The following is a 136,709-nucleotide window of genomic DNA, read 5'->3' as shown; positions in this document are numbered from 1 at the left end:
AATAAAGAAGGGCCCAAAACAGATTTATTTTAAAAAAGCAAATGTAGAATTTCAAGGCAATGTTCACCCCATTTATTATTTTCATTCATACAATTGGATATTCTGCTTAAAATATACAGTAATAGTTAGATAACTTAAACCATAATTGACTTTTTGTGTGTTGATGCATGATGTTATGAAATTATATATAGTTGAAATATTTTCTTCAGTAATTTCATTTTTTAATAGTTTTTTTAAAGAAATGGACAGGGCGGCCTAACTATTCTTTGGGGACTCTACTTTCTGCATCCGTCTATTGGGAGAATGTCTGTGTATTCCTATGCCCCACTTCCTGACCCACTAGAGGACCTCACCCCCTTATTTTTCTTACTCAGGTGTCTTTGTTGTGCAAGCTTTTTTGAAATTCAAATCAGGTGTGGGGAACATTTGACCCTCAGCCAGAATGGCTAATGGCCAGGGATAATAGAAGCAAGATTGGGGTAGGGCTAAACATACCCCACCGCCAAGACTGATGCTGACATGAGGCGAGGTGAAGCAATTTTCCTCAGGTGGACGATCCAACCGCATCCCTGTCCCTGCTGTTGCACTTCTGGCAGCCACGTCTCAGTTTTGCTCATGCCACATTGGCTGCTGCTACAGTGCCCTTACCCTCACCACTCATATCACAACCTTTGCTGCTGTATTGTGGCAGCGCTGTGGCTAACACCATGGGTGCAGTGGCAGTGGCAGTGGCAGGCCCGGCTGCAACAATGGTGGAGGCAAGGAGGGGGCCTGGATCTGTGGGGGGATAGTGTCAGGGGGGCATTCTGCCACCCCGGCCACTACTAGTTGACCTCTGTCTAGGGGCTTACCCACATCTGAGCAAACTGCTAATCCACTAGTACAAGGGGTCTTGATAACTACAACAGCACATAAGAAAATGGCCCTCCAGCGAACAATATTGCTGCCTTCGCCTCTATGGGATATTTACTCAATGTTGCTCCAACCCGAATACATTATTGTTCTCTGTCATTGTTTATTCCTCTGTGGAAGATGAGCAAACATATTTGGAGTACCACCTGAGAATTACCTGTAAGCAACGGGCTTTTCTCTTTCTCGTATTTTATCCTTACAGCTGTATAACATGTTTCCCGCTCTTGGTTCGCTTTTGGGAGCTCGTCAGACTCTTCTTCACAACAGAGCTGAGGTACATGCCTTCATAAATGCCACCTTCATAAAACACCTCAGAGATCTGGATGAAAACGACCAAAGGAGCTTCATTGATTCATTTCTTCTGAGACAGCAAGAGGTAATGGTGTCTTTTAAGCAAGCCAAGAATAAATTTGGGTATTTTCAAAAGTTGAAATGTTCACATTTTATTTTATTTTTGCTCTATATAGCTTTGGCTAAATCCAGAGTCTGTGACCTGAGTGCTTGCAGGGCTGTTCTCCAGTGGGACGCCCGCTCCTCTCAAAAGAAAAAGGATAAAACAACCTTTGAGATACAGTAGCTCAGCTGGTTGGAATGCATTGCTGTGTATGCCAAGGTTGCAGATTTGATCCCTGTAAGGGACAGCTGCAGTCCTACATTGCAGAAGCTTGGAATAGATGATCTTCAGGTTCCCTTCCAACTCTATGATTACATGATTCGATGACTAGTCCAAGACGTCATGTCCCATCCGCGCCCCCACCCCCCAGTATTTCTTTTGTAGCACGCTCCTTTCTTCTGCCTGTGATGTGCTTTCATGGATAAAAAATATTTTGGTGTGCTTGGTGTGTATTATTTTTTAACTCTTTCCATTCCAGTGAGTGCCCTCCCAGCCCTTAGCTAGCTCCTTGGATATTTGCTCATTCACCTTCTTATAGCCAGTTCTTTCTTTTTACACCCCAGGAGAAGGACAAGCCGAATGGATATTTCCACAATGAAAACCTAAAAGCCGTTGTGAGTAACTTATTTACAGCCGGCATGGAGACCACATCTACCACACTGTGCTGGGGACTGATACTAATGATGAAATATCCTGAAATTCAGAGTGAGTGCTTTTCAGTGGCTTGGCTCACATTACCCGATCATATCTTGATTCCAGTTATACATAACTCGCTGGGGAGCTGGGAGGGTGAGCCCCACAATTTTCACTGTGGTGTGCGGCCCCCCTCAATATTCCACAACTGGGTGGGCCTTTTTGGGCCTAGTTTCACTGTGTGACATCACGCATGTCAGCCCCCACCCCCCACCCCACCGCAATGTTCCTGACTTTCGCTTCCTGCATAACTATCAGCAAATTGTGAGTTTCCACTAAAATTCTCAGCTGAATAGCATCTTCCACAACTTTGCATTATGTTGTGAGATTGTGCTCATAGATCAGGCAGTCCCATTGCATAATTAGCTGTCAGTTATCCCAGGAAATCTGAAGATGGCAAACATATGCTTTTGAGTTTAGCATTTGTGGGGACAAGAAAACCACCATTGAGTTTATTTCAATGAAATAAATAAATAAATAACCCTCCGCTGCCTCCAGATAAGGTCCAAGAAGAAATTGTGAAGGTTGTTGGATCTTCTCAACCAAGGATTGAGCACCGAACGAACATGCCATATGTAGATGCTGTGATCCATGAGATCCAGAGATTTGCTGACATTGTCCCAACAAATCTACCCCATGCAACCACTGTGGATGTTACCCTCAAAGGCTACTTCATTCCAAAGGTAATCACTTGGATTATACTGCATTCTTTGCTCAGCTGACTGCAATCAATTTCTTCATTAATTAGGACATTACACTTTAGGCCAGTGGTGGCGAACCTATGGCACGCGTGCCGGAGGCGGCACTCAGAGCCCTCTCTGTGGGCACGCGCAACGTCGCTCCATAATAGTAGTAGTAGTAGCAGCAGCTAAATAGCCACTCAGAATTGCAAGGGAGCTGGAGGAGACTGTGGGAGGAGCGAGCACTCCCGGACACACTGAAAGTGTGTGTGTGGGGGGGGGTGGTGTCGTCCCGAAAAGAAGCGGCTCTGGCTTCCTGCCCTGTCAGCAGCCAGACGAGGAGGGCAAGTTGAGGTTAGGCGCAGCGTGTAACGTGAGGGAAGGTGAGAGGACGCTTGAAGCACAGGACTTCAGAGGTTCCTTTCATCAAATGAGGGGGTGGGCCGCAACCGCCGCTATCCCAACCCTCATTGCCTGCCTGCCTGCCTGCCTGCCATCCAGCCAGCCATTCTTTGTGCGCATGGGCAGGGTGTGTATGTGAGACCCAGACAGCCAGGCAGAGGGACCCCACTTGGGGTGCTTCCCCACATGGCCCTAATGCGCCCCGTTTTCCTCTGCCTGCTGGAAGGCGGCTGCGCGCGCTCCACATTCTGCCCAAGTTGCTTCCCTTCTCTGGCCAGGCTGTCCAGTTCCTCCCACTTTGTGTGCTTCAGCAATGGAAGCAAATTATGCATGCAAACATATTGAAAGAACCATCGAACACAGTGGTTCTAACTTCTGAGTAAACTTCCTGAAAATGAGATCCTTAAAGTGTGGAATTCTCTGGCAAATAATTTTAAGACAATGAAAGCACTTGGCATTGCTTTCCTTACTTTGTTTGGATCATCTTATGCTAGTGAGCAGCTGTTTTCAGCTTTGAATTATATCAATTCTGACACCAGAAACAGACTAACAGTTGACCTGAGTGCTGCACGTGTTGCTCTCAAACTTACAAAGTATGAGCCAAGGTTAGACAAATTATCAGCATGCATACAACAGCACAAATCACATTAATTATTCAAAAGCATGCCAAATGCAAACTTTTACCTTTCAATAAAAAGTTGTTTGTATCATTGAAAGCTCTGTTACTGCATTTTTCTTCTAAGACAAAAGGTGTTAATGTATGAGTCATTTTTTCTAAACTAAAACCTCAATATTCAGGTTAAATTGCTGTTTTGGCACTTTGCGATAAATAAGTGGGTTTTGGGTCGCAGTTCGGGCACTCAGTCTCTAAAAGGTTCGCCACCACTGCTTTAGGCTAACCCTAGGAGCAGGCCCCACTGACCTCCCTTTAAATTTGGGGGCCTTTCCCCCACCTGGGGGCCCCAGTTCCCTAGTCTGGGCCTACTTGCTTCTGCCTTCCTTTCTGCATACAGGTCTTTATTGAGTCGTCCCAGAAAAGTTGGGCAAGGGGCTCAGTCAACAATTCTCTCAGCCCAATGATGACTGTTTAAGGAGCTAATGTCATATAATCTCTGGATTATATTCTGGATCATTTCTTGCATTAAAAAACAAGGACTATATCATAATGATTTTGCTTGAGGGGCCATATCCACTTTTAAAATAACTCTTGCTTTTCCTTTGCAGGGGACTCACATTGTGCCACTACTGACCTCCGTGCTGCACGATGAATCTCAGTGGGAAAAACCATACCAATTTTATCCTGAGCACTTTCTTGACTCTGAAGGAAAGTTCAGAAAGAGAGATGCATTCCTGCCTTTCTCTGCAGGTAACTTATTTTGTGTCTATTTATACATATCCAATGTGAGCTTAATGAACAGGCCATCCTAAACATCTTAACAAAAAGTAAAACTTGGACAGAGGACCCAGTCCCAAACTCTGGAGTGCTTCTATCTGTCATTTAGAACTGCAATAAGATACGCAACATTATTCGTTTTCAGTAGGTTAACTTCTGGGCCAGTGGCCAAATGGGACACTTCAAGGCCCTCGAACCACCCTCAGAACTTCCCCCAGGCCTTGGCTTTCAGTGGACCTGCTCTGTGCTCCCCTTGTTGCTTTGGCCTGGCCAGAATGTGCCATTGATCTGTGATAATGGCACCTGCTTGCTGTGAGGCAGAATGGATACAGGTTGTTTGGAGGATGAGGTGCAGAAAACTCTCAGACCATGGGCTGAAAAACATCCGCTCACCTTGATTTTCAGCCCTGTAGAATGCTCCCTGCTGGGGGTTCATCTTGCCAACATTCCTCAGGTGAAAATCGGGACATTTTTCACACCCACCCAACTCACCCTCCTCGACATCCCATTTGTGGTCCCCCCCCCTTTCAGAAGAAGGGCAGTGCCACCCCTACAACAATGGGACTCAGCACACACACCCTCCCCTGTCCTGAGATCCTCCCCTTAGCCCCAATTTGATGTTATTCTTTTGGTAGATTTGCAAAAGGAAAAAGCCAGTTTCAATCCTGCCTGTGCTTCCTTACAGGTCGGAGAGAATGTATAGGTCAGACTCTTGCCAAAATGGAGCTCTTCCTCTTTTTTACAAGCCTCCTGCAGAGATTCACTTTCCAGCTACCTCCTGGAACATCTGTAGATGACCTGGATTTTACGCCTGCTATTGGGTTCACAACACCACCAGTCCCCCACCAAGTCTGTGCTCTGCCACGTTCATAAGACACAAACTTCATGGGTTGCTTATCCTCCCTGTGTGCAATGCAGACCGTTTTTTAAACACCCTTATTAACCATGGACGTTTTGGTTCAGTAGACTTCCCATCAGATTGGCTTATGATGTGTCACAAAACTTAAGTGTTGCACACTATGTTGTACTTACTGTTTATAGTAAAAATGACACACACACTCACACACACACACACACACACATCTATATATAATTAAAATTTCCAAATTAACAATCCAATCAAAACCATATTAAATATTCCAAATTATACATATACATATCAAATAAACCAAATATTCTGCCGAATTATAATTTACTTGTTTTTTTGGGACCTCCCATGCTTCAAGGTTTGGAGGGCTGATCTCATCTCAGTTTTACTGCATTTTATATGCATTCCAATAGTTCCTTTAGTTCTTCCTGTTGTTAGCCTTATTCTTTCACAGCCTCTGAATTGTTCCCACAGGCGAGTTGAAGTAGATGGTGTATTTCTGTGTGGATTTTATGTCAATATGATTCCTCCATAAATTCACAGTATCTCATCACACGCCGGTGTTCCTACCGAATCAGTTCCAAAAATCTTTTTTTGTTGTTGGCAGCCGCCATCTTGCATAGTTCCGATAACATCAAATCTAAGCGTCTGCTCCGTAATTTCCCCGAACCAGTTACACCAAACATCCGACAGCCTTTCCAGGGGGGATTAACCAAATCACATAGAAGTAGGAAAATAATCACATATTAGAGGCTCTCCCCCCCCCCCGCCCCTGCTATGGCTTTCTATTGTTATGCAGTTTGGGTTTAATTGCAATATGGTGGATTTCCAAAAACTATGATGCAGCTCAAACAGATATTCCAGGAAACCTTCCAAAAAAATCATCAAGATTTGTGTTAATTGTAGTGCTTTAGTTCAGCCTAGGAATTTAATATTGAAAGTTCTTTCATTCTGATCGGGAAATAATTAGAATAATAATAATAATAATAATAGAATAATAATTTATTGGCCAAGTACATTTTTCAATATACTCGGAATTTGCTTTGGCTACATTACAATGTAAAATACATTATACAAACAAAAGTAATTTACAGAGCAAGAGCCGAGGCTGCCCTTCTCGGCGCCTTTTAAGCTGTGTTGGTGAGTGTAGGCCTGCCTCCTAGGCCCGATGGAGTTGGCCGGAGGAGGGAGCAGTCTTCCCAGACACTCACAGCAGCAGCAGCAGCAGCAACAGCAGCAGTGTTACCTACTAACATTGAAATCTGTATTTTTTGTGTCAAGCCACTTCATTCCTTGTGTATTTTATTGCGTCATCATGTGGTTCTAAGTCAGGTATCCCCAAACTCGGCCCTCCAGCTGTTTTGGGACTACAATTCCCATCATCCCTGACCACTGGTCCTGTTAGCTAGGGATGATGGGAGTTGTAGTCCCAAAACATCTGGAGGGCCGAGTTTGGGGGTGCCTGTTCTAAGTGGAGGGCACTTTTAAAAACAAAGATTTAAGCGATGGCTGGTCAAAAAGGAGTAGTACAAAGCAGCTGCTTCCCTCCACTCTGATCAAGAGGCTGAGATTTTAACTGAGGGCCTCAGGTATAGCAAGTCTGCAGGTAACAAACTAGATTAAGTCTTTCCATGTGAAAAGAGCAGTGATAAATTTCACTTGTCTTTACAATTTGCATCAGGAATCTGATTAAGAACATTAAATAAAAACTTACTCTGTGGAGAAATCCTATTTTAAAAATGGAGGGGGGAACTGGATGGGAGATGCTGTGATCACTAGACCTGCACTATTTTGCTTTCTTTGAATAAAGAGTTAACTTCCCCGGCACTGGTGGTGTTTTTATTGCTGACCTACTCCTGACTTCAGCTCCTGCCAGCTTATGAGGACTGAAGGTCTCCACCTTCCCACTGCCCTCTAAAGCCCCTCCCCAGCGGCCTACATCTCCATCCCCTTGCATCTCATGACTTTGCCGTCTTCATTGCTCTCCATGTTGTGGGTGACCAGGGAGAAGGGAGCTGGTCTCAGCAGGAGGGGGAGACTCCCCGGATGAGGCAGGCTGCGTCATCTCTGTCTCCTGACCCCCTTCCTCTCCTGTCTGAACTGTTCTCTGCCCCCGTTTCTTCCTGCTCACGAAACCCTGTTACCTCTTCAGCTTCCAACACCTCCTCCTCCTCCCAGTCAGCTCCCTCTTCTCCCACTGGCCACTCGTCCCACCACCAGTCCCCTGACTCAGAGCCTTCTCCCTCTGGGGATTTCCCAGCTGCTGCCTCCCATCACAGCCAGTCCATGACACCTAACCTCTTTCAGCTTTTTTTTACAACCCACTGGTGGATAAATGTTACGAAATAAATAAATAGGGTTGGGGTGCATTTCGCAGGCTCTTGAATTTTCCCAAGAACATCTCCCTATGTTGCTGGCAGCGGTATATTAATTAACTAAACTAGCTACACACACATGCCGAATAGCAGAATATTTGTACAGAAGGCGTTCAGGAGCTTCTGAGACTATCTCAAAGATTTCTCACTAGTTCAATAATTACGCAAGAGGGTTTCTTAACAGCTGTTTGAGTTCCTTCCAAATCTCCAGTTCTGTGATTCTAAAATGTTATTCTAAACCTGAACGTTGGACCTCCCGAGAATTCAAAAGAGGTTGAAGCTGCTGAACGATGTGTTCATTTCAAGAAGAAAACACCCCAACTCAAGTGAGTATAAAGGGGTGCGGGTGGTGCTGTGGTCTAAACCACTGAGCCTCTTGGGATTCCTGATTGGAAGGTTGGCGGTTCGATTCCCTACGACCAGGTGAGCTCCCTTTGCTCTGTCCCAGCTCCTGCCAACCTAGCAGCTCAAAAGATGTCCAGTGCAAATAGATAAATACGTACTGCTGTGGAGGGAAGATAAATGGCATTTCCGTGCGCTCTGGCACTTGTCACGATCCTCCGTGTGTCAGTAGCAGTTTAGTCATGCTGGCCACATGACCCAGAAAGATGTCTGTGGACAAACTCTGGCTCCCTCGGCCTGAAAGCGAGATGAGCGCCGCAACCCCATTGTCACCTTTGACTGGACTTAACCGTCCAGGGGTCCTTTACCATACATTTAAAGGGAAAGCTAAATCATCAAGCGTAGATTGCAGTAAAGTCTGGGGGAAAGTGGAAGGCATGCCATTGAATGAAATGATTTGCTAGTATGATAAATTTGCTGCTCATTTCAGCCAGCAGACATTGTCCTTGATCAAACTATGTTGTAACTTTCACAGTAATCACTTCAGAAATCTGCTCACTGAAAAGAAATGGATTGGACTGAACAGATTCCAACATTGTTACTGCTCATCCTTACGATTATATGCATTTTGAAACGGGGAAGTTTCTGGAATAGGAGCTCCCAAAATCTCCCACCAGGTCCTACACCTTTACCACTTGTTGGAAATCTCCACATGATGGATCTGAAGAGACCTTACAGAACAATGTTAAAGGTAACATTTTCTGTTCTTTCTGCAGCAAAGCAAAGATTCTGTGGTTGTTTTTAGGCCAGGTAATGTCAGTGTTCCGTCTCATATATGCATATATGCAAAAATGACAAAACTCTGTCAAGTATCACTTATTCCTTTTTTCTTCCTTTTTGTGTGTGATTGCTGTTATGGTTTAGGCTGATAGCTGATCTTTGCTGTGGAGGGACTGGGTCACTGGAGGAGGGGAATAGGAATTCCACAACCAGCCTTATCTGCAAAAATTAGCTGCAAAATTTTCGAACTTTTCAATGTGAAGCCAGCACGTCTGAAAAAAAGTCTTGGAATCCATTCAAGTTTTTACAATCATTTTACGTGAAACAAAACAAAGCATTTATATTGCTGAATGTGGGATTTTAAGTGTGCCCATTTCTGAAATTATGTTCTTATTGAGAATGTTCGTCTCTTCGCAACACCCACAGTTGCCAGGATTCTTTGGGCAGGTGTAAAAATTTGCATTAGATTAAATCTAGATTAAGTCTCCAAGGTAATTTTAGCTAAAGGCGATATTGGAAAGCCCTAGCACGCCATGGGTGAAACAGAGGAACCTAATTATGAGCAGCCAGAACTGATAGCTCAGTTGGTTGAGTAAGATACTTTTATTTTTATTTTATTTTTAATAATTTTTACATACATTCTTTTAAACATCCATTCTTATTCATCTCTTATACATATTTTTTACTTCTCTCAACCGCTTCTCAGGATTTTCAAATTTTCAAATTTCTTACTGTATTTCGAACTTCACTATTATTTTTTATCACAACAATTAATTATTACCATCCAAAATTATTTCCATAATATTTCCTAAATTTAACCTTACAAAACTTCTTGTGGGCCTATTAGCGTGATTTGTTGTTTGCAATTGTCTTTCAAATATTTCTCAAACTTAGTCCAATCGTGCAGGAATTCCTGGTCCCGCTGGTTTTCGTACACTTCCTGTCATCTTATCTAATTCTGCATAGTCCATTAATTTTGTCTGCCATTCTTCCATTCTCGGTAATTCTTCCTGCTTCCATTTCTGTGCCAATAACATAATTGCTGCTGCTGTTCCATATTAGAACAGTTTTTTATCTTGTCTAATAATCTCTTTTTCTACATTTCCAAGCAAAAATGCTTCTGGTTTCTTTATAAATGTATATTACAACATTTTTTTCATCTCATTATATATCATTTCCCAGAAGCCTTTCACCTTCTTACATTCCCACCACATATGATAAAACGTTCCCTCTTTCTCTTTACATTTCCAGCATTTATTACTCACTTTATACATTTTAGCTAATTTTACTGGTGTAATATACCATCTATACATGCATAGACATTTAAAGTTGATAATTGAATCACAAATATACCATGAACCCATGTAAATGAAATCAGTTTTTATTTCAGATCTGGGAGAGATTATGTACGTTTAGTTACCCTTGATGTTTCTCTCTTTTGGTCGTTGAACTCCAGTTGTCAAAAGAATATGGCCCCATCTTCCACATCCAAATGGGATTCCAGAAAATGGTGGTGCTGACAGGGTACGAGACAGTCAAGGAGGCCCTGGTGAATCAGGCGGACGCATTTGCAGAGAGACCCATCGTCCTGATTTTTGAGGAGTTTGCAAGGGGCTTTGGTGAGGCCTTTCCTTCTGCATAATAGCTTGTGCTGTTTGTGAAATTTGGTTAGTTCATAGAACTGATTATTAGTTTAAACTATAGCTTTGAGGACAGCCTGCCAATTTTTCAATCGACCAGTGTAGCTGCAGCCATTTGATGGATAATGTCAAATGTCTTTGTCACTGCCAGCAAAAGAGTAGCTAGCAGGAGAATCTAAATAGGAGAATCTGGTCACAAAATAATGTACCATTACATCTGAAGGGCCGTAAACTGGAGAACCCCTTGTGCGATCGTGTTCTGTGGGTACAACCCATAGGGATATTGTTGGAGTTCTGGAGAGTGTGTGTCTTATCAGAGACCCGATGAGGGACCAGCTGAGAGGCATCCTCAGTTGCACATAAGAAGGGTGAGATGAGCCAAAACATATTATCATGCCCATGGTAACTTGAAACTGGATCTCTTCTCTTCAGGTGTTCTTTTTTCACATGGTGAAAACTGGAAAGTGATGAGGCGGTTTGCACTAAGCACATTACGGGACTATGGCATGGGAAAGAGGTCCATAGAGGACAGAATTGTGGAAGAATGCAGTGTCCTGATTAAGAGATTTGAATCTTACCAAGGTGGGTTAGTGTTTCCTTCTGGTCCACCAGGGCAAAACAGCACTACATTAGATGCCAAGAACATTGTCTTCTATACATATTGCTAATTCTCAGAACTATAGTAGGCTAACCATGATTCCCTGTGAAGAAGTAACCCATCTGCAGTGTTCAGGGCAGTTTTTTTCAACCCGTGTGCCATGGCACCCTCCGGTGCCTTGAATGATGGTCAGGGTGCCATGGGCAAGTCTGGCCTCTGTCCCTCTTTCCTTCCCTCCCTCCACGGATGCCCTCTCCCATCTCTGCCTCCCAGAGGCTTGCACAGCTGTTTGTTGCAGCAACCCTGGCTACAAGCTCCCCAGGTGAACGGTCCCTCTGGGGCTGGCCAGGGGGTGCTGGTTGCCAGGAGCTGAGGGGGTTCAGCCAGTCCACCAGCCCAGGATGTTGGGAATGGACAGACAAGCGGGAGGCTGGGCAGGCAGGCACCGCACTGGCCTTTATTGTGCTTGCTGTGTGCAAGGCCTGCCTGGGAGTTGAGTGTACAGTTATAGAACAGAAATTGGCAAAGGGTTGGCAGATTACAAATGTGTATCAGTCACTATTACAGGAAATGTCTAGATAAAGGAGCCCTGCCAAGTATGTATCTAGAAGATCATTTAACATCTAGAAGATCTTTTAACATCTAGAAGTGGCCCCCCAGGGGATGTTTTATCAGAGGCTGGAATATAAATCTGTTGTGGCAATAACTGCTGTGCACAAGACGCTTCTACCAGGGGGACCAGAAATGAAATAGAAATATCTGTTTAATCTGCTTGCTTCTTCTTGAAGACACTGGGGTTGAATAATTAAAGCAATTTGGCTCGATAAAAAGGGGAGCCTTTTCACCTTACAGGCCTGGTGGCGCCCACTGCTGCTACTGGTTAGGTATATAGACCTCTGGTTGGGTATATACCGCAATAGCGCCCGTGAATCTTTTTAGCATTTCTTAACTCAGATATCTCCAAGTCCACCAGAACATAGGATCAGTTTCTAAGATAAATGTACGGTATACATAGGTGGGCTGACACTGGGAACTGAAGGCAGTGAAGAGCAATTATACTTGGTATTTTATCTGAACATGGTTTAATATTTATGTATAGGACAACCGTTTGAAACCACCACAATTATGAATGCCGCTGTTGCCAATATCATAGTGTCCATCCTACTAAACAAGCGATTTGAATACGAAGATTCCACATATAGAAAACTTCTGAAGTTGGTCAATGAAAATATCCGACTTTTTGGAAGCCTCTCTGTCATGGTAATCTAAGCTTTTTCAAATGGAAAAGAAATATTTGGTTGTATTCACAGAAAACTCTATGTGTGTGCAATTCCATATTGTTCAGAATACACTGCAAAACACATTTTGAGAAATATGAGTCGTTTTCAGAACATTTTTAAAAAGCAGTCTTCCACCGATTTAGCTGTATTATTTTCATTCATACAATTGGATATTCTGCTTCAAATATAATAGCTGGATGACTTAAACCATAATTGACTTTCTGTATTTTGATGCCCCTGCCACTAGTGGTCTAACTATACCGTGTTGAGCTCTGTCTAGGGGCTTGGCCACATCTGAGCAAACTGCTAATCCACAAGTGCAAGGGGGCTTGATAACTACAACAGCATGTAAGAAAATGGCCCTCCAGCCAGCTCTATTTGCAGCCTTCGCCTCTAAGGGGTATTTACTCAACGTTGCTCCAACCCAAAAACATTTATTGCTCTGTGGAAGATGAGCAAACATGCTTGGAGTACCACCTGAGAATTACCTGTAAGGCTTTTCTCTTTGCTGTATTTTATCCTTACAGCTGTATAACATATTTCCTGCTCTTGGCTCGCTTTTGGGAGCTCCTAAGACTCTTCTTCACAACAGAGATGAGCTACATGCCTTCGTAAATGCCACCTTCATAAAACACCTCAGAGATCTGGATGAAAACGACCAAAGGAGCTTCATTGATTCATTTCTTCTGAGACAGAAGGAGGTAATGGAGTCTTTTAAGCAAGCCAAGAATAAATTTGGATATTATCAAAATTTGAAATTTTCACATTTAAAAAATACATTTCCATGTGAGCTGGTGTCAAATACACTCTGCACATTTTATTTTATTTTTGCTCTATAAAGCTTTGGCTAGTATCCGGAGTCTGTGACCTGACTGCTTGCAGGGCTGATTTCCAGTGAGTGCCCTCCCAGCCCTTGGCTAGCTCCTTGGATATCTGCACACACAATTTGCTCCTTCACCTTGTTATAGCCAGTTCTTTCTTTTTACACACCAGGAGAAGGACAAGCCGAATGGATATTTCCACAATGAAAACCTAAAAGGCGTTGTGGGTAACTTATTTGCTGCTGGCACGGAGACCACTTCTACCACACTGCGCTGGGGACTGTTAATAATGATGAAATATCCTGAAATTCAGAGTGAGTACTTTTCATTGGGTTGGCTCCCATTACTCTGCGTAGCTAGCATATCTTGATTCCAGTTATACATGGGGGGCCGGGGAGCTGGGGGGTGAGCCCCACAATTTTCAATGAGGTGGACGGCCCCCCTCAATATTCCACAATCGGGTGGGCCTTCTGGGCCTAGTTTCACTGTGTGACATCACCCATGTCAGCCCCCCCCCCAAAAAATGTTGGGTGTAACCGAGCACACATGTTTCTGACTTTCACTTCCTGCATAACTGTCAGCAAATTGTGAGTTTCCACTAAAATTCTCAGCTGAATAGCATCTTCCACAACTTTGCATTATGCTGTGAGATTGTGCTCATGGATCAGAAAGTCCCATAGCATAATTAGCTGTCAGTTACTCCAGGAAATCCGAAGATATGAGGTGATGGCAAACATATGCTTTTGAGTTTAGCATTTGGGGGGACAAGAAAACCACCAATGAGTTTATTTTAACAACAACAACAAAAACCCTCTGCTGCCTCCAGATAAGGTCCAAGAAGAAATTGCGAAGGTTGTTGGATCTTCTCAACCAAGGATTGAGCACCGAACAAAAATGCCATATGTAGATGCAGTGATCCATGAGATCCAGAGATTTGCTGACATTATCCCAACAAATATACCCCGTGCAACCACTGTGGATGTTACCCTCAAAGGCTACTTCATTCCAAAGGTAATCACTTTGATTAAACTGCATTCTTTGCTCAGCTGACTGCAATCAATTTCTTCATTAATTAGGACATTACACTTTAGGCTAACCCTAGGAGCAGGCCCCACTGACCTCCCTTTAAATTTGGGGGCCTTTCCCCCTCCTGGGGGCCCCAGTTCCCTAGTCTGGGCCTACTTGCTTCTGCCTTCCTTTCTCCATACAGGTCTTTATTGAGTCGTCCCAGAAAAGTTGGGCAAGGGGCTCAGTCAACAATTCTCTCAGCCCAATGATGACCGTTTAAGGAGCTAATAGTATATAATCTCTGGAATATATTCCGGATCATTTCTTGCTTTAAAAAACAAAACATTGAGGACTATATCATAACAATTTGCTTGATGGGCCATATCCACTTTTTAAATAACTCTTGCTTTTCCTTTGCAGGGGACTCACATCGTGCCACTACTGACCTCCGTGCTGCACGATGAATCTCAGTGGGAAAAACCATACCAATTTTACCCTGAGCACTTTCTTGACTCTGAAGGAAAGTTCAGAAAGAGAGATGCATTCCTGCCTTTCTCTGCCGGTAACTTATTTTGTGTCTGTTTATACATATCCAATGTGAGCTGAATGAACAGGCCATCCTAAGCATCTTAACATAAAATAAAACATAACATAAACTTAACATAAAATAAAAATAAATCAGAAGCCAGGATGGCTTTCATAATTGTGGGACTGTCACTGGAGAATTGGGACACTTGGAGAGCATGCATTTATTCAAGATGAGTATTCATTCTTGTTGCATTTCAGTATGTTATTATTATGAAATTTTAAACGGTAAGCAGTTTGATGCATTCCATTATAGATAAACCAATAAAATGTTATTAAGAAAGCCATAAACACAGTTTCAATCCTGCCTGCGCTTCCTTACAGGTCGGAGAGCATGTTTAGGTCAGACTCTTGCCAAAATGGAGCTCTTCCTCTTTTTTACAAGCCTCCTGCAGAGATTCACGTTCCGGCTACCTCCTGGAACGACTGAAGATGACCTGGATTTTACACCTGTTATTGGGTTCACAACATCGCCCATGCCCCACCAAGTCTGTGCTCTGCCACGTTCATAAGACGCCAAGTTCATGGGTTGCTTATCCTCCATGTGTGTGCAATGCAGACCGTTTTTTAAACACCCCTATTAACCATCGGCATTTTGGTTCAGTAGACTTCCAGTTGGATTGGCCTATGTCACAAAACTTAAGTGTTGCACACTATGTTCTGCTTAAAGCTTGTAGTAAATATGATTTTGTGTTAATTGTAGTGCTTTAGTTCAGGCTAGGAATTTAATTTTGAAGTTCTTTGATTCCGATCAGAAAAAAAATTACCTACTAACATTGAAATCTGTATTTTTTGTGTCAAGCCACTGCATTCCTTCTGTATTTTATTGCGTCATCGTGTGGTTCTAAGTCAGGTATGGCCAAACTCGGCCCTCCAGCTGTTTTGGGACTACAATTCCCATCACCCCTGACTACTGGTCCTGTTAGCTAGGGATGATGGGAGTTGTAGTCCCAAAACATCTGGAGGGCCGAGTTTGGGGGTGCCTGTTCTAAGTGGAGGGCACTTTTAAAAACAAAGATTTAAGCAATGGGTGGTCAAAAAGGAGGAGTCAGAAGCAGCTGCTTCCCTCCACTCTGATCAAGAGGCTGAGATTTTAACTGAGGGCCGCAGGTAGGCTATAGCAAGCCTACGGGGGGGGGGAGGAACTGGATTTAAAAAGGGGGGGGAGGAACTGGATGGGAGATGCTGTGATCACTAGACCTGAACTATTTTGCTTTCTTTGAATAAAGAGTTAACTTCCCCGGCACTGGTGGCATTTTTATTGCTGACCATCTCTGTCTCCTGACCCCCTTCCTCTCCTGTCTGAACTGTTCCTGCTCACGAAACCCTGTTTCCTCTTCAGCTTCCAACACCTCCTCCTCCTCCCAGTCAGCTCCCTCTTCTCCCACTGGCCACTCATCCCACCACCAGTCCCCTGATTCAGAGCCTTCTCCCTCTGGGGATTTCCCAGCTGCTGCCTCCCATCACAGCCAGTCCATGACACCTAACCACATTGAGCTTTTTTTAAAAAAACAACAACAACCAAGTGGTGGATAAATGTTATGAAATAAATATATAGGGCTGGGTTCCATTTTGCAGTCTCTTCGTCATATCTCTGATGCAGGACTCTTCAGAGGGTGGCCTATAGCTCCCTGAGGCAAATACCACGGCAGAGCACCCTGTGCTGAGGCACACAGATAAAAAACCAGAGGATCCAGGTCCCTCAGGAGACATGGCAGCAGCCCAAGCTCCTCCTTCAAGACACCTCGCTTCAAGGAATCAGAGATATAAGGGAAGACGCAACTGAATCCCAGGGAGCCCTAAAGGTGCAGGGTCAATTAGCTGCCTGATGCCAGACTGCCCACTTGAGGAAGAAAGTAAAGGGATACTTGTGAGTAAGCTTCTCTGTCAGTAGTCTAAATCATCAGGCAACATGGACTACAGCTGTGCTCCATTCCAAATGCCATCTCCCACCTACATTGTACCCTGATCAGTTGACAGGTGTGGCAAGATCTCATACTGTACCTTAAAATATTACTGCAATACTTTCCTTATAAGATCTATCTCTGCCACTGTTGTTGGTATCCATCGTCTCGAGAGGCAATGGAGTGCGCCTCTGGGGGTGAAGTCAAACCATATAGTGACGTCCCTGGGACACAAGCCTGGACAGTGAGTGTATCTAGAGGTCCTGGGCTGCCCAGACGACAAAATGCCCCTCTTGGCCTCACTGATGGGAGTCCAAAGGAAAGCAGAGCAATATGTTTGGTGCCAGCTGGGCTGTAGGAATTGGCAGAAGGTGGTGTACAAGGGACTCCACTCTGGATTTGTGTAGGTTTACTCCTTAACCTTTTCTTTTCCTTCTCCTAAATCGACATGCCTCATCTACTTCTCACTTCCCTCTACAACATGTTCAAATATGAGCTAGCGATAATGGTTTTACTTGGGAATACAACAACAGTACCAGCTGAAGAGACCCAAAAATAGTTTTTTAGACAAGCAACTTATCTCTGAAGCCCCCTCATGAGGAGTGAGGGGGCTCTTCAAATCCATAGTTTGCACTCCCCTTCCAATTCCTGTCAGTGGGGAATCCACATCTGCCCACATCTGAAACAGTGTCCTTATGTGTAGCATGTTGTTCTTCGCCTTAAAGGGCAGACACAAACATTCACTCTAATATGAGGAAGTAGCAAGTATTGCAAATATTCACATGTTACATTGAACAAATGTTCAATCTGCGTACACAAGTAGCTAAGCTGTACACTCATACAATTATTCACAGTTATTCACTTTAAGAAGGCTGATTTCAAAAAGCTTAAGGAACTACAGGGTGAGATCCTATGGTCAGAAGCACTCAATAAGAAGGTCCAAATGCTGAAATTTCTAGTAAAGTATTCCTCACTGGACTCTTAACAAATATATTCCACCCTGGGCCCACTAGAATTCCTGGGCACCAAGATCTGAGTTTCAGGCAAGCACTCTTTGATGAGAGAACTCCAGCAGACACTTAAAATCACAAAATATGCAGCAATGTAAAGTGTGGAAATACAGGCCGTTAGACCTTTAAAATATATCCCTGTGAATTCCAAAACTTTCTTCTTCCCTCTGCATACGAAAAGACCACAAGTTTGGTAAGTTAAAAACTGGTTTACTTACAAAGGTCAGGTTCATGTGCTTTTCCATACATCAGTCAGAAAAGACATAGGCAGTAAAACCTGGCTAAGTTTCAAAGTGGTGAATGTTTCTAAATTATTGGTATAGGAACTCAAGAATGGCTTGTGAGCAACCAGCTCCGACTTCTTTTACATACTGAGCTTCTCAGGCAGACTGAGGTACAACAAAAGGCTTGATTATCTTCCAAGCTGAGGGGAAGTGACCTAACTTACTCTATGGTTTTAACACATTTGTGCATTAGCATGCTGGCTATACGAGGCTGGTTATCTCACACAGATAAGTCCTAAGACAGAAAATAAGCCAGTACCTGCTCTGATACTGTGGTAACTGCCGGTCAACACCTGAGCCTCCTGCCACCAGATGCAGAACAGCAAGTGCTTAAAATGGCTGTAATCTGCCCGGGGACCTTATGGATCAAGAGCAACTGTAAATAAAAGAAATCACCATCAGCTAAACCACAATGTTTCACAAGCCAAGAGGAAGTGTGTAACACGCGTTTGTCTATGGAGCAAATAATTCCAGAGATGACTGACAGAAGAGGACCATGCTGCATAGTGCAGAAAAATCCACTTCCGTCCTTGCAAGAAGGTGGAATTGCAGGCAGTCACGGCCCTGCCATGTGCACAGGGGCTGGGAGCTCAGGCCCTGTGCGATAGGGGGATTCCCGGCTGTGTCACTTGCCAGGCCGAAAAATTCGGTCGGCCTGGGGGGGTGTCCTGCCCTATTTAAGCAGTGCACAGCCGGGAATCCCTCCTGCTTTTCCCCTACTCCACAGCTGCTACGGTTTTCCCACCCTCCCGCCCTTTAAGGTTTTTTCTGTTTCTGACCTTGCTATGGACCTCGGTTGGTCGCCGTTGAGGGGACTGGTAGGAATTTTTTCCACTTGGCAAATTAGCACCAGCCATTTGGTTTTAGGTAGCAATTCGTCACAACTCTTCGTTTTGGCGGTTAGGCGTTGGAATATTTCTGGAGAGGTGAGGAGGGGAGGTTGCGCCATCACCTGCCCTGCAATTTGAAGGGTATTCCGTTAAAGTTTTCTGGGGGTGTGGCCCTGACTGAAGCCTAGGGAGGTTAGGGCCTAAGGAACGCCCCTATCGGTTACCCCAGGGGGACTTTCTAGTTGATGTGCATCACAGGACTCCCTTTACTGCTGGTTAACCCTTCCCAGACTCCCAGCACACAGGCTGGAGTCGGATATAGTCGGTTAGATCCAATGCCTAAGCCAATACTGCTCAACATCTGTAACCAATAAAGTTGTGGCCTTTTCTGCCCATTAACCTTATATATTGTATCACGTGTCATGTGTTTTCCATGAGGTTGATGGGACGTTGCCACGCAATTGCACACACACCCCAAAATATTTGTGCAGTATTTCCCCAAGAACATCTCCCTATGTTGCTGGCACCGGTATATTAATTAACTAAACTAGCTACACACACATGCCGAACAGCAGAATATTTGTACAGAAGGAGTTCAGGAGCTTCTGAGACTATCTCAAAGATTTCTCACTAGTTCAATAATTACGCAAGAGGGTTTCTCAACAGTTGTTTGAGTTCCTTCCAACTCTCCAGTTATGTGATTCTAAGATGTGTTTCTAAACCTGAACGTTGGACCTCCCGAGAATTCAAAAGAGGTTGAAGCTGCTGAACGATGTGTTCATTTCAGGAAGAAAACACCCCTGCTCAAGTGAGTATAAAGGGGTGCGGGTGGTGCTGTGGTCTAAACCACTGAGCCTCTTGGGCTTCCTGATTGGAAGGTTGGCGGTTCGAATCCCTATGACCGTGTGAGCTCCCTTTGCTCTGTCCCAGCTCCTGCCAACCTAGCTGAAAAGCATGCCAGTGCAAGTAGATAAATAGGTACTGCTGCAGAGGGAAGATAAACGGCATTTCCGTGCGCTCTGGCACTCGTCACGGTCCTCCGTCCACCATTAGCATTTTAGTCATGCTGGCCACATGACCCGGAAAGGTGTCTGTGGACAAACTCCGGCTCCCTCGGCCTGAAAGCGAGATGAGCGCCGCAACCCCATCGTCGCCTTTGACTGGACTTAACTATCCAGGGGTCCTTTACCATACATTTAAAGGGAAAGCTAAATCATCAAGCGTAGATTGCAGTAAAGTCTTGGGGGAAATGGAAGGCATGCCATTGAATGAAATGATTTGCTAGAGACAGTTCCTAGTATGATAAATTTGCTGCTCATTTCAGCCGGCAGACATTGTCCTTGATCAAACTATGTTGTGACTTTCACAGTAATCGCTTCAGAAATTTGCTCGCTGAAAAGAAATGGATTGGACTGAACAGATTCCAACATTGTTCCTGTGCATCCTTACGATTATATGCATTTTGAAATGGGGATGTTTCTGGAATAGGAGCTCCAAAAATCTCCCACCAGGTCCTACACCTTTACCACTTCTTGGAAATCTCCACATGATGGATCTGAAGAGACCGTACAGAACAATGTTAAAGGTAACATTTTCTGTTATTTTTGCAGCAAAGCAAAGATTCTGTGGATGTTTTGAGGCCACGTAGATGTCAGTGTTCCATCTCATATATGCATAAATGCAAAAATGACAAAACTCTGTCAAGTATCACTTATTCCTTTTTTCTTCCTTTTTGTGTGTGATTGCTGTTATGGTTTAGGCTGATAGCTGATCTGTGCTGTGGAGGGACTGGGTCACTGGAGGAGGGGAATAGGAATTCCACAACCAGCCTTATCTGCAAAAATTAGCTGCAAAATTATCAAACTTTTCAATGTGAAGCCAGCACATCTAAAAACAGTGTTGGAATCCATTCAAGTTTTCACAATCATTTAACATGAAACAAAACAAAGCATTTATATTGCTGAATGTGGGCTTTTAAGTGTGCCTATGTCTGAAATTATGTTCTTATTGAGAATGTTCATCTCTTCGCAACACCCACAGTTGCCAGGATTCTTTGGGCAGGTGTAAAAATTGGCATCAGATTAAATCTAGATTAAGTCTCCAAGGTAATTTTAGCTAAAGGCGATATTGGAAAGCACTAGCACGCCATGGGTGAAACAGAGGAACCTAATTATGAGCAGCCAGAACTGATAGCTCAGTTGGTTGAGTAAGATACTTTTATTTTTATTTTTTTAAAATATTTTTTATTAAATTTTACATACATTCTTTTAAACAACCATTCTTATTCATCTCTTATACATATTTTTTACTTCCCTCAACCGCTTCTCAGGATTTTCAAATTTTCTAAATTCTTATTGTATTTCCAACTTTAGTATTATTTTTTCAACATTTTTTTCATCTTATTATATATCATTTCCCAGAAGCCTTTCACCTTATTACATTCCCACCACATATGATAAAACATTCCCTCTTTCTCTTTACATTTCCAGCATTTATCACTCACTTTATACATTTTAGCTAATTTTACTGGTGTAATATACCATCTATACATGCTTAGACATTTAAGGTTGATAATTCAGTCACAAATATACCATGAAACCATGTAAATGAAATCAGTTTTTATTTCAGATCTGGGAGAGTTTATGTACGTTTAGTTACCCTTGATGTTTCTCTCTTTTGGTCATTGAACTCCAGTTGTCAAAAGAATATGGCCCCATCTTCCACATCCAAATGGGATTCCAGAAAATGGTGGTGCTGACAGGGTACGAGACAGTCAAGGAGGCCCTGGTGAATCAGGCAGACGCATTTGCAGAGAGACCCATCATCCCGATTTTTGAGGAGTTTGCAAGGGGCTTTGGTGAGACCTTTCCTTCTGCATAATAGCTTGTGCTGTTTGTGAAATTTGGTTAGTTCATGGAACTGATTATTAGTTTAAATTATAGCTTTGAGGACATCCTGCCAATTTTTCAATCGACCAGTGTAGCTGCAGCCATTTGATGGATAATGTCAAATGTCTTTGTCACTGCCAGCAAAAGAGTAGCGTTGAGGAAATGGGAGAATCTGGTCATAAGATAATGTACCATTACATCTGAAGGGCCATAAACTGGAGAACCCCTTCTGCAATGGGTACAACCCATAGGGATATTGCTGGAGTTCTGGAGAGCGTGTGTCTTATCAGAGACCGAATGAGGGACCAGCTAAGAGGCATCTTCAGTTCCACAGAAGAAGGGTGAGGTAAGCCAAAACATATTGTCGTGGCCATGGTAACTTGAAACTGGATCTCTTCTCTTCAGGTGTTCTTTTTTCACATGGTGAAAACTGGAAAGTGATGAGGCGGTTTGCACTAAGCACATTACGGGACTATGGCATGGGAAAGAGGTCCATAGAGGACAGAATTGTGGAAGAATGCAGTGTCCTGATTAAGAGATTTGAATCTTACCAAGGTGGGTTCGTGTTTCCTTCTGGTCCTCCAGGGCAAAACAGCACTACATTAGATGCCCAGAATGTTGTCTTATATACATATTGTTAATTCTCAGAACTATAGTAGGCTAACCATGATTCCCTGTGAAGAAGTAACCCATCTGCAGTGTTCAGGGCAGTGTTTTTCAACCCGTGTGCCATGGCACCCTCCGGTACCTTGAATGGTGGTCAGGGTGCCATGGGCAACTCTGGCCTCTGCCCCTCTTTCCTTCCCTCCCTCCATGGATGCCCTCTCCCATCTCTGCCTCCCAGAGGCTTGCACAGCTGTTTGTTGCAGCAACCCTGGCTACAAGCTCCTCAGGTGAACGGTCCCTCTGGGGCTGGCCAGGGGCTGCTGGTTGCCAGGAGCTGAGGTGGTTCAGCCAGTCCACCAGCCCAGGATGTTGGGAATGGACAGACAAGTGGGAGGCTGGGCAGGCAGGCAGGCACCGCACTGGCCATTATTGTGCTTGCTGTGTGCAAGGCCTGCCTGGGAGCTGAGTGTACAGGTATAGAACCGAAATTGGCAAAGGGTTGGCAGATTACAAATGTGTATCAGCCACTATTACAGGAAATGTCTAGATAAAGGAGCCCTGCCAAGTATGTAGAGAAGATCATTTAACATCTAGAAGTGGCCCCCCAGGGGATGTTTTATCAAAGGCTGGAATATAAATCTGTTGTGGCAATAACTGCTGTGCACAAGACTCTTCTACCAGGGGGACCAGAAATGAAATAGAAATATCTGTTTAATCTGCTTGCTTCTTCTTGAAGACACTGGGGTTGAATAATTAAAGCAATTTGGCTCGATTAAAAAATGGGGAGCCTTTTCACCTTACAGGCCTGGTGGCGCCCACTGCTGCCACTGGGTAGGTATATAGACCTCTGGTTAGGTATATACTGCAATAGCGCCCGTGACTCTTTTTAGCAATTCTTAACTCAGATATCTCCAAGTCCACCAGAACGTAGGATCAGTTTCTAAGATAAATGTACGCTATACATAGGTAGGCTGACACTGGGAACTGAAGGCAGTGAAGAGCAATTATACTTGGTATTTTATCTGAACATGGTTTAATATTTATGTATAGGACAACCATTTGAAACCACCACAATTATGAATGCCGCTGTTGCCAATATCATAGTGTCCATCCTACTAAACAAGCGATTTGAATACGAAGATTCCACATTTAGAAAACTTCTGAAGTTGGTCAATGAAAATGTCCGGCTCTTTGGAAGCCCCTCTGTCATGGTAATCTAAACTTGTCAAATGGAAAAGAAATAAAGAAGGGCCCAAAACAAATTTATTTTTAAAAAGCAAATGTTGAATTTCAAGACAATGTTCCCCCCATTTATTATTTTCATTCATATAATTGGATATTCTGCTTAAAATATAATAGCTGGATGACTTAAACCATAATTGACTTTCTGTATATTGATGGCCCTGCCACTAGTGGTATAACTATACCGTGTTGAGCTCTGTCTAGGGGCTTGCCCACATCTGAGCAAACTGCTAATCCACAAGTACAAGGGGGCTTGATAACTACAACAGCATGTAAGAAAATGGCCCTCCAGCCAGCTCTATTGCAGCCTTGGCCTCTTAGGGGTATTTACTCAACGTTGCTCCAACCCAAAAACATTTATTGTTCTGAGGAAGATGAGCAAACATATTTGGAGTACCACCTGAGAATTACCTGTAAGCACTGGGCTTTTCTCTTTTTCGTATTTTATCTTTACAGCTGTATAACATGTTTCCCGCTCTTGGTTCGCTTTTGGGAGCTCCCAAGACTCTTCTTCACAACAGAGATGAGATACATGCCTTCGTAAATGCCACCTTCATAAAACACCTTAGAGATCTGGATGAAAATGACCAAAGGAGCTTCATTGATTCATTTCTTCTGAGACAGAAAGAGGTAATGGAGTCTTTTAAGCCCGCCAAGAAAATTTGAAATTTTCACATTTTAAAAATACATTTCCATGTGAGCTGGTGTCTAATACACTCTGCACATTTTCTTTTATTTTTGCTCTATAAAGCTTTGGCTAATATTGGGAGTCTGTGACCTGACTGCTTGCAGGGCTGTTTTCCAGTGAGTGCCCTCCCAGCCCTTGGCTAGCTACTTGGATATCCACACATACAATTTGCTCCTTCACCTTGTTATATCCAGTTCTTTCTTTTTTACACACCAGGAGAAGGACAAGCCGAATGGATATTTCCACAATGAAAACCTAAAAGCCGTTGTGGGTAACTTATTTTCTGCTGGCACGCAGACCGCTTCTAGCACATTGCGCTGGGGACTCTTACTAATGATGAAATATCCTGAAATTCAGAGTGAGTACTTTTCATTGGGTTGGCTCCCATTACTCTGCGTAGCTAGCATATCTTGATTCCAGTTATACATGGGGGGCCGGGCAGCTGGGGGTGAGCCCCACAATTTCCTTGAGGTGGGCGGCCCCCCTCAATATTCCACAATCGGGTGGGCCTTTTTGGGCCTAGTTTCACTGTGTGACATCACGGGTGTCAGCCCCCCCACAATGTTCCTGACTTTCGCTTCCTGCATAACTGTCAGCAAATTGTGAGTTTCCACTAAAAATATCAGCTGAATAGCATCTTCCACAACTTTGCATTATGTTGTGAGATTGTGCTCATGGATCAGAAAGTCCCATAGCATAATTAGCTGTCAGTTACTCCAGGAAATCTGAAGATATGAGGTGATGGCAAACATATGCTTTTGAGTTTAGCATTTGGGGGGACAAGAAAACCACCAATGTTTATTTTAACAACAACAAAAACCCTCCACTGCCTCCAGATAAGGTCCAAGAAGAAATTGCGAAGGTTGTTGGATCTTCTCAACCAAGGATTGAGCACCGAACAAAAATGCCATATGTAGATGCTGTGATCCATGAGATCCAGAGATTTGCTGACATTGTCCCAACAAATCTACCCCATGCAACCACTGTGGATGTTACCCTCAAAGGCTACTTCATTCCAAAGGTAATCACTTGGATTAAACTGCATTCTTTGCTCAGCTGACTGCAATCAATTTCTTCATTAATGAGGACATTACACTTTAGGCTAACCCTAGGAGCAGGCCCCACTGACCTCCCTTTAAATTTGGGGGCCTTTCCCCCTCCTGGGGGCACCAGTTCCCTAGTCTTGGCCTACTTGCTTCTGCCTTCCTTTCTCCATACAGGTCTTTATTGAGTCGTCCCAGAAAAGTTGGGCAAGGGGCTCAGTCAACAATTCTCTCAGCCCAATGATGACCGTTTAAGGAGCTAATGGTATATAATCTCTGGATTATATTCCGGATCATTTCTTGCTTTAAAAAACAAGACATTGAGGACTATAGCATAACAATTTGCTTGAGGGGCCATATCCACTTTTTAAATAACTCTTGCTTTTCCTTTGCAGGGGACTCACATCATGCCACTACTGACCTCTGTGCTGCACGATGAATCTCAGTGGGAAAAACCATACCAATTTTATCCTGAGCACTTTCTTGACTCTGAAGGAAAGTTCAGAAAGAGAGAAGCATTCCTGCCTTTCTCTGCAGGTAACTTATTTTGTGTCTATTTATACATATCCAATGTGAGCTTAATGAACAGGCCATCCTAAGCATCTTAACATAAAGTAAAACTTGGACAGAGGACCCAGTCCCAAACTTTGGAGTACTTCTATCTGTCATTTAGAACTGCAATAAGATACGCAGCATTATTCGTTTTCAGCAGGGCAACTTCTGGGCCAGTGGCCAAATGGGACACTTCAAGGCCCTCTAACCAGCCTCAGAAGTTCCCCCAGGCCTTGGCTTTCAGTGGACCTGCTCTGTGCTCCCCTTGTTGCTTTGGCCTGGCCAGAATGTGCCATTGATCTGTGATAATGGCACCTGCTTGCTGTGAGGCAGAATGGATACAGGTTGTTTGGAGGATGAGGTGCAGAAAACTCTCAGACCATGGGCTGAAAAACATCCGCTCACCTTGGTTTTCAGCCCTGTAGAATGCTCCCTGCTGGGGGTTCATCTTGCCAACATTCCTCAGGTGAAAATCGGGACATTTTTCACACCCACCCAACTCACCCTCCTCGACATCCCATTTGTGGTCCCCCCCCCTTTCAGAAGAAGGGCAGTGCCACCCCTACACCAATGGGACTCAGCACACACACCCTCCCCTGTCCTGAAAAAAACCCTTAGCCCCAAATTGGTGTTGTTCTTTTTGTAGATTTGCAAAAGGAAAAACACACACCGATAAATACATTTTAGAAAGATTAGACATGGATGCACAAAGCATTTTAAAAAAATAAACCCAGACTCCTTGTGCTCTGTTCCGCTCCCCATTTCATCCCACTCAGGGCTGCTCTGCCCTCTGCCTCCCCCTCAGAGCCACTGCATCATCACGCTAGGCCTCGGCAGCCGCATCCTCTCCTCCAACAGCCACTATGGAGGGACAAACGCTGGCTCTTCTTTCTCCCCAAGCTCAGCAGCACAGCCACTGGCGAAACAGGGAAATGGGGACATTCTGGCATCAGATCAGAAGCCAGGACAGCTTTCATAATTGTGGGACTGTCACTGGAGAATTGGGACACTTGGAGAGCATGCATTTATTCAAGATGATTATTCATTCTTGTTGCATTTCTGAACGGTATCATTATGAAATTTTAAACAGTAAGCGGTTTGATGCATTCCATTATAGATAAACCAATAAAATGTTATTAAGAAAGCAATAAAGCCAGTTTCAATCCTGCTTGCGCTTCCTTACAGGTCGGAGAGAATGTTTAGGTCAGACTCTTGCCAAAATGGAGCTCTTCCTCTTTTTAACAAGCCTCCTGCAGAGATTCACGTTCCAGCTACCTCCGGGAACATCTGAAGATGACCTGGATTTTACGCCTGCTCTTGGGTTAGCAACATCGCCCATGCCCCACCAAGTCTGTGCTCTGCCACGTTCATAAGACACAAACTTCATGGGTTGCTTATCCTCCCTGTGTGTGCAATGCAAACCGTTTTTTAAACACCTCTATTAACCATCGGCATTTTGGTTCAGTAGACTTCCAGTCGGATTGGCCTATGCTGTGTCACAAAACTTAAGTGTTGCACACTATGTTCTGCTTAATGTTTGTAGTAAATATGATTTTGTGTTAATTGTAGTGCTTTGGTTCAGGCTAGGAATTTAATTTTGAAGTTCTTTGATTCTGATCAGAAAAAAAATTACCTGCTAACATTGAAATCTGTATTTTTTTGTGTCAAACCACTTCATTCCTTGTGTATTTTATTGCGTCATCATGTGGTTCTAAGTCAGATATTCCCAAATTCGGCCCTCCAGCTGTTTTGGGACTACAATTCCCACCATCCCTGACCACTGGTCCTGTTAGCTAGGGATGATGGGAGTTGTAGTCCCAAAACATCTGGAGGGCCAAGTTTGGGGGTGCCTGTTCTAAGTGGAGGGCACTTTTAAAAACAAAGATTTAAGCGATGGCTGGTCAAAAAGGAGTAGTACAAAGCAGCTGCTTCCCTCCACTCTGATCAAGAGGCTGAGATTTTAACTGAGGGCCTCAGGTATAGCAAGTCTGCAGGTAACAAACTAGATTAAGTCTTTCCATGTGAAAAGAGCAGTGATAAATTTCACTTGTCTTTACAATTTGCATCAGGAATCTGATTAAGAACATTAAATAAAAACTTACTCTGTGGAGAAATCCTATTTTAAAAATGGAGGGGGGAACTGGATGGGAGATGCTGTGATCACTAGACCTGCACTATTTTGCTTTCTTTGAATAAAGAGTTAACTTCCCCGGCACTGGTGGTGTTTTTATTGCTGACCTACTCCTGCCTTCAGCTCCTGCCAGCTTATGAGGACTGAAGGTCTCCACCTTCCCACTGCCCTCTAAAGCCCCTCCCCAGCGGCCTACATCTCCATCCCCTTGCATCTCATGACTTTGCCGTCTTCATTGCTCTCCATGTTGTGGGTGACCAGGGAGAAGGGAGCTGGTCTCAGCAGAAGGGGGAGACTCCCCGGATGAGGCAGGCTGCGTCATCTCTGTCTCCTGACCCCCTTCCTCTCCTGTCTGAACTGTTCTCTGCCCCCGTTTCTTCCTGCTCACAAAACCCTGTTACCTCTTCAGCTTCCAACACCTCCTCCTCCTCCCAGTCAGCTCCCTCTTCTCCCACTGGCCACTCGTCCCACCACCAGTCCCCTGACTCAGAGCCTTCTCCCTCTGGGGATTTCCCAGCTGCTGCCTCCCGTCACAGCCAGTCCATGACACCTAACCACTTTCAGCTTTTTTTAACAAAAAAACAACCAAGTGGTGGATAAATGTTATGATATAAATACATAGGGCTGGGTTCCATTTTGCAGTCTCTTCATCATATCCCTGATGGAGGACTCTTCAGAGGGTGGCCTATATCTCCCTGAGGCAAATACCACGGCAGAGCACCCTGTGCTGAGGCACACAGAGAAAAAACCAGAGGATCCAGTTCCCTCAGGAGACATGGCAGCAGCCCAAGCTCCTCCTTCAAGACACTTCACTTCAAGGAATCAGAGATATAAGGGAAGACGCAACTGAATCCCAGGGAGAACAGGGCCCTAAAGGTGCAGGGTCAATTAGCTGCCTGATGCCAGACTGCCCACTTGAGGAAGAAAGTAAAGGGATACTTGTGAGTAAGCTACTCTGTCAGTAGTCTAAATCAGGCACGTCCAACAGGTAGATCGTGATCTACCGGTAGATCACTGGACATCTGAGGTAGATCACTGGTAGATCACTGGCTCCCCTGAAGAGGCTCAACAACTGTGGCTCCCCTAAGAAAAGCTCAACTTTTTTGCCCTGCACCACCCAAAAACAGGGATTTCCTTCTCCCTAAAAAAGCTCAACAACAACTTTGACCTGAATGCCTTAAAAAAACAGGGCTTTCTCCTCCCCGAAAAAGCTCAACAACTTTGACCTGAACCCCCCAAAAAGGGGTAGATCACTGCCAGTTTTTAACTCTGTAAGTAGATCACGGTCTCTTAGGAGTTGGCCACCCCTGGTCTAAATCATCAGGCAACATGGATAGACTACAGCTGTGCTCTGGGGAGAGCTCTGAAGGCTCAGGCTTAAAAGTCCTCCATTCCAAATGCCATCTCCCACCTACATTGCACCCTGATCAGTTGACAGGTGTGGCAAGATCTCATACTGTACCTTAAAATATTACTGCAATGCTTTCCCTATAAGATCTATCTCTGCCACTGTTGTTGGTATCCATCGTCTCGAGAGGCAATGGAGTGCGCCTCTGGGGGTGAAGTCAAACCATATAGTGACGTCCCTGGGACGCAAGCCTGGACAGTGAGTGTATCTAGAGGTCCTGGGCTGCCCAGACGACAAAATGCCCCTCTTGGCCTCACTGATGGGAGTCCAAAGGAAAGCAGAGCAATATGTTTGGTGCCAGCTGGGCTGCAGGAATTGGCAGAAGGTGGTGTACAAGGGACTCCACTCTGGATTTGTGTAGGTTTACTCCTTAGCCTTTTCTTTTCCTTCTCCTAAATCGACATGCCTCATCTACTTCTCACTTCCCTCTACATGTGCAGGAACAGTCTTCTTGACCGTTGGACCCAGTATTGGTCCTGTCCATTTAATTAACTAAACTAATGTCCTAGTGGTGGATTTCTTACATGAATAGCAAAAAAGAGATACTTGAAGGACAGTAAAAATCTGATGTAACTTTTTAATGCTCTCTTGCAAATTGTAATCCATTAATCCAGGAGGATTTCAAAATGCTACTCTTTCTACCTTGTATCATTAAGTGCAATTGAATGTTGCAGTTTATCCTGTGTTGAGTCTCTGTAGGTTTCAAGAGGTTAAACCAGTTTAACAAAGTTTTTGTTTGAGGAGGTAGGCACTAAGTATTAAAATGGAGAGTAAGATTTGAATAAGAACTAGGGAAAATTGGGGCACATCCCATTTAAATGGATGGATTAAAGATCAAGGTGTCTCCCCTGCCAGGTAAGTTAAATGGTTCACTAGAGAGAACACCTAGCTCAGCATATATGCTGCCCATTTCGCTTGTCACTGTGTCTGATGAAATTTTACTGTAATTTTCATTATTATCACTACAGGCAAGTTGCTGAAAGGAACAGATTCTAGCAGTGTTCCTATTTATTCCTACAATTACATTCATTTTGAAACTGGGCACTTTCTGGAACAAGAGCTCCCAAAATCTTCCACCAGCACCCAGGCCTTTACCGCTTGTTGGGAATCTCCACATCACGGATCTGAAGAGGCTTCACAGAACCATGTTAAAGGCAAAGCTTGCAGTTCTTTCCATGGCCAGCCCAAGGTCTCTGGATTATGCGGATCTTCTAGAGCAGATAGACGTCGGCTTTCCCCATCTCAAGTGCAATGTGCAATGTGCAAAGCAAGAAACCTTTGTCCAATGCTGTCTTGTTCTTGTTTGTTTCATTCTTTGCCATTGGTGTGTCACAGTTTGGACTGAACGCCAATATGTTCATTTGGGGCAGAGCAGAATGCATGGCAGGCTGGGAATGGAGGACCCGATAAATTGACAGAGGCCCATGACCCCCTCGATCCTGGGGTGTGTGTTGCAGGGGTGCCTGGCCCACCCCTTCCATTTCACTGCTCCATTCACTGTTGTTCTTAAAGACCTCCTTCAGTTTGTGCTGGGTTTGGGGAAAATTGCCTTCATTTCCAGACTCATCAAGACTGTGTCATGTCTTATTTTAAGAGGGATTAAAGGGGAAAATGCCGACAAAGGTCCGTATAGTTAAAGCTATGGTTTTCCCAGTAGTAATGTACGGAAGTGAGAGCTGGACCATCAAGAAGGCTGATCGCCGAAGAATTGATGCTTTTGAATTATGGTGCTGGAGGAGACTCTTGAGAGTCCCATGGACTGCAAGAAGATCAAACCTATCCATTCTCAAAGAAATCAGCCCTGAGTGCTCACTGGAAGGACAGATCCTGAAGTTGAGGCTCCAGTACTTTGGCCACCTCATGAGAAGAGAAGACTCCCTAGAAAAGACCCTGATGTTGGGAAAGATGGAGGGCACAAGGAGAAGGGGACGACAGAGGAAGAGATGGTTGGACAGTGTTCTCGAAGCTACTAACATGAGTTTGGCCAAACTGTGAGAGGCAGTGAAGGATAGGCGTGCCTGGCGTGCTCTGGTCCATGGGGTCACGAAGAGTCGGACACGACTGAATGACTGAACAACAAAAGGGGGAAATACCAGGACAGTATTATTATAGAGGTTCTAGTGAACCTGAGCAAGCTATCCGCTGTGTGTGTTTAAAAGTGGAATGAAAACTCTGCTAAGTTCTGGGACTTGTTAACACAAGTTGGAATAGGATAAAATAACATAATATATCCTCTCCTGCATCCCTAAACATTCCCACACTATGAATACTGCTTTAGCTGAGATTCCTGCATTGCAGGGGGCTGGACTAGGTGACCCTTGGGTCCCTTCTAACTCTAAGATTCTATGAAGTTTTCTGATTTTCTGCATATCACCAAATTTCACCCCAAAAACTGCTACAGTGTATCTTCCATCCATTGTAAAGAAATGCCACAAACGTCACTGAATTTCTAAGCTACAGCCGAGGTGTGTTTACGAAACCGAAAGGTGTGTGGATAAGTCTGACAAACTGGCACGGCAAGAAGTGGGCATTCATGCTTTTCAGTAGAGTTACTGATGGGACGTTATCCTCCAGAACATTTCCCTGAGCTGGGAATCCCTGGCTATGTAACTTCTTAGCGAGGACTGTTGCTATGAGGCGGTTGTACCCTTTCCTGCGGTGTTCCGGCAAAGTATAACCATGGATCATAGTAGCAAATTGGTCCGTCAAACCCCAGGCAATGGGGCAGCCCCCTTCATCCAGGACGCAGGTACTAGGGAAACAGGAAATGAGGCTGGCAAGGTATTTTCGGCATTGTTCGCTTCCTCCTCGGGACCATGTGCTGTTCAGCAGGCTAGCATGGGACACATCAAGGGAAGCAAGCTTGGGTGGAGGTACTAGCCTAAAAAAGATTTCTCCACTTAAAATGTGCTGTAAAATCCATAAGGTACACACAAAATAGGGAATACATACTAAGAGGCTTATCCTCCGCTCTTTCCAGGCACAGTGAGCGCTTTAAAGCTCTGTTTCCAAGTGCCATAATAATAATAATAATAATAATAATAATAATAATAAATTATTTATACCCCGCCCTCCCTGGCCAGGGCTGGGCTCAGGGAGGCTAACACGGAATATAAATTACAATAAAACATAATAGAAAAAAAGAAAAAAACACAGTTAATTAAAATACGGCTTAAAATGCAGCCTCATTTTAGTAGTAGCCCATAAATCAAGACCTTAAAGGGAGGAAACATCAGCTGTTCACCCAAGCCAGCTATGCATGCTGGTCCTACATAGGCCAGCAAAAAAGCCAAGGGAAAAGTTATATACCAAATCCCATATAAGGGGCCAGAGTGAGTCCAAGCCGAAGGCCAGGCGGAACACCTCCATCTTGCAGGCCCTGCGGAAAGATGTCAAATCCCGCAGGGCCCTTGTCTCTTGTGACAGAGCGTTCCACCAAGTCAGGGCCAGTACTGAAAAGGCCCTGGCACTGGTTGAGACCAATCTAACCTCCTTGAGGCTCGGGACCTCCAAAGTGTTGTTATTTGTGGACCTTAAGGTCCTCCACGGGGCATACCAGGAGAGGTGGTCCCGTAAGTAGGAGGTTCCTAGGCCACATTGGGCTTTAAAGGTCAAAACCAGCACCTTAACCCTGACCCTGTACTCTACCGGGAGCCAGAGCAGCTGGTAAAGCACTGGATGAATGTGATCCCGTGGCAAGGACCCCGTAAAGAGCCTCGCCGTGGCATTCTGCACCTGCTGGAGTTTCTGGGTCAGCTTCAAGGGCAGCCCCGCGTCGAGCGAATTACAATAATCAAGCCTGGAGGTGACCGTCGCATGGATCGCTGGGGCCAGATCAGGGCGAGAAAGGTAAGGGACCAACTGCTTGATACGGCGGAGATGGGAAAATGCCACCTTTGCTGTGACTGCAACCTGCGACTCCATGGAAAGGGAGGAGTCAAAGGTTACAGCCAAACTCTTGACAGAAGGCGCTGGCACTAATTGAGCCCCTGCAAAAGATGGGAGTTGGCCCCCCAAAACCCATGTCGTCCTGACCCAGCCAGAGGACCTCTTTCTTCGACGGATTTAACTCCAACCAGCTCCCACAGCTTCCAAGCATCTGGTCAGCCGTCCATCAACAGATAAAGCTGGGTGTCATCAGCATATTGATGACAACCCAGCCCAAAACTCCAGACAACCTGGGCAAGGGGGCGCATAAATATACTGAAAAGCATTTATCTATTGCTCTGGAGTTCTCCCAGTGAAAACCTGCCCTTTAAAGCTCAATCCGTGGGAAACCTGAACTGACATTTGCTCTGATTGAGCTGCCTTTGGAGGAGAAAGCTCTGGGGCAAAAGAGTGCTTGGACGCAGAGCTTTTAAGCACGGACCAGTGCCCAGAAAGAGTGGGCCAAAAGGCAAGTGTGGATAAGCCCTACTTGAGATGGGTGGGAATGGAAGGAAAGGAGACAAACAGAAGGGAAAGGTGGAGCCAGTAGGCGGCAAAGCCTACCAGATATTCTGTGCTGTCCCTCCCCACCTCTGCCTTTTGGGATAATGCTTATAAGGATCCTACTAATACAAGTCCATTCTTAATACCAAAGGTGAATTTGAAGGAATGCATCCAACAGAAACAATGCATTCTTTGCTTTCACACCTGCAGGACAGCAATTTTGTCCATGGAGTTGCTCCTGGAAATGGTTAAAAAATACAAAAAGGGGGTTCTTTTTCTTCATCTGCCACAGCATCCTAATTTAGAAAATGTGGCGATCAGAGCTAGGGAAAGTAAAGATTCAGGAGTGCATTTTAAACCTTCTTGTTTAATACTATGTTTTGTGTCACCCACCCAACCTTCCTTCCAACCAGTATTTTGCACCTGACATTGGCCAGTGGATCTAGTTAAAAAAAAACACACACAAATGAGATTCTACAAGCCTGAAATCTGTCCGCAGATGTTGCAAAACATTAATACAGAAAAGGACAGGAATCATCAGCCTGGGTGGGGTGGGGGAGTCCTTGAGTCCACTGGCGTGTCTTCACCCAACTTCATAAATCAGTATCTTATTTTGGCACATATTTCAAGAGTGGCATTGCTGTGGAAAATAGTATTGATATGACTAAACTTACGGGAGTTTAACCTCAGGAAGCGTATCTGGATCTGGATGGATAACCATTTGGAAACAAGACTGCTTTACATCCACAAGCTTGGAACGAACTACAGCTTGGGAAGCTTCGTATAATCCATCCTGCAGTCCTGCGAACAAATAAATGAGAGAATAAGCCTTTTAAAATGCAAGCTATAAGGAAATGGATTAATCCGGTTTAGCCAAACTAGCTAGAGGTGTTGTACTGTGTCCCACGAAATACTTTTCTCTCTCTCATTTCTTTAGAAATGCTCCTTTTCCACACTCAAAAGACAGCACCCAAAATTCATTTTGATGCTTTATATAGATGACATTTTGTGGCACCTGTTCTGACAACCAAATTTGCACCACTCACTGAATGATTCAAATTAAAAGTTGAATCCATTTCGTTTTGTGAGAAGGTACCCTGGGGCATTTAAATAAACAGCTGAAAGAATCTAACACAATGGTTTAAACAAAACAACTTGTATACACATTTTCATTAGCTGCAATCACACTATCAAATTCCCTAGTGCAAAACCAACTGTGTGTGTGTGAGAGAGAGAGGGGGGGGGGGAAACCACTTTCTGCTGGACACATAAATAAGCAAGTGTTTATGTGAAAGTCTGCAAGAGAACATACAGCATTTAATTTCTGCTATATTTGCACCATTCGTTCTATAATCTTTAGAGCACAGCGTTTGATCTAGATATTCTTAGGATATTTCGGGTTTTTAAAAGGGAAGAGCTACTAAGGTACAACATACCCTGGCAAAAATCTAGTTTGTGACAAAGGACACATTGCTGAAATTCTCAAGTTTGTGCCACTAACTCTTTCCACACTCTGACATTATTGCTCGGAAATTTTTCTTCAGAAGTCAGTCACGCCATTGGTACATCCTTGTTTCCATTACCCAGCAAGAAATAAGCTTTACCCTGTATTTGGAAGACTTGTTCCCAGTTTATGGTTTCTGGGTTCTCCAGCAATGCTTGGTATGCTTGCTGGTCCTTGTAGAATACAGCGTAGGCATTGGTAAAATGGTCCAGGTCATCACTTTCAGCCTATGATTTTAAAAACACAAAAACCCCTAGTTCACCCCATTATACAACACAGATGCACAATACTTTTGTTGCTATAATCAAAACTGTGATGTGCCACAGGGCTCAAATCGGGATGCCTGGTCAAACGGCAGGTCAGTGAAGAGAACTTAGAATGAAGAAACAATGGCCAAAAGTCATTATTTCTTCTAAATAAATGAGTTTCGTGGTGCTTCTCATTAGGCTTTCCACTTCAAATTTCAGGAGTAAGGAACTGAGCATGTCAAATATTCAGCAATCATTTGTATATAAATCAGGAAAATTTCTATATAAATCAAGAAAACTAAATGAAAAAGCTTGTTTGTGTAATAAGAAAAAAAAAATCTGCCCTTATTCCCTTATGGGGTACACAAGAGCCCTTGCAAAGTCTTTTGCAGGTTCTCCATTGGTAGGAGTAAAAAACAAGAGGCCAACCAGAGAAGATTGAGAAGCAAAGCATTGACCTTTATTGAATCACAGTGGTGATTTTCAGGGGAAAAGACCCAGAAAAATGCAGCCACTAAGAAAGAGCTACTAAGGTACAACATACCCTGTTGTACCTTAGTAGCTTTTGAAAGACATTTCAAAATCCCTCCTGGAGTCTAGCCCACCCCCAGAAACATCAATCATAGAAAAGGTGTAACCCAAGCTCATCGCCCAGATGCATCACACCTACACCACACAAAAAGGCGTTATCTGATGCCTCTTCTCAGTAGCCTGGCCATTCCTTTGAGATGGTAATCTTCTTTAATTCCTGGGACAATTAAATCCCTCACCCCTCCTTCCTTGCAGAGACCCATTTGGTAAACATTTGGTCATTTTGAGAGTCAAAATGGTGTGAGCCCTGTCTGCCTCAGACATGTGGCCTGTTTTCTTGGAAAATTAATAACATATTAATAATATGAAAGACCTTGAAATTCTTACAACAATTGCTTTAAGGACTCATGTTGAAACTTCTGTTGTCAATTAAGTATGGTTCATCTATGAACCTAAACTGTAGCCAATCTCAACTGTGATTTAGGGCAAACAAGCCGCTATAATAAAACATGGTTTGACGTTGACCTGGCTCCCTAACCATGCTTAAAACTAACCGGTTTGTTCAGCGTCAGGCACAGCAAAAAACGGAAGTGAAAGCTTCTTCTCCCCTCATGCTCATGCTGCAAGAGAAGAGGGGAAACTCACAAACCCATGGCTCTTCTAAGCAATGCTGAACACCCAGCACCTAAATGTTGTGTGTATGGGGGAGGGGAGGGAGATGGATTGGGAGATGGAGAGAGAACACACTAGATTATACGCCTTACTATACCGTTCTCTGCCGGCGGGTAATAACAGCTTTAAATTCTGGCCATGAATCCACCACCACTTCCTTCTTGAAGGGGTTCCCTCTGTTTATATGTAACACTGCTCCATAAACCTTCAAAAGGAAAGATGGGCTGTTTAGAGGTTAGAAAAAAAATTTATTCTTATGCGGGTCAGTCTGGATGAAACCCAAGGTCCCTTCCAAAACCTGTATCAGTGAGGCTAGCATGCATGAGGGAACCTGGTAGACCAGCCAAATTCAGTCCTTTGGCTTTAGCTGGCCTGGTAAGTGCTCATAAGCATCCCAAAACATGAGCCAAGAGACCGTGCTCTCCACAAAGGGGGGGGGGTAGGCATTTCCCCCCCCCCAACCTGGCTGTTTGCCAGGTGATCCTAGGCAGCAGAACAACAGAGCTGTTGTGTATAAGAGCTGGAAGCTGGAGGAGATAGAGACATGTCTGCCTCTATGCTGGACTTATGAGTTTGACGCGGGGTAGGTTGAAGCAGGGGCGTAGTAAGCCGCTCTGCCGCCCGGGGTGGCAAACTTAAAGGCACCCCTACCTGGGGGGCAGTCCACCCAAGATGGCGGGCGCGATCGGCTGGCACCCCTTCTGACCGGTACCGCGCCGCGCTGCATTTTAAGGCTGAAGCGGGCAAACAGCAGCACTGCTGTTCGCCCACTGCAACCTCAAAACGTGGTGCGGCGCGGCGCCGGTCAGAAGGGGTGCAAGCCGATCGCGCCCACCATCTTGGGTGGACATGCGCAGTCCACCCAAGATGGCGGGCGCGATCGGCCGGCACCCCTTCCGTGCGGTGCGGCAACCTTTAAGGCTGCAGCGCATGAACAGCAGCACAGACGCTGTGCTGCTCTTCGTGCGTTGCAGCCTTTTAAAAGTTGCCACGCTGACGGTGTCAATCGCGGGGGTGGGGCCTGCCCCCAGAGTGTCACCCTCCCCATTGCGGACCGCCGCCCCCTGCCGCCCCCTTGCTCCGCCCCTGGGTTGAAGGCATGAGCCCCATTCTAATTCCTAGCTCCAGCATGAATTCAATTTCTGAAACAGCCAGGCTAGCTTCTTGGTGAGGTAACGGTCCTCTTAGTATGGGCTGTTAAGATGAAAAGGTCAAATAGGTGGGGTCCCCTCCGTCAACTGATAGGTATAAAGACAGAGACCAGAATTTGGACTTGGTACAGCGGTACCTCGGGTTACGAACTTAATTCATTCCAGAGGTCCGTTCTTAACCCGAAACCATTCTTAACCTAAGGTGCGCTTTAGCTAATGGGGCCTCCCGCTGCCACCGCTGCACAATTTCCATTCTCTTCCTGGGGCAAAGTTCGTAACCCGAGGTACTACTTCCGGGTTAGCGGAGTTTGTAACCCAAAGCATTTGTAACCCAAGGTGTTTGTAACCCGAGGTACCAGTGTATTTATGTGAGCTAGAAGCTGACAGGCTGCAAGCTGGGTAGCTGGGAGACAGAACTACGCTTGTTTTCTGTTTGAATCCAAGACTGGCTATGGGGAAAATAAGACCCTATTGGAGTGTTAATCATACCTTCCAATATGAAGCAGCCCCAGACCAGGACACCATCTTCTTGGGCCACACTTCTGCACAAGATTGGGTCCCCCCCCTCCAAAAAAAAACCAGTGCCACAAAACACATGTTTTGGGGGGGCACACAAGGTCACTGTGCTAGATAGAAGTGATTTTTCTGGGGCAGCAATCTTGTGTGGCACCCCAAAACATGTGATTTGGGGCTCTGTGCCTGAGAAAAGTGCTGCCCAAAATCGTGCAAGATTGCGGTGGCCATTTTGTCCACTATCCTCTCATGAGAAAAAGATGGGATCATGCCTGGAATCCAAGGCTGTGGCTATGGGAGAAGCAGGGCATCCTTGGGGTGTTAATGCTGTGAACCCCTCCATCGTAGACTTAGGTTTTATATATGGGTAAAAAAAACCAAAAATCATGAAGACACCACAGACTCTGCTGTCCCTCATTCTGAAGGAAACATGAACCCTGCTTGGAGATCGAAGTGGGGTGCAACAATACAATTTATGCACAAACATTCCTTGATTCCTTTCATTTTGTTTAGCTGTATATTCATCACTGCCTAAGGAACTAAGAATTAGGCTGCTTTAAAAGGTTGAGTTCTTACAATGTTAGGTTAAAATAGTATATAAGAAGTTAAAATTTTGATATTTTTTTTGAAGTTATGGTTATGAATAAGTTGATAGAGATAAGATGTTAGTTGAAGATTAAGAATAATGGTGAATGATTATTAAAATAGTTACAAAGTTACTAAAGTAAATTAGAATTGAACGCAGAAGAGAGAACGTGAGGAAGTCCCCCAAGTAAGATTTGAAATAAGGTTATAATAGTCAGATTGGTGTGTTTTAGTGTTTTTGTAGGGTGATAGGTATGTATTAGTCCTATTTGTTATTTGTATTTTGTGGTGTGTTTGTTTTATATGTAGAATGTATGTTTTTTATTTTGTTATTTTGTGTGGAAATACCAATAAATCTTATATAAAATAAAATAAAATATAAGGTTGAGTTCTTTCCCTCTCTGTTCTGCAAATGTGTTTTCAGAGAACCATTGTAGATGGAAGCAAGATCTTACTGACATTTACAGAGAAAAGAGGACAGAGAGGAAGGAGACCGTTGTTCCTCCCCTACTCCCATGACACTCTGCAAGCCAAAGGCCTGGCTGCAGTAATGAGCTCGAAGGGAGGGAAAACACAAGGGAGGGCAAAGCAAGTTTCCAAAACCAACAAACTGAAAGGAGCCTTTAACAACGTTTCAAAAGACTGCATATTCTGAAGTTTTCCAGAAAAGTTGGGTATGTTTTTACCTGAAATGAATCAGGCACAATTCTGTATCAGAATCGATGGTGAGTTTTTGTTTTGTTTTTCTCAGGGAGTAAACATTCGGCTTTCTTGAATGCTTCAGTTTACAGAGTTAAGCATCACCTCACTTGATTTGCTGGCTGCAACTGAGACTTCAATTGAATGTGGGTACCTGCTTTTGAATTATGGTGCTGGAGGAGACTCTTGAGAGTCCCGTGGACTGCAAAAAGATCAAACTTATCCATCCTTAAAAAATCAGCCCGGAGTGCTCACTGGAAGGACAGATCCTGAAGCTGAGGCTCCAGTACTTTGGCCACCTCATGAGAAGAGAAGACTCCCTAGAAAAGACCCTGATGTTGGGAAAGATGGAGGGCACAAGGAGAAGGGGACGACAGAGGATGAGATGGTTGGACAGTGTTCTTGAAGCGACTAGCATGAGTTTGGCCAAACTGCGGAAGGCAGTGGAAGATAGGCATGCCTGGCGTGCTCTGGTCCATGGGGTCATGAAGAGTCAGACACGACTGAACGACTGAACAACAATCTGATCTGAAGGGACAACAGCATAATGGAGCCTTGCACTTTTCATTCAGAACTGGCACATACCTGCAGAGCATAATCACTCTCTGAGCATCTATGTCTATGCATGTGTTGCACATTTATGACGAACTGAATTTATAGGTTAGATATAACATTTCATCTCTATGAATTTTCAACAGGTCTCCATTAATCACCGATGCCAATGTTTGAAGGCAGGAACAAAACCAGCCTGCCATTTTGCATCAGATTATTATTATAACTGTCAACCCCTGATAAAACTCTAATGTTCATTATAATAATACTGTAGTGATCACTTTGTAATTGTTTTATGCAATTTTCAATTTTGTTCTGGGGGTAGTAATATAAATATAAGATGCATTTTTATTTAATAAAAGTATACAGACCATCCATCTTTTCAAAAAGACGAAAAAATGAAAAACAGACCCCCAACTGCATTTCTGCATGGAACTCAAGTACAAATTCAGGTCTAATAGCAAAAATATGTACTCCGCCATATCTCTAAAAGATACACCATGATAATTAAGACTTTCGAGCCCATTAACAAAGTCTACGTAGAACTGCATTACCTTGAGTGATTCAGGAAAATTATTGAGTAATTTGTGTTCCAGTATTTGCAGCTTTGTAGAACAGTTTAACACCAGCATCTTGCAACCTTCATGCAAACACAGGTAGGCTACTAGAGGGCACAAGCAGGAGAAAAACCGTGACTAGCAGCAAATGTTACTTCAGTGCACTGGAAAAATGGAAGCCCAAAACATAATCCTAGTGATCATACCCTTCTGTATTTATAGATTATATTTCGTACAGTGCCGTCGCCCGCCCATCCCCCTATACCCTACAATCAGCTGGACGTCATTCTGGACTAAAACCCATGACATGACAAGCTTCTTGGAGAAGAAAATTTCACACAGTAAGTGCCACAAACTTGATATTTTTACTGCTCTACCTTTTTCAGTTTGCTGTAAGCAGCTATGAGAGTGACAAGTCTGAAGGGATAAACATTTTATAAATAAAATTAATAAAAACTTCGACAGCACTGTTGTCCACTCGCATAGTTTTAAACCCAATAAAGCCTTCTTCACCCTAAACCTGAGAGGGTGGGGAACTGTGCACGGGCAGTTGCCCTCTCTAAATTCACAAGGCAGAGATTATTTTGTTGGAATGCAGAACTCAAAATTCTTCTACAATGGGTTAAGAAAGAAACACCATCTTACAGAGATGCATAGCCCGTTCCTGATAGCGTATATAGATCAAAACGGTATTTTAAATTGGGTTAAAGTTTCATGACACCATGTCTGCATTTTGCATCAAAATGGGCTGCGGACACAGATACGTGCCACACTCTGAACAAAATATACAAATATCCCACACAACCCTCATATATCTAGGTCGCATACCTGGGGCTGATTTTCAACTGACTGTTCAGATATAGGAAACAGCTGGAACACTAAGAGGCACTTTCGGTTACATCGATTTTCTGGGAGCAGGTGGGAGATGAAGAGGAAATAGCCACACCCTCGGAAGGAGGGACTTACAATACAAGCTTTAGAAGACAATAGTAAAGGTGAAAAAACTCAAAAGCCCTGCAAACTTGCCTCATTGCCCACAAGACATTTGATATTGCAGCCTTGTTTCTTGTAAGATATCCCATTTCCACGTACTTTTAAAACAAATTACAATGATTATTAAGGAATTATTGAGCAATTACAACCGTGTAACCAGACTTCAAAGAACTAGTCATAGTTCTACACAGTCTTGTGGGAAATGGTCTAAACTGTGCAAATAGAAATACATTGTGGGAAGCAGAAGACCTCTGTGCCTTTGAAAACTCTCAATTTCCCTCATGTTCAAAACCCCCATTTGTTCGGTTAGGCTCTTCCTAATGCAGCTCTAGCTTCTTCCCACAGTCATTTGGGCCGGTCTGAATCTGCTGAACAGAAACTGACTAGAATGTTATCAGAGTCAGGAAAAAGCTCTGCATCTCTTGAGAAGACATCTGTAAGAAGAGGTCCTAAAAGTCTTATGTCTGGAACAGACACATGGAATAACCCTGTGTCCATCTTCAATTACTTGCAAGGCTATAGATTTCTATGTTCTAGGCTATTTATTTTCACCTTGTGGAAATTCCTAAACTGAAATTGAAGTTTGGAAGCAGGCCAGTTGCATACCCCTTCCAAAGACAGGCAACAACTTCAGGAATCAGATATAATTTCATTTTCATTGTTCTCTTTAAAGCATTTACCTCAGTATCCAATTCTTTACCACAGATGTTATTGCATAAGACACACTCAGATAAGCTGATTAAATATGAGATGTAGGAAACATGGCTGATTTACAACCTGCTTAAAACTTATATAAATATGAATACTTCTTTTGAAACAGCAATTTTAACTTCTAGCTAAAATCTGTCCTCCATATACCCTAGGTGCTGAAGTCTCATCCTTGGCAACCATACATGCACTTTTAGTTCCCTGTAGACCATTAAATTGTCATTAAACAAAACCGAGATCGGTAGCATGTAAACAAACTGCTTCAACAGTTCTCTTGGCTGTAGTGTTCTAGCAACATCTTTATGGGTGTAGCAGAGAGTTGTTTCTTTTATTCAGATTTATTTCAGAAGATGCAGACAAAAATATGCAAGCCAGAGATGTGATATACCCGTTTGGCTTATTTTCCCAAACTGAATGGCACTTGACAATTAAACCTAAGAAAACAGAATTATAAGAGAGTTACACCTTAATCTTGTGGTTCCTAAACCAAAGAAATGCCAGGTGTGATTTTCCTTATTGAAAAGTAAAGAACAAAGCCTGCTTTGAAAATAAAATGTAATCCTTTAATTTGTTTTCTCTCCCTTTTTGGCATTAGTTCCGATATCCATGAGATCCAATTTAACTTGAAGAGGCAACTGCAAGTAGGTAAAATTATATTTTGTTAAGATTGCAAGCAAGACTTTATTTTCCTCTTTTAAACTGGATTTGGAAGAGCCATAAACAATGACTAAGACTAACTTGTCCACACTTAGGTAGGTAGCCGTGTTGGTCTGAAGCAGTCGAAATTTATATATATATATATATATATATATATATATATATATATATATATATATATATGTGCAGTAGCACCTTAGATACCAACTAAGTTTGTTCTGGGTATAAGCTTTCGTGTGCATGCACCCTTCTTCAGATACCCTTTCTTTGTAGCACTAGAACTGTAGAATATTGCACTCATTTATCAGGATTACTTCAATAAAAGGGAAATTTTAACCCTGGTATCTGTAGAAGTGTGCATGCACACGAAAGCTTATACGCAGAACAAACTTAGTTGGTCTCTAAGGTGCTACTGGGGGGGGGGAAGTATTTGTTCACACTTAGATCAGCTTGTTGATGAAATTAGTAAACCAAACTGCTGACTGGTTTTACCTGCAGCAGCACATCATTTGACTTGAGTAGCCAAAGCCAACCCTATTTGTAGCAAGGACGGCTATACACGGTTACACAAAAATATGTGACTGCAGCATGTCACAAAAGTAAAGCAGCTGCTACTTTATTCATATTAGACCCAGCAATCAATACAATACATATTTAAGTTTTTTATTTCATTATCTGGAAAAATAGAATTTAAAAAAGCAAAAGTCTCAAAGAGATCTTTTGTGTGAAGCCAGTCTCTTAAATTCTTTGTAACACTAGAAATGTAGACTATTGCACTCATTTATCAGGATTACTGGAATAAAAGGGAAATTTCTCATGATACAGGCAAATAAGTTACAAAGATATATACATATTGTCAGATAGGGTGGTTAATTTTAATATATCTCAATTAATTTGTTTTAAAAGTCTGCACAAAACACAATGCAGATTGTAACAATCCATCACTTTCCTGAAGACGGAACACCATCATAACCATCATGTTTTGAGAACAAAACATTCATGGAAGATTAAAGCACCAAGAAACAGGGCTAATCCTTGTTCTTCCGTAAGTAATGTCCTTCAACTGGCTTTCTTCAGACATCCACATAGTCATATGCCTGTTCTAGGAAAGCAAGCAGTGTCTTCATTTCTTCTGATTCTTGTATGGTGTTTATGTCATTAAGAAGACCTTCTTGGTTCCTGACCTTCAGAAGCTCATCCTACAGAATGTGAAAAGGGAGAAAGTTTAAGATGGTATGAAGAACACAAAGGATTTTCAGGTAGGAAATCAATGCAATTTCCAGCAAAGCTTCAGGTAGCTCAAGGATGCAAAGAGGGCAGACAAAATTAAGAAGCAGCAACAAGAAAAAAATGGTTCTGGACAGCCTTCTCCGCCCTGGAACTTTTCTAATGTTGCTGGTTTACAGCTCCCACACCGCTGACTGCTTGCCACACTGGCTAGGATTGACGGGAGCTGTCCATCATCATCTAGAGGGCACTAGGCTAGGGAGGCTGGGTTTAGGAAATACCATTTAATCACTGTGTGAACAACAAGAAAGTTGCTGGTTCTGGAACAAAATAGAAAAGATACTTTTGCAAGAAGAGATTTTTAAGAGCAACTTCCTCTTCGCTCTCGGGAGGCTTCTGAAACAGCCCTCCTGCCACTCACCTGAAGAATGGGTGCTGCGAGTTGGTACTGTGCAACATCAGGAAGACCAAGATCATCACTGCCATTTGTCTGGAATAACTAGAGAGGGAAGAGAGGAAATATCTGCATCTGTATTGGATTTTTAAAAGTGTTTCATCCTCTGCTACCCTGGGCTCTTTTGAGAGGAACGGCATGCATGCATGCATATATCAAACATCTACCTCATTCCTCCCCTGTGTACTTGTACTAAAACATATCTAATACTGATAAGCTGGAACGTGTCCAGAAGAGGGCAACCAAAATGGTCAAAGGCCTGGAAACAATGCCTTATGAGGAATGGCTTAGGGAGCTGGGTATGTTTAGCCTGGAGAAGAGAAGGTTAAGGGGTGATATGATAGCCATGTTCAAATATATAAAAGGATGTCATATAGAGGAGGGTGAAAGGTTGTTTTCTGCTGCTCCAGAGAAGCGGACACGGGGCAATGGATTCAAACTACAAGAAAGAAGATTCCACCTAAACATTAGGAAGAACTTCCTGACAGTGAGAGCTGTTCGACAGTGGAATTTGCTGCCAAGCAGTGTGGTGGAGTCTCCTTCTTTGGAGGTCTTTAAGCAGAGGCTTGACAGTCATCTGTCAGGAATGCTTTGATGGTGTTTCCTGCTTGGCAGGGGGTTGGACTAGATGGCCCTGAATTCATTCTTCCATAGGCTCCTTAATTCATTCTTCCATAGGCTCCTTAATTCATTCTTCCATAGGCTCCTTAATTCATTCTTCCATAGGCTCAAGAGTCTGGGCAGATGGGGCTCGTCAACGTGGGGGGTAGTTCATCCAGGAGGACAACTCTGATCCTAAACCTCCACTGCCTTGCATTGTATCTTTGGGAAAGAAGGGGTAAACCCTACACAAATCCAGACCTAAGACAGTTGGATGGTGCCTTATATGCCTCCTTCTGGCCACTCCTGCAGCCAAGCTGGCGCCAAACATGTTGCTCTGCTTTCGTTGCTTAACGGCTACTGCTGCCACTCTCTGCCCACCACGCCATCCCTAAAGGGAGGCAGACCGAGTGGAGGCCTAGCTAGTCTTGTCTCCACAGAGTTAGAACACTCCTTAAGGGTCCTACCAAGCTGCAATTCACTAGCAACGGCTGTCTTACTCAATCTAAGGAAAGAAGCATTATTGCTGGTCAATGTTTATCTGCCCCCCTGTAAAAAGAAATCCGTAGTTAAAGCCAACTGGGAAGAGCTGGAAGCGTTCCTAGAGCCCCTTGAATTCTCCTATCCATCCACCCCAATTATAATTGGTGGGGTCTTCAACGCACGCATGGGAACAGATGATTACAACCTATACAGTCAATATAATCAGATCCAAGACCCTGGAAACACAACAGACATAGGTCTCACACGACTCTCCAGACAGTAGATGTAACTACTCGGGGCTATGCTTAGCCCAGGTTGCATAAAGTAGAGAATTGACTGTATTAAATGGCAACAAAGTAGGGGACCGCCCAGGGGAATATACCCACTTTTCAAAGGCGGGAGGAAGCGTCATAGATTAAATGGCTTTCGTTTGGACCACATCAGCGAGGCCGAGAGGCAGGTCTTGTCGTCAGGACAGCCCAGGACCTGCATACACACTGCCCAGGTTTGTGCCCCGGAGAGGTAACTTCAGTGCTGCGAACGCAACGGTTTGACTTCATCCCCAGAGACACTCTCCATTGTCCTTTGATACAAGCCCAGTTCATCGGGCCCAGACTCAAAATTCCATCTCCATCTCAGAGATACCTCATTTGCTGTTGCTTTCTCTGCAGCCAGCTGACATTTTAATTGGTGTATTTTGTTCTGGAGACGTTGAATATTTCCATCATGGAGCTCTGTTGTTAATGAAACTTTGTTTATTTCTTCCTGCATTTAAAAGGAAAATGTAATTTAAGAAATATATTTAAAGCAAGGAACCATCTGTGTAGCAAACATTCTGCCAGGATTAGATTAGCTTCCACTGCTACAGTACGTATCGGTTATGAGGCTGAAGCAGCTCAAGTATTCACCATCTTTCATTATTCATTCTACAGAATAGATTGCAAAAGATCTCTTTTCTACTTGAACAGAAGGAACATTTGTCTGATAATACATAACGGTTTATAATATGTAACCCGGGAAAACAAGGGCTAATTTTAAGATTCACAAATATTAACTCTCATCAGTAATTTGTGGTGCTATGGTTGTTATTGTTAGAGATTTCAAAGTGCCTACGTGCAGAAAGTCAGCTATTCACCTCTGACAATTAACTGTTGGCTGAAGGCCAAGATCTACTCTCTCTCTAGACCCTTAGTAATGACCTCGTGATTGGTTAAGGAGTTCCTAAAGAGATGAGCTCTGTGTGGGGCTTGTGTTGTGTAGTCTGGTTTTGGTTAATGAAGGTTGCGAGAGAGAGAGAGAGAGAGAGAGACAGTGAAGAGAGGTTTTTTGCTTTTGTTTCTTTTGTTTTTCCTAAGTCTGTACATAGTAACTTCTGGATACTTGTTGCTCCAATAAATACTGTATATAGTTATCCAAGTGAAGTTGTGAGTTCCTGCGTCGTGCTGTCCAGTCAATGCTCTACAGCCAGAAGCTTCCAGAAAACCTGCGTTCACTCTGCTGTGTCCAGGACTACGTTATTCCTGACACTAATCCTTAATAGTTACGGCATTTAAAACAGTCCTTTACACCAATTTCCACCTCTCTTATTTTGAAGAATACCATAAAAACTGGCAGCATGAAGCAGACTTTGTATGGTAACCAATAAAGATTGTCTAGGGATAATGACTTTGGAAAATACAATTGCTCCATCTGTACCAAAAAGCTTTACATTTTCCCTCAGAGAGAGGTGCAGAAGTATAGCATTACGGCATGAAGGGGTGAAATAATTTGAAATATCGAGTTCCACTCGTGCACGATGGGAAATGGCTGACTAATAACATATCTCCCGATCCTCACAGGGAAATCCAGAGGCTGCAATGGGAGTAAGCAGTCTCCCAACCTTCCCAGGAGTGTGGGAAGGACTGCCTCACCCGCAGTTGCCCCTTAAACCTGCTCCGACCCTGGGGGAAGGAGCGGGGGGGTCAGGGCACCCACGGGGGGAGGAACTCCTGGATGCCACCCTGATCGTGCATGAGTCCCAACGCTTCAAAATATAAATTAGTGAGAAGTCTTGGGCATGCTTCAAACAAAGGAGGAAAAATATCTTGTTAAAGAACCCAGCCAATGTACAGCTAAGAAAAAAAGGAGGAAGATTTTACCATCATATCGGTATATGGGAGCGGGACAGAAAAGCGGGGGGGAGCCTCGGACTCTGTGATTGTACTTTGCTTTACTATTTATTAAATAATAATCCCCCCTAGAAGAACCACTTTCACCATGCATAACAAGCGAGATTTGAAAGATTTATAGTTTGATTTTGGCTGAGAAGATTCGACACCATAATTATAAACTGTGTGGAAATGAAAATAATATTTAATAGTGCTGTCCCTATGTGATAAAGAGCTACATCGTTAATACTTGGAAGAGGATAAAAAGCGCTTTAACATGTTGATTTTGGCAAAGAGAGAACCCCTTGGACATTGACTGATCTTTATTAGAGGAATTTGGAATGACGCAGTTTAATTAGAGCAACGCCATCTTGGAAGCTCAAACTGCGCAACACTGTATCACAGGGAGAGGCAAGTCTTAAATAATCTACAATATATGAACATTTAATATAATTGGCAAACCCTCCTGAATAGGTACAAGTGAAAAGCAGATGGGTGAGCAACAGCTGTGAAAAAGACGTTTGGATGTTATCGGAATTGAATGAAGATGGCGGCTTTCCGTGATCAGGCTTTTGGAGTCAGTGCGTCAAGGGGTAAGGCAACCTAATAGTGATGGACTATGGACTTATATCCACACAGAGACATTGTTCGCCTTGATCTATCTCGTTTGTTGGAATACATCAGAGGCTGTGAAAACATTGGAAGAGAATAAAAGCAATGGAAAATAGCTGATGACACCTCCTGCGTTTGAAGCATGGGAACCCAAAAAATTAAATATTAATTTGGCAGAATTGGAATTTTTCTTTTTTATTGACAATTGTATAAATAATTTGGAATGTAATTTGGAATGTTTCAATGTGATTTTGATTGGCTGTTGTATTGAAAAGTTTAATCAAAATGATTTGGCAAAAGAAATAATTTGAAATATCTTGCAATAATAACACAAAACCTTTATGAATACCAACTGAAGCACTACAGAGTAGCGAGGAAGCTTTCAGTTTTCAAATCCCCTAAAGCTCATAATCTTCTTAATTCACAAAATGGATTAGTCCTTTGCTGTGTACTCAGATGATGTGCCAGTTAAATCCCCAAGATGCCCCCTCTCTTCCTTTCTCACCTGCAGTTTTGCCAAACCCTTTTCAAGAGAAACACTCTTTTTCTTTTCCTCTGCTAGCATCTTATCCACATTCTTCAGGCTGCTCTGCTTCTCCACAGGAACTTTTAGGGTCTCAAAATGTTTGACAAGCCTTGAGCAAAACAATAAACAAGATTCTCACCTTGTGTAATATATATAGTTTTGGAAAAGACAATACTATATTACTGTATTACTAGAGTTCTCATAAGCCTTGCTTACTTGAAGTACTGAAGAGCACAGAAATATTTTCTGCTTTGGATTGAAGGAGAAGAGAATGTTCAATATAATCCAAATGGTTAACCCATATGGCTAACTTCTGTTTTCACGTGGGTCACTTTATTCTCCGAACAACAGACTAAAAGGTCTAAATGTATTTTATCATAGACTGAAACACACACACACACACACACACCTGGAGCAATCTAGCTCCATAATGACCTTGGCACCGTCTAGCACAGGCATAGGCAACCTTCGGCTCTCCAGATGTTTCGGACTACAATTCCCATCATCCCTGACCACTGGTCCTGATAGCTAGGGATCATGGGAGTTGTAGGCCAAAAATCTGGAGAGCCGAAGGTTGCCTATGCCTGGTCTAGCAGAAGGCTTTCAAAATTAAAGAACACTGGAGCATAATTATCTCAAGGAAAGCTTTAACATTAAGATTCACTCTCACAAAACGTATTTTATTATGAGTGAAACTGTCTGTTTCACCAGCTCCTTTGACAGAGTGATAATAGGCTTCCAAGGGGAGAAGTAAAGCAATGTAATGTGGGACCTAATCCATTGGGACACCAACTGAGACATCCTAGCATTACGACAGTGTGGGGAAGCTCCGGCTTATGTGCATGACTAGGCCTGCAAGGTCTCAGAGGTTGCACCATCAACCTATTTTTGGCCAGCCATGTCCACCTTTCCCAAGCCTGACATCATGTATGACATCAGAACAGCAAAGTTCAAGATGCAGCTGCTGCAAAGGAAGAATAGAGTACCAGAATGTGATCCTCATTCTTCCTTTGCAGCTGTACCCAATCGCCTGATGTCATATAACAGGCATGTCCAACAGGTAGATCGTGATCTACCGGTAGATCACTGGACGTCTGTAGTAGATCACTGGCTCCCTTCAAAGAAGCTAAAAAACTTTGGCTCCCCTAAAAAAAGCTCAACATCTTTGCCCTACACCCCTAAATGACCTGAACCACCAAAAATAGGGCTTTTCTTAATAATAATAAAAAAGCTCAACGTCGCTTTCCTCTTCCCTAAAGAAGCTCAACAACTTTGACATGAACCCCCCAAAACAGGGCTTTCCTTCCTAAAAAAGGCTCAACAACTTTGACATGAACCCCCAAAAAGGGGGTAGATCACTGCCAGTTTTTAACTCTGTGAGTAGATCACAGTCTCTTGGAAGTTGGCCACCCCTGTCATATAAGATCCAATGATTGACAGATCCATGGCACCCCCACCTGTCAAAATCGGCCATGGGGAGGGGGGCCTGGACACATCTGGATCTGGCACATCCCTGCATTGGATATTTTATTTTATAGCCTTTATAACTCACTGTTCCTTGGAGAAGCTCAAGGTGGTATACATGGTTCTCCCTCTCCCCATTTTATCCTAACAACCCTTTCAGGTAGGTTAGGCTGAGAGACAGTAACTGGCCCAAGGTCACCAAGAGAACTTCATGGCTGAGTGGGGATTAGAACCCTGGTCTCCCAGGTGTTAGTGCAACACTCTAGCCACACCATACCTGCTCTTATACTTTTACTTATACTGAAGTCCTAAAGATTAATGGATGTATACCAGGGATTAAAAATAATTGAATAGCATTTATGTATGTAAACATGCTCAGCGCCATGCTGCACAAACACCTGCAGTCCTTTCCCCCACTTGCTATGCTATATTCCTTACCTTTTCCTGAGGCAATTTAAGTGCTTTTCAGTTTCATTGTTATTCTGTTTAGTTTCATACAGAAGAGATCTGGCAGGAAAGAGAATAACATATTGATACTTTATTTCTCCCTTGTGAAAAAATGTTTGCTGAATTTGCTGCTGCTCTCAGATAAGAACTAGGTTGATTTGTTTTGTTTCCTGATAGCTATCACTTTCTGTGCATGATAATGGTTAAGAGTTACCTTTCAGAGAGGACTCTACATTTTCTTTCTTTCTTTTAGTTTCTTTTATCTTATTGTATTAAGAAAAAGGTTTATTCAAATTTTATAAAGAAAAGAAAAAGAAAAAAGGAACAGGTGGGTCCAGCACTGTTCTCTTCTGGGCCTGTCATTATTCAACATCTTTATAAATGACTTTGATGAAGGAATTGAGGAGATATGCATCCAATTTGCAAGTGACACCCAACTGGGAGGGGTAGCTAACATGGCAGGGGACAGGGTGACCTTTAATAGATTGGAGAACTGGGCTTAAACTAACAGAATGAATTTCAATAGGGAAAAATATCACGTTCTGCATTTACCTGTAGGCAGGAAGAACCAGATGCGCAATTATAAGAGCCATGACTTGCCAGCAGTACTTGTGAAAAGGATCTAGAGGTCTTAATAGACAAGCTTTACAGAGTCAATAGTGTGATGCAGAAGCAAAAAAAAGTGAATGCTAATCTGGGCTGCATCAACAGAAATATAGTGTTCTGATCAAGGGAAGTTTTAAAGGTAAAGGTACCCCTGACTGTTAGGTCCACTTGCGGATGACTCTGGGGTTGCAGCGCTCATCTCGCTCTATAGGCTGAGGGAGCCAGCGTTTGTCCACAGACAGCTTCCAGGTCATGTGGCCAGCATGACTAAGCCGCTTCTAGCGAACCAGAGCAGCGCACAGAAACACTGTTTACCTTCCCGCCAGAGCGGTACCTATTTATCTACTTGCACTTTGATGTGCTTTCAAACTGCTAGGTGGGCAGGAGCTGGGACCGAGCAATGGGAGCTCACCCCATCGCGGGGATTCGAACCGCCGACCTTCTGATCGGCATGCCTTAGGCTCTGTGGTTTAGACCACAGCGCCTCCCCAGGGAAGTTACAGTACTGCTCTATTCTGCCTTTGTCAGACCTCACCTAGAGTACTATGCCCAGTTCTAGGCACACTTTAAGAAGGATGTTGAAAAGCTGGGATGTGTGCAGAGGAGGGTGACCAAGATGATCAAGGTTCTGGAAACCAAATCTTATGAGAGTTTTATGAGGGAGTTTAGGGAGTTGGGGATGTTTAGCCTAGAAAAGAGGAGACTGGGAGGAGATATGATAACCATCTTCAAACAACTAAAGGGCTGTCACATGGAAGATAGAGCAAGCTTGTTTTCCCCTGCCCCAGAAGCCAGGATCCAAACCAATGACAATAAGGGAGATTCCAACTAAACATCAGGAAGAACTTTCTGACAGTAAGACCTGTTTAATGGACACCCTTGGAAGGTGCTGGACTCTCTTTCCTTGAAGGATTTTAAGCAGAGGTTGGATGGCCATCGGTCATGGATGCTTTAGTTAAGATTCATTTATTACAAGGGGTTGGACAAGACAACACTCAGAACTGCTTCCATCTCTACAATTCTATGATCATTAAACGAGGGTATGCAATGTGTACCTGTATGCACAGCAGTTGAGCTGTTCACTCGTACCATTACTCATACATACACTATACAGACTTGCTGCCAGCAAATGTTAATCGCTTCAATGCCACTTATTAAAAGCCATTCCCTTTTGCTGGCAGGAAGGTAAGTTCTCTTGGAGAGAAGTTCTCTTGGAGAAAACCAAATACATTCCCTTCTATTGAGTTCATAGTTAAGTCATGTGTTCCTTTAAACCACAAAGGGACACTGCTTATGTAACAATCCAGCTACATGTGTAGCTCTCTAATTTAACTCCACCGCTAAAAGCTGAACAATTTTGTTTCCTGTTTCCTGTCTCTCATCTCCACCCACACGGTAAATAGTTCCTGCATCAATAAAGCATTTGAAGTCCAGAAACTGTACGTGATTCTTCCAATTTAATTCACCCAAGATATAAGGTCTGCTAACAAGTTCTATTTTCTGAAAGAGTGGAAGAAGGCTAATTGAATATAATGGGATGTTAGTTGAGAACCCCACATTGCAGGGAGTTGGACTTAGATGGCCCTCAGGGTCCCTTCCACCTCTACAATTCTATTATTCTAAGAACTATAGCTATTTACTGATGACACAAATAAATGCATCAACATAGCTGAAGCCTCTCAAAGGAAATTAATATAGTACTGATGGAAAGGCCTTTCATACTTACATTATTAACCAATGCATCATGGATTCCAACTGCTCTCTTGTGTTCTTTGGAAGTGGCTGCCATTTTGCTCTTTGGCCTGCAGTCACCTTCACTACTTTTGAAGACGGAGGAGTTGTTTCGGCTGGCAAAGAACAAGCAAGTTTGTCAATATCACCACTGTGATGGCTAGATGTGCCAAGAATGCTGTGCCAACAACTTCTTAACCAACTTGCAGGGCAACAGAGTCACTGCCTTTGCAAGTCACCCACAATTAATAAAGCTTCTGTGTCCCACCCTCCCCTTTGCATAGTAAATAAGGAACCAGGAATGGGCCAGTGCCTCCTAAGCAGTGGGGATCCTTTCAAGATTCCACCAACTCTGGCATGGTTGTGCTAGAGCAGTGGTTTTCAACCTTTAAGAGTCCATGCCTCCCTTAACCAACCACATTCTTTCTGCAGCTCCCTTGTCGGAGCCACTTGCACTATGATTCTATTACAGGACATGTGTAAATGAGTATTTCCCCATTCTGCCCCACCCCTTTACTGGCCCATTTTTGGTGCGTCTTTAAGTGGGAGCACATGTGCCAAGGGGAACCCAAGAAATGCCACTGCTCTGCAGGGCTGAGTTAACACACTCCACATGGCAGTCCCAACCTGCCTTTCCTGAAATTAGCGTGCAGTATAGGGGTGGATAGAACTAAACAAGATCACAAACAGAAATACTTTGTTATTGCGGGAAAGGAAAGCAAGAGACGCCCAGCACAGGATGGTATTTTCCTGACTATCCCTGTCTCCATAAAGCTGGGTGACTGTTAAGGAGAAAGGGGGGTGCCTGGGATGAGAGGTAAAGATTAAGAAGGGAAAAGGGATGCTGGGAGTAGGAGAGGACACACCCTACTTTCAGGGTTCTTTTTAAATGCCTCCTTGTAGAACACAAAGCAGCTTGCTTCTCCTGCGAGGTACTTCTTTGCTGAGGGGCAGGCAGCCACATGCCCCTCAATGAAGAAGTTGGAAGAAGCCACCACCGGCTCACACAAGTCAGAAAGGCTGTTTGAGTTTTGACCCACAAAGCTGGTCAGGTTTAGGATGCAGAAAAGTCCAAGAGAGAGAAAGAGAGCAAGAGAGAGAAATAGGCCACCACCATAAAAAGGATGGGTTGGGGGAGGTTTAGGTTTGAAATAAAAGTATCCTACAGAAGTTGGGAAGAGAAAGGGGGTTGTTACATTTTGACATAAAGGAAGAAGGAAGGAGAGAGCAGAATGGAGCCTGCAGACACAGGATCCAAACACAGAACACTGCCCCTTTTTAGAAGGGGTCTGGATAGGCAGAAGGGAAGACGTGGGGGAAATATCCAGGCAGTAAAAAGGAGAATAATCTGGGCCAGGTTAGGGCAGGGCGGAAGAGTTCAGTGGAATGCTGGGATTCCTCCCCATGAATCAAACAGGCAGCAGCCTCTTAGAAGTGTCAGCAATTTTAATTACCCACAATGCATCCACACTAAACACCAACAGAGTGTGGACACATTGTGACAGCAGCTTAATTTTTCATACTTTTCATGTAGTATATCCCTACACTTTACGGGCAACAACTTGCCCTACCTACAAATTCACAATGGTAACAGAACTTTGAGATCTATGTAATGAAAGATGTAATATTATTACTAATACCAATACTAATACCTTCAGAAGACTGTGCTCTCTGCTGCCTTTGTTTCTTCTGGACTGCTTGCACACCTTGCTATAGAGAAACATACATGTAAACAGATTCAATTAAATGCTTGAATTGCCATGGGTTTTTACAAATGTAGTATACAAATGTAGTATACAAATGTAGTATACTTCCTGCCTGGTTCACAACCCACTGAAGTCCACACTGGCTTCTTTATAAGCACCATTATCAAGTTTAAACATATATTTAATGACCAAGATTCTTCAGTGCACTCCCATGAATACGTATCTGACAGTAAGCCCCATCAAATGAGTATCCAGGCACAGAATCTGCACTATACATTGCTTTCTCTCTGTTCTTCCAGTCAGTCCCTTCACTTTTTTTTTTAAAAAAATATTTTTTATTAAAGATTTTCTCATTTTACAAAAGAACATGCATTGCCTCTTTTTCAGGTTGTAGGGTCTTTTCTACAGAAGTTATATTTGTTGTGAGACATTAGTGTTGAGTACAGTATAAGGTCAGGGAAGAAAAAGAAAAAAGGTGGGAGAGGAGGAGGTGAAACTTACTTTCTTTTTTATAGAATACGTGTGGGGTTCAGCTGGATATGGTGTTTGAAACTCCCATTGTTATAGGCATATTTTGCGACAGGGAATATCATTAGCGTGAGCAGTTTCTGAGCTCTGGGTGAAGTACTGCGCCTAAGATTTCACATTAAAACTGCAGAGTGGAAGGAAAGTAGGACCTTTTCTTGCCTCCCCACTTCCAGCTGCTCTCTGAAGACTGGAGAAGAGACCCTCTTCATAATATATGGGTGGTAGCCAGGGGTAGACTAGACCATGTGAAAAATGATCATATTTTAGCTGCAGTTCATTCATTTTCAGTTTTGTATTCTTGTTATAAAAAAGTGTCCCTAGACATTCCGTTGTTGCGCCCATAACCTAGGTTTAAGGTGCCATTTAGCTCCTATTATTCATATCTCAGTTTCTAACGCTGACTGGATAGATTCTCTTTCTATTCGCTTGTTACAATTCCTAGGTAGTGATAGGGATTAAGGGGGCCCAAGGTGTGGTTGGTTGGTTGTGGTTGGCTGCAGTGGGGCGTGTTTGCATTTGTGAGGGGGTGGGGACGTCTTGTTGGGTCAACTATGCCAGACTGATTCGTATGTTGGTGGGTTCTTGTTGTTTTGTTGGGCTGTGTATGTGATTAAAGGGGAGCCATACTGGAGTGAAGTCCTCTTCTACTTGTCCTCTTGTCAGTTTCAGTCTGTTGCTTCTGAGTTTAAAAACACTTTGTGCCTCATGTTGTATGAAGAAAATATGGGCAGAAAGAAATCTGCAGTGTTGTCATCATACAAATTGACAGTCAAGAATGAAACCTACATAAGAAGCCTACAACCATGGTAGGACATAGAAAGAAAGATTTTAGTGAATAGCAGGGGGTTTTCTGTGCAGCAGAAAGCAGAACCTCCTTCTCCATAGTTCTAGCCTCAAACTAAGTCTAGGCTAAAGATCTTAACATTTGTGCATCAGAAAATACAGTGCAACTTATGAGTAGCCATCCAACTTTTGCTGAACGACCGAAGCAATCATCCCCACAAACATTTATGTACTGCCAGATACTTCTGCTGCTTTATTTAACATCTGTATGGCTTGCCCAGTTGCACATCTCTGGAACAAGCCCACCATCTAGTGGCCATTTGAGTCTACCTCAGATATGCTGATGATACAACCTTGATGGCAGAAAGTGAGGAGGAATTAAAGAACCTTTTAATGAGGGTGAAAGAGGAGAGCACAAAATATGGTCTGAAGCTCAACATCAAAAAAAAACTAAGATCATGGCCACTGGTCCCATCACCTCCTGGCAAACAGAAGGGGAAGAAATGGAGGCAGTGAGAGATTTCACTTTCTTAGGTTCCATGATCACTGCAGATGGTGACAGCAGTCACGAAATTAGAAGACACCTGCTTCTTAGGAGAAAAGCAATGACAAACCTAGACAGCATCTTAAAAAGCAGAGACATCACCTTGCCGACAAAGGTCCGTATAGTTAAAGCTATGGTTTTCCCAGTAGTGATGTACGGAAGTGAGAGCTGGACCATAAAGGCTGATCGCCGTAGAATTGATGCTTTTGAATTATGGTGCTGGACGAGACTCTTGAGAGTCCCATGGACTGCAAGAAGATCAAACCTATCCATTCTTAAAGAAATCAGCCCTGAGTGCTCACTGGAAGGACAGATCCTGAAGCTGAGGCTCCAGTACTCTGGCCACCTCATGAGAAGACTCCCTAGAAAAGACCCTGATGTTGGGAAAGATGGGGGGCACAAGGAGAAGGGGACAACAGAGGATGAAATGGTTGGACAGTGTTCTCGAAGCTACTAACATGAGTTTGGCCAAACTGCGAGAGGCAGTGAAGGATAGGCGTGCCTGGCATGCTCTGGTCCATGAGGTCACGAAGAATCGGACACGACTGAACGACTGAACAAAGCACTCTTACAGCTATTTAGAACAAGGGTCAGCAAACTTTTTCAGCAGGGGGCCGGTCCACTCTCCCTTGTGTGGGGGGGGGCAGACTATATTTTGAAAAATATAGTAAAATATATTTTTCAAAAATATTTTGGGGAAAAATATGCCCCACAAATAACCCAGAGATGCATTTTACATAAAAGGACACATTCTACTCATGTAAAAACACGCTGATTCCCAGACCGTCCACGGGCCGGATTTAGAAGGCGATTGGGCAGCATCCGGCCCCCGGGCCTTAGTTTGGGGACCCCTGATTTCGAACGTAGAAAGCACATCTCTTACATGACGTTATCACAGCCCCTACAATCACCTTCTAAGGCGGGTCAGTTATACTGCAGATGGGTGGGAGGGGGTTAAGGCTTGCATTCTTAAATTTATGGCAGAGGTACTGCAATACTGTGCACCATTCATAGCTTGTTATACAGCTTCAGGATACTAAGAATGCAATGCTACACACACACACACACATACGAAAAAAATTGTGTACACACAACACACATCTTACACAAGGGCTTGGTTCCAGAGGTCCACACATAAACATGAAATCATGTAAAGCCAGTAACCCCTGCAATTCCCTGTCCTGCAAGGTGGGGAGGGCTGCTTACCAGGCGCTGGGAAGGTTGTGGGGAGGCACTGGGATGCTGCCAGAGAAATAACCCACCAGGTGCACAGGTGTGTGCATATGGGAATAAATAAAAGGGGAGTGGGGAATAGTGGGCTCCCTCTGCTTTCCATTTATTTCCAACCCACCCACCCCAATCCGTGCAAGGCTGCGATGGCATGGGGAAGCAGCATTCACGTGAGAGTTACCTGCGCAGAACCATTCTGCACCTGGCCTATCCGGGTAGACTCCAACACAGGTGCAAGGGCTGAAAGGGGGCGGTCGTGCGAGTAGCCCGCCTCTAAAGCGCTGGCACATTCGCTCCATCATCCTGAGCTTCAATGCTGAACAGCATTTCTAGCACAACTCTCTGTCAAGCATGAATATGTACACACAGAGAGAGAGAGAGAAAGCGCCTTGCATCTTTTATCAGTCATGTGGCTTGCCATGAAAGTGATGGAAATCTCCTTCTCATCAATCGAGAGATCAACACCGTGGCTTTATCCACGGAGAGGGGACCTCAAATAGCAAGAGGGCTGACACTCCAACCACTGCGCCGCAGCCGACGCCGACGCCGACGCCCACTTACTTTCCCCTCAGGCGTCCTCTTCGGCCGCCTCCCGCCAGCTCCCCTTCTCGCGCTGGAGGGCCCTGGCCGGCCGCTGGGCCCCGGCGCTGCCCTCGCCGCTCTCTTCCCCGGGCGGCGTTTCATCGCTCCGTCCTGACAGAAACAGACGGTCGTTCCACCTCAGGACCATTGGGCGTCTTCACTCGCTCCGCTCACTCTCGCGAGACGACGAGAACCGTTAGGAAGGGGGCGGGGCCACACAAACAAACAGGCAGGCAGGCAGGCGCAGAAGCCCCAGGCGCCCGGAAGTGGCTCGCTAGGGCGGCGCGTGCGCGTTGCAGTCCGACGGCGCCTCCGCTTCCGTCCCTAGCTCCGCAAGCGGCTTTAGCAGGTACCGTAATGGGCGGGCGAGAGGCGCAGGAGGTTTTGTCCTTCCTTCCTCTCCGCCGCCCAGCCATCGTCCTCCGCCTCCTCTTCAGCGTCTCCCTCGCTGCTCCCGCTTGAGCCTCGTCCCTCAGTCACGGAGAGCCCTCGGGCGTCTGATTCCACAGGTGCCCCCCCCCCTCACGCCTCCTTTGGCCCTTGAGGAGAAAAGCGGGCCCAAACGCTGGGTATCCAGCTGCTGGTGGACTACAGTTCCCATTGCCCCCGGTCGCTGGTATGGCTAGCTAGGGATGATGGGAGTTGTAGTTCCCCCCCCCCCCAAAAAAAGCAGCGGACCCAAGGTTGGGAATCCCTGGGTTAAATCCTTCAATCGCGCGTGCGCGGGGGGGGGGGGATTAGGGACTCTTATTATCTGACAGGAGGCCCGTTTTGAAATACTTATTTTAACTCTGGAATGTTTCGTCGTCCTCTTTTCGGCGAGGCGAGGGAACAGGGTTCGCGTGGCAGCCCCGGCCCTTCCTCGGAGCCAAAGGGCGCCTCTGTCCATGCGCAGAGTGCATAAGGGTAGTGATGCTGAATAGGCACGCTTGGCTGTTCCCTTCTGCGCAAAATGGGGAGCCAGGCCCAGGTTAGAGCAACCGAAGGCCCTGAGCCAGGAGCCCAAACTGAAGGGCATCTCAAAACAAAAGCTGGTTCTCTTCTTTATCGAGCTCGATGAAAGTCGAATAACTCTGAAATGTTAGCATTGATATATAAAAAAATTACAGCACTTATAAACTCATGACCTTTTAACAAGTTTGCAAGTTTGGCATTAACAAAGACATTCACACCTAGCTTTCAAAGGGAAATTGTATCTATGTGGTAACATTACACTCCAGACAAAATCAGGCCAGTCACAGGCTCCTACGTCATGTGTTTAATGTTACAGAACAACTGTGCCTAGATATGCCTGTTGGTTTTTTTTAAAAGGCCCAATTCGCCCCTCGATTATGAGGCACTAGGTTCTACAGCCCACTCACTACTCGGCCCATTGTAAATCTGGCACTGCTCAGAATTTAAAACTAGCCACTCCAGTGCTTTCTTCCCCAGCAGCTGTGTTCCTGCAGTGGTGATCTAGATCGCGTTCTGTCCCCCTTGGAACAGAATGAGTCCATGTACTGCTCTCTCCCCCCCCCCAAAATATTCATATTCTGATAGGCTGAAGGGAAAGGTGCTGCCTAGCTGCCTCCCCGCTAACCTAGTACTGTAGTTGATCACTTGCTACAATAATGTCGGCACACAAACTGAACACTCCATGTCATTCAGCTGGTGGCAGGAAGCAGGCTGTTGTGTGTGCTCTCTTTTCAAAAAAACTTCAGTGCGTAAGAAAACTGATTAAATTGCCTAAAAGCCTTCGTTGTGCAATAAGGCTAAGTAAGGGTGGCTGCAACAAAACAAACTTCCAAAAAAAAAATCTGCAAACTGTATCTGTGCCTCCTTTCCTAGCACACACAGTTTTTGATGCGACTGGTACTCACAGTCTCACTATGTCATATTGTAATATTCAGATCTCAATCCACAGGCTGCAGCTTAACAGCTGCCACTTCAGCAAAAAAGAAAAAGAAAAAAAATGTTACATGCCAAGAATGGACTTCTGCGCCTCTGGCCCTCCTGTTACAGGAAAGAAGCAGGGCCACACCTCCGTGAGCAGTTTTGGCGCTCGCTCCATGAACAGGTGCTCCACCCAGAGTGGGTGGCCATGGCCAAAAAGCAGTTAAAAGGCAAGAACCCAGAGGAGCTGATATGGCACACCCCGGAAGGAATCGCCATCAAACCGTTGTACTCTACCAGGGACACAAAGGACTTTCCTGAGGAACTACCTGGGGTCAAACCATTCACCCGTGGTCCTTACCCTACCATGTATACTAATAGGCCTTGGACCATCCGCCAGTATGCTGGTTTCAGTACTGTTGAAGAAAGCAATAAATTCTACAAGGACAACATCAAGGGTGAGACACGGCTAAGGGAATGGGGTGGGGGAGAACATTGTCTAGGGCAGGCTTCCTCAACCTCGGCCCTCCAGGTGTTTTGAGACTATAGAAGAAGAAGAGTTTGGATTTGATATCCCGCTTTTCACTACCCGAAGGAGTCTCATAATTCCCATCATCCCTGACCACTGGTCCTGCTAGCTAGGGATCATGGGAGTTGTAGGCCAAAAATATCTGGAGGGCCATTGAATTCAGTAAGACTTACTTCTGAGTAGGCATGGTTAGGATTGCACTGTAGTTTTGGGACCAAAGTATTTCATATATAACTGAGAGCAATCCTAGGCATGCATGCTTAGAAGGAACCCAGGACACTTCTTCTAAGTAGCTATGGATAGGATTCTGCTGTAAGATTGCATCACTGTGAACCCTTACTTGGGAGTGAGTTTGATGTGCAGGATCAGGCATATAGTTTATAGGGGTATGTCTGGAAGCAGAATATTTGATCACTTGCAGATTCTTATTATTAGCTCTCAGTGGTCAGTTTTTTAGTTAGAAACTACTGCTAATATTTATTGTGTGATTCTTGTTCAAATGCTGCCAGAACATGTGTAGTTTGTGGCTCAGTCTGACCCTTAATTAAGATATGTAATATTAGGTTTTTTAATTTTAACTCTTGTCATTAATCTTTTTTTATGAGACTAGCTGGCCAGCAGGGTTTATCCGTAGCCTTTGATCTGGCAACTCACCGCGGATATGATTCAGACAACCCCCGAGTCCGTGGAGATGTTGGAATGGCTGGAGTTGCCATTGATACAGTAGAAGATACCAAGATACTTTTTGATGGGATTCCTTTGGAGAAGATGTCCGTTTCAATGACAATGAACGGAGCAGTAATTCCTGTCCTAGCTACGTTCATCGTAACTGGAGAGGAACAAGGAGTGCCACAATCCAAGCTCACTGGGACAATACAGAATGATATACTGAAAGAATTCATGGTTCGAAATACATATATTTTCCCTCCAGAACCATCAATGCGGATAATTGCTGACATATTCCAATATACATCAAAGGTATTATTTCCTTTAATATCCATTAATTACCATTACAGTCATACCGCGGGTCGCGAACGTGATCTGTGTGGGAGGCACGTTTGCAACCCGCAGCCTGAAGTGCTGCATCTGCGCACGTGACATGATTTGGCACTTCTGCACATGTGCATGACATCATTTTTCTGCACATGCGCGAGCGCCGGAACCAGGAAATAACCCATTCCGGTACTTCCGGGTTCGGCACAGTCCGCAACCTGAAAACGCGCAACCCACAGCATCGTAACCTGAGGTATGACTGTACTATATGTAGCATTTATAGGTTGATGTCTCTTGTAGAACAAAACTATGCTTTTTTATTGCAGCACATGCCCAAATTTAATTCTATTTCCATCAGTGGATACCATATGCAAGAAGCTGGAGCTGATGCGATTTTGGAATTAGCTTACACTATAGCTGATGGCTTGGAGTACTGCAGAACTGGACTCCAGGCTGGTCTCACTATTGATGAATTTGCACCAAGGTACATCAGTTGGTCATCTTTGTCAGGGGGAATCTAGTTTTTAATTTCAAGACTGGGCTCTGGTTCCAGTGTGTAAAATAGTTTGATGCTATAGCAAGGGATGTAATATAATAATAATAAAACTTTATTGCAGCTATAAGCTCATACATAAATAGACACGCAAATCATACCTGCCTTACAATCCATGCAAAAACAGCTAAAATAATTACATTAAAGTAGAAATAATAACATAAAATATTTACAACCAGGAGAAATAAATATAAATTCAACCTATGATACTATCAGGAGTTATAGGCCCAAAAGGGGTGGAAAAGAACCATTAGGATTCCTGTAAGAGGCCATTTCGCCTCTTATTGTTCAGAACCGAAGTCAGATACCTTGCCACTTGCAAGGTTACTGTTGGGTTAGAATCCTGGAGTAAAAGGGTAAGCTGGATCTCAGCTGGAAGTCCAGAGAATTTTTGAACCAGTGGGCTCAACAAATTTCTCCTGACATCACTGTATAAAGGGCAGATAAAAACAATATGCAGGAGGGATTCCCTCGACAACTCATCACACGAGCATAAATCTGATACACGGCCCCTAGAGAATCTATGTGACATGACCCCGGAAGGAAAGGCATTAAACCTTGCCTTAATAAATGCAAAACGGATGTTTTGCAGTGGTAAGGGATGAGAAGTAAGATGGGAGATACTGTGTAGATGTAATATCCAAATGCTGAGGAGAACATACTCCCCCCCCCAACATATTATTATGCTGCAGTTTGATATCGTCTAGTCTCAAATTGGTAAGTTTTTTTTTGCGGAAATCAATTCTAAATTCAGGACTTCAGAAGGAGAAATTCCAATATGCAGAAGTTGCAAGGGATGTACAAACCTTTTATAATAATAATAATAATAAATTTTTATTTATACCCCGCCCTTCCCAGCCAAAAACCGGGCTCAGGGCGGCTAACATCAATTAAAATCACAGCATAAACATAAACACGATCAATTTAAAATAACAGATTAAAATACAAATTTAAAAATTCAATAATTAAAACTGCAGTCTCATTTTTAAATAACCCACCAATAAAAAATGGAGCATAAATATCAAGTAGAAGCTAACCCAAAGGCCAGGTGGAACAGCTCCGTCTTGCAGGCCCTGCGGAAAGATGCCAAATCCTGCAGGGCCCTGGTCTCTTGTGATAGACTGTTCCACCAAGTCGGGGCCAATACTGAGAAGGCCCTGGCTCTAGTTGAGGCCAACCTAGCATCTTTGTTGCTCGGGACCTCCAAAAGATTGTTATTTGAGGACCTTAAGCTCCTACACGGGACATACCAGGAGAGGCGGTCCCTTAAGTTCTCTTTATGCCGGAATCTGCTCTGGAAGGTTCCTCCAGTCCCTGGAAGAGATCTTGAAGGAGGACCTGCAGAAGAAGAGGGAAGTTCCATTGCGCAAGTGGAAGCCTGCTGCTTGAAATGGAACAACAGTGCTAGATACAACCCACCATTTCCAACCCCAGGATGAACATGGTCACCTGGTGGCTTCATGGGATACTTTAAGGAAAGATTGGTCTATCAGCCATGACTGTTGGTCGTGATCAGAACTTTCTGTGATTATACTCTTGAAAACTCGCTATCCCTTTAGTATTTCAAAGACAGGCTGAAGGACACGTTTTTCAATTTTGGGTTCAAGAACATTGTTATTTATACATACTACATAATCCACAGTGTAATTTGTTCTTATTCTACTCTGTTAAGACCATTTGTGCTCTCATTCTAGGCTGTCTTTCTTCTGGGGAATTGGTATGAACTTCTACATGGAAATAGCTAAGCTAAGAGCCGGGAGGCGGCTTTGGGCTCATTTAATAGAGAAAATGTTTAAGCCCAAGGACACCAAATCACTTCTCCTTCGAGCTCATTGTCAGACTTCTGGGTGGTCACTAACTGAGCAGGTAGGAATCACATTTTAATTATCTACCCCAAGTGTAATATTCAGAGTAGTAAATACAGTGGTGCCTGCTCACGGATAATAAAGCAGTAGCCTTTCCCACTCTGGGTGCCTTCGAACAGCTTCTGTTAAAAGACCAAGAGAGGAAGGAATGAAGAAGTAGCGTTGACTACCTAATGTCATTACTAAATAAGATTTTGCTCAACTTTCCTACATCCTGATATTTAATTAAATTTATTTTAAATGTACATGCACTTTAAATGTATTTAAATGTGTGGTTAACAGCGGTGTACATTTAGGAGGAAGTCATATTTAAATGGTCAGCAATTCCGAATACGGCCAAACAGTACAATTTCCGCCTCCAATCTCCACCATTGAAGGGGGTTAAGATAAGGCAAAAGGGACCCTTTGCCATCAGGGAAGGCTTCGTTGCTGTGGCAGTCCTCTGCCCCAGTGGGGCAGGAATCTACCTGTGGCAGTGGCCTGTGGACAAGCCCCAAAATTGGGCATTTGAGGATAGGGACAGGACACTGGTAGGTTCGGATCGGCTGGATTCAGGTTTCTGTGAATCCCTTGAGAGTCCCAATTTTGGGGCCTCAGAGCTACAGCAGCAAAAAAGAAAAGGTAGAAGAGCCCAGTTTTTTTAATTGCTAACCTACTGCACTCTGTATATTGGTGTACTACCTGTATATTCCTTACAAATGCTCTGGTTTTCTTCTAGGATCCTTACAATAACATCATCCGCACTACAATTGAGGCAATGGCAGCTGTTTTTGGAGGTACTCAGTCCTTGCATACAAATTCATTTGATGAAGCTTTGGGATTGCCGACGGTGAAAAGTGCTCGAATTGCCCGGAATACCCAGATTATAATACAGGAAGAGTCTGGGATTCCTAAAGTCGCAGATCCATGGGGTGGCTCATTTCTGATGGAATCTCTCACCAATGATTTGTATGAAGCTGCATTAAAGGTCAGTCTTTTGCTTTGGGGAGGGAGGCAAAGAGAAGAAAAAGGAAGCTGGTAATTTTAAGCAGCCTTGCAAATAAGTCCTGAAAACTTATTAGCCTGCATATTTGCAGAGCGATCTAAACCCTTGATCCGCCGTGTTTGGGGTTTGGAAGGGACAGAAATGTTCCTCTGTCCTGCCCAGCTCAGCTACTTTCCATCATTGGTGAGGAATGTCCCAGTGCACCTCTGAACAGTGGGCAGGGAGAAGTCACCGCCACTGGCTGACAGAGTTGATCCTTGGTCAATGTGAGTGCAGCAGATCCATTCTGGGCCTGCACCAGCCTGCGTGCTGGCATAGCAAAAATATATTCCTCCCTCCCTCCCTCCCCCCCTTCACACTGACTGGCCAGATGTTTGGATTGACCTCTTGGGCAATCCAAACTTAGGCAATGGCTAAAATAAGAGAATAGGGACACGGGTGGCGCTGTGGGTTAAACCACAGAGCCTAGGGCTTGCCAATCAGAAGGTCGGCGGTTCAAATCCCCGCGACGGGGTGAGCTCCCGTTGCTCGGTACCAGCTCCTGCCAACCTAGCAGTTCGAAAGCACGTCGAAGTGCAAGTAGATAAATAGGTACCACTCAGGGGGGAAGGTAAACGGCGTTTGTGTGCACTGCTCTGGTTCGCCAGAAGCGGTTTAGTCATGCTGTCCACATGACCCGGAAGCTGTACGCCGGCTCCCTCGGCCAGTAAAGCGAGATGAGCACCGCAACCCCAGAGTCATCCGCAACTGGACCTAATGGTCAGGAGTCCCTTTACCTTTACCTAAAACAAGAACTACATGCTTTCCAATTTACATACCTTCCTGATTCGCAGGATCAACATCTTTCTTGACTTAGGTGGGTAAACAAACAGCAATTCACAAACCTGGTTTTAAGAAATGCCATTTGGAAAGGTGAGCTCCTGATTGTTCCTTTGCAAGTGGAACTCCCTTTCAGTGCTGTACAGTTCCTCAGGAATTTCCCCATGGGAACTACCCAGTGCATCGGGTTTTTTGAAGCAGTATTGCACTGAAACTGCTTGTGAAAGCAAGAGGGGGAACTCTGTGATCATTGGCTGAAGGGCAGTACACAAATTTAATAAATACAGCAATAATAACAATAAAATAATGCTTTGAATGGAAACTGCTTTGTGTTTCACTCCCAGCACCAGTCAGCTGATTGGACTTGGGAGCGTACCTTCAAAGGAGGTAGCTGTAACTGCCCATCAGCTGGGCAGTTTGCAACAATCCCCTTTGGACTTTGACACCAGAGTGTGAGAGTCTTAGGGAACCAGCACACTGGCTGGATGCAGTTCCCCACCAAATGGTTGCATTACATCTGTCCCAGTTTTGTAAGTAGTTTCCTTGCAAATAGTGGGGTGAGAGAATGTTGCTTTAATGGTGATTTTAGCACTAGACAGCCACATACTGAGAGTCATTAACAGTATCCAAATTTTGTTGTCCGGTTAGCTCATTAATGAGATTGAGGAAATGGGTGGGATGGCCAAAGCTGTAGCAGAAGGAATACCCAAACTTCGCATTGAAGAGTGTGCTGCTCGAAGACAAGCCAGGATTGATTCTGGTAAGGAAAGTGGACACTATTTAATCACAACATACACTTACGTAACTCCACAGCTGCAATCTGTCAGACATATAGACAGGTATCAGTTTTGAACATGAATGCTTTTATTCATATATTAAGACTTAATTCCTGTAACTCTTAAAACTCTAGTCCAAAATTAGTAGAATGAAAATGTAAAAATGTAGAACCCTAGCTGAATTTCAGCAACACTCGCTAGTAAGATAACTCTGGTTACGAAATTTTTGGCACTGGCCGTATCCCAAAAATTTCGTAACCAGAGGACCGCTTCTGTGCATTTGTCTTTTGACTGTCTGAGCTAGACACCATATGTGAAATAATGGCTGCAAGCCCAGGGGGGAATTGTGTTTCTCATGCATATGAGCCACCTACTAAAGGGGGGGGGGCTTTCAAAAAGTAGTTTATATTTTTGAACTAATTTCCGTTGCCCTATACAAGGCCTCTGTTTCATAAGGGAATTGTGTATTTTCTGGCTACTATATGATTATCTTGCCTGGGACTTCATATTGCACTGCTATATCTGTTAATAGCATCCACTGTTTCTTATACAGGTGAAACTCGAAAAATTAGAATATCATGGAAAGGTTCAGTAATTCAACTTAAAAGGTGAAACTAATATATGAGATAGACTCATGACATGCAAAGCGAGCTATGTCAAGCCTTTATTTGTTATAATTGTGATGATTATGGCGTACAGCTGATGAGAACCCCAAATTAACAATTTCAACTTTGGGGTTTTCATCAGCTGTATGCCATAATCATCATAATTTTAACAAGCAAAGGCTTGACATATCTCGCTTTGCATGTCATGAGTCTATCTCATATATTAAACTCCAGTAGCTAATGAAAACAATTGCTTACCATAAATGGACTTTTCCACGATATTCTAATTTTTCGAGTTTCACCTGTATTGTTCATGGGCCCCATTGACTTTTCTGTATTTGAGGTTTCCTCTCCTTTGCAATACGGACACATTCACCTGCATGTAAGCATTGCAGTTTTTGCATGCAAGCTGAAAATCTTAGCTAAATTAAAATTTGAATGCCATTGGTGAAAAAGCTTTCAGGTTGTGTTTTTCTTTTTAGAAAGCTGACTTCATGTTGTGGCTTGATAGAAACTTGTTTTAAGTTAGCAGTTTCTGAAATTTATTTTAAATCCTTAACATTTGTGAAATACCCAGGTTCTGAAGTAATTGTCGGAGTGAATAAATACCAGTTGGAAAAAGAAGAGACCGTTGAAGTTTTGGCAATTGATAACACTTCAGTCCGTAACAAACAGATCGAAAAACTTAAAAAGGTAATGGGTGGAGATTTAAGGAGTGAAGGAATATTGACATTATAAATCAGCATACAGTGTTATTTTATGTTTGTGTCAAACCATATTACAGTTAAGAATACTTCTTAATATGCTTAGGATCACTTTGACCGATTAAAACAATATGCATTTTCAATATTGCCTGCTCGCTTTCTCTCTGAGAGAATAGCATTTTGATACTGCTCTCTACTCCCTTCTCTGCTGAAGCCCCACTCTTGCCCTGTCTGTATATATGTATTGTGGCTGGGAGAACCCAGCCAGATGTGTGGGGTATAAAAAATAAATAGTTGTTGTTGATGATGTTGTGTGTTGATAGCTATCAAAAATTACATACTTTAATTGCTCATAAATATAGTATAACACTTCAGAAGCTGAACAATTGACTAGCAAAGTCAAAGGTAGTGGCTTATTTCAGTCATAGCTGGAGGTTGTATAGCTAATAATTTACCCTGTTTGGGCTTTTTTTTAATCAGAATTGGCAAATACATTACCAAACTACTGTTGTTGATTTTGAACATTCCTGATTTTCATAAACAAAGCTTTGTTGCTTTTTGTTTCTGGTCCCTTCCTTTTATTTTAAATGTTACCACCTTCCTAAATTGACTGCTAGAATTGTGTTAGAAAACCGTACTAAACCTGTTTAGTTTGCAGGCTGAACTGCATCCTCCCAACACACACATATTGGACAAAACAAAATAAAATAAAACATTCTTTCCAGTAGCACCTTAGAGACCAACTAAGTTTGTTCTTGGTATGAGCTTTCATGTGCCAAGAACAAACTTAGTTGGTCCAAGAACAAACTTAGTTGGTCTCTAAGGTGCTACTGGGAAGAATTTTTTATTTTATTTTGTTTCGACTATGGCAGACCAACACGGCTACCCACCTGTAACTGGAACATATTGGACAGATGATTAATTAGCATTGATGGTCAGGGTGTAATTTTTTAGAACTGAATAATGACATGTGTGTGCAATGCCAGGGTTTTTTCTTTTTCAATGATAGTAGATGTCAGCAAAGTTCCATGATTGGGAACCTCTTAGACTCAAGCAAGTGAATCTGCATCTTTGTAAGGGTTTCCTATTTTGGGGCTTCAGAGCATATCTGTTTGCATTATATCAAAGGCAATGAGTGATATTTCCTATAAGTTTCAGGAGTGACATTTTTGGCAAGATAGATAAACTGCTGGCACCAAGGAGATGTACTGATATAGGTCTTATTGAAGCTGGTAATTAATAAATATTGATTACATGAGTCCTCTTCAAGCTCTTTATTACAAAACAGTCTCTATTACTTACTTACTTACTTACTTACTTACTTACTTACTTACTTACAGTACTTACTTAATTACTTACTTACAGGCAGCCCTGTTTAGGGAAGTTTTTAATGTGTGACACTTTCATGTATTTTAATCGTTGAAAGCCACCCAGAGTGGCTGGGGAAACCCAGCCGGATGGGCGGGGTACAAATAACAATTTATTTATTTGTTTGTTTATTTATTTATAACCCACTCTATAACCAAAGCTCTCTTTGGTTCTAAAGCTCTCTTGTAATCTAAAAACAGCACAAATTGTATAAAAGGAACAACTTAAAGCAGAGCCGGGGAGCCCTATAGAATTATGCTGCAAACAGTTCTTGGCTGTTGTAAAGTTTTGCTTTTGTGCCTTTCCTTGAAGGTGAAAGCTTGCAGAGATGGAGCTGTAGCGCAGCGTTGTCTTGCTGCCCTGTCAGAATGCGCCGCCACAGGCCAAGGCAATTTGCTGGGCCTAGCAGTGGAAGCAGCACGTGCAAGGTATTGGGGGAAATAGTGTGCATTGAACCAAAGGGTGGTCCAGAGCATCTCTCTACGGCTCTGCACTGACTCCCTGTGGCCCTGCTCTGGCAGCGCATAAAGAATGTGTTGGTCCATGTGTGTGACTAGAGAGATGCTTTCGATGGTGGAAAGTCCTACATTTAGAAGGCATTCAGCTGTGAACCTCACCGTGGGAAGTCAGTCTCTCAGCCTGATTTCCTTCACTGAGGGGATAATTCGGTGGGGATTAGGAAGCTAAATCATCACTCTGGGTTCTTTGCAGGGAAACCAGAAGAAAAAGACAACAAATTTTTAAAGAAAAACCCGAGGGTGGAGGGAAGCCAGAAGCAGCCACAACACATATTTTGCTCCTTTATATTCTCAGTGGAGCATTTTCAAGACTGCTGTGGGGAGGAGACTGGGAAGTGAGGGTCCACCAGCCCCATTGTGTGTATGCTTTGGGTCCAACTAAGGCGTCTCCTGGGAGCGTGTAGCACAGCCCTACTGAACATTAATAACCCATTCTAATTTCTGATACTGTGGAATTGGGGAAAGTTGAGATTAAGTTTGCTGTGATTAAATTATTATAATAGGAAACAGTGCCCTTGAAATAGGTGCTGAGTTTTTCTCTCTTTCTGCTGAGGTGTGTTTACCCAACCTTAATGTTTGGGCTGCATACATTTTTTTCAGATGTACAGTTGGTGAAATAACGGATGCGATGAAAAAGGTGTTTGGTGAGCACAAAGCCAGTGATCGCATGGTGAGTGGAGCTTACCGCCAGGAGTTTGGGGAGAGTGACGAAATTGCTCAAGCAATCCACAGGTAAGGTGTGCTGTTTCTATGGAATGGGTTAAATCAGATGGTGTGCTATCAGGCTTTTAAAGTTTTGCATGCTACAAGAGTATGTCCCATCTCACTTCCAAAGTTTTAGAATATTTAAACTATACAGTAGTTTGTATTTCATAGAATTTCTTACACTTCTCAAATTTACTGCACTTATGCTAGTTCCTGTCAGCTCAAGGATTTCCCCTGTGCCCCCTTCCCTCCAGAGCAGATTGAGGGGGGCACAAGAGGCAGAGGGGGGAAGCCCCATCACACAGGCCGAAATCCTTGCACTGGTGGGAGGTATTCATCGGATACTGCCCTCTGCAATTTCTGCGTTTCTTTTAGCTTCTCCATTTTTAATTGGGGGATTACATTCTTGTATCCACTTTATAAGCCACCCATTTTCATTTAATAAATGTTGCTCTTCCAAATTTTATAACGTCAAGTAATTAAAGCTATTACCTCTTTGTACATGTCTAAAATGGGTTTTGTTTTGTTTTATTAATGCTAGGTTTTCAACCTTATTATGTCAGTTATGTTTGTTATTCAGGTTTGTTGTATCTGTTCTGCAAATTCGCTGTATTTATTTATTTGTTATGGGAAGTATTGTAAACTAGACATTTGTATATTCTGGCGTATAAGAATACTTTTTAATCCAGGAAAATCTTCTCAAAAGTCAGGGGTCGTCTTATACGCCGGGTGGAGAATCTGCGGTCGAGTGTATCTCAAACTCTGTATTTTACCTGGAAAAGTTGGGGGTTGTCTTACACGCCCAGTCTTATACGCCGGAAAATACAGTAGCAAAATAAACTCTTCGCTTTTAATTTAAGGCTGATGATGATGAGGAGAACATGACAAAATACCGGGCTGCATTCAAGGTTTTACCAATACTATATAAAGCCCTAAACATCTTGGGACCAGTTCACCTGCAAGGTTGCTTTAACCCATATTTTCCCACTCAACCACTTCAATCTGCAGAACTGGCATGGTTACGGGTGCCACATAAAACCTGTTAATAATAATATCCTACAGTGTAGCAACACCTACATTTGGGAACTCCTTTCCTACTGAATCAGGCAAGCAACTCTATTTAGTAAAAACATGCTTGTTTTGAGAGACCTACCCAAGAGAATGGTGATGTGTGTTTTAATCTGTGTTTAGTATATTGCTGATTTTATTTTTTCAATGTTTTGAAATGGGTTTTTTATAACTGATAATTTTATTGTTTTTATGAAATAAATAAAGCAAGCTCAGCATAATTTTTGCATCTAGTATCTTAGGAGTCACTAGAATTTTTTGTGTTATTTTAATGTATTCCATTTTCCCTTTTGTTCCTGATTTGAGTCAATCTCATTACCAAAAGGAAGGTAAATGAGAGAGAGATTATAAAATTGTCATATACACATAGAATTCAAATGCATATACTGTAGATAAATCTTTTAAAATGGAAGACTTTTTGGTTGTAGTCACAGCTGTCAAGATACCCTTAAAAATGTTACTTAATCTGTCTGCAACTTACAAAAGCAAATTCTAAATTCAGAATTAACAAGTTTGTGGAACGTGAAGGTCGGAGACCACGTCTTCTTGTTGCCAAAATGGGCCAGGATGGTCATGACAGAGGAGCCAAAGTGATTGCTACGGGATTTGCTGACCTTGGGTTTGATGTGGATATAGGTCCACTCTTCCAGGTATTTAGTCTTTTCCATTCAAATTTTTATTTTTTTGTGGGGTTGTTTATTCATTTGCATTTTTGCCCCACCTTTTCTCCAAGGATCTTGGGGTAATATACATGATCCTGCTAGGATTCTTGCTCTGTGCTTGCAGTCATGGGATTGTTGTCTATCACATGGCGGTGTATGTTTTCATTCCACAGTGTGGGAAGTGACGGAGACAGGATGTTTGGATTACTGTGTTTCCGTGATGTGGGACTATTGTCCTTTGTTCTTTCTCTTTGCTGTCTGATGAGAATGAGGAAGGAGCTAAGTCAGAATGCTCCAAGTGTATTATATGTAAATAAAGTAGATTAGCCAAAATGCTGTGCTACCGAGTTCTGTTAGGCGAACTGCTAACACTCTGCAGGATCCTAAAGCATGCTAATGCCTTTTGGTATCAGTCGCTGTGATGTTTGGGTTCGAGAAAGCTTTTGAAGCTCCCGTACGACTGACCCATGAGGGAGAAAACATGCCAGTAGGGCATGTTTCTCTGCCAGGGTCCTACACGCGAGTAGGACGATCCTAACAGATCCCACCATAACCTTTTCTTCTCATAACAGCTTTCTGAGGTTATCAGTGGCAAAAGGAACAGGCTCAAATTTTATTAAATTTTCTGTTTTACAATTTAAAACACTCATTTTACACACTTAAGATATCAATGGAGAACCGGTGTGGTGTAGTGGTTAAGAGCGGTAGACTCGTAATCTGGGGAACCAGGTTCGCGTCTCCGCTCCTCCACATGCAGCTGCTGGGTGACCTTGGGCTAGTCACACTTCTCTGAAGTCTCTCAGCCCCACTCACCTCACAGAGTGTTTGTTGTGGGGGAGGAAGGGAAAGGAGAACGTTAGCCGCTTTGAGACTCCTTCGGGTAGTGATAAAGCGGGATATCAAATCCAAACTCTTCAATGACATCCCTTCTCTTTCCGTGGTTCATTAAACATATCATAAATCACTGCATATTTTACAAAAAACTATGCCAATCAATATTCCATTATTGCATCCATTAAAACTTATTTACACTGTTGGATTTATCTTAATGCTGCCAGCATTTTCAGCTGTACACAATAATTTCCTATATATTCAATAAACGTTTTGCAATCTTCTTTAATCTTTTAACTCTCAACGTGAAGCCCGTGGATAAGGCCTACCTCATGGAATCTCAGAAGCCAAAGAGGCAATAAGCGGTCTTCCACAGGTCATGTTAAGGATTGCAATTTTAATCTATGCTTTCCCTCATTTTTAATATGGGTATGGTAACAGGAAACAGAGCAGAGGTTAGGGATTGTAGGGGAGCAGGAGGAGGAGAACGGAAGTTCTGTTGCACCCACATAAGTCACTCTATGCATTGATATTGTCCATCAGCCCCATATAACTCCTCTGCAAAGGGAGCTGCAATGGTTGCCAGTATGCTACCAGGGGCACCCAATGTTTTGCTTTTAGCATTAAAGCACTAGACAACTTGGGACCAGGGTACCTAAGGGAGCACCTTAACCATCTATTGCTGCCCAGCAACTGTGCACCTGAGATGGGGCGCTGCTGAGAATACTGCATGAGGCAGAGGTGTGCTTAGTTTGTATGAGAAATTGGCTTTTAGTAGTGTAGCTCCAGCCCTCTGGAACCCATTCCAATGTGCAATTAAACAGGTGCCTAGCATCATAATGTTTAGGTGTCTTCTTGAAGATGTTTTATTTAGGAAAGCTCTCCCTTATGTGTGACCCAGTAATTCATCTGTAGGAATGGTTTTCTTTATTTTTTGAATATATTATTTTTGTATTTTATATCTTTGTACGCAGCTTTGAGGGCCTCGGGCTTTTAAGCAATTTATAAATGTGTAAAATAAATTTTAAAAAATTATGTGCACCTATTGTTTCAATTTCCTGTTCGCACCAAAGGTAACAATCAGAATATATTGTACTGGGATGATTTTACAGATTCCCAAGTTTGGAAGATGCAGTCAGCTATGTTCCTCTCTGTACTCTACTTTCTGGGGCCCCGTATTGGCAAACCTAAATGCCAGTAGCAGCCTTCAGCAGTGCATGCTGGTGCCTAGTCTTTTCCGGTTGCTCTTCTCTATGAAAAAAGAAGCGTGGGTCTGCATGCAGTGTTAACTTTTGTGCATTCTCGTTTCCCATATTGTTTGACACTTCATTTGCTTTCTCTTCCTAGACACCCCGTGAAGTGGCCCAGCAGGCGGTAGATGCGGATGTGCATTGCGTGGGTGTGAGCACGTTGGCTGCCGGCCACAAAACGCTTGTTCCTGAACTCCTCAAAGAGCTGAATGCCCTTGGCCGCCCAGACGTTCTCGTCATGTGTGGAGGCGTCATCCCTCCCCAGGTACTGTGCACCACCAACCACAAGATCGCTTCTTGGGAGATGATTTAATCGTTCCCACTGAGGTGGGGTCTCCATCTACCTCCTCCTCCAGGCAAATTAACACCATTGAAAGGCTTTTAAAATAACATCTAGCTATTGAAATACAGTGGTACCTCTAGATGCGAACGGGATCCGTTCCGGAGTCCCATTCGCACCATGAGCAGTCCGCAACCTGCAGCACCGCTTCTGTGCACGCGTGGGTCGCGATTCGGCATGTCTGCGCATGCACGTGATGTCATTTGACGCGTCTGCGCATGCGCGAACCACCGAACCTGGAAGTAACCCGTTCCAGTACTTCCGGATTCGGTGCGTTCGTAACCCGAGCCGTTCACAACCCACAGCAAACGCAAATTTTGGAAAGCGTAGTTTATAGGTTTAGGGTTCACAGAACAACACAGTTTGAAAGCAGCCTCCCAAAAGCTTTCTAGAACTGCCAATATAATCAAATAATTTAAAAATCACGTTTAAATTTAAAAAAATTCATAAACAATTCAAGAAATGAAGAGAAAAGGGACCAGTTTCCTTTACTGACAGAAAATACACAATAATTTATTTATTTTCAGAATGGGGTGGTTATAAACAAGAATAATGTTATACACATGAGTATACTGTACCCAGTTTTCTTATGTCATTTGTATATCACAAAAATATCACAACAAATGTGGAAAAATATCAACAACATATGTTTCATTATTAGTGGCCAATGTAGAAGTTCTTGGTTCATAAATTGGTTTAAACAATTAGGAAGAAGAATGGAGGAATAGAAGAAAGGGGGGAATGGCGAGTGGGGTGGGGTAGAATTGGCTTTTCTGCTTTGAATCTCTTGACCTTGGTAGAATTGTTGCACCTGGCAAAAGATTCATATAGACCCACAAATCTCTTATTGTCTTGGAGCAGAGGTGAAAATGTTCACCACTTTTAATGATTTCATTCTTAATGTTAGATAGGATAACACCTGAAGCAGAGACTGCTTGAACCTGTAGTCACTCGGACTTTGCCCACATGGCGGGGTTTGCGTAGGTGAGAGCATCGCTGTTTTCCCCATAGCTAGCATACTAAGTTATTTCCCCTTCTCCGTGTGCACTACCTCAGGCCTGCCATTGCTAAATAGCATGTGTTCTGCAGAATTTTACTTTACAAAGTTTGCATGCCTGATTTATGTCTGTTTTTCTCCTGCTCAGGATTATGACTTCCTCTATGACTCTGGTGTTTCCAATATATTTGGCCCTGGAACCCGAATCCCAAAGGCAGCTGTCCAAGTTCTTGATGATATTGAGAAAAGCTTGGATAAGAGGCAGCAATCTGTGTAAACTTCTGTCTCATAACAAACATTGTATCTCATGGTGAACCTTATAGTTTGTGTTGATGCATTGTGATCTGTTGATAAAAAGAATTCATGTTAAATCATCTACAATGTCTGGTGTTGCCTTATGCTTTCTAAGAAAGTGGGAAATCATCTGCAATATTATTACATATGTATGTAAAATCTATCAAAGAATCTAAATGAAATGAGTAAATTTTAAAATTTTGCATATATGACTGCATTATATCTGAAATACACTTCGGATCTTTTAAAATGCAAATTACAATTGAAAATAAATGTTACTCATACTGAACAGAGAGGTGGTGAAATTATGTCCTGCTGTTTCATACTGTTTGTTCACATGCCTCTTGCCCTTTGGGTCCAGTCTCATTGCCGTAGCTTTGTTTGCCTGTCAGATTGACAAATATCCATTTCCTTCTCCACCGTATGTCTTTCTGAATGAAGAAATGTGTGTGTTATCCCTTCCTGACACATGGCTATTGGTGGTATGCTTGGTGCTAAAGTAAACGCTTAATTTCACGCCAGAAAGTTTTCCTGAAAGTATAGTAAATGAAAAGGGTTGTAGGCTGTTGAGGATTTAGCAAAAAGACATGGCAACAAGGTAACGATGGGTGGTATTGATTCACTGGAGTGAAATTGGCAACAAGGTAACAATGGGTGGTATTGATTCACTGGAGTGAAATATTGACCAGAAGCTGACTGCGGCATATGGTGTCCACGCGCTGAGGAATCCCACACTGATCAGTACAGCCATCAGTTATGATTAGTTATTGGCTGGCTTTTTATATTTTCTCCTTCTCTAACTGTTATTTCGAATTGGTGAGAAAGAAATGGATTAGTGCCTTAACATTTAAGAGATATTTAAACAATTGGCTCTTGCATTCAATTTGGGCTGTCTGTTCATTTTATCCTAAGACCCAAAAGCAGCATCCTCTGCAGTACAGCATACCTTCAGCCGTGTAAAATAACACAAGATCAGGATAAGAAATTAAGAACAGCATCCTTTGTGTTTATCAGGTGTTTTGCATCATAATGGAATGTCACCTGTTTCAAATTATAGTCCTATAGAAGAAAATATGCTGGGCTTTAGCATCTCATAACTTTCATACCAATGAAAAACAGGGGAGTTGCTCAATGTCTGGAACACAAACTATAAATGAAGGCAAACACACACAAACAGCCCAGTCCATAGCACCCATAAGTGCTTTGGCATTTCCCCAATATTTGGGCAATTTTCAATCCACAGGGACAGAATTCATGTCTGAGTCAAAGGAACATTGTGTTCCTGTGCTCTGTAAAATACAAAAATACTCTGCTCCTGACAACACAGACCCACCAATGTCAACTTCTTCTCCAGCTATGCTGCATTTGAAGTCCTGTTGAAGTTATGCATCTCTTGAGAGGTTTCAGGAACCCACCAGACTATACCCAAGTGACACATGATGGTGGTAATTGGTGGGAAATGGTACACAGAATGAACATGCTGAGAATAAAGGGAAGCCCATTAAGACGAGTTATGGAACTGGCTCCAGGCTATGGTGCAGGAAGTGCCAAATGGTTCTGCCCCCAGCCTAGCAGAGGCAACATGGCCCCGAGGGCTGCATACACACAGATTAAGGCAATAGAAACATGGATGACTTTCTGTTGATTGTATTACCTAAGAAAAGAAAAGAGACTACAGACACCAACACTATTTGAATAGCGTAGAAATCTGCCGGGCAATTCTCCCGATAGCTCTGTTGTCCAGCTCTCCTGGGTTTCAGACTTCCCAGGTTCTATTTGGAGATGGCAAGGACTGAGCATGGGATCTTCTGCATGCTCTGGAAGCCATGACCCTTTGCTTGGGCTGTGGAGACATTATGTATAAGAATAATTCTTTTGACTTGTGGCTATATAGACATACTGTAGAACACACTCGCCTAGGGTGATACCTTGGTGTATATTGCCTGACAACATTTGTAGGCCTCCTTGAAGCATTCTCAGGGAAGCTTAGGACATTTCCATTGGTCACCAGATGTGGCTAACTGTCTTTGGCTAATAGCAGAGGTACACAGCCAGTGTAAACAAGAACAGTGTTTTTCACACCAGCACCACAGTGCTAACTCCTACATGGTATTATGTGTTTCAATTTACTGCCCAAAACATATTTACAGCCAGACTGTATATCCACCCCCATTGTTCACTGCAGTAATGCTGAATATATCTGATCTATAAACACACAGAAAAGGTCTTTAAAATATTGTTCCTTTGGCCTTGACATGAAGTCTAAAGCTTTGAAACTCTTTCACCTTTGCCACCCTTCTGTGCTTTGCTACTCACTATTGGACTTTGATGAGTGGGTTACAAGAAAGCGAGTTACAGCCGTCACAGATAAGGTCATCATGCTGGCGACACCCAAAAGGAAACCCATCAGGGCATAATAAATGCAAGTTGCATCGCCCCCCCCCCCCAGCCAGGCATGGTTTCAGGCAGAAGCAATAGCCAGGGGGATACATGATAATGGCCATTCCAAGATTGGTTACAGCCAAATTAGGAGCTCAGGTGACCTGAGATGGGAGGAGCGCTTCAAAGCTTCTGCCAGGATAGCTGAATTCCCCAGAACTGTCAGGATGCCTGGAGGGAGGAGGAGGAGGAGGAAGGAAGAAGTGTGGTTTTCAGGAGTTCATAACCCGTCAACAAACATCTCCACAATTAGGTGATGTGTTACCCCAAGTAACATGAAACAGTTTGTGAATTTATATCAGTGGATTTGTGACTGCAGGACAGGTAAGGGTCAGAACAAAGGTGGATTCTATTTCAGCCACAAATCAGTCACTTTCTAGCATCTAGTCTTGATACCTGTGGTATGCTCTCTTCAACACTGGAGAGTTATTTTCTTGACATTGTAAAAGGTGAATTGAAATGTCCATACAAAAGAAAATGTTGGTGGGGTCTCCTGACATTCCCGAGAATAGCAATCCCTAGAGTACTAAGAAGTGGGGAGGGCGAGAAGGCTGTCCACTCCAGACAACCTTGTTGGTGCAAACTCTGTTCTCAATAGCAGATTTTCGGACAACACAAAATGGATGGAAGTGATCGTGAATATGGTTCTGGACACTCCCAAGCTTATGATTCTGTGAGTCTCAACATTCAAGCTCTCTTCCTCCTCTACCCCTAAACCTGGATAGCCAAGGCTCAAGGTTTCATGGCCTCAGTGAAATCTATTAAGTAGTATCTGCACCCACCTGGTCCAATGCTTGATATAGGTTGTAATCCAATAACAATTACCCGAAAGTAAGTCACAATGAAGTCAACTAGCCTTACATTTCAGTAGATGTCTATAGGATTGCACTACCAGTTTGTTGTCAGCTCTGGACACAGTTGTCCCGAGTACCTTGAAAGAAGGTTTAAAAGAAAGGGTGGTGTCCAGAGAAGTAGTTCCACTAGCACTAGAACTTCTGTTTGTGTACAGAACAACCATTGCTGCTTCTCTCCTTGTGCCTGCTCCACAGATCTGCTCCGGAGGGTGAACAACAGAAAATAGGACAGAACCCTTTCTCTACCATGTACATGTGAAAAGAACATGTTGTTATGGGCCACCCCAATCTATGCCAGGGGTGTAAGTCTTCGCCCTTAACCAGGGTTCATATTTCCTTTGGAAAATGTGGTGCAGCGGAGTCTTTAAGATAATATGGTTTTACTTACACACATATGTAGGGACGTGGGTGGGTGGTCTAAACCCCACGACAGGGTGAGCTCCCGTTGTTCTTTCCCAGTTCCTGCCCACCTAGCAGTTCGAAAGCACGTCAAATTGCAAGTAGATAAATAGGTACCACTCCGGCAGGAAGGCAAACGGTGTTTCCGTGCGCTGCTCTGGTTTCGCCAGAAGTGGCTTAGTCATGCTGGCCACATGACCCCAGAAGCTGTCTACGGACAAACACCAGCTCCCTTGGCCAGTAAAGCGAGATGAGCACCGCAATCCCAGTCGTCCGCGACCTGACCCAACAGTCAGATGTACCTTTACCTTTTACTTACACAAATAGACACCTTAACCATGATGGAGGGAGCTTTCAAAAACTAGCCCATGACCACAGTATCTAGTGATGGCTTCAACAGGGGAGGGGGGCATTGCAACCACCGCAGATAAAAGCTTTCATATGACCTTTTCAGTCCCTGCACTCATTTCACACGTCTGTGCCAACTCAATCCTTCAAAGACAGAGGTCCTCTGGCTGGTTCGGGATGGCATGGGGATGAGGGACCAACTCCCTTCTCTTGCAGGGGCCCAATTAGTGCCAGTGCCTTTCGTGAAGGGTTTGGGTGTAATCCTTGACGCCTCCCTTTCCATGGAGGCGCAGGTTACAGCAACAGCTAAGGCGACATTTTTCCATCTTTGCCACATTAAATAGTTGGTCCCATACCTTTCCTGCCCCGATCTGGCCACAGTGATCCATGCGACGGTCACCTCCAGGCTTGACTACTGTAATTTGCACTACGTGGGGCCGCCCTTGAAACTGACCCAGAAACTCCAGCGGGTGCAGAATGCTGCAGCGAGGCTCCTCACAGGGTTCCTGCCATGGGAGCATATTCACCCAGTGCTTTACCAGTTGCACTGGCTCCCGGTGGAGTATAGGGTCAGGTTCAAGGTTCTGGTTTTGACCTTTAAAGCCCTTTATGGCCTAGGGCCCTCGTATTTACGGGACCGCCTCTCCTGGTATGCCCCGCAGAGGACATTAAGGTCCATGAATAACCATAGTTTAGAGGACCCAGGCCCTAAGGAAGCCAGACTATCCTCCACCAGGGCCAAGGCCTTTTCAGTGATGGCTCCGACCTGGTGGAATGCTCTGTCCCACGAGACTAGGGCCCTGCAGGACTTAACCTCCTTCCGCCGGGCCTGAAAGACAGAGCTATTCCGCCTGGCCTTTAATTTGAACTCAGCTTGATCTTTTACTTCCCTTCTCCCCCCCTCCCTGTTTTATAAAGATTACCCGCTCTGGGACTCCACAGCTGATTCTCCCCTGGCCTCCTCCCTACGCCCATGCCAGGAGACTAACACACAGTCTTTGGTGGTGATGCTTTCAAGAAAGCAATCCTCAATATTCATTTTGTTTGGTTTTATGAACTTTTATGGACTTCCAAGCTATATAATGTGTTAAAGAAAGCAATAATATTTTGCTATCATCATAATAGCTTCTACAGATAAATTTGATTCATACTTACCTGTTCTGGCTTGCCTAAGGTGAAAATTTAAAGGTCTATCAGCTTTGAAGACAGGAGCCTGGGATCGTTTTAGCAACACCATAGCTGTGTGGTAAAAAAAACAAGTAGGGAGTGCCTACTTTTATTTTTCTCCCTTTCATTCAATTCAATTCCAGAAGTCTCACAAGAAGCCAAAATTACCATGCTAGCGTTGAAATAAATGTCTGTCTGATCAGTTGTGGTTGGTGCCATGGGGCAGAGCTGCACCCCTAACACAGGTGATGCCGCAGCTTTCCTGGATGGGGCAGAGGTGAGATTGCGGCTGTGTGTGGACATGGGTGGAAGAGCTGGATTGGCTCCACCTGTGTGTCTGCACAGCCCCAACCTCACTCCCCCCCCCCCGCCCAGTTCAGGTGAACTGCAGGAATGTGGGTGTCATGGCTGATGAACACCATGCCTCTTCCTGGTTCACATATTTGCAGCCCTTATCGTCAAACACAGGGAATAGTCACAAGTTTGATTCCCTACTGGCTGGGCCCTTGCACCTATGCTCTTGCACCTGTGCACCTTGCACCATTGGCTCTTGCCGATCTGGAAAGCTCTGCCTTAGAGCATTGGGACATGATATTGAAGTGGTGATTTAATGTTTTATTCTGTTTTGGTACATGCTGGAAACTGCCCAGAGTGGCTGAGACAACCCAGTCAGAATCATCGTCATCATCATGGAATAAGACCTTCCTATTTGAATGGGAGAAATGTTGGATGGTATGAGACAGGTATAGGAGATAGCTAGCGCTCAGTTGGTGCAGGAACAACTGCAGCTGGAATCCAAAGGAATAGGCACATTTAGCATATTGATATAAAGTGGAACGTGGAAGAAAACCATGTGAGAAAACTTAGTCACGTCACTCAAGAGGAGCAGGGCTTGTGGCTGCTGGTTTTCTCAGGGCCCAGGTTGCCGCATCACGAGGTTCATTGTGACACCTCCCTCTGCTGGCTCTAGAAGGCCTGGGGATCTCCTATGCTTGGATCATTCTGTGACAGAGAGAAGTGAGCGAAGATGTAAGTAGGGTTTCTTTCAGCATATTGGATCCCCTTAATTGAGGGTCTGCGTTGCGCACAGGCTATAGGTGCAGCCCCCCTTCCTTGGGAAGGGTGGGGGAGGAGCCGAGCTGTGCTATGGCCCCATGATCACACCATGGCCTGTTGGCCAATTGGGACAGGTGGTGTGATCAAGGGGGGGGGGCCTTTAAACGGTGGCGGCGCGTCATGGGCGGGGGTTTACCTGGCTTCGCGCCGCCAAACACCCGCCCGCCCTAGATTTAGGTGTGTGCTTTGGCCTTGCTCTGGATTTTAGTTGGTCGCCTGTTTTGGAACAGGGCCTGGGTGGGATTTTTTCCCATTTGGCAAATTGGTATTGGCCTCTTGGTTTTCACCTACCTCTTAGCAATCGTCACAACTTTGCAAGGTTCGGCGGTTAGGCACTGGCTTAGTGAAGTGTGGGGGAGGGAAGGTGCGGCCATCACCTGCCCCTCCAGGTACAAGGGTATTCCGGTAAAGGAATCCGTGGGTCTGGTCTGAAGTCTGCTTGGGAGGCTAGGGCCAGGCCAGGACCCAGTGGGAACCCCGGGGTGAGCTTCAGTTGGTCGACATCGACAGACCTCCCTCTGTTGGTGGTTTACACTTCCAGACTTCCTGCAAGGCGGGCAGGAGTCAGATATAGTTATTAACAATGCCTAAACCAGGCATGTGCAAAGTCCGTTTGGGGGGGGGGGGGCTAATCTGGCCCACCAGTCGGTTTAATCCAGCCCGTGTCAGTTTATTTCCTGAGGTGAAATCCTTTAAGAAACCTCAACAACTTCAATCTTAAAAAAAGCTTAATAACTTTGGTCGGCCCCTCACTTCATCAAATCTGGATTTCTTTGAAAAAAGTTTGGACACCACTGGCCTAAGCCAATACCACACATATTGCTGTTATCAATAAATCTATGGGGACACAGATCAGCCCCATTTCTCACATTTTTCTCTTTCTTTTCTAGGTTTTCCAGACTCAAAAGAGTGTTCCGCATGGGAAAAAGAAACAAAGTTTCCCCTGCCCCGGACTCCTCCCCCTTGCCCACCACCCCCCCTTCCCCCTCGCCCACCACTTCCCCCTCCCCCTCCCCCTCCGGCCCTCTTTTCCTGAAAACTAAAAAGGTAAGACCCTTGTAAGGTTAGTGTAGTGGTTTCTTGTGAGTAAGGAGGCTGGACTCCGTTTCCATTTGAAACCGTTTATTTACAACTACAGTGGTGCCTCGCAAGACGAAAATAATTCGTTCTGCGAGTGCTGTCGTATAGCAAATTTTTCGTCTTGCGAAGCACCAACGGGAAAATAGCGGTTTGACCCAAAAAAAAAATTTCCCTCTTGCGAGGCAGCCCCATTGCGAAATTCGTCTTGCGGGGCAGCCTTCCGCTAGCGAGTGCCTTTCGTCTAGTGAGTTTTTCGTCTGACAACCCTTCAGCCAGTCCCTAAGGTTTCTTAGGAAAGGTCTCTGTCGGAGGCCTATTTTGAGGGTTAGATAAATAATCGGTGGCTCTTTGTTTCCCTGCAGGCTCCCGTGTCCTCCTCCCCACCACCTGGGAGAAAACAAGAAGGTAATGTTCATTTCCATGTCTATGTTTGGGAAGTCTCTCTCTCTCCCCCCCCCTGTCTGCGTGGGTGTGTGTGTGTGTGTGTGTGTGTACCAAAGTCTAACTGCCAGTCTTCTCTTCTTTTCCTTTCAGAAGAGCTCATCCTCGAGGATGTCGAAGAAGAGGCTTCCGTCGAAGAAGAGGAGCGCGGGTGATCTCCTCTGGAGAGACCCCGAGCTTTACAGGAGAAAAGGGGGTTTTGTAAGGGCTCAACAAACCCCGAAACCCAGGACAATAAAGTCCAGGGGACATAGGACACGACAGCGTCCAGGTGGCTCTCCAGCAAAGAAAATTAAGGAAAAAAGAGGAAAACCGGGAGTTGTGAAAGCACGGCAGAAAGGAAACCTGTCGGAAACTGCGTGAGAAAATGGCGCGGGACGCTGAGCTAGGAGAGGAACGAACTGCTGAGTTGCGGTAATGAGCATGGCTAAATTGCTTCACTTTCCTGAGAAGCCGAGCTGCAAGGTAGCAGCCGAAATTTGCTATTCCTAAGCCACTCAGAAAGACTATTGTATGGAAGTAACTGTTGCATTTTGAACTATTTGCTACATTCAGAACTGTATCGGCCATATCTTGAACTGTATTTAAACTGCTCGCTACGTTCAGGACTGTATGGGCTCCATTTTGAACTCTATTTGACTCCGCTGGGACTTTGTTGCAAGATTTGACCTAGTTACTTCAGGAATAAACCCTCTTGGCAAGAAAGGACAGTAAATAAAGGACATTTATAATAACGGAGGAGGCAAACCCCCAAATCTGCAGCGTCTTCCAGGAAAGGAGGAGGAAGAGAGGAGGGAGAATCGCTGACAAAGAGAGAAGAAAGAAAGGCAGAATTGCGACAGCAGAGGCAAGATCGTCAGTTTAAAGAACTGAGGGGGGGGTATCATGGACTATATTTATAATTTCTGTATCGACATTTGTGGTGTGTAGAAGGTATACAATTTTTTTTTTAAATTAAAATAAGTCTTTATTAAATTTGTGTTTCTTTAAAAAAAGGATTTCAAACATAAAACAAAACAAAACATTAAATCTTACATCGCACAAATAATAAACATAAATTTACAATAATCTCTTTCAAATTATACATCAACTTTAAAATATGACTTCATATTGCTTCTACAATGGTTTTCTTAGTATTATACTCATTTCATTACTCTAACTAATAATTTAGTTACTCTCATTCTTACAAACGAACAAAAAACAGCACATATATATATATACATATATATATACATACATATATATATATATATATATATATATATATATATATATATATATATATATATAATTTAAATCTCCCACGTGCGTAACTTAATCTAAGCAAATCATTAGTTCCGTTTCCAAACCTTCTTTTTTAAAATATTCATCCACATATTTCCATTCTGCTTTTGTTTTCTGTTTTTGTATGTCTCTTATTGCTGCTGTCATCCTTGCTAAATTCATATATTCTATTAGCTTAATTTGCCATTCTTGGACTGTTGGTATTTTTTCTCCTTTCCAGGTTTTAGCTATAAGTATCCTAGCTGCAGCACATGCATACAAAAGGATGTTTTTTCTGTCTTCAGGAATATTCTCAGGGGTCATACTTAATAGAAATATTTCAGGTTTTTTCCCAAATGTAATTTCCAACATTTTTTTCAAATTTTCATATATAATATTCCAAAATTCATAAATCTTTGGGCATTTCCACCAACAGTGGAAATACGTACCTATTCCATTTTGACATTTCCAGCACTTACCCGAATTTGTTCCATATATTTTTGCCAACTTCTCTGGGGTAAAGTGCCATCTATATACCAGTTTCATCATGTTCTCTTTAATTCCAGAACATGCTGTAAATTTCATATTATTTTTCCATAATTTATCCCATTGATCCCTATATATGGGTCTCCCTAGATCTTGTGCCCATTTCGTCATTACACATTTTACTTCTTCATCCTTTAATTCCCATTCAAGTAAAAATTTATATATTTTTGATAATGGTTTATTCGAATTTTCTAATAGAAATTCTTGTAATTTTGATTTTTTTCCCTACAAATCCTATTTCCTTGTGTTTTTTAAATATATTCTGTATCTGATAGTAATGTAACCAACTTGCACATTGATGTTTAATTTGTTGATACGGTTTCAAAACCCATTGGTCATTTTCTTTCACTAACAAATCTTGATAGGTCAACAATTTTCCTTCCTTAATTTTATTATTCATCGCCGTCATCTCTAATGGCGATGCCCACCATGGTACTTTTGGTTCAATCAAATCTTTAAATTCTATCCAAATTTTGTATAGGGATTTTTTAATTATGTGGTCAGTAAATTCTTTATTACTTCCCTTTTTTTCCTGTAACAAATATGAATGCCACCCTGTAATATTCCTGAATCCTTCTAGTTCCAACAGTTCTTTGTTTTCCAATAAACACCAGTCCTTTATCCAGCACAGACATGCTGCTGCATAGTACAATCTGAGGTCCGGACCTAGAAGGTATACAATTGAACAGTTATTGGGGTTTAAAATACAAGGGAAGGGAGACAAGAGACCCCTGGTGGCCAGTTTGAGAAAAACCTCTCAATACAGTAATAGAGAAACCAAAGAGTAAAAGTTAAGAAATGGCACATAAAGGAACAAAAATAGCAACACCAAGTGAGAGAAGGCCCTCGAAGGCTGACATTGAGGGAGAGGGGGATATGGCTAAAATATTGACAGAAATAAGAGAGATAAGGAGGGAAATGAAAGAAAGTGAAATGAATATCAGGGAAAAGTTGACTGAAATTGTAACAGAGTTTACTGGTCAAATGAAAGAATTGAATACTAAAATACACACAGTTGAAGAGCAGACTAAGAAAGCACAAAAAGAAGTAAGAGAAAATAAGAAGGAGGAGGAGAAGCTGAAAGGAAAAATGGATGAGCTTGAAATAGTACAGGAGCTGACACTGGATAATTTGGCATTATTAGAAATGAACCAAAAAGCACAGAATGTGAAAATAAGGGGGTTAATAGAAGAGGAAGGAGAAGATTTGAGAGCAAAAATAAGTAAAGAAATAGCAAATTTGTTGGGTTGGAAAACAGAAGAAATTGAAGAGCAGATAATAAATGTTTTCAGAATAAGGGCCAATCCACCTCAAGGTAGAACAAAAAAAAAATCCAGGAGATTGTTTGGTAACATTGGGCTCTGTGGTACTTAGAAATGAAATCCTGAGGAAAAGTAGGGAGTCAAAATGGATTATTAATGGCAAACAAATAATAGCCTTCAGAGACATTCCGAAAAGAATTTTGCATAAAAAGAAATGTTTACAAGGGATTGACAAAGACATTGGAGATAAATAAGATAAGGTTCAGATGGGAATACCCCCAAGGTGTATCATTCTATTATAAAGATAAGAAGTTCAAAATTGATTCAGTTCAAGAAATGGGGAAGTTTGGAAGGAGATACAAAGAGCTAGGCAAGTAAAATTCTAGCAGCTGTTGTGGCATACACTCTGTCCTGACTGGGTATCTCATGATTGGTCATGCTCAAAAGGCAGGCCTCTGGTTTCTTAATAAAGGTAATTTTCATTACCTTCTTTAATTCATTATAAATCTTCTCCCAGAAAGCCTTAACCTTAGGGCATGTCCACCACATATGATAAAAGGTACCTTCCGCAGTTTTGCATTTCCAACACAAATTACTTGTAGCATGATATATCTTAGCTAACTTCACTGGTGTTAAATACCATGTATATATCATTTTCATAATATTCTCTCTTAATACATTGCAAGCAGTAAATTTGATACCTTCCTTCCACAACTTCTCCCAGTCATCCATCATAATATTATGACCAACATCTTTTGCCCAATCTATCATTGCAGATTTAACCATTTCATCTTTTGTATGCCACTCTAGCAACAAATTGTACATCCTGGAAAGTTTTACTTGCAGGAATTTTACTTGCAAGAAACTGGAAAGGTGAAGAGCTCCCGACAGTGGAAGATTGGCAGATGAAGTTGATGGATTATATGGAACTCGCTGAGCTGACCGTGAGACTCCGAGACCAGAGGGAGGAGAAGGTGCAACAGGATTGGAAGAAATTTAAGGACTATTTAAAAAATCGTGAAAAATTAGATATTTAAAGCAGAACTGCTTTGTTTAACAGGCTTTAGCTAGTTGATGTTAGTTGAAAATAGTATATAAGAAGTAATGTTATGAATGGTTTAGAATAGGTATACCGTATATCGCGGCGTATAAGACGACTTTTTAAGCCCGAAAAATCTTCTCTGAAGTCGGGGGTCGTCTTGTACGCCGGCAACATCATGACCCGGAGTTCCGCCCCGCCACTGGCTGCATGGAGCCTCTCCCCGGCGCTCCAGCCGCAACCGCTGCCTCAGCCGCCATGGAGCCCGGGCTCGGCGTGGGCGGCAAGCGCGGCGGGGAGGTTCTCCCCACTGCCCCAGGCGTCGCTGCCGACGCCTCAGCAGCCGTGGAGGCCGTCCTGCGCTTCAGCAGGAAGCGCGGAGGCCTCCTTTGCAGCGACGGGGAGCTTCTCGTCGCTGCCCCAGGCGTCGCTGCCGACGCCTCAGCAGCCGTGGAGGCCGTCCTGCGCTTCAGCAGGAAGCGCGGAGGCCTCCTTTGCGGCGACGGGGAGCTTCTCGTCGCTGCCCCAGGCGTCGCTGCCGACGCCTCAGCAGCCGTGGAGGCCGTCCTGCGCTTCAGCGGGAAGCGCGGAGGCCTCCTTTGCGCCGACGGGGAGCTTCTCGTCGCTGCCGCCGCCTCAGCAGCCATGGGGGCCGCTGTGCGCTTGGGCGGCAAGTGCGGAAATCTCCTGTGTGGCGCGGGGGACGCTCTCCCCGCCGCTGCCGCCGCCTCAGCAGCCATGGATCCCGGGCTGGGTGAGTATACCCCAAACTCTGTTTTTTCACATTAAAAGTTGGGGGGTCGTCTTATACGCCGAGTCGCCTTATACGCCGCGATATACGGTAAATGCCTAGAGATATGTTTTTATGAGTAATGAATTATATATGATCAGTTAGTATTTTAATGATTATTAAGAATAGTGGTGAATGTTAAGAAAATAGTTACAAAGTTACCAAAGTATATTAATATTGAACGCAGTTGAGAGAACGGGGGAAGTCCCCTCAAAGAAGATTGAAAATTAGAATTAAACAATGATTTGTGAATGTTTCTGTTTAGGTATGTATAAGTTTCTTTTGTTATTTATTATGTTGTTTTAATGTGTTTGACGTGTTTGTTGTTTTTTATGCTTTGTCAATTGTTCTTGTTATTTTGTGTGATGTTTTTGTTGTTTAATGTAGAAAATAATAAAATCTTTTTAAAAAAAACAAAACAAAGAGCTAGGCAAGATAGAAGGAGTGGAGGTAGAAGAATCGGGGGATGAAAAAGATCTACAAGAGCAAGAAATTAAGGAGAATGACATTTAAATACTTTTCCTTACATATACTAAAATTATTTAAATAAATAAGCAAAATGTGTGTCAAAATAATTTCGTGGAACGTGAACGGAATGAACGATAAAAACAGGAGGAACCGGATAGGGCATATTTTGGAAAGGGAAAAAGCAGACATAATATGTCTGCAGGAAACACATGTGATAAAGAGACATAATAGAGTGTTAAAAAATAAGAAACTGGGAAATGAGTTTACCTCCTCAGATACACAAAAGAAGAGAGGGGTGGTTATTTATGTTAAAAATAAATATGATGCAAAACAAATATTTAAAGACAAAGAAGGTAGAATCCTGGGACTGCAGGTTCAATTAGAGGGAGAAAAAATAATTGCAGTGGGAATTTACGCGTCAAATGACAACAAAGGCGAATTCTTTAAAAAATTAGGAGAAATTCTCAGTGACTATATGGAATATAACGTTATTTTGATGGGTGACTTCAGTGGAGTAACATCCTTAGAAAAAGACAGATTGGAAAAGAAAAGAAAAAAGAACAAATCAGGGGAAAGTACTAATCTCATTTGATTCATTAATAGAGAATAATGAGCTAATAGATATATGGAGATGGAAAAACCCAACAGTGAGAGAATTTTCTTTCTATTCTGAACCAAATAAAAGTTGGAGCAGGATAGACCAAATATGGATAACAAAAGAATTAACTACTAAGGTGTCTAAATCTGAGATTTTACCAAAAACTCTATCAGACCACAGGGCAATCCTGATGGAATTGAAAATAAAAGAACGTAAAGTGTTCAGATGGAGGATGAACAAAACCATACTGGATGACCGTAATATTTTAGAAAAGGCAAAAGATCAATTAAATATCTATTTTGAAACTAACCTAAACAAAGGTACAGATATAAATATGGTATGGGACGCTGGGAAGGCGGTTATGAGGGGGTTCCTAATCCAACAGAGCTCAATAAGAAAAAGAGAGAGAGAGAAGTTAAAAGAAGACATATTGAGGAAAATAAAAGATGCAGAAAAACAATTGGTAGCAAAACCTGAAGACCAGGAAATAAAACAGAAGTATAAGCTCCTACAAATACAGATAGAAGGAATAGTAAGCCAAGAAGTTGAGTGGAAAATAAATCTATTAAAGTTAAAAAACTTCGAATCTGCCAATAAAACAGGAAAATGGCTTGCGTGGCAGTTGAAGAAGCGAAAGAATGCAAATACAATAAACAAAATTATACAGAATGAAAAGATATTAGACAACCAGGAAAAAATAAAAAATGCATTCCTAGAATTCTACAAAAACTTATATAAAGCACCAAAAGAAGATAAGAGGAAGATTGATAACTATCTCGAAAAACATACACTGGAAACAAGAGTTATTAGAAAAACAGATAACAGAGGAGGAAATTATAAGTGTAATTAAAAAAGGGAAAAACGGGAAAGCTCCAGGCCCAGATGGGCTACCAATAAAATATTACAAATTGTTATATCAACAACTGATGGTTCCGTTTAAAGAAGTAATTAACAACATAATGAAAACAGGCCAAATACCTAAAACTTGGGAGGATGCATACATCACTGTGATCCATAAACAAGGTTCTGACGCAACAAATCTTAAAAACTATAGGCCAATATCGTTATTAAATAACGATTATAAAATTTTTACAAATATATTGGCAAATAGACTTAAGTTGGTTTTACCATCACAAATACATCTCGACCAGAAAGGTTTTCTACCAGGACGACAACTAAGAGAGAATATGTGAAATATATTAAATGTGATAGAATTATTGGATATTAAAATAAATAAGCAAGCAGCCCTAATTTTTATCGATGCTGAAAAGGCAGGGTGTATTTGAATAAGTTATATGGAATATAGAAAATGAAAGGAAAGCGCAAGTCTCATAGTTATTCAAAAAAAATTCTTTATTGGGAAATCAAAGAAGTTATAAAACAATATTAAGAGGGAAAAGATACAAATGGAATATGAATACATTATTTAGTTCTGTTACATTTATAACAAAGTTGTTGTTTTTTCTGGACAATATAAGTTAATGTTTTATTAATAATATAAGATAAATTTGAAGGAGTGGCTTTACAATATGGGAACAGATTGAAAATATGTGACAGATGATAATTATAATAAAGAAGCATATATCCGTGGATACAGGTGGCAAAGGAAAACAGAAGAAGAACAGGGGGAAGCAGAAGGGGGGAAGTGGGTTTTCTTTTTCTTTTCTTTTTTTATAACAAACTGTACAAGTTTTCTACAGGATATTAGCATAAGAGTATTTTTTATGTGTGAGAGATATAATTTCTGTATATATATGTAATTCAGAAATGCTGTACAATTTTTGTTTAAAGAAGAATTATGAGAAAATTTAATAAAAATCATGTGCAAAAGAAGAAGAAGAAGAAGAAATGGAAAAATGAGTCACCAGAGGCCTGGGGAGGAAGGAGAAAGCCCCGACCCTGACCTCGCTGTTGCCGCTAATGCCCCTCCAAAAACAAGGTAAAATACAAGGGGAGAAGGACCTGGGGGGGGGGAGCCCGACCTCGCTGCCGCCATCACTGCTGCCATGCCGCCATACCGGAGAGAGAGGGAGAGACCCCCGGGGAAGGAGAAGTCCTGACCCTGCGGCCCCATCACCGAGGAAAGGAGAGGTTGGCAGAAGAATGGTATGGACCAATGGTACCAAATAGTATGGGAAACAGCCTTACTAGAAAAATTAACCAATAAGCTGAAAGTGACACAGTGACAAATAGAAGATGCCTTTATCACACACACAGCCCAACAAGATAATGACAAAAGTCTACCAATATGGCTAACCTGATGCAAAACACCCACCCACACAGACCACTCACACATGAAAACAAAGAAAGACTAGGGCCAAAAAGAGAATACTTACTTACTTACTTACTTATATCCCACCCTATAACCAAAGCTCTCTGTGTGGCCTGAAATGATACAGGAAAACACTGTTCATTGTTCTTTCTGGTGTCTGCTGTTTCCCCTTATCTTATTCTCCTTTTTCTGTACAGGACTCATCAGCCCGGGAATGTAGCCCATCTAAGGAGAAGGAAGACTCTGACCGAGCATCTTAAGTTACAACATTATGACATGCACTGATTTTGCCACACATGGGAAAGAAAGGGCACTGCATGAAAAGTGCATGGAACAAAAGAGACACACTGCAGATATCTCTGAATGTCCGTAATATATTAGAAAGGAATATATATTGTCCTGACGAACACCACCTACCCATGACTGGAGAGCTCTTATCTATTCAAATATGTATCCTCCTGCAACTTTACACCCTGCCTGAATTCTGAGTGCTCAGAAAGTTTTTGGAGCAGCCTCACAGATTCTGTTGTTCTTACAGAGCCACTAAAGTATTCTGCTGCCATAAAGATATTCTGAATGGAAAAAGACGTTACCTTGCTCAAATCTTTCCCGGAGAATAATTTTGGCAGATGATGGCTGTGCTTCCCATTTTAAAGAAAGAAGATGCTCTAGCTCTCTCTGGAGCTGCAGATATTAAAAGAGGAATGGAAGGGCAAATAAAAACAATGCCATGCGCAGAGGTGAATTTAGATAGGGGAAACAGCATGGGGGTAACGGTTAAAACAAGGCACAATGGCTTTTCAGGTTGTTGGTATTTTAAAAAATTTTTTTTAAACCCTAAGCGTGTGAATACAATTTCAGAGACCAATACACACAATGTCTTTGCTTTACATTTATTGGGTTTTAAAAGGTGAGAATACTCTGCATACCCATTACTTCAATAGAAAGTGTGACTTGTAGGGAAACTTGTCACATAGAAAATCATAACCTAAGAGGCATAACAAATACCATAGTTTATTTTCACAATCTAAGAGAAATCTATGTATTTTGCCTTTTTTTTACAATTTCTCATATAAGAATGACAAAGATGAAATATCTTTTCTAGCAATTTAGAAGTTTCTGGTAATTTAGCTTTTGGAAAATATTCATGTATTGATTGTACAGCCAATTCCTGAAACGATAACATTTTAAATTGTGCTTTGCTCTTATCACCCACAAGAACTTTTGCACTTGACAGGAATTGTACTGTTCTTCTATGTAATGTTGCAGCAGAAAACCACAATTTTATTACAGTTTTTAAAAGATTTTTTAAATAAAGGAATTATTATTATTATTATTATTATTATTAATTGAATTTATATACCCAGAGAATAGAAAACCACAAAATACATAATCGAAATCAAAACAACCCAAAACTCCCCACCCCCAAAAAACACATTTTTAAAGGGCATATGATCCTCACAACTTTTAAAGCAGGCACCCCCAAACTGCGGCCCTCCAGATGTTTTGGCCTACAACTCCCATGAGCCCTGGCTAACAGGACCAGTGGTCAGGGATGATGGGAATTGTAGTCCAAGACATCTGGAGGGCCAGAGTTTGGGGGTGCCTGTTTAAAGGAAGACAATTAACAAAGCTGGACAAGAGCCACTCACTGGAAAGACCATGAATTTAGAAATGTTTCCAAGAAGACCAGAAGATGCCTTAAAGCAAATCCGACCATTGGTCCATCTCCCCCCTATCCTCTACTCTGACTGGTTGTTGCTCTCTAGGATTTCAGACACAGGACAGTCCTGACCTTACCTGGAGAGGTCAGGGATTGAAGCTGAAGTCTTTTGCATACTAAACATGCGTCCTACCACTGAGCCATGACCTTCCCCAATATTCCATGTTGAAAATCACATTTCATATAACAATGTTTTCCTGAACCTTAATTGGTCCTGAGTTTATTACGTTGAGAAGAGCCAGAAAGTCCCATGTTTAATCCCCAGAATCTCCAGGTAGGATTGCGAAGACTCCTGTCTGAAACCCTAGAGATCCACTGTTGCTGAAGGTCAAGAATACTGAACTAGATTGGCCCATACATAGCTGGATTTTGAGAATTTCTCCATGCTGATAAATGACACTCAGAAAGTATCCTGTAATACCCTCCCAATGATTCTATAACCAAAAGTATTTATTGGCCTGCAGCGTTCCTTCGACTTACTTGTTCAGCTGTAATATTTGTTGACGTAAGGTTGGTGGTCACATTGTCCCAGGCAAGTCTGAATCATCCTGTACCAGATAGTATCAGCATCTATAAAGCAGAAAGACCCTTGCAAACTATGAGTATTTATTTCCCAGTGGTATTAATATGGAAATAATTATTTCATAGCATTGTAGAGTTGGAAGGGACCACGAGGACAACCTTTCATAGTTGCGTGTCGACGTCCTCAAGCCACCCCCCAAGGAATTCACACTGGAGACATTAATTTTGTTTGGGGTTTTGGCAATAATTTGGGCCACAACTTTATTCAAATACAAATTCTGTGAGTGGTTGCGTAGGCATTGGTTCAGACTACCTGTCCGCTGGGACAGAGCTGACTTTCGGTCAGCGTCGGGAGAATGCCAACTGGGGAGAGTTAAGGAGGCTGGGGGCAAAGCCTCTGTCTCCCCAGAGGTCCCAGGGGCTCTGGCCACGGCCCTATCCCCTGCCGGGGGTTCGGACAAAGCATAAAGAGCCCCTGGATTCCTTTAACGGAATTCCCTGTACCATCATCACCATGATTCTGGAGGTGGGCACCACCCACCCAGTAATCAACACAATAACCAATGCCTAACCGCCATCAGAGCCAACGGCTCCCGCCAAAACCACTCACAAGCCCAGCCAAACCTTGAGGCCTTCCACAATAGCCCCCAGCCATAAATCATTCCCCCACAGGGGACAAGTGCACGCCATTCCTCCGAAACAGGCAGACTGGTAGGTAATGTCAGGATGCGGTATGTCCATTCCACCCAGTGCGCGCACTGTTTTTACCGCAAAGGCGTTAACACGTTTCTTGCCTTTTCCGCAGTGGCAGGGGAACGAGCTCGCCGCCATGAGCAACGTTGTAGCATGAGTGACCAAAACAAAACGGTGGCAGGCAGGCTGGCAGCCAGGTCCCGCAGGTCCCTCAGAAGGTGCAAGGTGCAGCAATCCTTCTGGGTAAATCGTTCTCCCCTGGCTGCACCAGCATAGGATCGGGGGGAACCACCCAAAATATGTTATTGTTAAATAAGGAGGTAAGCTCCTCCCAAAGCACCCCCCATCTGCCCAGCCATGACACACGCACATGCGGATACAGTCCAAAACTATTATACAGCCCCGATTCCCATGCTCTGGCGCTGGTCCAATGCACAATGCTGTGCCCGGCGATCCAAATACGGATGGGCTCGGGACCTGAAAGCAGAAAACAGGCAGTATCAATTCAGGAATCAAGACCGAGGTCTCACAAACCCCTTATAGGCGGAAGACTTCCACCTTCCAAGTTCCATAATTCTGTCTGCCGACAAACCCCAATTTGCCGCAGTCGTGGCTGCGCTTATGCGGGAAGAGTGAGGGGCGTAATTACCAGCCAAAGAGCCGCAGGCCACTATGGCCCCGCTTATGACCCTGGCAAACTGTTGCCAAGTAAGGGGAAGGGCGGTTTCATGCGCTAAAAATGGGCCCTCTCCTGGCGTTCTCAAAGCCAAATACTAAACCGTGTCCTTCACTGGGCAAGGGCCTGGCTTCCCCGTTGCCGACAGCCGGATGGGGGCCCCTTACCCAGCTGATCTGTAAAGGAAATTGCAGTGGACAGGATGCGGATGATATTAGTGGCCCGTCCGAACCAGAGCAGGCGAGCCAAGTACTGCTACGCCTGCTCGGAGGATAGGGGCAAGTCCCTCTAAATGGCCAGTGACTGCCAGCAAAAGGCTAAGAGTAATTATTAATTGTTGCTAAAGTGCCACAGGAATTCCAGAAAAATCCGGCTATAGCTGGGCATCCAGAGCCCGGGACCTGAAGTTCCCCATCTGAACAAATGGGACAGAGCATCCACGATCATGTAATAAAGTGAGCAGCAAACTCCATTTAAACCTTAAGTAGTGCAGCTGAAAATGTGTAAAAGGGGGGCGGAGACTCTACTGGAATGTGAGGACCATTTTGCCAAGGCTACCCACTGCCTGGACGCCATACCAAATACAGATCCAACGGTCACTGAACTCCTCAGTCCAGATGGGCACTGTTACTACAATGGGTAAAACTCAAGAAAGGTTAGGTCACATGATTGCCTTGCCACACCAGACTCGAGGCCATGGCACTGAACACCTGCCGCCCCTGAAATAAAACCCTAGGCAAAATTCCAGTAGCATCAGAATGAACCTGAAACATTGTGCAGGTTCAAGGTATCCTGACATGGTGAACACTTAGAAGTTGTAACCACCGCATGAGATCCGTCTTTTACCTTACTTGGTAAGCGGAATGGGGGGGTGGCCTGGGGCAACCACTTTGCCTGCAAAATTAAATTAGATGACCTGCCAAGATTGGATCTGCTGAAGCATCACTTGCTTCAGAGGAAGTATTCCAAAATAACTTCCCTCTAGGCAGACAGCTTCACCATAGGCGAGCAGTATGTTCGAGGAACGATAACCAATCTGATCCCTAACTGCGTTAAAAGGGGGGGGCAATAGAGCCCTCTGTCTAATACTCTGGCAACAGGACACACCGCTCCTCAGTGAAGGAATAAAGGTATCCAGTAAAACTACGCCAACGCTGGTGTCCCATGATCCAGCCAGGAAAATAATCATATTCATGGGTTACCCCAATGAACTAGGCTAACCAGACTAACTCGCCAAGACCAATCAAGGAAGGTACTAAAGGACTCGAATGCTGCGCGGCCATTGCACAGCCCAAGGCAACTCCTTGTCAATATAATAAGCTCCATCCACATGAAAGCCCAACCACTTTTTTTGTGATGAATGGAGTATTGCATCTTAATGTGCTGGGAAAACTCAGCCAAATGAGCGGGGTATAAACCATAATAATAATTATTAAGTATCATTATTATTATCACTTACAATCTTGCGGGTGAGCCGGCAATAACCGCAGAGCAGATTCAATCATGCCTGTTGGCCACAAGGCCGTTCTTCCCGTTTGCTTATTTGTTTGTTTGTGTATGTTTTTGATAAACTTAACTGCCTGATCCAGGACGCGTATTTCATGGAATAAAGTACCGACGGGATGGCATCCTTCACGGGGGGCCTGTGGGATGCCGAAGTATGGGTCAGACAGAAATCACATGGGGCTTGGAAACGGAGTTGATAGAACCAAATACTAAAAATCTTTCCAGAATGTACAATTTGTTGCTAGAGTGGCATACAAAAGATGAAATGGTTAAATCGGTAAGGATTGACTGGGCAAAAGATGTTGGACATAATATAATGTTGGAAGATTGGGAGAAATTGTGGAGGGAAGGTACTAAGTTTACTGCATGTAATATGTTAAGGGAAAATATCAGGAAAATGATTTATAGATGGTATCTAACTCCAGTTAAAACAAAATCGGAAATTCTTTCTAGTAGCACCTTAGAGACCAACTGAGTTTGTTCCTGGTATGAGCTTTCGTACCATTTATTGCTTGTCAGACCCAGCCCTGCTTGGACAGGGGGCATTTTGGGTTGCTGCTGGGCTCCCTTCCCCCCCCCCCAAGAAAACGTTTGTGCACCTACCGGTATTTACAAGAGGTATCATGGAATCAAATAATTGACCAGGTGAAAGGGACCCTGAGGGTCATTTTGACCAACTTCCATGGATCGCAACAGGTGGTTCCCATCCAATTGGAAGCGCTTAAGAGCCTGCTTAGCTTTGCAAGCATGCCAGCATTTTTTATTGCTGCACCACCAAGAGGTGCTCCCGTCATGGCAAATCGCCCCTTGGACCGAGGTACCTGGGAGAGGCCGTTGAAGACGAAGAGTCTCCCCAGCTCCTTTTGGCTGGCTTTCTGGAACGTCTTTTGTGGCGACGCTTTCCGCCTGAAGACGTTTGTGCTGGCACTGGCAGGCTGACCTCAGCAGAGGACTCAGGCGCAGGATCCTGCAGCAAAGTACCTGGGAGAGGCTGAGGAAAGGAAACAGGTGAGATACCAACCCCAGAAGAAGGCCCGAGTAAGGACTGAGAAGACCTCCCAGAGTGGGAGGGGGCCTTTTGCTGCCTCCTCCTCCTAGCTGCCCGCCAGGCTGATGCTCCCACCACCCGCACCGGGGCCTGCGGAGAGGAAGGAACTGGACTCCGTGAAAATTGGGAATCAGAAATTAAAACCCCCGATGCTGGGAGCTCCTCTCCTTCCTCGCTGGATGCCGACGTAGCAGGAGACGAAGCCCCGGCCGGAGAGGATGGCCCTGCTGGAGCACTGGTTTGATGGGCGGAGGATTGAAGGAGACCATCCATTCTGGATGCGAAGCAGGCCAACGCTTCTGGATCACCGTCCAAACTTGCTATGAGGGATTTAATACGGCCCACAGCACAACTAGGATTGGGCAAACAAAGTGACTGGGATGGCCCCTTAATAGCCCTCTTTGCTGGGATAGAGGAAGCAGGCTGCGCAGAAGCCTTCTTTGGAGCCATTCTAGATGCGTACAGATAAAAGGAATCAATCAAAACAATCTCAGACCAAGCTGCTGAACTATTAAAACCTTTGGCATATCAGATCCTGTCCAGATTGCTTTGTTTATTCAAATTTATTTATAGAACAATAAGCCGCCCCCCCAACCACTAGGCCTATTAAGGCAAAGCCCTATTCCAGTGAAATAACAGACTCAAGGTGGCCCGCCACCTGCCCAGGTACCGCTGCTTGCCCTTTAAGGCAAGGGGTACTTGTTATGGGGAAGCAGGGTTGTCGTTCCTGAGCCCCTTCCAAAAGGCTCCTTACAGCCCTACACGAGACACACCCAGGGGTAGTGAGAATGAAGGCCCTCGCCAGGAGTTATGTATGGTGCCTTTCCCTGTAAGACCAATTGCAGTCCTTAACAGTCGTCAACAGGTTTTCCACACCTATCAGCTGATCACCCATTCCCACCACCCTTCTGAGTAATACCCCTCCCCACTCCCTCACTATATTTAAGGGTCTGGTGACTTCCGTTTCAGTGTATCTGAAGAAGTGTGCATGCACACGAATGCTCATATCAAAAACAAACTTAGTTGGTCTCTAAGGTGCTACTGGAAGGAATTTTTTATTTTATTTTGTTTTGACTATGGCAGACCAACACAGCTACCTACCTGTAATAAGAAGAACCAGTTCACACATGTGACCCTGTAATTGTAATTGATCCCTCTTGGGCCAACCCAAATGGCGCCAAACAGCAAGCATGCTTTACTCTTCATCAGCCTGGATGTTCAACACACAGCAGGAGTTGGGAGGTGAGGGGAGAGAAACGACACGGCGTCAACAGTCACACTATTGTTTTGTATTTTTGTCCCTCCCCGCTGCCCCCAACCCCAAACTTCTTTTCTGTGTAGCACCCAGCCCAATGAGCCCCCATATGGGCCACCTGCATAATCTAGGGTTGCCAGGGGTTGGCCTAGAATGACACTCAGGCGGGGTCCCTTCCAACTCTACACCTCAGAGACATTCCCTGACTATGGATTTGGGACCTTTTCTCTAGGAATATAAAGGGGGAGGGGGGATGCCTGAAGGCAGCTGCCGTGAGGAGCGCACAGCCACCCGCTCAATGTAATGAGAAGCAGAGGCTGCAGCCGAGCGCTGCCCCACACACAAACAGGGCAAAGGCAACCGCAATTCCACAGCACCCAGAAGCAAGGCTGGATCCCAGCAAACAGGGCTGCTTCCGAAGTCAGGCCAGCGCCACCCCCCAAATACCCGGCTGTCCCTTCCCGCTAGCCCAACCAGGAAGTAAACCTCAGCAAGCGCCGAAGCAGCTGGCAGCCGACGTCGTAAGGCTTCTTCGCTCCGCCACGGGACGACCCGTGCCGCTACGATGGATGGTCCCGATTCTGCGTCGACACCGCGTGCAGAAGCAAGGATCATGCTGTACTTCTTTCCCAAACCAAAGTTGGCTTGAAACGAGCTTTAGAGAAATTTAATGACCAATGTAACATTGAATTGTTAACCATTAATTTTTCTAAAACTAAAATTGCTCGCTTTGGCCGCTCTTTCAGGAAAAACAATTGGAATATGAAGGGAAATGTCATAGATCGAATTAAGAACTTCCAATATTTAGGCATAACCTTCTCCTACAATGCCCAATTTTCAGCACATCTGACCGCATCAGCCACTTCAGCAGAGAGAAGTGCAAATGCCATCCTCAGACTATTCAGAAGGAAAGGTGCTGGCTTCCTTCCTATGGCCTTGAAAGCTTTTCAAGCAAAATCTTTGGCCCAACTTTTGTATGGCTCACAAATTGGTCTCTCTGCCAACCTTAAGATTCTCGAAACGGTCCAATCAAAATTTCTTAGATCCCTACTTGGTACCCCTAAGAGTACTCCCAATGTAATATTAAGACAAGAGGCAGGATTCCCCAGAGTTGAATTAAAAGTCTGGGAACGGGCAATATTGCTATGGTTGAAAATTCATTATAACCCAAAGGGAATGTTACCTCACTTTCTGGCTGCAGTCCCTTATCCACCTTGGCTTACGCAAATTGTCAACAAGATCAAACAAATTGGCCTAGAAAGGCTCATCGCAGGGCAGCGTCACAGACTGTGCGCCGATCCAAAAAACCTCCTTCACCTCAGTCAGCCATTTTCAGACAACAGGGACAACCCCCATTAATATCCCTAGCCTCAGCCTGTGCCAAGGGCCTTACCGCCAAAAAAACCTGTTAAGAGGAAGGCCTAACCTCTCCTTCCCCAGCCAGAAACCTTCTTAGTAGTTTCAGCTCCAGGCATGAAAAGGTTTTTAGGCCCGGGCCATACCATTCCTTATGGCGGGGGGGGGGCGGGCGAGGAATGTAGGATGAGAAAGTTCAGCAACTATGCTTTGCTCCAGGGGCGTACCCAGGATCAAAACTAGGGGGGGGGGGCAAGCCATGGTCACCCCCCCCCATTTTCCTAGAGTTGTCGACCTTTTGTCTGGCGGGGTGGCATGACATGGGCCCAGGACTCCCGTGATGCAGGGGGCAATAACCAGAGGCGTAGTAAGGTTAGGTGCAGGGGCATCTTAAGCATATCCGGTGCCGGAGTACAAAGATCCCTCCGGAGGGTGCCTCCCATTTCCCACATCATACATTCAACACACATTTAAAGCACATGATTTCACCCAGAGAATCCTGGAAACTGTAGCTTCCCACTCACAGAGCTACAGTTCCCAGGATTCTCTAGAGCAGGGGTGGCCAACTTCCAAGAGACTGTGATCTACTCACAGAGTTAAAAATTGGCAGTGATCTACCCTCTTTTGGGGGGTTCACGTAAAAGTTGTTGAGCTTCTTTAGGGAGGAGAAAAGCAACATTGAGCTTTTTTTTAGGAAGGAAAGCCCTGTTTTGGTGGTTCAGGTCATTTTAGGGGTGCAGGGCAAAGACGTTGAGGTTTTTTTTAGGGGAGCCAAAGTTTTTTTTGCTTCTTTGGGGGAGCCACTGATCTACCGGTGATCTACCACAGACGTCCAGTGATCTACCGGTAGATCACGATCTACCTGTTGGACATGCCTGCTCTAGAGGAAGTCATGTGCTTTAAATGTGTGGTCTACTCTAGAACTGGCGTCAGCGGCTGAACATCTGCTTGACATGCGGAAGGTCCCTGGTTCAGTCCCTGACATATCCAGGTATGCTGGAATAGGACTGCATAAAAATCCCAGAGGGCTGTTGTCAGTCAGTGTAGACACCATGGAGCTAGGTAGGCCAGTGATACAACTCTGGTTAAGTTATCCCTCTATAAAAGTAATATTTCATTTCCTCAGGTCATGTGTCCCTTGTTAAACTGGCAGAAAAGGAGGGGCCCCACCCATTTTTTGCACCTGTCCTGCCCACCACTAGTATGCCACCCCTGAGAAATGGCCCTTCATGGAAAAGGTTACCCATTCCTGGTTTAAACTACCTTGATATGTTTTATGAGTAAAAGTAATCCTAGCTTCATTCCAGAATTACAGTATCTGATGTTTACATAAACATTTTGGAAACAGATTTGTCAGGGGTTGGCTTCATAATTTCTCAAACTTTTTAGAGTCCTCTGTCCATAGGAAGCCCAAGTGAGCCAGTAGTATTTACTCAAGTTTGCTTGGCATTCTTCTTCCTCACTTACTGGAAAATTAAGTGTCTTCCTTGTATTTTTGAAGTAAAAGGTAAAAGGTAAAGGACCCCTGGACAGATTAAGTCCAGTCAATGGCGACTATGGGGTTGCGGCACTCATCTCGCTCTATAGGCCAAGGGAGCCAGTGTTTGTCCGCAGACAGCTTCCGGGTCATGTGGACAGCATGACTAAGCCACTTCTGGCGAACCAGAGCACTGCACAGAAACACTGTTTACCTATTTAACTACTTGCACTTTGACGTGTTTTCGAACCGCTAGGTTGGCAGGAGAATGAAAAAAATTGGATTAAGCAAATAAGAGAGCCAGGGAAGTATAGCAGTTAAGAATGTTGGGCTAGGTTGGACCTGAGGGAGGCCCAGGTTCAAATCCCCACTCAGCCAAGAAGTTCATTGCATGACCTTGGACCAGTTGTCCTCTCTCAACCTTGCCAACCTTGCAAAGTTGTTACAAAGATGAAAAGAAAATCATGTTTACTTCCTTGGACACCTTGGGGGAAATGGAGGAGTATAAATGTAGTAAATAAAGAAAACAAGCAAACAAACAAACAAACAAATATGGACTGTGTTACTGGAAAGGTACTTTTCCCCAAGTCAAACCATCTAGCTCAGTACTGCATACACTGACTGGCAGCAGCTCTCCAGGGTTTCAGGCAGGGGAGATTCTTAGCCGTACATGCAGATGCCAGGGAGGAAAATTTGGGTGCAAGGTGTTCTAACCACTTAAGGGGATGACCCTCCCCTTAAGACATAGATACATTGGAAGCCACATTATGCAAAATCAAACTCTTGGTCCATCTAGCTCAGTATTGCCCACACTGACTGGCAGTGGCTCTTCAGGAGTCTTTCCCACTTCCCAGCCCTAACTAGAGATGCCAAAGATTGAACCTGGGACCTTCTGCATCAAAGCAGATGCTCTGCCACAGAGCTATGACTCCGCCCCCTGCTTTATTTGCAGATTAAATAAATAGTTGGAATGTTGGGAATTAGAAAAAAATGAAACAACCAGTTATTCCCAGCCTAGCTGGGGGGGCACTCCAGCCATCCTTAGGGCCATTTGCCCCTCTACCCGCCTTACCCAATTCCCCCTTCCCTACCTGGCTGACTGGGGAGTGGGCTTCACTCTGCCAAGGGGGGATGCCACAGAGGTTGGCACCCTCTTCCAACAGAGCCAAGTTTGCTCATCTAGTCTTCTCTTGTTTCCCCCACCTGGCATGGACCTGGGCTGGGAGGGATGAGATGGAGCTTTACTTCCCTCCTTCCCCTCCCTCTTTGATTCCAGGTTGTTGGGAGGGGGGTGTTTCCCCCAATGCATTGCCTTTTTAACCCTTCTCTGGCCCCTTCAGCCACAGATTCCTATGAAGGTCACTATGTAGCATCTTGGTCAATGCTGAGGTTCATGGACAGGAATTTTGAAGTCGTTTTTATATCTTGCAAACCCCGTTCTGCCCTGTTATGCCTTGTTCCTGCCCCGCCACTGTTCCACCCGTTTTGCCTTTTTCCAGGTCCAAAAGGATCTATGAGTTGGCAATTGCCTGAAATGGTCTCCGGCTGTACAGTTTCACAATATGAGTATTTATTATCATCGCCAGCCCACCTTTTATTATTTTCACAATATGAGTATTTATTATCATCGCCAGCCCACCTGGGCAATCCTTCCCAGGAAAGTAACATTTTTAAATGCATTGAGAAATTCATTTAAAAAAATTAAAAAATTCCTTTCAGTAGCACTTTAGAGACCAATTAAGTTTGTTCTTGGTATGAGCTTTCGTGTGCATGCACACTTCTTCAGATACACTGAAAAAGAAGTCACCAGACTTGAATGCAGACTTGATAAAGACTTGAAGGCAGGAAAGTGGAAAACAAAGGGTTAAATGCTGCTGGGCAAAACAGCAACTAAGGAACAGGGAGAAGCCACAACAAGGAGGGTCTTAACAACAAGGTGGTTTTAACACAGCAAAAGGCAGGGAGGGACTGAACAACAGTAATTGCTAGGGCAGGTAAAAGGACGCTGCGAAACACCAACCCAGGAGATATTTTTGCTAGCGGTAGAAAAGCAGGGATTTTAAACAGCTCAGAAAAAGGGGGACAGAGGGAAACACCAACTCCAGAGCAGTAAAGAAACTTTAAAAGGGGGGAACCAGAGGAGTTGGGGTGAAGGAATGACAGACAACACAACGCCAGGAACAGGCAAGCCCTCCAAAACACCGGGAGGGAGGGAGGCTGAGGGAGGCGTGAGAGGGAAGAGCGACGCTGACGCAGTGAGCAGAGCCGTCCCCACAGCAGCCCGCCGCTGTGAGCGCGCTCCTCCTTTGCCTCCGGGACAGGAGCTGCCTTGGGCAAGGGGGGGGGGCAAAGGGAGGAACTTGGGCGGCAGGGACAGCAGCCTCCTTCTCCGCTCCTCTCCTCCTGCCCCGCTTCTTCCTCAGCCTAAATGGACGCGCCGGGCAGCCCAGGATGCGGCTCCTCTTGCCCGGCGCCCATCATTTTTGCTTCTGGGGGGGGGCAGCTGGCTTCTAGGGGGGGCAGCTGCCCCCCCCTGCCCCCCCTTCGGTACGCCCATGCTTTGCTCCCTATCCTGTCTCCACACACAATCCTTTCTGCACTGCTGTATCGCTTTACAAACGAAACTCCAGTTATCAGAAGAGGAAAAAGCGCCGCACACAAATGTATAAGGACCCTACCAGTTCCCCACCACCCCTCCTTGCATCGTTATGGTCCCTTCTGACCCCAGGCTCAATGCCAGAGCGGAGTGTACCATGTATCAGGTTTCCAGGGGGGGGAGGAGATAGTAAAAGTTCAATGGGAGAAGCTGTGGGGAGGAAGGCAAAAACAGGGGAAAGACAAACAGGAGGCAGGCGGAAGTTCAACGGGAGAAGCTGTGGGGAGGAAAGGCAGCCCTTGGTTTGAGGAAGGGAGGAAGGGACCATGTTGCAACAGAATAATAAAGATCAAGCTTACTAGCTGCTTTGCTTCTCAATCTTCTCTGGTTGGCCTCTGTTTTTTACTCCTACCAATGGAGAACCTGCAAAGGACTTTGCAAGGGCTCTTGTGTACCCCATAAGGTGTGGGGATAGCCGGGCCTACCGGGCACCAGCTATGGGGCAGCCTGCGGACGGGACGGCCGGTAATTCTGGAGCCCGCTCCCACCGCGCCGTGAAGAAAGGGATCCGCTGGCTGCAATCTGAGGGTTGGATCTGTGAGTTCGTGAGAAATCTGCCTCGTGAATATCTGCAGGCGTCTGTCTGGTCCAAAAAAGGTTCCGGAGAGGAAAACTAAGCTAAAAGGTGGCCAAAACTAAGCGGCCAAATAAAAGACGTCAAAATGAAATGAAATGAAGCAACGAAGACTGCAGTCCTGGGGAAGAAGCCTACCGCTGCCCTGCGTGGTTGGTTTCGCTTTCTGTTTGCAACTGGGCTTGCCACGCACCGATGTTCTTGCGCTTCCTCCTCGGCTTTCTCCACACCACAAACAGGGAGCGGCAGCTATTTATTAAGGGAATAAGCAACGTCATAATCAATACAACAACCAATAAGGGTTCTGTTGCTGCCCTGAATTAGGCGGGAAGAAGATTAACTGACCGTTGCTTAATTTAAAGGTTGGAGCCTTTGTTGCCCCGCGGAGGGATCCCAGCAGTGAATTGCCTGCTGGATCCTAATGCTACCTTTCCTTCCAAGGCGGAAGGACACAGTAAAAACAAGTACAAACGGTCACAAATAAACATAAATAATCCCAGGCGCAAACGCACTTGCAAAGCATATTCCCACAATAAGGGAATTGTAACGGAAAATCCCAGGTGTGGAACGGCCCAGGCACCTGGCCCTTGGGGATAAGCCCACTGGTTTCTGCCGAGTTAAATAAAAGAAGTCCAGCCACTGGAGCAAGGACAAGACAGGGTTTATTGCGCAATAGGTTACAGTCAAAACTGCACACCCAGAGCAGCGTCACAAGAACTTTTAAAAACTCCTATCATATCCCAGAATACAGTTTGGAAACATCATTACTACATCACGGAAAAGGGAAGGGTTATACATGATAAACATATAGGAAAAACAAGATTAACATATGGGGGAAACAGAGCAACATCAGGGAGATAGCCCTGGGCCAATGTGAATTGGTGTTAAGTATTGGCAAGGATACCTTGAGCACTTATCTGGGAGAGAACAATGGGATTCCAGCTGAGGGATATTAGCCCAGTGGCTTCCTGAAGCACCCAGAGATTACCTGCTGAGGCATTTCCCTGTGCACGTGGTCTCTCACCTACTGGATCATGGCGGAGAGATGGGTTCCCTTAAGGGCATCACTCCATACCCCAATGGGTTTACTTGGGAGGAGACTTTGCTTGGGTGACCCCCCCCTAATTTCCGTAACAGGAATAAGGGCAGATTTTTTTTCCTTACAACACACTGTAATAAAAAGATATAAATCAAAACCAATTACAATTAAAAATCCACTATGACAATACAGATTCAGGTGAAATCCCAGGATAGGCTAAGCAACTCCACCAAAGGCCCAGGCGAACAGATTCCCAGAGTCAGGGCACAATCACCCAGAAAGGGGGGCGGGTTGGTGACCATTCTGTAGATCACCCCCCCCCCACCTGCTGCCTTCCTGTTGTGCAGTCCGGGGCTTATGGGATCTGTGGTCCCCAACACCTGGAGGGCACCCAGTTGGGGATGGCTGGCTTAGTTTGTCCCAAAATATATAGGAAGGAAAACAGGTGTGGGCTGGATTGAACTCAAGTCCCCATCAGCACAGGAGAAGGCTGCTGCCCAGTTCAAAAAGGGTGAGGGCATGTGCTTTGCTGAACAGGAATTGTTGGTGCGTTTGTGTTTTGACGTGAATGGGCACCTAAGCCCTGTCCTCCCGAAATCAAATCGCAGCGCTCAATAACTGCATCTACAACACAAGGACCACTGGACACCTGTGGAATGCGATGACATCAGACGACCTCAGCTTAGAAAGAAGCACGGATCTTTTTCTTCAACTGTACTCCGAGTTCTTGTACAGGTAGGCCATGGTACTGAGCTTGGGAAGGAAAGGGGGGCAGACCTGCCTCTGTGGGGAGGGGGTGTCCCAACCCACAGGGACTGTCCTCTGCTGGGCCACCCTGCCGAGCTTCTGAGGACAGTGGAACTGCCAAGAGGGCTCCCTCTGCTGAGAGTGTCTGTAGGGAAGGAGGTGGTTGGACAGTGTAAACGGAAAATCCCAGGTGTGGAACGGCCCAGGCACCTGGCCCTTGGGGATAAGCCCACTGGTTTCTGCCGAGTTAAATAAAAGATGTCCAGCCACTGGAGCAAGGACAAGACAGGGTTTATTGCGCAATAGGTTACAGTCAAAACTGCACACCCAGAGCAGCGTCACAAGAACTTTTAAAAACTCCTATCATATCCCAGAATGCAGTTTGGAAACATCATTACTATGTCACGGAAAAGGGAAGGGTTATACATGATTAACATATAGGAAAAACAAGATTAGCATATGGGGGAAACAGAGCAATATCAGGGAGATAGCCCTGGGCCAATGTGAATTGGTGTTAAATATTGGCAAGGATACCTTGAGCACTTATCTGGGAGAGAACAATGGGATTCCAGCTGAGGGATATTAGCCCAGTGGCTTCCTGAAGCACCCAGAGATTACCTGCTGAGGCATTTCCCTGTGCACTGGTCTCTCACCTACTGGATCATGGCAGAGAGATGGGTTCACTTAAGGGCATCACTCCATACCCCAATGAGTTTGCTCGGGAGGAGACTTTGCTTGGGTGACCCCCCCCATAATTTCCGTAATTCCCACCCTCCCTTCCCAGGTGGGCGGTGTTTGCGGCACCGGGTGGGATCACCTGGGCAGGTTCCACTCCCCTTGGGTCAGGTCAGCACTTGACCTGCCTCCGGCCAGGATGGGACAAAGGACAGAGGCCCGGGGCGGGGTCAAAGGCCAGGTAAAAGTGGCAGAGCCGCCAGATTTCCCCCCTTTTCGTTTCTCTCCCGCAGGTTACTGAGAGCAGCGACTCCTTGTCCACCGACGTAGAGGCACCAGATTGGGAGCGTCAGTGCGGCATCTTGCAGCGTCGCCTGAGGGACACATCGGGCACTTCAGACTCTTCAGGTTTTTCAGGTACGTCTGATTCCTCCAGCAGTGAGTCAGAGGAGCGTTGTAAAGGGTACTGGGTTACTACACGGAAGGCTCCGGGCCTCCCCAGTTGGATTTGGGAACGTCGCACCCGGCGTCATCGCCGTGCCTTTGGTGCCAGCGAACCATGGGGAGAGGATGGGCAGGATGCAAAAGGTAGGGTCCGTACTTCTAATTTTAAGCGTACGGATCAGCCACCTGGCATTAAGTTTAAAAAGAATATTCGCAACCGCATCCTAAATGGGGAGTTTGTCGATATATTTGCATTGCTTTCCCCAGCTGTCAATCGCAGCGCGAAGTTTAAGCCAGAATCGTGCCGTAAAAAAGAAAAAGCTGTGGAGATTGACAGGACCTTTGATAATTGGCTTATTGCATACACAGCCTACATGGGGTTGGTTTCAGCCGCATACCCGGACAGGGCTTGGCATCTGATCAAAGGTTTGCCCACCACGAAGATCTGGGTGGTAGGACACAGTATCGTGCACTGGGCGGCTGAGCAGGCCTGGCTACTCGATGGGGGTTGCAACCTTAACATCCACCCCAAGGTACGTGTTTACTGGATGGGCCACCGGGGCATGCGTTGGCGGGGCCTGATGCCCCTGATTAGCAGGACTGCTGCGAGGTATGGCCCGCCGGAAGTCTTGATCTTACATCTGGGGGGAAATGACCTGGTGGAACAAAAAGGAATTGAGTTGGTCCTGGCGGCCAAGGCGGATATCGCACAACTGCATGCCTTGTACCCAGTGATGACAATCGGCTGGTCATACTTACTCCCCCGCCTGCGATGGAGGGGGGTTCCTAACCCCTCTCGTATTAATCATGCGGTTGGAAAGATCTACAGAGCCATGCGAAATTTCATGCGACTAGTTGGGGGATTCACCATTCCACACCCCACCATTCGGGCGGATGCACCAGGCATTTTCAGGGACGATGGAGTGCATTTGACATCATTTGGCAATGATATATGGCTGGGCAACTTGTGTCAGGTACTCCTGAATAGGAATGACAGCGGGGCTTAATAGCAGTGTGGGAGTATGGGTTCTCGGTCGTGGGATTGCTTGGCGGCGAGGCCCCTGTGGGGCCTCGGGTGGCGGAGTTAGGCCTTGGCAAGGCTGCCTTTAGTCTATCATCTGGGGGAAGGGAGCAGCCATGCTCCTCTTCCCAAGCGGCGGCGCATGCGGGGCCCGTTAGAGGGCAAAATTCGGGAGTCCCTGACCTCTTGGAGGCGGCGCACAGGTCAAACTCCCGAACCGAGGCCAGTGGGTGGGCATGCTGTGTAAGTGTGTGCTTTACAGTCCCCACCCACTGTGCCTCTACATCCTGCATATCCTCAGCTCTCGGGCTGAGAGGGTTGCCTGCCAAGGCCTATGCCAAGTTCTCCCACTTCTGAAATTAATAAAGTTGTGGCCAATTTGAACCCATATCTTGCTCTCATCTCATGTTTTTGGTGGAAGGGATGGGCACCGTGGACAGGGATTTGCACGTGTCACCGCCAGGGGCGTCGCAGGGTGGGGGCGGGGTGGGGGCGGGCCGCCCCTAGGTCAAGGGGAGGTGGGGTGACACTTTGGCCGGCCCCTCTCACCCCGCCCCGCCGAAAGGAAGCAGAACAGGCGCATTGAAGCGCTTGCTCTGCTTCTTTTTGCCCTTTCCTCCGCTTTTTTCCGGCGGGGGGGGGGCCCAACCAGCGAGGGGGGGTGTCAAACCTGTCACCCCTTCCTCGCTAGCCACCACCCCCCGCCGAAAAAACCCGCTGGGGGCGGGAAAAGGAAGAACAGGCGCATTGAAGCGCTTGCTCTGCTTCTTTTTGCCCTTTCCATCGCTTTTTTTCCATCGGGGGGGCCGACCAGCGAGGAGGGGGTGTCACGCTTGCCACCCCCTCCTAGCTGGCCACCACCCCCCGCCGAAAAAGAGCCTCGGAAAGGGGGAAATCCTTCCTTTCTGCATACACGTGCATCGTGACATCATGTATTCATTTAAAAAGAGGGGAGCATGTGCCTGAGAGTCTAGCACTTTAATTTTATATTTTTGTATTAGCACGGATTTTGTATTCCCTGGAAGGGATTCTCATTTCCCCTTTAATCACACAGTCCTTTGTATTCAAATGATATAATGCTGACTTTTTATGTGTGTGTGTGTGTTTGTACTGTAAGTGTACATTTGCAAACACACATCTGGAAGGTGGGGTGCCAAACTGGGTCTTTGACCCAGGTGATAGAAAGCCTTGTATTGGCCCTGCTTTGTTATATCAGAATGCCTGTCTTCAAGTAGGTGCCAAACTCTCAGGCAGATGTTTTCCTCTTTTTAAATAATTACAGAATCATTAAAACAGGTTATATTTTATAATGTTTTAGATAGTTTTTTCATAGCATTTTTTTTTTTTTTTTTTACTGTAGAGATAAGAAAAATGAATGGCCGGAGAAGAATCAGTAGGCCAGTCATGGAAGTACCGGTAAGTAGAATTACCTATTTGGTCCCACATCTCCCGCCACTGTCAGAACAACCTATTGTTGTTGTTGTTGTTGTTCAGTCGTTCAGTCATGTCTGACTCTTCGTGACCCCATGGACCAGAGCACGCCAGGCATGCCTATCTTTCACTGCCTCCCGCAGTTTGGCCAGACTCATTTTGGTAGCTTCGAGAACACTGTCCAACCATCTCGTCCTCTGTCGTCCCCTTCTCCTTGTGTCCTCAATCTTTCCCAACATCAGGGTCTTTTCTAGGGAGTCTTCTCTTCTCATGAGGTGGCCAAAGTATTGGAGCCTCAGCTTCAGGATCTGTCCTTCCAGTGAGCACTCAGGGCTGATTTCATTCAGAATGGATAGGTTTGATCTTCTTGCAGTCCATGGGACTCTCCAGAGTCTCCTCCAGCACCATAATTCAAAAGCATCAATTCTTCGGCGATCAGCCTTCTTTATGGTCCAGCTCTCACTTACATACACCACTACTGGGAAAACCATAGCTTGAACTATACGAACTTTTGTCGGCAAGGTGATGTCTCTGCTTTATAAGATGCTGTCTAGGTTTGTCATTGCTTTTTTCTCAAGAAGCAGGCGTCTTTTAATTTCGTGACTGCTGTCACCATCTGCAGTGATCATGGAATCTAAGAAAGTGAAATCTCTCACTGCCTCCATTTCTTCCCCTTCTATTTGCCAGGAGGTGATGGGACCAGTGGCCATGATCTTAGTTTTTTTGATGTTGAACTTCAGACCATATTTCCATAATTCCTCCTCACTTTCTGCCATCATGGTTGTGTCATCAGCATATCTCAGGTTGTTGATATTTTTTTCCGACAATCTTAATTCCGGCTTGGGATTCATCCAGTCCAGCCTTTTGCATGGTGAATTCTGCATATGAGTTAAATAAGCAGGGAGACAATATACAGCCTTGTCGTACTCCTTTCCCAATTTTGAACCAATCAGTTGTTCCATATCCAGTTCTAACTGTAGCTTCTTGTCCCACATAGAGATTTCTCAGGAGACAGATGAGGTGATCCGGCACTCCCATTTCTTTAAGAACTTGCCATAGTTTGCTGTGGTCAACACAGTCAAATGCTTTTGCGTAGTCAATGAAGTAGATGTTTTTCTGGAACTCTCTAGCTATCTCCATAATCCAGTGTATGTTCGCAATTTGGTCTCTGGTTCCTCTGCCCCTTCGAAATCCAGCTTGCACATCTGGGAGTTCTCAGTCCATATACTGCTTAAGCCTGCCTTGTAGAATTTTAAGCATACCCTTGCTAGCGTGTGAAATGAGCGCAATTGTGCGGAAGTTGGAGCATTCTTCGGCACTGCCCTTCTTTGGGATTGGCATGTAGACTGATCTTCTCCAATCCTCTGGCCACTGCTGAGTTTTCCAAACTTGCTGGCATATTGAGTGTAGCACCTTAACAGCATCATCTTTTAAAATTTTAAATAGTTCAGCCAGAATACCATCACTTCCACTGGCCTTGTTATTAGCAGTGCTTTCTAAGGCCCATTTGACTTCACTCTCCAGGATGTCTGGCTCAAGGTCAGCAACCACATTTCCTGGGGTGTATGAGACCTCCATGTCTTTCTGGTATAATTCCTCTGTGTATTCTTGCCACCTCTTCTTGGTGTCTTCTGCTTCTGTTAGGTGCTTCCCACTTTTGTCCTTTATTATGGTAATCTTTGGACGAAATGTTCCTTTCATATCTCCAATTTTCTTGAACAGATCTCTGGTTTTTCCCATTCTGTTGTTTCCCTCTATTTCTTTGCATTGCTCGTTTAAGAAGGCCCTCTTGTCTCTCCTTGCTATTTTTTTGGGAAATCTGCATTCTATTTCCTGTATCTTTCACTATCTCCCTCGCATTTTGCTTGCCTTCTCTCCCCCGCTATTTGTAAGGCCTCATTGGACAGCCACTTTGCTTTCTTGCATTTCCTTTTCATTGGGATGGTTTTCGTTGCTGCCTCCTGTATAATGTTACGAGCCTCCATCCATGGTTCTTCAGGCACTCTGTCCACCAAATCTAAATCCTTGAACCTGTTCCTCACTTCCACTATGTATTCATAAGGGATTTGATTTAGATTGTGTCTTAGTGGCCCAGTGGTTTTTCCTACTTTCTTCAGTTTATACCATACGAATAACCTTCTATGTCCAATTAAGCACACCACGAGTCACTCCTCCCCCTCAGCCGCCCTACAGCTGGTGGGAAGCAGCAGGCAGACCTTTTGGGTGGTGGAGCCTATGCGTGCCCAGTGTGCCGCCAGGGATTTGTCACCCCTCTCAGTGGTGGCACCCAGGGTATAGCCCCCTACCACAACCCCATCGCTACGCGCCTGCCAAGAAACATTTGTTCTAGAATCCAGAAGAGCTGGATGTTGATTTAAAAAGTTGATAATTCCTCATATTTTTTATTACAGATGACAAGACTGCAAAGACAAATTTCGCCCCAAAGATTCCCCCACCTACCGCACATGTAAGTTTTCCTGCTTTTGAAAAACACTGAAACAGAAGTCACCAGACCTTTATATATAGTGAGAGGGTGAGGAGGGGTATTGCTCAGAAGGGTGGTAGGAATTGGCTGATAGGTGTGGTAAACCTGTTGACGACAGGTTTCTGAAGAAGACGACAGGTATCTGAAGAAGTGTGCATGCACACGAAAGCTCATACCAAGAACAAACTCAGTTGGTCTCTAAGGTGCTACTGGAAAGAATTTTCTATTTTGTTTCGACTGTTGACGACTGTTAATGGCTGCAATTGGACTTACAGGAAAAAGCAAGGAATGAGATGGCCAAAAATAGCTTTATCATGTATAATGAGATAAGAATCCAATGTCTCTATTCAGACCTGTCTCTCCATGGTTTTAGGTTTGGTAATAAGTTGTAATTCAGCAACTTCTCTTTCCAGTGTACAGTCCCTTCCCCTTTGACGAGCTGAGTCCAAAAGCCACATATAAACAATCGCCATCTTCTTTTTTGTATTCCAAATATTTTTCCACATTTATTATGCACCCGTCTGCACCCACTTACATCTTTTAGGAGAATTAGCCAGTCGTAATTGAAGTTTCATATATTAAAGAAAAAATTGGCACCTTCTCCTTCCGATTTCTAGCTTATGCAGTCCGGGCAAATTCCAACTACGTCATTTCTGGGCAGTAAACCAAGTTCTTCCAATTAAAATCAGTCAGTGTCCAAGGGGTTCCTCTTTTGCCAAAATCAACAGATAAAAACGCCTTTCATCCCCTTCCAGATGTTAACAATTTCCTTCTCTTCTCATTAGGACAGCGTGTTTACTTTTCATTAAGTCCCGCACAGTTTTTGTATATAATTTCAAATCTTCTCCACCAAATTTGAATTATCAGTCTTTCAGATCTCACTTGCTATATATAATAAAGTTGGGTCTTCGGGGGGGGGGGTATTTGCCCGTTATTTAAAATATTAAAGCAAAATACAATCACAGAGTCCGTGGCTCCCCCCCCTTCCGTCCCGCTTCACATACCAATACGGTGATAAAAACTTCTCTTCTCTTCTTAATAGTTCAGTGGCTGAGTTTTTTTAACAAAATACTTTTTCCTCCTTCGTTTGAAGCATGCCCAAGAATTCTCACTAATTTATATTTTACAGCGTTGGGAATCTTGTACGATCGGGCCGGCCACAAGAGTTCCTCCCCCCTGGGTGCTCTCTGCCCTGGCCCCCCTGCTCATTTTCCCATAGGGTCAGAGCAGGTTTAAGGGGCATCTGCGGGCAAGGCAGTCCTTCCCACACTCCTGGGAAGGTAAGGGAGGCTGCATACTCCCATTACAGCCTCGGAGTTCCCCATGGGGGTCGGGAGTGATGGTATCTTTCGGCCATTCCCATCCGTGCCAAAAACCGGAAGCCTGTTTGAAGGAATGGATGTTGTTAGAAAATGCAGATTTTCTAGATTTGGAAGGATCTGACAATAGATTTGGTTTTTTTAAAAAATATATATATTTATTGAATTTTATAAAACGGAAAAAAACCAGTTACAACAATAACAAACCTCACAACACTAAATATATAGACAAAAACACAAAACGAAAAAACTCATTTCTTAACATAATTGTCTCTCATATTGCAATTAGACTTCCTCCTTACCCCTCTCTTCCCGTGTTCCTTGTCTAACATCATTAGTAATTTCTAAACATCTTGCAAGATCATATTTAGTATAAAAATTATCTAACTATTACAACTTAACTAAATTTCCTTAACTCAAATTCATCTATTTTAAACACTTAATCTTACTCCAAATCTACAGCTTAGCTTTCTTTCCTAAATACCGTATATGTCGGCGTATAAGACGACTGGGCGTATAAGACGACCCCCAACTTTTCCAGTTAAAATGTAGGGTTAGTGATATACTCGCCGTATAAGAGGACCCTTCTTCCAACGCACACCAAATAAAAATTAAAAAAAACATCAGATTTGATTTCAATGGTGATTTTAATTCAAATGCTTGTGACTGTCCCTTAGAAACATAAGGCATCAAACATGTAAAACATAAAAGACAGTAGTGCAACGCCCATCATAACAGGTGGGTAGCCGTGTTGGTCTGCCATAGTCTAAACAAAACAAAATAGAAAATTCTTTCCAGTAGCACCTTAGAGACCAACTGAGTGTGTTCTTGGTATGGAGCATTCGTGTGCATGCACACTTCTTCAGATAACCCTGTTAGAGATTGCAAATTGCCTACGTGCAGAAATGCAGCTGTCTATCTCCAAGCAATTAAGCAATTAACTAGTTGGCAGAAAGCCCAGATCTGCTCTCTCTCAGACCCTTAGCAAGGACCTGTGATTGGTCAATGAGTTCCTGATAAGGTGAGCTCTGTGTGAGAGCTTCTTGATGGTTAGTGTGTGGTTGGTGTAGAGAACGTGGTCAGTGTAGAGAGAGAGAGACAGAGAGGAAAGATTTTATGTTTTGTTTCTTTTATTTTGTAAAGTCTGTAAATAGTAACTTATGGAAACTAGTTGCTTCAATAAATACTGTATATAGTTATCCAGTGAGTTGCTGAGTTCCTGCATTGTGCTGTCCAGTCAATTACACAACAGCCAGAAGCTTCCAGAAAAGTCTGCGTCTAACTCTGCGGTGTCCAGGAATACGTTATACACCTGACACTAAATCTTAAGACACCCATCATAACATAAGGCATCAAGACTTTCACTTATAAGCATGAGGCATCAAATGCTTATGACTGTCACTTATAAGGAGAAAGTTCTTTCTCTCTCGGGGGATGGGGGTGGGTGGGAGAGGGAGAGGCCGGGAGCAGCCCAAGGAAGAAAAGGGCCCCAATCGGCCGCGCGCTGGCTTCTTGCTTGCAGGAGAAAGTGAATTAAACAGTAGCAGAAAACCAATTCTGGAGCTCAGAGGCCCCAGTAAAAGAAGTCTGCTCAACAGGGAGAAGCCAGGGAGGGAGGCAGGCTGGGAGGGGCATCGCTTTGCCGCTTGACAGTGAGCTAGGGAGGGAGCCGGGTGAGAGGACGCTGAAGCCGCTGCCGCTCTGCCGGGAGGATCTCCGACGGCCTCCCCTGTGTACCCCGGTTTTAGTATGCGGCGTACAAGATGACCCCCGACTTTGGGGAGGATAAAAAAGGCTCAAAAAGTCGCCTTATACGCCGCGATATACGGTATATCTAATTTGTCGGAGTACCTGCTCCAACAAATCTGAGGTTAGGTCGTGAGTGTATGCGGGGATTCGGTGCTGGAGCTTCCCGTGCGTGGGTCTAGACCACCCACGCACGAGATACCAGTTGCTGGGGATGTGCGGCCAGCGTTCCGCGTGCGTATTGGCACGGGCGCCGGCCAAGCCTCAATATCTGAAGGTGCGTGAGTAAGTCGGAAACGAATGGATGCCTCGAAAATAAATGGATGCCTCGAAGATAATCTTGAAGTTGCTTGGTACCTCCTGAACTATTACTAAAGTAAAGATAGCTAAACTAAGGGCAAAGTTAAAGCACTAAGGTGAAACCCCTGCCGTTTTCAAAATTAAATAAAAAACCTTTCCCCCAATAAAGACAGACACCAATGTTTCTTTTACGGCTTTGGCTGACCCGCATAGGCTCTTTACACTTTACTGTTCCTAACCCTATTCTAAGATTCTCCCTAAGCTTTCAGTCCCTACACCGCCAAATCTTCCGCAATGCTAAGGCTAAATAAAACTAAACCGAGAAATCTTCCGCGATCTAAACCTATGCTAGGTCTAAAGGCTATCTAACCTTTACCGCCAAGTCTTCCGCGAGCTAAATCCTAACTACCACCTGCACGCGCTTCCAACCCATCCAACCCAGCCAACCCTCAGCCCCAAAACCCTTAAACTAAAATAAAACCCCAACTAACTGAACGGCTGTTCAATACTGTCTATCTGCCTAAAGCGGGGAGCCTCAGCCTTTTATTGAGACTTGGTATGACATCACGATCAATATATTAACCAATAAAACCACTGTTGCTGCCCCCAAAAAAGGCGAGAAGCAGAATAAACGTCCATTGATAACTTTGAAAACCTCTGGAACTACAATTTTAGGCGGAGTGATCTCAGTGGCAAAGTGCCCACTGAGTTTTACTTTTACTTTCACTTTTAACGGAAGGATACGAAAAGTAGTGCTTAAATAAACATTAATACAAACAAATAACCGCGGATTTCAAAGAATCCACGAAGTGTATTCCCACAAGTGTAAGAGCAGCAGAGGTCTTGAAGGTAAAAGGCAGCAGAGGTCGCTAGAGCAAAGGAACGGAGATCGCAAAGGCAAAGAAAGACGCAGGAGAAATGAGAGACTGCAGTCGGAGATCTGGTGCACTCAGGAACAGCTAACGATCCTCTCCCGCTCGCACCGAGGCGGGAACCTTTATTTCAACCTTTTTTCCACGTCATATACACAAGCAACCAATAGTAACCTTACATATATGCATTTCCTGGCGGGAACAGCTCTGTATCTGCGCAGTACTACCTTTGACAGTTCGCGCTTTGTCTTCTTCCGCTGCGCGCGGCAGGCTCGTTTGCCGCTAATGGTGGCCGCGCGCGGGAGCGCTGAAGCTAACATATTCCCCTACTAATTGTCAATCATACAATAATTTTTTTAAAATACAATTTAAATTTCTTCCAATCTTCTTTCACCGCATCATCCCTCAGGTCACGAAGTTTCCCGGTCATCTCCGCGAGCTCCATATAGTCCATCATTTTCATCTGCCATTCATCAATCGTTGGTAGTTCTTCTGTCTTCCAGTTTTTAGCTATCAGAATTCTAGCTGCTCTTGTGGCATACATAAATAGAGTTCTATCACATTTAGGAATTTCCTGGCCAAGGATGCCCAGTAAAAAGGCTTCTGGTTTCTTTTTAAATGTGTTTTTCAACACCTTCTTCATTTCATTATAAATCTTTTCCCAGAAGTCTTTTACCTTTGGGCACGTCCACCACGTATGAAAGAAAGTTCCTTCTGCTTCTTTGCATTTCCAGCACTTATTATTTTGACCATGATAAATTTTTGCTAATTTCACCGGGGTCAGATACCACCTATACATCATCTTCATAATATTCTCTCTAAGCAGATTACATGCTGAAAATTTTATACCTGTTTTCCACAGTCTTTCCCAGTCTTCTAACATGATGTTGTGCCCCACATCCTTTGCCCAATCTATCATTGTTGATTTAACCATTTCATCTTTAGTATGCCACTCAAGCAGTAAATTATACATTCTGGAAAGATTTTTAGTCTTTGGCTCAATCAATTCAGCCTCCAACTTGGATTTCTCTACCTGAAAACCAATTTTTCTATCTGACTTGACTGTCTCATTAATCTGATAATATTGCAACCAGTCTGTAACATATCCTTTCAATTGCTCATATGATTTCAACTTATATTTTCCTCCTTCTTGTGTCAAAATGTCACTATATTTCGGCCATTGTCTTTCCATATTTGCTCTTTTGTGGGCTTTAGCTTCTAACGGTGACAGCCATCTGGGTGTTTTCTTTTCTAACAAATCTTTATACCTCATCCATACTTTGAACAAAGATTTCCTAATTATATGCGTTTTAAAACCTTTGTGGGCCTTAATCTTAACATACCAAATATATGCATGCATCGCCAAATCAATGAAATATTCAAAGAAGATTTAAAGAAAAATGGATTTGGTTATACTAAATTGAAATTTGAATGGAAATATTAAATAATAAAGTTAAAATATTATAAAAAATGTATAAATTGCTATTAGAATGGCATTTGAAAGATGAAGAGGTTAAGTTGGAATAATATATCAAGAGTTTCATATATAATCTTGATCTTTTGCAGCTACGTGGTGGGAAGTAAAATCGATGTGGGATTACCAGTAAGTATTTGTTAACTTAACATGCAATTTTAAAACACCCAACTCTGTGCAGGGAAGAGCTAGACAGCCGGCTGTGTGTTTGCTGGTCACAAGCTTACGCTGACCAACCCACAACCGCTGAATTAGTCATGGGTGCAATTCCTTGTTTCCCAGTAAATTGAGACACTCTGAGACCATCGGGTTTGGCAGAGAGGTAGCCTCCAGTCTTTTCAGACTGTAGCTAATTTGGACCATTTCTGCAGCATCCCTATTTCCAGGGAATTATTGTTCTGCATTTGTGTAAATTGAGATCTCCTTGGCAGCAGCGCTAGCACCCAGACTAAGTTCCAGCTCCAAGGATGTAGGCGTGTGGGGTGGTCATGCAGGGAGGCAACAGCTCAACTGGTATGGAATAGTTGTTGTTCAAGTTTATTTCTGCATCACCTTTCAGTTACCGTGGTACCTCTGCTTACATATCCCTCCTGTTGCATATACTTTGGGATACGTAAGCGGCAAACCCGGAAGTATATTTCCAGGTTTCGCGCCGCACGCATGTGCAGAAGCGCTCTATCGCACTGTGCGCATGCACAGAAGCGATCCTCCGGGTTGCGAAAACTTCGGGGTATGTCCCGAGCTCCGGAACAGATCCCGTTCGCAACCAGAGGTAGCACTGTACTTTGTTTTCCTTTTCTCTTTTTCTGGAAGCAGAACAGTGAAAAAGGAGGAGGCATGGGTCATCCTTTATTTAGCTGGATTTGTTCAGCCACCTACATAAGTGTATTGTTTTCCTTTGCAGAATATGTCTGTAAAAAGACCACAGCCGCCGTCGAAGCCAGGTATGTAAAATTCATATTCACCTTGACCCACTTAGACGCTAGTTCTTGGTCCTTGCTGAAGCTTGCGCCCCACATTCCCATTGTCTGGCCCAAGTGTAGCACGTAGCACAAGAGAGGACAAAGCTAAATGAAGCAGACAGGTAACAGTGATCTTTTGTTTTCTTCCTTTTCAGTGAGCCCTCCACCACCTCCACCAGCCCCTTCAAAACATGTAAGTAAGAACAAATTCAAATGTTAGAATTGTAGAGTTGGAAGGGATCCAGGAGTTTGAATCAGTGGCAATGCATCTGTGCATGTTTGCACCCCCACCTCATATGGTCCTTCTGGGAGCATTTGGGGAACATTTGGGACACAGGTGGCGCTGTGTGTTAAACCACAGAGCCTAGGGCTTTGCTGATCAGAAGGTCGTGGTTCGAATCCCCGCGACGGGGTGAGCTCCCATTGCTTGGTCCCTGCTGCTGCTAACCTAGCAGTTTGAAAGCACATCAAAGTGCAAGTAGATAAATAGGTACCGCTCCGGCGGGAAGATAAATGGCGTTTCTGTGAGCTGCTCTGGTTTGCAGAAATGACTTAGTCATGCTGGCCACATGACCCGGAAGCTGTATGCCGGCTCCCTCGGCCAATAAAGCTAACACAGCAAAATCAGTTAACAGAGGCCATTACTGCTTGAAGCCAGACAGGCGTTTTCCAATATTAGAGTCAGAAATGAGATAATTGGGCAAGGGGAACATTCATTTTCCTTTTTTTCTTTCAGAAAATAACACCGAGGCGCCCCTACGAGCCTATTGTAAGCAGGGAGGAAATTATGGAGGTGGAAGGGAAGAAAATAGACCTTCTCTTCAAAATGGTGAGTCACATACTTCACATATGTGTAAAGATGGGGTTTTATTCTTAGAAACTAATGTAAAAAATAGGGGGACGTGGGATTTGTTGCTGCCATATTGAGGCCATATTTCTTCTATTATAATTATAATAATTATAATTATAATATTATATTATATTTTTCATATGCCGCCCATCCAACTGGGTTGCCCCAGCCACTCTGGGCAGCTCCCATCCAAATATTAATAACACCATGAACCCATCAAATAACCCTTTTGCTCTTTTTCTATAGGCAATGACAACAGAAATAAAAAAAAGAACAAAAGAAGCACCACCAGGTAAGGTACCATCTTGTATCAAGAAGATCTACATTGTGATCTACAGTGGAACCTCGGAAGCTGAATGTTGCACCTCCCAAACTCTGTCAAACTAGAATTGAATACCGGTACTTCTATTTTCAAACGTGCCTCAAGGCATGTTTCTCTTTCTGAATGGGGCTTGCTGACCGCCCCATTGAGTCCCAGTTTTTGAACATTTCGGAAGCTGAACAGGCTTCCGGAACGCATTATCTGTAAGTTTGACAGCTGAGGTTCCACTGTAAATAATAATAATAATAATAATAATAATAATAATAATAATAATAATAATAATTAATAATTACCATCAACAGGCTGTTTAATCTGCACCATTTTGTTTACAACAGCACCTCAGAAAGAAAAAGAAAAGAATAAATTGGACCCCAGCATCTGGGATCGATTGGCTCAGCCCAAGAAAACGTAAGAATAAACTGTCAAATTGCATTCATAGGTTTCTCATTTTATTGCCCCTGGATATGGCTTACACAACTACCTGCAAAATAGAGTGGTACCTCGGCTTACAAACGCTTCAGGTTACACACTGCTAACCCAAAAGTAGTACCTCGGGTTAAGAATTTTACTTCGGGATGAGAACAGAAATCGTGCGGTGGTGGCGGCGGCAGGAGGCCCCATTAGCTAAAGTGGTACCTTAGGTTAAGAACAGCTTCAGCTTAAGAACGGACCTCCGGAACGAATTAAGTTCTTAACCCGAGGTACCACTGTAACTCTAAAGTTGATACTCAGAAGTTCCCCCCACCCCCGGCATCACCCAGCCTTGAATGCTGGATTGTTCTTCTGCTACCATAAATTTTAAAAGCGGAGAATGTAGTCGCTGGAGACAAATGAGCCAAGAGGAAAGTTATCAGAAGAAAGCCAAGATTAGAATACAATACCGTAACAGGGGTAAAAGATCTTGGTTTTCTGATTGAGCACGGTGATTCAAAGTTTTGTGTTTTAATCAGATGGGATTTAACCCTTTTCTTGTAGTTCTTGTGATTCTGAGTCATGTCCATGCTTGCCTTTCAGATTTTTACCGAAGATAGAGGGCAAAAAGAAGAAAGAGAAGAAGAAAGAGAAATGTGAACATGTAAAAATCGAGCCCCTTCCCTCCTCCTATGGTTCTGGCTATATGCTATCTTTCCTGCCCCCCCTTCCCCGCTAATGTGCCCCCTCCCCCGCTGCCAACCCCTACCTGTGTCCCCTCCCCCCGTTTGGCGAAGAATTGTTCATCTGCAATGCCCTTTAAATGTTTTGATTTTAGAGTCTGAAAACCGATTTTTAAAGATTTTTGAGTGTTCAACACTTTACAACAGATTTTCAATTGGTGTTTGTTTTCTGTACTGTTTAAACCAGATCAAAATGTAAGTCTATGTGTAGAGATTATATGTATTTATTGCTACAATTTAGTTGACAAATTGATGCTACTGTAAAGCCATACGTTCTGTTAAGTCTTGTTTGCTGGAAACATGGCTTGTTGTGTATTTTAAGTGATTCGCCTTTTTTAACCTAAGATTCACCAAGATGTACTTTAATTCAGGGCATTATAAAGTTAAACAATTTTGGAACAATCTTCGTATTGAAAACTATGTAATCCTTTTGAGAAATAAACGAAATATAATGAAATGCCCATGCTGTTCGTGTAATTACAGTTCATGTCTCTTAAAGATATATCTTTTAATCATCAAAATTGAGCATGTTAATTGTTACACTTTCACTGTTTTGATCTGTGTGAAGTTTTTCATTTGTAAGCCTTAAACAACTCTTTGTTTTCCATAACTGCTGTGTGTGTGTGTGTGTGTGTGTGTGTGTAGTGAATATGGAAACTAATTGTAATTTATAATTTTCTATGGCATAAAATTCCAGCCGCTTTCTCAAACAAGCAATATAATGTATATTGCCACATTGTCTGGTGGAATTGTTATGCACTTCACCTCTTCCACTTTTAGATGCAAATCCATTTTTATTTCTTTTAATCAAAAGTTACTCATCTATTTTTACATCATTTGTTTTCCTGACCAGTATTTAAAAGCCAAAAGGATACTCTAAACAATGGCCAGTGACTTATTTTAGAAAGTGTCCCAAGCTACGTGCCTAATACTACATTGCATACAGAAATAAATACAAATGTATACTGGTAAAACAAACAAGCAAACAAACATTTGCCAGGTTCAGTTTGTTCTTTGCAGGATGTTATCTCTGCAGAGCTTTTACTGGTCCATCATATTGTAACATTTCTCCAACCAGTCTTATCTGACCTCGGATCCTTCAGTTCCTTTACATTCTTCTCTCTCTATGTCCCGTCAGCAAATGTACCTTAAGAAAAGCATGCAGCAATCAATGATATACAGAAGCAGATATTCAGCATGATTAATTAATTCTAATAAGCACAAATAATTGATGTTTCCAATTGATGTTCTAAACTTCCCTTGAAAGACCTACATTGGCTCCCAGTATGTTTCCGAGCACAATTCAAAGTGTTGGTGCTGACCTTGAAAGCCCTAAACGGCCTCGGCCCAGTATACCTGAAGGAGCGTCTCCACCCCCTTCGTTCTGCCCGGACACTGAGGTCCAGCTCCGAGGGCCTTCTGGTGGTTTCCTCACTGCGAGAAGCCAAGTTACAGGGAACCAGGCAGAGGGCCTTCTCGGTAGTGGCACCCGCCCTGTGGAACGCCCTCCCACCAGATGTCAAAGAGAACATCAACTACCAGACTTTTAGAAGACATCTGAAGACAGCCCTGTTTAGGGAAGCTTTTAATGTTTAATAGACTATTGTATGCCCCCAGAGTGGCTGGGGAAACCCAGCCAAATGTGTGGGGTATAAATAAATTTATTATTATTATTATTATTATTATTATTATTATTATTATTATTATTATTATTATTATTATCATCATCATCCTCTGCCCAGCTCTGGAGGGTTGGGCAAACTCCCAGAAGAGGTTTAGGGCATGCACGGAGGAGAGGGGGACAAGTCTTGTTGTGCAAACGAAACTCATTTGCAGTGCACAAACCTCCCTTAGCGCTGCATTTAATTCCTCCCGTTCTTGTGTTCTCCCCACATCCTTGGGCGGTGAGAAGTTCACTTAATCAAGTTTGGGTTTCTTTGGTAGGAGGTCCCTGGAGGTTTATGCTCTTGATTTACAAATGTACAAGTTGGGCATAGGTGGTGGCCCAGCTTCAGCACTCCCAGTGGACAGCCAAATCACACCGCTCCAACATCAGAGAGAAACAGACATTGGCACGCAGCACTTTTCAGAGCTCAAAACAAGCCTTTCCCCCTTAGTCTACTACTGTCAGGAGCCGGAGCAAGGCAGCAGTAACTCACAAGGTGAAAGGAACTCTTTATTCAAAGAAACAAAGTAGCTCAGTCCTGGTGGTCACAACAACTCTTCCCAGTAAGTCTTGCCTCAATGAGTCAGTTGCGCAAACTGTAGGCCCTTGCCTCCCCTCCCCTCCCCTCCCCTCCCCTCTGGAAGGCTTCTCCCCTGGGTCCTTCCCCAGCAGCACAAGGCTCCTTCATCTGCTCTCTCTTTGCTCTGCCCTCTTCATTCCTCTGGTCGCAGCAGGAGGGGGAGACTCCCTGGATTCTTCAGCAGCCTGCCTCATCTCGGTCTCCTGGCCCCCCTGCCTTCCTGGACTGCTCTCTGCCAAAGCCTCTTTCTGCTCACTATGCCCGATTGCCTCTTCAGCCTCCGACATCTTTGCCTCCCAATCTGCTGCCTCTTCTCCCTCTGACAACTCATCGCCATCCCACCACCAGTCCTCCGGCTCTGAGCCTTCTTCCCTGGGGGTTTCCCAGCTGCTGCCTTCCACCATTCCTCTGCATCCAGCCAGTCCGTGGCACCTGTGCCTACTCCAAAATGTAGTCTGTCTCCCAAAAAACAGTGACATCCAAAACAGCCAAATGAATAGAGAGCAATGCTATAGCGCATGAAATGCTGTCTGTGTTGCTACTGGAGGAATGCATGGCTGGCTGGAAGGAATCGGTGATGGGAGGATGCCAACTGCTGCCCTTTGGGTGGGTGGGGGGCAGAATGTTGAAATTCCATACAAGAAAGCGATGGGTGCTTGCAAAATGCATGCTGCAGTAATGTTGTGTGTGTGTGTGTGTGTGTGTGTGTGTGTGTGTGTCTGCCTGCTGACAAAGTGTACAGAACAGTGTGGGGAGGGGAGAAAGTATGGTGTGGGGTGGGCGGCTGGAGGGCACCTTATCTCTTACCCAGAACTGTATCTAGGTCAGGGGTCAGCAAACCTTTTTAAGCAGGGGCCGGTCCTCTGTCCCTCAGACCATGTGGTGGGCCGGACTATTTTTTTTTAAGGGGTGGATGAATGAATTCCTATTCCCCACAAATAACCCAGAGATGCATTTTAAATAAAAGGACACATTCTATTCATGTAAAAAGACGCTGATTCCCAGACCGTCCGTGGCGATTGGGCCGCATCCGGCCCCCGGGCCTTAGTTTGCCTTCCCATGATCTCATGCCCCTGGCAGAACCTTCAGGATTGCGCCCCCAGCCCTAGCCACAGACAAATTAGCTCTTCTTTCTGCCTCTCCTTCACCCCCCCCATTCAATTCACACTCTTTTTAAAACCTTTTCTTATGAGGCGATAATCAATATTTTTATTTATAGACATATTTATGGACATATTTTAAGCCAATTTTGCCCCCCCCCTCCCGACTGTGCCCCTGGCGGAGGCCCACCTCACCACCCCCTAGCTACGCCCCTGCTCTTACCTGGGTGTTGCTGATTCTACCTGGGATGTCTCTCTGGAATCTGGTGAAACGTTGTGGTAGCCAAGGTGGAAGATGATGGCTTCCCCCAGGGCTACTGACTCTCCCACGGTTGCTACAGCTTCCAGAGCAGCGACCTTCTAGAAAAGGAGAGAAGCAAAGGGGGTTTGGAGCCTCTTGGGGCTGTGAGAGGAAGGAAGCATAAGGGGCTAAGAGGCTCCCCAGGTAAGGAAGGGGAGGGATTGGATCCTGTCACCCTTCTTGGGGGCACAGCAGGGTCTGGTTTGGCTTATCATTGGGCTCAGAATAGGGCGAGCCATTTCCTAGGTTTCCAGAGGTCACGCCATCACATCACAACGTACCTTTCACCCCTTTGAGGGCAACTGTTGGTTTTTATCTAGTATAGGCATTTCTTAGAATTAGCTTAATTTTTATCCCAAAGAATACTAAACAAAGACTTCGCATGCCTTGTTTCACTAATATGAGTTTTGAAACCTGGAAAATATCCTTCATGCGTTAATTTATTGGATAAGAGTGATGGTTGGATTTATCAACATAGCATCACTTCGTAAAAACGAATTTACCACAAAGAAGATAATTTTAGTTGTTGTTGTTGTTGTTGTTGTTGTTCAGTCGTTCAGTCGTGTCCGACTCTTCGTGACCCCATGGACCAGAGCACGCCAGGCACGCAAAAGACCAGTTACTTACAAAAATAAAGTTAACTAAACTACAGTTACAGAAACATAAAAATTGAAGTATTTAATGTTAAAATTGGTTTGTGCACAGGAGAGGGGGTGTTTGACTCCTTGCAATACTTTCAATTGCCATTAGATGTCAGCAAATGAACATTTGATTCGATCAATATCCTTTAGTAATTTGGCTGGGAAAGTTTGGTTAGAGGAAGCTGCTGATGTGATATCAAGGATTTTCTCATTGTATCCAGTTGCTTCAGACTAGAGAATGGAAGGTAGTTGTCACTGTTTTTGCAACTGTAATAAAAGACAGCCCATGAGAAATAGCCTGCGTATAAATGCATGAATAAAGTTTGGCAGCAACAGCTGAGGTTTTCAGCAAGAACATCCTATGTTACACAACAGCATAGGTAAGCCAGTCCAGAGAGAGGTCCTGGCAAGAACAGGAAATGACTCTGTACCACAGGTGAGTATGAAGGAAGGGCAATAGTTGTGTACAAGAGAAACTGTTGCGAGAGGTTTCGGGTTACCGGCTCCAAAAGGCATGTATGGATGTTTGCTTCCTGTGAGCACTTGTAGCATATTCCTTCGTGGCACTGTTATAAGGTCCCAAAGTCTTCAAACTAGGGACTTTGGGAGCAAACTCAAGGCATCTTGCCCTGCGTGCCACTGGGGCAGCTCATGGGGCAAAGGAAACCAGCTGTCACTCACACAGGCGAGGAAGCAAATAGGTGTTGTGTTGCTCTAGGGCAGGGCCCAAACAAATGACTTCAAACAGCAAGAAAGGGATTTTTGCCGGCACATTAGGAAAGGACTCCCTGATGGTACGAGCTGATTGACATGGAACAGGCTGCCTCTGAATATTGATCGATGCAGGAAGAAGATGGGGGAAAGAAAGAGTTTGGTGGAGCAATGGAATGGGCAGGTGTGGTGGCCTCCAGTCAATGATATTGGCAATCTGGAGTGTAGGAGAAAAATTAAAGTGATGAGGGAAAATGTTAAGTGAAAGATTTTTGGGAGCAGACACGGAAATGCAGCTAAATTAACTGAATGTGGTATCAAGGCAGCTGTGGTGGGCAATGTGCAACTTTCTCCTCAAGTTGCCCCATTCTTACATGCCATCAGAATTCCTTCCTTTCTGTTCCTTTGTGGTTTCAGAACAATGGGAAGAGGAAATAATTTACTGGACAAAAATAAATTGATTTAAAGGACAAAAGATTAAAAAATGTTTCCTGGTTGTATGGCTTAGGGAAAAGAAGTTTATCTCTCTCTCTCTCTCTCCCTCCCTCCCTCCCTCTCTCCCTCCCTCTCCATAGCTGTCAACCTTCCCTTTTTTTGCGGGAAATTCCCCTATCAGTATTATACTATAGACCGGGGTGGCCAACTTCCAAGAGACTGTTGGAGAAGTTGTTGAGCTTTTTTTTTTTTTTTTTTTTTTAAGGAAAGAAAGCACTGTTTTTTTGGGTTCACGTAAGACTTGTTGAGCTTCTTTAGGGAGGAGAAAAGCGACATTGAGCTTTTTTTTTAAGGAAGGAAAGCCCTATTTTTGGTGGTTCAGGTCATTTTAGGGGTGCAGGGCAAAGATGTTGAGTTTTTTTTAGGGCAGCCAATTTTTTTTTAGTTTCTTTGGGGGGAGCCACTGATCTACCAGTGATCTACTACAGACATCCAGTGATCTACCGGTAGATCACGATCTACCTGTTGGACATGCCTGCTATAGACTATAGTACTGATAGGGGAATTTCCCCGCAAAAAAAGGGAAGGTTGACAGCTATGCGCTCTCTCTCTCTCTCTCACACACACACACATACACACACACGTCAGAAAGGAATTACTTCCACTTGCTTTGCAGAACAGTAGCTGTATTGATCTGTTGTACTGTCACCTCCCACACCCTTATCTGAAACAGCCATGCTGAAAACTGAAACAAGTTGGACTTTATTTCATGTTAGTTAATACAGAATGCTTTTGGACCTGGCTGTTTCCATTATCAGCTCTGACCTTGAAGGAATGCAGGGAGAAAAAAGATTGCCCACCTCTGGTTTATGTGACCCATTAGGAGAATAGCCAGGGGCAACTGAATGTGTGCCACATACGCAGCAAAAATGTCCCAGCAGTGAGAGGGGTTTGGTTCTAGAGCTGTTGGGGGGAGCCGCAGTGCTTTCAGTTGATTGCCTTAGACAAAGCCGATGGCAAACATTTCTCATGATAATCATTCTAGAGAAGTCGGACACAGGATTTGGCAGCATTTGTAGGACTGGAGCCTGCAAACTAAACATGGAGAGAACAAAATAAAATTAAAAAAATCCTTCCAGTAGCACCTTAGAGACCAACTAAGTTTGTTCTTGGTATGAGCTTTCGTGTGCATGCACACTTCTTCAGATACACTCTATACATTCTATAAAAGATCTCAAAGTAGCTGTATTAATACAAAGAAATTTCAGAAATAGACTGGAAAGAGAAGTGGCTGAATTACAACTAATCACCAAACTTAAAACCATGGAGAAACCTGGTCTGAACAAAGACATTGGATTCTTATCTCATTATACATGACAAAGCTATCTTTAGCCATCTCACCCCTTGCCTTCCCCGCAGGACTAATTGCAGCCGTTAAGAGTTGTCAACAGGTTTTCCACACCTATCAGCTGATCACCCATTCCCACCACCCTTCTGAGTAATACCCCTCCCCACTCCCTCACTGTATTTAAGGGTTTGGTGACTTCCGTCTCAGTGTATCTGAAGAAGTGTGCATGCACACGAAAGCTCATACCAAGAACAAACTCAGTTGGTCTCTAAGGTGCTACTGGAAAGAATTTTTCATTTTATTCTGTTTTGACTATGGCAGACCAACACGGCTACCCACCTGTAAATGGAGAGAACACATTGCTATAAGCTGATATTGGTGCTGCTCAATTTCTTTTTGCATGAAAATGTATTTTCGACACTTAGGGCTTTCTATGATGTTTTTGTTAGGACGGAGTGAAAATTGAAGAGCTGGTTTTTCTTGCAATTTCTTTGCACCTGCAGTTGAAAATGTGTTTGGAAAGTATAGAAACAATATCAAATGGCTGGCACTTAAGAAATATATACAGTTCCAGAAGTCCGTTCAACTTCCAAAATGTTCAGAAACCAAGGCGCGGCTCCAGCAGCCAATCGGAAGCCGCATCGGATGTTCGGGTTCCAAAGAATGTTCGCAAACCAGAACACTCACTTCCAGGTTTGCGGCGTTTGGGAGCCAAAACATTTGACTTGCAAGGCGTTCATCAACCAAGGTATGACTGCAGTCCAGTTGAAGTTGTGGTGAAATGCCAGAGCATTTACTATGGATTACTAGTACTTGCTTCTCATCACTTTCACCTGGTTAGTCTTGTAAATGAAATGAGTGAAGGACTGCTGTGTGTGACCAGTAGCTAATTTCTGAAAAGGGACTTGAGGGGAAAGTTCCCAGAGACACTTTCCGCTGCTTTACATGTTGCAGGCTGAGGGTTCACACTTTTGGCTACTTCCCTCCTATGGTGTCTTTAACAACAAGTAGACAAAGGTTTGTTAAACTGGCGAACCTTTTCATGACATGGAAATTTGAGGGAGGGAAAAATTTCCATGTCATGAAAAGCATGAGCCTGCCGCTGTCAAAGACACCTGAGCTAAGACAGTGAAAAGGAGGAGGAAGGTATGTGGGTTCAAGCAAGGGCATTGTAAAAACTCCTTGTCAACTTGGCTCAATTCTTGTGTGTAAGCCCAGGAAGTGGAACCGGTAAGTTGCATTTTGAGTCACTTTTGCAACAGGGCTGCTGGTTAGAGACCCTGCAAGGGCTCCTGCGCTCTAAGAGTTGCACGGAGGGTGTGTGACTTTCCTTTCTCTCTCTCCCTGCCCACTCTCTGCAGTGCTGCCATGGCCCTCTCAGAACAGGTGTGCCTGGCATCTTTCATCACCAGACAAAGACATCGGCATTTGCCCAGAGGCTTGAGTTTGTACAGTTATTAAGAGGGCCAACCCAAATGGCACCAAACAGCAAGCATGCTTTACTCTTCATCAGGCTGGATGTTCAACACACAGCAGGAGTCGGGAGGTGAGGGGAGAGAAACGACATGGCGTCAACAGTCACACTATTGTTTTGTATTTTTGTCCCTCCCCGCTGCCCCCAACCCCAAACTTCTTTTCTGTGTAGCACCCAGCCCAATGAGCCCCCATATGGGCCACCTGAATAATCTAGGGTTGCAGGGGGTTGGCCTAGAATGACACTCGGGCGGGGTCCCTTCCAACTCTACACCTCAGAGACATTCCCTGACTATGGATTTGGGACCTTTTCTCTATGAATATCTGACTAGCTATAATGGATGTACATCTACTAAAAACTACTGTGAATATGGCTGTTGTCCAAATAGCTGACTTTTTGACCTTAGATCATGGGTAGGCAAACTAAGGCCCTGGGACCAGATCCGGCCCAATCGCCTTCTCAGTCTGGCCCGCGGATGCTCTGGGAATCAGCGTGTTTTTACACGAGTAGAATGTGTCCTTTTATTTAAAATGCATCCCTGGGTTATTTGTGGGGCCTGCCTGGTGTTTTTACATGAGTAGAATGTGTGCTTGTATTTAAAATGCATTTCTGGGTTATTCGTGGGGCATAGGAATTCGTTCATTATTATTATTTTCCAAAAGATAGTAGTCTGGTCCCTCTCCAGGTCTGAGGGACAGTGGACCGGCCCCCTGCTGAAAAAGTTTGCTGACCCCTGTCTTAGATAATAGAAGAAGAAGAAGAAGAAGAAGAAGAGTTTTTGATTTGATATCCCGCTTTATCACTACCCGAAGGAGTCTCAAAGTGGCTAACATTCTCCTTTCCCTTCCCCCCCCCCAAACACTCTGTGAGGTGAGTGGGGCTGAGAGGCTTCAGAGAAGTGTGACTAGCCCAAGGTCACCCAGCAGCTGCATGTGGAGGAGCGGAGACGCGAACCCGGTTCCCCAGATTACGAGTCTACCGCTCTTAACCACTACATCACACTGAAGGCTGAAGGACTTGTTGTGTAGTTCTTTTTTACACTACAGATTTTTAGAAAGTAAAATTCAATTGTTAAGGCCCCAATTTGAAAGGGGGTAGAGAGGCTTCTTTGCCCTTTCTCCTTATATCACCTTCCTACTATTACATGCAGCAGTTTTTATACCCCTATGATGGAAAACAAATAGTATGCACCAATTGCGATAAAAACAAATGTTGGGGTGGGGTGAGGGGGGGGGGTTGACCTATGTGGATCCATTTCCTCCTCCAAACTGCAGACTCCCTGGCTGCATTTTATTAAACAAAAGTCTAGAAAGAATGGTGGAACTGCATGTGAAGTGTAGTCTGTTTATTTTTATTGGATAAGTTTCCATGCCGCCCTTCAGTCCAAGTGATACCCAATGGCAAAATGCAGCAAAATCCTTCCACCCTGAGAAAGCTTTAATGTTAATAGTAACAAAGATGGGATAAGAAACTAGCTAATGAAAGTCCTTACTTATTCAAGGCTGGCAACATTTAACTCGCCTTCCTCCTTGTGTTTTTAGCAGCAGCGTGACAAACCGACTGTGTATGCTAAACGTTCCCCTTCACTTTTTGCAAGGCAAACGGGAGCAAGCCCCGCCAAAGAAAAGTGCCAGTTGTTGTTGTTCAGTCGTGTCCGACTCTTCGTGACCCCATGGACCAGAGCACGCCAGGCACGCCTATCTTTCACTGCCTCACGCAGTTTGGCCAAACTCATGTTAGTAGCTTCGAGAACACTGTCCAACCATCTCATCCTCTGTCATCCCCTTCTCCTTGTGCCCTCCATCTTTCCCAACATCAAGGTCTTTTCCAGGGAGTCTTCTCTTCTCATGAGGTGGCCAAAGTACTGGAGCTTCAACTTCAGGATCTGTCCTTCCAGTGAGCACTCAGGGCTGATTTCTTTAAGGATGGATAGGTTTGATCTTCTTGCAGTCCATGGGACTCTCAAGAGTCTCCTCCAGCACCATAATTCAAAAGCATCAATTCTTTGACGATCTTCCTTATGGTCCAGCTCTCACTTCCATGCATTACTACTGGGAAAACCATAGCTTTAACTATACGGACCTTTGTCGGCAAGGTGATGTCTTTGCTTTTTAAGATGCTGTCTAGGTTTGTCATTGCTTTCCTCCCAAGAAGCAGGCGTCTTCTAATTTCGTGACTGCTGTCACCATCTGCAGTGACCATGGAGCCCAAGAAAGTAAAATCCGGTACCTATACTAATATTGATGGTTGGTGATTTCCCTCCCCCTCCTGCTGCTCTCTCTTCTCCAGCATCCATAGCAGTTCTGTGCAGCTTGACATGCTCTTTGGAAGATAAGGGAGATGACTGCAAGCAGCTAGGTGCTGCACTGATCGAGTTTGACATCTAAATCAGAGCAAGTGCTTCTGTTGTGACGGCAGCCACACCGTACCGATACCTTTGTGACGATTCAACATGCTCCTCTTCGCTGCCTCGCAAGGCTTCTGTCAACTCATCTGCCATCCTTTTCTCTGGCCTTTTTTTTATCAGGTTAGACATGATCCTTCTGCCTGACAGTGGCTGGACTCCAGCGCACTGTTTGGTAAGGAGCACTCAAGTTTTGTAGGGACGGTTTCTCAAACTGGGGAACAGGCACGTCACTGCACTTGCTAGGCTGGCGATAGCAGAGTGTGTTGGGCCTGCAGAGAGGTCTGTCTGATTGAAAATGAAATCCATTCATTGTTGATATCAAAGCATCTCTTCCTTTGTCTTTTAAAAGTATTATTTGAGTCTGAGGGACACCAGATGATCCATCTAGTAAACAGCTTACTTTGTTCCTGCAAGAGAGAGAGAGAGAGAGAGAGAGAGAGAGAGAGAGAGAGAGAGAGAGAGAGAGTATTCTGATTCAAAGCAACATCTGGTGAATGCCACTGGGGGGGGGGGAAAGATTGGGGATTATGAAAAGCAGAAGAACATTCTCCCCCTTCACTAATTTGAGTCAACAACCTAAGCAATATTCAGAGTACCCATTCAGTGTTTATCCATCACGTACTGACAACCAGGGTTGCTGTTGGCTTAAGGTCCAGTGTTGTTGACGCACGTGAATCATCTGGTGCCAATTCCTCCTTGTGGTACATTGGTTGGGTGTTTGGGGAATTGGCTACATTATCAAAGGTAATACACTAGTTCTAGTCCTGTGTTTTTAACAGTGCATAAGAAGTAAGCACTTCTATTTAGAGTTGCCAGGTTGTAAATCAGAGACTCCCATTTTGCCTTCGAATCTACTGCTTACGTTGGATTTTCAGAAGCTGTCGTAACTCCCCACCTTTTAAGAGTTCTTCCCTCCCTTGCAACTCACCTGAAGTACTGTTTGTAACAAGATGGGAGGGAAATGCCAGAAATCAAGGTTACTCAGTGTCCTTATACAGGAGCCGGGTTTTTTTTTAAATGTACAGTCGTACCTTGGGTTACGTACGCTTTGGGTTGCGTACTTTTCGGGTTACGTAACCCGGAAGTGTCACCCGCTGTGTGCGCAATCCGTGCATGCGCAGAAGCGGTCTGCGGGGCCTGCGCATTCGCAGAAGTGTTCTGCACATGTGCAAAGCACATTTTTCGGGTTAGGTACGTTTCGGGTTACGTACAGCGATCCGGAACCAATTAAGTATGTAAACCCGAGGTACAACTGTAATGATGGGCATTTCTGGGTTTCAACTTTGCAAACATATTTTTCCGTGTATAACACGCCCCCATGTATTTTGGGGGACTCAAAAAGAAAATGGGGGGAGATTGCTCAGAGTTGTTGAGCTTTTCTTTGGGGGGGGTGTGCCAAAAATCTCTCACCCCCACCGAACAGATGCTGACAATCGCATGCTGCCCAACTGCCTCAGTGGCAGCCAGTCACCCACAACCCTTCATACAACCACCAATCAGCCGCCAGATTGCTGCAGAGAATCTCCGACTCGCGGCTGCAGCCAATCGCACATCCACCCCTCGGGACTACCTGTGTATAATACGAGATTTTTAACGTGATTTTTAATAATAAAAAACCCTCGTATAATACACGGGAAAATATGCTATATGCTAAATATGTGTTGCCAGACACAGTAGCAGGGCCATTTAAAAAGGTTGGCAGCTCCAGGCACAGTGGCTGCCTCCATGCATGCGACAGAGTGATGGCAGCCCTCCTGCAGAGGAGTGGCCCTGATAGGGAGGCAGGATAAGCTCCGTCTGCCGGATCTCCTGTAAGTGGTAGCCGGTGGAATGGCCCCAGAGTGGGCCGATACAGGGTGGGGGGTGGCCCTGGGGCTCTGGCAGGTTTAGATCCAATGGATTTTGGCATGCACATTTGTCTTGCAGGGGGGAAAAAAGCAGCACCTGCCGAATACTGGCCTTTCTGTAACTGTTGAAGATACATGAGGCATGCCTGCTTTGTATCAGTCACATTACCTGTGAGAGAATTCCCCAAATGTCTGTTTCTGTTTCTCAGGATACTGTTGGCAACACAGGAAGCCCAGTTGGGATGCAGACTGCTTTGCTAATACGGTTCCTGTGCACCCCAAGCAACAGCATCCCCTGTATCTGTAAGGGAAAAAGTTTTATCTGCTGAAGGTCTGCTCACCAGTGTGGTGTAGTGGTTAAGAGTGGTAGACTCGTAATCTGGGGAACCGGGTTCGTGTCTCCGCTCCTCCACATGCAGCTGCTGGGTGACCTTGGGCTAGTCACACTTCTCTGAAGTCTCTCAGCCCCACTCACCTCACAGAGTGTTTGTTGGGGGGGGGGGGAGGAAGGGAAAGGGGAATGTTAGCCGCTTTGAGACTCCTTCGGGTAGTGAAAAGCCGGATATCAAATCCAAACTACTACTCCTCCTCCTCCTCTTCTTCTTCTTCTTCTTCTTCTTCTTCTTCTTCTTCTTCTTCTTCTTCTTCTTCTTCTCCTCCTCACCAGACAAATCCTGCAAAACCATCACTACCCAGATGGGCAGCTGTGCTGCTTTTCTCTCTCCTGTGATGGTCCTGAGGAAAAATGCAGATTTTTTGGGGGGGCGGGGGGGCGGGAAATAAACCCTCTGACAAACACAGAGTGTTAGGGGCAAGTAGATCTGAGGTTTTTAAGGCAGCTGAAAGGAATGAAAATGGTTGTTCTGCGATAGAACTCTATTTATGTATGCCACAACAGCAGCTAGAATTTTAATAGCCAACAACTGGAAGACAGAAGAACTACCAACGATTGAAGAATGGCTAATAATAATAATAATAATAATAATAATAATATTTATTATTATTTGTACCCCGCCCATCTGGCTGGATTTCTCCAGATGAAAATGATGGATTATATGGAGCTCACTGAGATGACCGGGAAACTTCGTGACCAGAGGGACGACGCAGTGGAAGAAGATTGGAAGAAATTTAAATTGTATTAAAAAAATTATTGTATAATTGAGAATTAGATATAACTAGGAAGGAAAGCTAGACTGTAGACGTAGAGTAAGGTTAAGTGTTTAAGACA

At 44.2% G+C, this 136,709-nt stretch overlaps 6 protein-coding genes and 1 pseudogene across 7 annotated transcripts in view; 4 read left to right on the top strand and 3 right to left on the bottom strand.

Moving 5' to 3' along the window:
* The window catches only part of LOC117043220 (cytochrome P450 2K6-like), a 12,790-nt gene extending 7,428 nt beyond the window's left edge, over positions 1-5,362 (top strand). The window contains exons 5-9 of the mRNA XM_033142682.1: positions 1,115-1,288; positions 1,870-2,011; positions 2,498-2,682; positions 4,306-4,447; positions 5,160-5,362. Coding sequence (XP_032998573.1) covers positions 1,115-1,288; positions 1,870-2,011; positions 2,498-2,682; positions 4,306-4,447; positions 5,160-5,347 — 831 coding nt within the window. The 3' untranslated portion in view covers positions 5,348-5,362. The remainder of the gene's footprint in view (positions 1-1,114; positions 1,289-1,869; positions 2,012-2,497; positions 2,683-4,305; positions 4,448-5,159) is intronic.
* A 3,250-nt stretch (positions 5,363-8,612) lies between these two features.
* On the top strand, positions 8,613-15,298 carry LOC117043218 (cytochrome P450 2K6-like). The gene is made up of 9 exons (XM_033142681.1): positions 8,613-8,810; positions 10,296-10,458; positions 10,912-11,061; positions 12,177-12,337; positions 12,885-13,058; positions 13,351-13,492; positions 14,005-14,189; positions 14,607-14,748; positions 15,096-15,298. Exons 1-9 carry the CDS (start codon positions 8,628-8,630, stop codon positions 15,281-15,283), a joined length of 1,488 nt encoding a protein of 495 aa, XP_032998572.1. The 5' UTR covers positions 8,613-8,627; the 3' UTR covers positions 15,284-15,298.
* A 4,241-nt stretch (positions 15,299-19,539) lies between these two features.
* On the top strand, positions 19,540-27,246 carry LOC117043221 (cytochrome P450 2K6-like). 2 transcript variants are annotated; one of them, XM_033142683.1, is made up of 9 exons: positions 19,540-19,607; positions 20,169-20,384; positions 21,494-21,656; positions 22,093-22,242; positions 23,344-23,504; positions 23,992-24,165; positions 24,440-24,581; positions 25,060-25,244; positions 25,662-25,880. In XM_033142683.1, exons 2-9 carry the CDS (start codon positions 20,202-20,204, stop codon positions 25,863-25,865), a joined length of 1,362 nt encoding a protein of 453 aa, XP_032998574.1. In that variant the 5' UTR covers positions 19,540-19,607; positions 20,169-20,201; the 3' UTR covers positions 25,866-25,880. The 2 variants fall into 2 exon arrangements, with proteins under 2 accessions (XP_032998574.1, XP_032998575.1); XM_033142684.1 differs by lacking the exon at positions 19,540-19,607 and adding an exon at positions 27,004-27,246 and having other exon boundaries at positions 20,087-20,384; positions 25,662-25,803.
* Positions 27,247-34,428: 7,182 nt separating this feature from the next.
* Positions 34,429-41,020, bottom strand: GLYATL3 (glycine-N-acyltransferase like 3). The gene is made up of 4 exons (XM_033145396.1): positions 40,798-41,020; positions 36,841-36,948; positions 35,393-35,519; positions 34,429-34,589 (listed from the first exon to the last, which is right to left on the bottom strand). The coding sequence occupies exons 1-4, from the start codon at positions 40,873-40,875 to the stop codon at positions 34,459-34,461; spliced, it is 444 nt and encodes a 147-aa protein (XP_033001287.1). The 5' UTR covers positions 40,876-41,020; the 3' UTR covers positions 34,429-34,458.
* A 2,763-nt stretch (positions 41,021-43,783) lies between these two features.
* On the bottom strand, positions 43,784-58,947 carry CENPQ (centromere protein Q). Its single transcript, XM_033142675.1, has 8 exons — positions 58,808-58,947; positions 55,108-55,165; positions 53,451-53,571; positions 51,110-51,178; positions 49,187-49,316; positions 46,568-46,687; positions 44,807-44,884; positions 43,784-44,357 (listed from the first exon to the last, which is right to left on the bottom strand). The coding sequence occupies exons 1-8, from the start codon at positions 58,928-58,930 to the stop codon at positions 44,232-44,234; spliced, it is 825 nt and encodes a 274-aa protein (XP_032998566.1). The 5' UTR covers positions 58,931-58,947; the 3' UTR covers positions 43,784-44,231.
* A 1,801-nt stretch (positions 58,948-60,748) lies between these two features.
* On the top strand, positions 60,749-76,826 carry MMUT (methylmalonyl-CoA mutase). The gene is made up of 12 exons (XM_033142674.1): positions 60,749-61,158; positions 61,840-62,207; positions 62,549-62,706; positions 64,470-64,641; positions 65,359-65,607; positions 67,093-67,204; positions 68,403-68,518; positions 70,210-70,325; positions 71,016-71,147; positions 72,691-72,838; positions 75,029-75,196; positions 76,417-76,826. Exons 1-12 carry the CDS (start codon positions 60,780-60,782, stop codon positions 76,543-76,545), a joined length of 2,247 nt encoding a protein of 748 aa, XP_032998565.1. The 5' UTR covers positions 60,749-60,779; the 3' UTR covers positions 76,546-76,826.
* Positions 76,827-77,056: 230 nt separating this feature from the next.
* Positions 77,057-78,942, bottom strand: LOC117044533 (annotated as a pseudogene).
* Positions 78,943-136,709: the final 57,767 nt, after the last annotated feature.

This window comes from Lacerta agilis, chromosome 3 (assembly GCF_009819535.1).
Source record: "Lacerta agilis isolate rLacAgi1 chromosome 3, rLacAgi1.pri, whole genome shotgun sequence".
Classification (NCBI taxonomy): Eukaryota; Metazoa; Chordata; class Lepidosauria; order Squamata; family Lacertidae; genus Lacerta; species Lacerta agilis.
The sequence above is the reverse complement of the archived record's forward strand: the minus strand, read 5'-3'. Positions and strand labels throughout refer to the sequence as shown.

Excerpts from the sequence above, each read along its gene's own strand:
- LOC117043218 (XM_033142681.1), top strand. The coding sequence starts at position 8,628 with ATGGATTGGACTGAACAGATTCCAACATTGTTACTGCTCATCCTTACG. Across the intron at positions 8,811-10,295 it reads CTTACAGAACAATGTTAAAG|TTGTCAAAAGAATATGGCCC; the intron begins GTAACATTTTCT and ends GTTGAACTCCAG. Across the intron at positions 10,459-10,911 it reads GGAGTTTGCAAGGGGCTTTG|GTGTTCTTTTTTCACATGGT; the intron begins GTGAGGCCTTTC and ends TCTTCTCTTCAG.
- LOC117043221 (XM_033142684.1), top strand. The coding sequence starts at position 20,202 with ATGGATTGGACTGAACAGATTCCAACATTGTTCCTGTGCATCCTTACG. Across the intron at positions 20,385-21,493 it reads CGTACAGAACAATGTTAAAG|TTGTCAAAAGAATATGGCCC; the intron begins GTAACATTTTCT and ends ATTGAACTCCAG. Across the intron at positions 24,582-25,059 it reads GAAATATCCTGAAATTCAGA|ATAAGGTCCAAGAAGAAATT; the intron begins GTGAGTACTTTT and ends CACTGCCTCCAG.
- GLYATL3 (XM_033145396.1), bottom strand. The coding sequence starts at position 40,875 with ATGCTGGTGTTAAACTGTTCTACAAAGCTGCAAATACTGGAACACAAA. Across the intron at positions 36,949-40,797 it reads ATTTTCCTGAATCACTCAAG|GTTTATGGAGCAGTGTTACA; the intron begins GTAATGCAGTTC and ends TTCCTTTTGAAG. Across the intron at positions 35,520-36,840 it reads TTACCCGCCGGCAGAGAACG|GCTGAAAGTGATGACCTGGA; the intron begins GTATAGTAAGGC and ends TTAAAATCATAG.
- CENPQ (XM_033142675.1), bottom strand. The coding sequence starts at position 58,930 with ATGAAACGCCGCCCGGGGAAGAGAGCGGCGAGGGCAGCGCCGGGGCCC. Across the intron at positions 46,688-49,186 it reads AGGGTTTGGCAAAACTGCAG|GAAGAAATAAACAAAGTTTC; the intron begins GTGAGAAAGGAA and ends TTTTAAATGCAG. Across the intron at positions 44,885-46,567 it reads AGAAAGCAACAGCAAATGAG|TTATTCCAGACAAATGGCAG; the intron begins GTATCTCTGAGA and ends TTCCCTCTCTAG.
- MMUT (XM_033142674.1), top strand. The coding sequence starts at position 60,780 with ATGTTACATGCCAAGAATGGACTTCTGCGCCTCTGGCCCTCCTGTTAC. Across the intron at positions 62,208-62,548 it reads TATTCCAATATACATCAAAG|CACATGCCCAAATTTAATTC; the intron begins GTATTATTTCCT and ends TTTTTATTGCAG. Across the intron at positions 67,205-68,402 it reads ACAAGCCAGGATTGATTCTG|GTTCTGAAGTAATTGTCGGA; the intron begins GTAAGGAAAGTG and ends TGAAATACCCAG.